This window comes from Pleuronectes platessa, chromosome 21 (assembly GCF_947347685.1).
Source record: "Pleuronectes platessa chromosome 21, fPlePla1.1, whole genome shotgun sequence".
NCBI classification, from domain to species: Eukaryota; Metazoa; Chordata; class Actinopteri; order Pleuronectiformes; family Pleuronectidae; genus Pleuronectes; species Pleuronectes platessa.
In genome coordinates this window covers 4,531,311-4,675,489 of record NC_070646.1, presented here as the reverse complement: position 1 = coordinate 4,675,489, position 144,179 = coordinate 4,531,311, and the positions used below count along the sequence as shown (strand labels likewise).

The 144,179-nt window shown below is 42.0% G+C and overlaps 2 protein-coding genes across 6 annotated transcripts; both read left to right on the top strand.

The window, feature by feature from the left end:
* Positions 1-60,773: 60,773 nt before the first annotated feature.
* Positions 60,774-66,510, top strand: LOC128426854 (glycylpeptide N-tetradecanoyltransferase 1). Its single transcript, XM_053413904.1, has 13 exons — positions 60,774-60,874; positions 61,603-61,784; positions 61,902-62,004; positions 62,157-62,301; positions 62,575-62,693; positions 62,880-62,971; positions 63,487-63,603; positions 63,806-63,976; positions 64,503-64,611; positions 64,770-64,940; positions 65,027-65,194; positions 65,709-65,846; positions 66,315-66,510. Exons 2-13 carry the CDS (start codon positions 61,708-61,710, stop codon positions 66,336-66,338), a joined length of 1,434 nt encoding a protein of 477 aa, XP_053269879.1. The 5' UTR covers positions 60,774-60,874; positions 61,603-61,707; the 3' UTR covers positions 66,339-66,510.
* A 1,589-nt stretch (positions 66,511-68,099) lies between these two features.
* Positions 68,100-108,634, top strand: svild (supervillin d). 5 transcript variants are annotated; one of them, XM_053413457.1, is made up of 30 exons: positions 68,100-68,241; positions 81,436-81,912; positions 86,560-86,594; positions 88,625-88,686; positions 91,336-91,430; positions 92,184-92,289; positions 93,862-94,179; positions 94,216-94,472; positions 95,330-95,462; positions 100,852-100,999; positions 101,299-101,370; positions 101,506-101,592; positions 101,783-101,966; positions 102,056-102,228; positions 103,013-103,174; positions 103,313-103,449; positions 103,693-103,840; positions 104,214-104,359; positions 104,544-104,719; positions 104,850-104,985; positions 105,134-105,434; positions 105,538-105,692; positions 105,805-105,907; positions 106,183-106,390; positions 106,477-106,610; positions 106,699-106,854; positions 107,350-107,493; positions 107,643-107,755; positions 107,838-107,993; positions 108,218-108,634. In XM_053413457.1, the coding sequence occupies exons 2-30, from the start codon at positions 81,542-81,544 to the stop codon at positions 108,302-108,304; spliced, it is 4,503 nt and encodes a 1,500-aa protein (XP_053269432.1). In that variant the 5' UTR covers positions 68,100-68,241; positions 81,436-81,541; the 3' UTR covers positions 108,305-108,634. The 5 variants fall into 5 exon arrangements, with proteins under 5 accessions (XP_053269432.1, XP_053269428.1, XP_053269429.1 ...); XM_053413453.1 differs by having other exon boundaries at positions 93,862-94,472; XM_053413454.1 differs by lacking the exon at positions 68,100-68,241 and adding an exon at positions 68,259-68,513 and having other exon boundaries at positions 93,862-94,472.
* The last annotated feature ends 35,545 nt before the right edge of the window (positions 108,635-144,179 follow it).

Sequence of the window (144,179 nt, the reverse complement as noted above, 5' to 3'; positions counted from 1 at the left end):
TCACACATAGCACAGGGATTAGGATATTGACGGCCTCATACTCGATATTATATAGGACTGGAAGCATGACCATGGCACCCTCAAGTCCCCCACCCACCCACCCACACACACACACACGCACACACACACACACACGCACACACACACACACACACACACAGTCAAGCATGAAACTGGCCCCTCTCTGTCAAATCCTATTAAAAGAGAAGAAATGGTTGTAGGTTCTAATCCCACAGCTCAAACCTGAGCTGCACTGTGTGACAGACACCCAGATAAAGTTGCAGGCACAGGGAGAGGCGGACAGAAACACAGAGAGAGACCGACAGACTGGCAGACTCTGTGGTTTGCTTTTGAACAAAATGTTTTTAAGTATCAGTTTCCAAACTGAAATTTATGGTTCCTGCTGACAGCATCAATCTGACCAGGACTTACTGCAGAGCCTGCTCCTACTTATCAAAGCTACTGCCTCAATAGAGAGAGGAAACAATTTCTAGAAACAAAGACATTGCTGCTTTGTTGCCAGTGATGAATGATGGCTGGTTACTTGGACCAAACACAAGTTGTTTGTACAGTAAATTGTTATTGTTGATATCTAGCAGCATGATTGTATAATCAATTAATATTTGATATACGAGACCAAATCTCTGAAAATACAGTATTAAACAAATTCCAGGATCTGCCCCCATTTCATTAGGTGAAAATGTAACCTCCTTGGTGAAGGTAATACCTCCAGTATTCTCATAGTGATTTTTTTCCCACTTCATATTCCGGTTTTCTAAACAGACATTAGTTCAATTAACTATAATCGCTGCTTTGAAGAAGTTAACATTTGTGTCAAAGAGCCCAGAGTTCACAATCATCAGACCACTTAAAGAAAACTTTCAAAACAATGAAAGGATATCCTCTCTGTGGCTCTAAACTTAAGTTAAATGGGTTAATTGGGGATAATTCACATCAGGATCTCAATTTGACCGAAAAATACCCAATTAGACAGATTAAAGGAGATTTGGACGATAACAAAGATAAGAAAGATTACCTTCCATCTGCACTTCTTCCACTTTCTTTTTGCTCAGACCCGCGGTGGGCAAATGTTACAGACAGTTTCAAAAAGACACTTCTCTGTCGGATTGATGAGTTGAGAGTTAAACAATAAAATGGAAAGATGAAGTGATGATTGAAGGATGTGTTTGTAGACGATTCAAATTCTAAATCATTAATACATGTGCTGTACGCTTCTCCTCTCAAACTGTTTGACGATAGATTAAGATTAAGACAATTTGGTTAAATAATATATATCTGGTTGTGACACTAATCATTCAAGCCAGGTGATTTTTTGTTTACCTCAAATCAAAACTTAAAGTATAAAATAACCCACCTAAAAAATTAAAATGGTAACATTATAACAGTAAAGAGAAGAATGCTGCTGTGGAAAGACTGACCCTAGCATCAACCCTTGTAGTTGCCTCCATAGCGAAGCAGTCGATCACTGTTGTTCAGGATGATGAAAACAGGCTGAGATGGCTGATTGATGGCCGGAGTGAAGAAGTGGTCATAGACAAGACATCAATCACCGATGTGGAGCTAGTATGTTTTGTAAGAGAGACGAGGGACAGTGAATGATGGCTATACCCAAGTACCAGCTGACATTATTCATCGGACAGAATGAGCAGCAGGGAAAGAGTTCAGGGAAATGGCAATGGGGGCAGAAGGGGAAAGCGGCTGGAGAGGGAGCTGTGACGGCTGCTGTAATCGGCTTCTTACAGAACATTTTACAAAATAAAACACGAAAAGGCCACTCAGCCTTCTGCATCATCATTTCACATGAGGACTGATCAGATCAATGGAAATCAGCCTAATTGATTGATCGCTGGAGTAAGGGGGGCGAGCAGGCAGATGGGTTGTTAGTGTGAGGCCAGTTTGTCATCATCTACGGATGATAAGTGATGATGTGACCTGTGAAACGCTCATTACTCAGCTGTCAGGGAGAGAGTCAGACGTCATCAGAGATAAAGACAGAAAGTCGAGACACAGACACACATCCTCCTAAAAAGCTCACTTTGCAATGTGGTGTCCAAACTGGCGACCCTCTGGTTTGTTACTAATAGTCAGACAGATGTCATCACTAAGGAATCACATGAAGATTGATAGTAGCAGGAAAAATATAGAGTTGACAGGGATAAAGACGGACAAGCAAGTGGGTAAACAGAAGAGAGACAGAAGAAATGATACTGAGAGTGAGGAGAAATTATTTCTTACCCTGGCTTTTCAATCTTTTGACACTTTTATTTCCTTCTTACTCCCTCCCACCCTCCTCCTTGTGCAGCTGAGGGCTACGATTATAGTCAGTGATGGGGTTCAGGAGGGCTTTGTCTTGTGCAGTCTGTATAATATGCTTCTTATGAGATATTACTGGTAAATAATTCATACACTCAGTCACACAAACAGGCACACAAGCACATTTAGGCATTAGCATGCACACACTGTGCTATAGTTACACACACAGACTCTTGTGTCAGACAGATCCACACACACTTAACTGGCGACGGGGCATAAAGTAGTTTTCCAGTTAAAGGGATAATTCGGCCATTCTTCAAAGCAATTATGCACGGAACAGCCTACTAACAAAACTGCAATCCAAGCTTTATATTTTACGGTTTTAGCCATTTAAGATATTTCTCTTTTTACTGCGTCACGCCTCGCTGTGAAGAGGAAAGCACAGAAAATCTTCTGGAAAAGTTATGTGTATCCACGTACTTTCACACATGTGCAAATGGAAATAAGAATCCAAGGTGTGTTTGCATCATATCAACTGCAATTTGCATATGCAGCCATTTCCCTTCCTTGAGTTACGGCACTGAACAAATCTCACAAAATGAACAGTTGGAAGCAGAAAAACACACGTGGCATTCAAGGTGTCCTCCCCGACTTTCTGATGTTATAAAGGTTACTGTGTAGTTCATTCTACTAAGTGATATTCCTGACATTTACTGGGCAGGGGTCTTTGGCCTCAATGATACTTTGACAGCAGGGTAATTAAAGAAATTTGTCACAGGATCTTGCAGCATGTATGATTCATTAAAATTCAGAGGAGTAAATCTTTCCTGTCAGGCCCCAGCAGGTCGTCAGGTGGCTTTTAGAAAGAACAAGAAAAAAAACAGACAAGGGACATCAATTATTCTTCTTCTGTGCACTTTTTTTCCCCCACCATTTCTTGCAAACAGAAGAAATGAGGATTCTCTTGTTTGTTCAGTTTGCATCGATGAACAAAGTAGCCGGACATAAAGGAAATGTGTATGACATGTCCACAAGATGAATTAAACACAGCTTCATTATTGTCTGGCTCGCTGCCTGCTCTGTCACAGACGCCGTCATCTGTGACTTGAAACCTGCATGAAAATGTAATTTATCCGTCAGAAGCGCTGACAGAAGCGGTGGGTGGGTAAGTGCCAAACTTAGAGAAAAACAACAGAATACAGACAGCTTGACAGTAAAACAAAACTCTAAAGTGGCTGCACAAACACAAATCTTGTTCTCTATGAACTTGAAAAGGAGAGTGCATCTGTTAATTATCCAGTAGATCATAGTAAAAGACAAATGCCCTAGTGATGCTTAGGTACAGATGTTGTTAAGATATTAACTATGTCATATAATCTTACCGATACATCTTATTGATGCAGTACTTCAATGGTATTCTTTGCAGTTCCTTTTGTAATTTGATTTCGGATCAGAGCAGTCAGAGCATCATAGATTTCACTCAAAATATACCAAATTAAATATGGTGCATTATTCATTCTTGTTTTGTATTTTTTGCCCAAATGTAAGTAAAAATTGCAGCATAGTAGTTACTGTGAGAGTGAGAGAGAGAGCGATAGCAAGAGAGTGAGAGAGCAAGAGAGTGAGAGAGCGAGAGAGCGCTAGCGAGAGAGTGAGAGAGCGAGAGAGTGAGATCTCAGCTTGATTTAGATAAAACAACAGAACCGATAAGGTTGTAGTTTATTGATACAATGGTCTCTAATAGTTTAACTCATTTATTAGCCAGTGTTGGCAGCAGTCCTTAGTAATACCACACATGCATTAACTGCTGTATGTATGCTGCATTATTCCAGTCGTTAATGTCACACAGAAAACCATAATTTCACAAAAAAGTTTGGCAACCTGTTTGTTTTAAAGCAGGAGAAATAATGAATGGTTTGTCACAGATACACTCAGTTCATTTCTTCTCAACTTGTTTGTCAGAGGGTTTGTTTTTGAGCTGTCATGATATTTCATGACAGTTTGCTTCAGGCAACAGATTTGATGGTGTCGAGAAATCTCCTGAGCGTTTATTTGACATATCAGCCACAAGACCCACTTTGGTTTAAATGTTTTTTGCAGTTTGTGACGGCTGCCATCAAGGAAGCATTGTACCACTCACCACTGCCAGAGTGTGCAGACCTCATAATACCTAATCTGCACACATGACCCGGGGAGAGTCTAAGAAATACGAGAGATTCAGCTGGAGAGGTAAGACATTTGCAATGTGAACAAGATACATTAGATAGGGTTACTAATACTTTATACAATATGGGACAATTAAGATACAAGTATATATATATATATATATTAACTGTTAAATATTAACTGTAAAGCCGTCAAATAACAACATACAAGATTACCCTCATTATTGTCATGGAAAGAATTTATAACGTGGTATGGAATGGAAATACTCAAGCAAAGTACAAGATTTTAAATTTGTACTCAAGAAAAGTACCCGAATACAAACTCAGTCACGCTCCACTGCTGGATACGATATATAAAAAGGATCCTCTGGCTGCTCATGATTAATTATTTGGTCTCTTTGTGGCCACCAAAGACGACAGCGTCCATCAAAAGACTTTGATTTACCCATGTGGGTCCATGTAGAGGTGATGATGCAGGATGACAGTTGCCACAACTGTCTAATCAGTGACTTTTCAAATGAATTCATGCTCACAGCTCTTGGTTATTTAGCAATAGGCCGGTGTGTTTGCAAATCAGGCCCAAAATTAAAAAGGAATCATATATTTTCTTCCTTCATCTGGATCAAGGGTACTGAACCACAGGCATGAAACCATCCTAAGAAGCCTTTAAAAAGTATTGCTTTTAAAAATCAACTCAACATATCTGACATATTCCTTATCTGAGCAATATCCACTCCAGTATATTCACAGGGGTCATAAAAAAGGATCCCATAGAGTGAAAATAAGTCATTCTAATGCATATTTTAACAGAGGTATTAAAATTAAAATACAAATGAATAAGAAGGCTGATACTGAACTCTGTCCGGATCAGTGTGAAGAGTAAAACTTCATCTTGTATATTTGCATTTGGTGTCTTTATGCAGTCTGTCTGAATACTGCCATACATTAATGTGGTGCTCTGTCAGGGACGCCATCGCTGGCATTGCTGCAAGCCCAGAGGACATTTTTCAATTATTAACTGCAGTCTCGGACGCATAGCACCACCACACACAGTCACCTACACACACAGTCAGACTAAGGGCGAGGAGCAAGAACGAGAAAGGGCCTATATACAATATATACTGCAACATTATTTGGTCCTGGAAAAACTGTTTGTCCAATAGGACTATATTAAAAGGTAGGTAAATCTATAAAGAGAAGAACGTAGTGAGTATGTATGGAATAGTTGTGAGGGAAGAAAGACTACAAACATGTGCATATCTCCAATGTCACCGTATAAGTGCCGGGTAAACAAATCTATCCACCACGGCTACAAAAGCAGATATTTTCTTATAGTGTTTGGTCTGTAAAATGTCATAAAATAATGGAAATTTGCCGTCACAGTATTAAAGCCAAGGCCGTTAACATGCTGCTATAATGTACTGCTAAAGCCAGCGTGCAGGAATTCACTATGATTCGGCCTCCCGAGCATTAATAGGGTCAGGTACTGATGCTAGGTGATAAGGCCTGGCTATGAGGAGGCACCACAATTCATTCTAAAGGTGCTGGACACTGCGGGGGGTCAGTGAATCTAAATAACTCTAGTGGATACTGTACAAGCTTCAAGATTAAAACAGTAATCCAGCTGATGTGAGCCCTGCTGAACCCACTTGTTCATGGCAGCATCTGCATGCAATCAGGGAAGCCAGCCAAAACAAACACACCCTACAGACACAATTAAAAACAGTCCCTTTTCTAGGGGAAACTTTTAATACAGACAGACAGACAGACCCGCGAACCATCCTCTGTGCTTCTCACTCCCCCTCTCCAATCAGATCCAAACACACAAAACGGAGCTGGGCGCCAAGTGCAAAGCCAGTGGTGTAAACAAACACTGGGCAAGTAATGTGTGATAAGCTGTGACCGGTCTGCCTCTAAACTAACCCACATGGGGTTAGGGACTGAGATCTCTGGACAAAGGTAAATGTGCCTAAGAAACAGCCCATTTAACCTCTTTGGCTGAGTTGCCCCTCAAGAGGATAAAAATGATTGTTTTTTACATGCTTGAGAGGAAATATGAGCCAAACATTGCGACTTGACTCATTCTGATAGTTAAACTAAACCTGCAATGATTCATAATTAGATTCATATAAAAAACAAATTGTAATGAAAATATCACCTTTCCTAGAATATGCCAAAATACATTAGACAAGTTAAAAATCGAATTTGCTCTCCCTCCACCTCCTTGATGCTTATCGGAGGTGCTCATGTTATTCCAGATTAAAAATAGGAAATGAGTTTATCACTGATCCTCCATTCTCACCTTGTCGTCTTTATCTCTAGCACAATCCTGCATGAACCCAGGGTGACAATGAAAGACTGACTGGGTTTGACATAAATTATGACTGAGTCCAACTAACAAATAAACATAGGAACACAGCAAGACAAATCAACAATGAAAAAAAATATTATTCCTAGTTATTTATTAATAATTTTACTATTGTCATCATTGTTATTTCTATTATAATAATAAAATGAATTAAAATGTACCCGGATGCATACAGTGCCTTGCATAAGTATTCACCCCCCTTGGACTTTTTCCCATTATGTACTGTTACTAACTGGAATTCAAATAGACTTAAATAAACTTTTTCCCGTTTGATCAACAAAACATGCATAGTACTTTGGAGGTGCAAAATAAATTTTATTGTGACACAAACAATAATGAGAACAAAAAAGTTGACATCTGTTGGGTGCATAAGTATTCACCCCCCTGTGTCAATACTTGGTAGAACCCCCTTTCGCTGCAATTACAGCTGCAAGTCTTTTGGGGTATGTCTCTACCAGCTTTGCACATCTAGAGATGGAAAGGTTTGTCCATTCTTCTTGGCAAAAAAGATGAAGCTCAGTCAGATTGGATGGAGACCGTCTGTGAACCGCAATCTTCAAGTCTTGCCATAGATTCTCTATTGGATTGAGGTCTGGGCTTTGACTGGGCCATGTTAAGACGTTAACATTCTTTAATCCAAACCATTCCTTTGTAGCTCTGGCTGTATGTTTAAGGTCATTGTCCTGCTGGAAGATGAACCTCCGCCCCAGTCTCAAGTCTTTTGCAGACTGCATCAGATTTTCTTCAAGGATTTCCCTGTATTTGGCTCCATCCATCTTTCCCTCTATTCTGACCAGTTTCCCTGTACCTGCTGAAGAGAAGCATCCCCACAGCATGATGCTACCACCACCATGTTTCACTGTTTGGATGGTGTGCTCAGGGTGATGGGCAGTGTTGGGTTTTCGCCACACATAGCGTTTTGCATTGAGGCCATAAAGTTCAATTTTGGTCTCATCTGACCAGAGCACCTTCTTCCACATGTTTGCTGTGTCTCCCACATGGCTTCTGGCAAACTCCAAACGGGATTTTTTATGGATCCCTTTCAACAATGGCTTTCTTCTTGCCACTCTTCCATAAAGGCCAGATTTGTGGAGTAGACGACTAATAGTTGTCCTGTGGACAGATTCTCCCACCTCAGCTGTGGATCTCTGCAACTCCTCCAGAGTAACCATGGGCCTCCTGGTTGCTTCTCTGATTCATTTTCTCCTTGTCCGACTCTTCAGTTTGGGTGGACGGCCTCCTCTTGGTAGGTTTGCGGTTGTGCCATATTCTTTCCATTTTGTTATGATGGATTTTATGGTGCTCAGAGAGATGTTCAAAGCTCTGGATATTTTTTTATAACCTAACCCTGCTTCATATTTCTCCACAACTTTATCCCTGACCTGTTTGGTGAGCTCCTTGGTCTTCATGATGCTGTTTGTTCAGTAATGATCTCCAACAAACTCTGAGTCCGTCACAGAACAGGTGTATTTATACTGAGATTAAATTGCAGACAGGTGGACCCTATTTACTAATTATGTGACTTGCAAATGTGACTTGTGAATGCAATTGGTCGCACCAGATCTTTGTTAGGGGTTTCACAGTAAAGGGGGTGAATACATATGCACTCAACACTTTTCAGATTTTTATTTGTAAATAATTGTGAAATCCATGTAATATTTCCCCCCACTTCCAAATGATGCACTATTTTGTGTTGGTCCATTACATAAACTCACGATGAAATAAATTTTAATCTGTGGTTATACCATGACAAAATGTAGAAAAGTCCAAAGGGGGTGAATACTTATGCAAGGCACTGTATGTCACCAAATCTCAAAAACTGAGTAAATCATTTTGAAAAATAGTTTTAACAACATTTAATTACTGTCATGTTTGAATCATACATGCATTTTGATCTCAACTGTTATAAAGTAAATATTTAATTTGTGGTGGAAAGCAGAGGTGAGTTTTACTGCTAAGCAACAACACCAAAGGCTGTTAACTCTGAAACCTGAGGAGCTGCCAGTCTGCTCCACTGACGTTCAGGTTCACTTAGACTAATTAGCCTAATTAGTCAAAATGAATGTGCTAGTGATTTATTGATTTCCAAATGCTGCCTATAGCACCTTTGAGCGAGGTAATGCGTGGCAGGAGGTACAGTGAGTAGTTCGGTGGGAGTGAAGTACAGGGGAGAGAGCACAGATCCCTGTGGTGCTCACAGCATGTGGTATTAAGTATGAAGATCCTCTCATGTCAAGGAAATACCTGGGTGGGGAAACGTGCTGAGCAGTTCCAGCATCTAGCAGTGTTTGTCCGTGTGTGTGTGTGTGTGTGTGTGTGTGTCTCATACAGTGATTACTTATTGATCTGAGTCGACTGTATGCTCTAATGTCTCCTCATAATTACTTAACCACAGGCAGACTGTCGGCATATACTGTGCGTCTGTCTGTTCAATGTCTCCATTCAAACGGCATCATTCTTTTTAGATCACATTATTAAATAAAATAAAATAAACACGGCTGGGGATAATCACTGATTTCTAAAAGAAAAAAGATGAACAGTTTAGTATTTTTGGCCAATGACACTGATTTACTTTATTCAGTCTTTGCAAGAAAGGGAAAAAATTCCAATTTGGCAAAAGGTCCACTGGAGGACTAATACCATAGACTGTAAATCAAGATGGATGACACATCTCCACATCTTCCCATTACCCAGAAATTAATCCAAAATATTCACTATAGGAACGCTGCCATCTTTTGCCAATGACGTCCTTTGGAGCCAGTCTGCCTAGACTTTGTCTATTTTGACCTTTTAGTTTGGTCCATGTCCCATCCACTAATATGGAGGAAGCAGGGTATATGTCCAATACTCCAACCAGACACCAGGGGTCAATGGGACTTTAACTTCACTTTGGAGGAACCATCATGTTGTCTGTCTGTATATAGAGTCTATGATCAATACCACTTTCATGCCTCTATGTTCAGAAATGAAGCCAGAAGCCAATTAGCTTAGATTCACATAAAGACATAAAACGGAGGGAAGTTCAAGGGTGGAAAAAAACAATCAAACAGCATGTGGCAAGCAAAAGAGTTGACACATTAAATCCTGCTTGGGATTAGAAACTCCACTGGTTGAATGACAACTGCTCCTGGCCCTGAAACAGACCAGCACTTAACCTCTCAGAAAACAGCATATTGTTGATTTACACCCCAGTTACTGTACGCACTAAACAAAAGACAGACGACATCAATTAGTGAGTTTTAGAGATGATGGTGGGAAGATGTCCCGCAGGCTCCACCAACACATTTGCCATCAAAGCACGAGTGTGGTATCAAGCAAGGCAGGGTCTTTCCCAACATGTTTCTTAATCTTAAACATATTCTCTTTTCTCTCCGTGACTGTACCAGGCTTTATATCTTATGAAATACATTAGCCAGGATGGTTTTAGTTAAAAGGACAAACTTCACTAGACGATGCTCTCAGTTAAACTTCCATGCATTTTATTTCCAAGTGTGAGACACAGATTTAATCAACATTTCATTTATTCTGCTGCTCATCTCATTTGAGGTTGTAATAGCCGTGGGTTGTGAACACAAATTATTCTGCCACTCAAAACTGTAATGTCTCTGCCCTCTCAGCCAACAAGTCGTGACGGGAGATCTTTGAGTTTTAGTTATGTATATAGATTAAGTTACACGTGAATATGTTGAAGCCAAAAACTAATTAGATTCTATAAGAGATTCTGAGTCAATGAGCAGATGTGAAGATGGATTTGATCGAACTCCGACCATATCTTAAATGTGACAGCTCAGGCTGCCTCCAAGGCCTGGCTGTGGTTCTCTCCGATGCAATGATCTTCAATTGCTGACCTCAAGTGTTTTTGTTGCTGGTTTATTGCTTGTTTACCTGAGTGTTTGCTCAAGGAAGCCTCGTTCTCACATTTGCTGATGCTTGCATGTTATCCCGTACCCGTCATCCCATCAAAGACGAGGTCACAAAAAGAAAACAGGCCTTTATTTCTCCTTTTTTTTGTATGAGCTAGATCTACGGGGTAAAAATAGATGACTGTTACAAAACAGGGATCAGATTGGGAATACATTTTTATACAAAGTGTTGATTAAAACGTTTTCCAGGAAAGTACACCAGAGTCACCTGTGTATAGCGTATTGAAATGCAATAATAAACTGATTACTAACCGTTATCTGACAATAAGTAGTTTGATTGATTATTACTTACTATCAGCAATAAAATTAATCAGATGCATTTGCCGAGGCTGGCCACTCTAGAGAGGCACTATCTCTGCACTCCTGGGACATCAGCACCACCTGAGCAGCAGATAGTCTCTGCCTGGACTCACTGTAGGGACTGTTCATCTGTTTTATTCTGTATTACTCACTGCAGGTTGGTCATGATGTGAGAAACCTTGTGTTCTAATGTATGTGTACTGTACTTATTGCTTTTTAATGTTTCACAGACACTCAACCAACAATGATTAAATGTTGTATTTAGGGTGGACATCAGTTCACAAGCATTAGTTATTGGTGAGAAAAAACAAATAATCAAAAGATGAATCCCTTTGAGAGGATTGCATAGGGTAATTTAGGAAGAGTGGATTTAGTGCAGGGGTTGGCTTCTATTCTGCACCAGTTAATGTCAGTGGAATGACACCACTGAGCTGTTGGAGGTTTGCAGCACAATAATACAAGAATCACATCCTGTCTGAACCTCTGGAGAATTGCATTTTACCTTAAGTGAGTGAAAGAAGGATTTGGAGAGAAAATGAGAAGTTTAAAAAAAGGGATTTGAAGTAGAATGTTCATTTTGATTGTTTGGATCGAACGAGTGAAAGAAGTAACATGCTCCATCTCTTCAAGGTCCCGTTTAATCTTCTGAATTTCACGAGCTCATTCTTGTGAAGCGAGCTGAGCCGATGTGAGATGTTGACACCTACACCGCAGACTTACATGATTGATTTGATTCGTGCAGTCTTTCATCACAGAAACAAAAACATTTCTTGAAAAATTCCCTGCGAGCCCTGGAACTTTATTTGATGTTTTTGGTGGATCTTTGCTAAACCTTACGCAGAGTATGAGCGTATGTAACTCAGTCCTTGTTTGACTTGTTCCTGGCTTTCTAAAAGCTTCTGTCATCACTGAACAGAGCTGACACATCATGAACAAACAAAGTGTGCTTTTGTCAATCTACCGAACTACAATGTCAAGCAATGGAGAGAAAAAAAACAACAGTTCTACTGTCAATAACACTCACAAGACAGTCAGTTTCAAACCTGCCAAACATGGCATGAATGATGTTTTGGCACACTGTTGAAAAAATATTGAAAAATAGATTCGTGAAAAAGAGACAGGTGTCAAAGTGCTTGAATTTTTCTCAAATGAAAGTGAAATGACAAAGGAAACATTCATACCAACTGAAGCTGCCCTTGTGCACTAACAGAACATCACTATGAGTTGGAATGAAGTGAATTAAATCTATTAATAAGTATAATAAGGACCAACGTATTCAACACAGCAGCTTAAACACATAATCAGGCAGCTCATATTTAAAAGCTAGATAAAGGAAATAGATGCACCTGATATTGACAAAAACCATGATATTAACTTTAATATAACCAAGGGAACATTGAATCTAAATTAACTAACTAAATTCAGCTGCGGCAAAAGCACCGAGTCATTCTTTGACAAATTCTGAATGTATTTGGCCAGTTTATAAAAATCACAAACCTAAAATGAGTCTGAAAACAAACACAACTGCCAATAATATCCTGGAGCCAGGTAATCTCCTGAATATGTTTCCAAATGTGTAGTTGGGCATTGCGACACACTCACACATTTGCATCTGGTTGATTCCATTGTGTGTGTGTGTGTGTGTGTGTGTGTACTCTCATTTCCTGTAACAGGTGCACAAGAGCCTTTGGGTGTATACAAGTACACACTTCAAATCAGCCTGTATTAGGTGTGTGTGTGTTTGTGTTGTGTGTTGTGTGTTTGAGAGTGCATGTACCAGACTAATTAGCAATGTGTTTATGACGCCAGACGAAAAGAGCTGAATTATACACTCATACTTGATATCTGACAGACAAGACACACACAAGCACACACACTCAGAAGCACAAGAGATTACCTGGGAAAAGAAAGCCTTCAGCTGAGGTTTAGTTTGCTTTAAGCCCCATTTAGAATCTGTTGTTTGTGCAAACTAGAAAGGTGAAGAGGGAATTTGAATAACAAACTCCAAATAGCTTCTGGACGGTTGAAGCAGCGTTGGCACCAAAACATGTTTGGGTGAAATCAATCTAATTTGAGCCCTTTTATTTACACACAAATGGATAAAAAAAAAAACTAAGCACCTGAAGATTCAATTATACGAGTTATATATCTGCCCACAAGATTTAAAGGAAGCATGTGAGCTTAGACTGTCAGCAGAAACATGGAGGCTATCCAGTTTGTACCTGCCTCAGGCTCTTGCATTGTACCGTTTCTGGGCTTCTCTCTATAACCAGTACCTGTCCATTAACTTAGCTGGATAAGACCATGTCACAAGACTGATGGAAGTTCAACTTGATTCCTTATTCATGTGGGAGTGGGATCTTTAAACTCAGCAAATTAATTATATATTTATTTAGATGTATATTTATTATCAATTTGGCTAAATTGTTGTCTTATTAGGGCTTTTGGTGATTATGCAAAACTAGGCTCTTTGTTACAATCAATGCTTATGTGTTATTCATATCAAATATTATTTTGCAGTAGTCAGAGCTCTTTGAAAAATTACATAATTAACTGTTATTTCGATTTTTTTGTCACCAGTATTACTTTGTATATTTAGATATGATTTTATTTGGCAAATGGTAAAATGTTAAAGATTTTCAGTTGTTTCTCTGAAAGAAGGAAAGAAAAGAAAGGCCCCCTTCTGAGTATAGGTCGCAGGGAAACAGCAGATTGCTGCAGGCCTGTTCAATTCACTGAGCCCGAAAAGCCCCAACAACAACAATCTAAATCTGCTCCCTGGGTCCTTGGTTTGGAAGAAGAGAAGGAAGACAACTGAGAAAGCAAAAGAGGACATAAAAAGGGATGAATGGGCGAATGAATAAGTGGATTAATGAGTGAATCGAACAAATGGATGGAGATAAACTTAAGCTTGTTGAAGGACTGTTCAATTCACTGAACCTGAAAACCAGAAAAACAACAATCTGTTTTATCCACCGGCCACGCCACTGGTCCCGTCTCCCTCTGGACTTCTTTTTTTTCGTTTGCCTTTTCACTCTCTTCCTCCCAAAATCTATCTTTATTGATCCATCTGTCTTTACCACTTCATTCTGCCACTCCACACTGCTTTTTTTGTGTCTCGCCTTCACTCTTTTCCGGGATCTTATCTTGCCGCCGCCTCTCCCTCTCGTGTTATTGTCCGTTGGGAAATCAAAGAACTTGAATAAGTTCCATATCACCACGGGAAGCAACTACTCATATGGTCGCCAGGGGAACACACTCATCCTGTTGCTGCTCGAACCATTTCATTCAGTAACCAGGGGAAACAACATTTTCTTGTTCCTGGTCCCTTTGATTGGCTTGACAGGAGGAAATGACAATTGTGGCTATGAGCAAAACAAAGATTTGTTGAGGTCAAGTAACTTCAAAGCAAGAGAATGCAGACCTGTGCATAGGCAGTTTCCTATTAGGCATAAGTAATATAATGCAAAGTTAAAATGAAAATCATGCTTCACATACCGCAGGACTCCAGAGTTTAGGGATGAATTTGGATATTGATATCCTTAGAAATCACCTGCATATCATACAGTGCGTGCAATTTAAAAGATTTGTAATGAATTAATAATCACTCTGTCTTTATATTGACCTTATTTCACCAAAGAGTGAACATCTTGTCCCCCATCTTTTACATATAAGCCTTTTCCACTACAGTAGCTTAACAGCGTGTAACTCAACATGTAGTCGCTGCTGGGCTTTCTGCTTTTGCTTTCCACTGCTCCTGAGTTGCTTTGAGACGGAGCTCCTGAACCTAGCTTTCAGCACCGCTCAGGAGGTGATGCTAAATCTAAGCACCAGTCCCTCTCTGGAGGACTGAAGGCAGCAGTCTGCTCGCACCATGACAAACACAGCAGTTAATAAAGGACTTGTGTTGAGCTCAGCGCTTCAAGAAAGTCTGTTTCATTATAGAGGCGCTGTTCTGTTCAGACTATCATGCAAGATTAGATTGTGTAAGGTGCTGAAGGGTACCGTGCTGGTTCATCTAAGTTTTCCAGTTGGTAATGATTTAAAAAAAACATGTGACATGTCCAGACACTACATTGCAGAAGGAGAGTGAGTTGGAAAAGGACTGTGCTGGATACTGCAATGTGTTCTCCATCTGATTCAATCAAAAAGGCCAATCAAGCATCCAGGAATTTTCATAGAGTGGAGCTCAAAGAGCGAGAGGTTTGGGAGCAGCAGCTGCCAGTGCTTCTATCTGGAGATGAGAGCAGGTCTGGAGCCAGTCTCCTCCTCCTACTACTGGTGAGATGCTTCAATTAAATGCAACTGTTATTATATGTGAGCATTAAAGGATCAGTACTTGACATACTGATTCAATTGTTCTGTTCCACAAATAAACAAATTTAAACCAAAATGTTGGTCCTTGAAATGTATTGTACCAGTTTAAATGTTCATAGAGAACCTGGAACCTAAGCCTAGCCAAGCTCTCTCCTGTGCCACATTTAAAGTGCACTAATGTTGATCTGTGTCGTGTAGTGTCCATTAGAAATTAATCTGTCAGCCAGGCATGGAATGCACAGAGGAGGAAAAGCTGTCCGAGTTCCTCAAGTTATATGATATTAGTTTATTATCAAGACCTGGGGAGGAAAGCTGTATCATGGAAACAAATTGAGTCAAGTAGACATCTCAGGTGTGTTTAAACAATCAGGTAAGTTGTTGTAGCAGCATCATTTTACCTTAATGCAGATGGGGCTTGTGAGACATTAATATCTCAGAGCCCATCCTTAATACATTCTGAATATATATAAAATTACCATTCTTTATTCATAATAAATTGAATCGTGTTGGAAATGTTGAGCAGTACATTTGGTGTCTTGTCATTACTTTGCAGCAATTCAGAATTAAGTATTTTTCAAGCAAGTGGTGTACAAAATAGTTAAAGTATACACGTGGTGACCTGGCAGATATTGGTAGTGACACATAAAATGTAGTCTCTTTTAGTCTGTACTATGAGTATACGATTATTATATGTGTTTCACTAACTCAAATTCATACATTGAAATCATTGGGGCTCTAGTTGTATGAATGTGCCTTTGTCGTCACAAAGCCTCATTAATGTGGCTCTCTTCCTTTCTCTCCATCTCCTTATGTGTTGAATCACCTTAACAGACACATGTATGCCGGCACACGTGCACATGCAGAAGTCCACGTCTTACTCTGTGTTTGAATATGTGTGTGTGTGTGTGTGTGTGTGTGTGTGTGTGTGTGTGTGTGTGTGTGTGTTTAATTATCAGTGTGATAATTAGAGTTTAATTTAAATGGGTATTGAAAAGTCTGGTGTCAGAGAGAGACGACGACCTCCCAATGAACCCTCAATGCACAAACACACACACACTTCAAGTGCAGACGGTGACACATGGAATCTGCGGTGGACTAATAGCACACATTCGTGTATGTGCACATATACACACTATTACTTTGAATAATAGACCTAATTTCTGGTCCAGTGGCTCTACTACCGTGTGTGTGTGTGTGTATGTGTGTGTGAGAGTGTGTGTGTGAGTGTGAGAGAGAAAACAGAGGTTGGAGCAGATGAAATTATTTACTTACGACTTCTGCTGTGACCTCATGATGAAAACACTAGATGCCTTGTTGGAAGCAATTATTGAAATAAAGTTTACTAATTTAACTTTTTCATCAACACATTTATCATTGCAGAGGATGACAACCATAGAATTCAAGATAGAAAATCGATCTATGCTTTTCATGACCACATATTTCTTTTACTATTTCAAGCAAGTAGGCCGAAGATTTAAAGAGTTTCTCAATCCATAGTAGACCTTTTGTGTAGCCGACTGCAATCACAGAGAATAATTCAAATTCAGTTCAGCACATGTCTGTAAAAACTCCTCTGCTGTCCATCCCTTGAATATTGTTTGACCTCAAAAACTTGAATGGATGAATTATCTTGCTATTCCCTTCTTTGTCAGCATTTGTTCACAAAAGAATAAAATTACAAAATGCCACACTGATCATTACTTCTGTCATGTACACATCACTTGCTATTATCTGAGTAAAGTGATTTACCGAGTAGTATTTTAGAAAACATTACTGCATGATTGCTTTATCATTTGCTGTGTTTCCTAAAGTGAAGTTAAGAATCATCCCGACATCAAGAAATTAAAAGAATAAACCATCAATTCACAAAAGGCCAAGAGTAGAGACGGAAGGATTCCCTATTAATTGCTGTGATTATATTTAAAGCTCATTCAAATTAAGGGATGTGTGTATTCTTAGGGACAAAGTGAGAGAAGAACTCAATCATACCAGCACCCGTTGACTGTAGCTCCCCCTTTGCTTAGCATTGAAACAATTCTCCTGCTCTGCCACCATAGAACGTATAAAGATTGACGACATGAAGGCTGCCTGAAAATGAAGCTAAAGCATCTCAATCCCCACCTGGGAGTCATTAACCCTCCTCCTCAATGTTAGTGGATGGGACAGAGGAGAAGTCTAAGTACTAGTTAAATAATATTTTCTCTAAGTTGGTGTCTGGCATATTAGTAAGAAGTTAAGTCTTCAAACTTCCTGCAAGTTTGGTTTTAATTAATTATTTAATGCTATGAAAATAGTGTGAAACATCATGATCATGAGACGACGGGACCTCAGAGGCTCCATCCCCTGATCGTCACAGTGCAGACTCCGGCTCCACATACACAAGATGGTGGTGTTATTATCTGGAATAATTTGGCCTCATTTCTGGATACTGGGAGGAAGAAGAGATGCGTTGTTAATCTTTATCTACAGTCTCTCAGTGCCACTCACACCCATGCACCAATTGTCTGTGTAATGTCTGTTTGTTGCACAGCAGATAAATTCGGTCCAGTTCCCTCTTGCTGGTTAGTTGTGACATCCGCTTCCTGTTCTAGCACCAACGCCAAAGATCGTGTGCAAAATGATTTCTAGTAGATTTTGTGAAACTGTGATGAAAAACATGCTTGTAAGGAAACGTGTGGCGTCCCATGGTGATAAGGTAAATGTTAATGCTCTCTCTGACAGCAATTACCACAGAGACACACGTGCACTGGTGTTCACAGGCTGCACAGGTGACGCACTATTAAACAGATGGCAGTGAGAGACCCCAGACAAACACAAGTTAACCCCAGTCTCCAAAACACACAAATGCACACACACACCTCCAACACCCAAATCTCCCCTCTTGTCCTTGGCTGCCCTGTGAAATTACTTCTCACATGAAGTAGAGACAAAAAATAGAGCCTGTTAACATGCAGGTCTCTTTGTCCTTTAATAACCGGTGGGGTTTGAGAAATTTGCCACCTAATCCTGAAGACAAATGCTGTGGTTATTAAAATCGTGAATAAATTTAAAATTAGTAATGAATGATTTGTTAGAATTCAATGTTTTTGAGTAGTTTTTTTCAAATTTCATGGCCGCTTCAGAATCACTAAAGTCTGTCTGATACTGGACTTCGGAGCAGGCTGCTGATATTAATATTTTGATCTTAGATGAAAAATGATATGTATGGATCCCTTTGCTTGTTTGTTTTCCTTTGTAACAAAGATATAAACTAAATGGATTTTGTAAGGGTCTACAGAGCTACAGACCGCTAAATTATAATACTTATATTTTGTATTTCTAATCAAACATTTAGGTGGGATGTACAACAGAGCCTGCATTGTGCCAGGCTCCTGTGTCTTCCGTCAGAGGGATTAGCAATGTGGCCCAATGCTACTTGCTCTGGATTTGTGCCTTGTACCTGACAATCTTGTATTAAGTGAGAAACAGTAACTTGATAAATGAATATATTTCACAATTAAGCTTTGTTTTTTGTTGCTGGTCATTACATTAAGTAATTTATTGCTCTGCCTCTTGCCTGGAGCAAAAAAGATTTTTGGCAGCTAACCAAAGTGGGCTGATGACCATTCGCTGCTAGTGGATTTGTTAGGTGCCATTTGTATTTCTGCACCTTGGTGTGTGTGTGCGAGTGTGTGTGTGTATGTTAATCATCGTTGTTTGTACAACCTCACATTGTGAATACAGACACGGTCTGAAGAAAACACATTCCTCTCCTCAAGCACAGATATACTCATGAAAACAAACTGCAGGAATAAGCCCCACTGAGAGCTCAGTAACAAAGTCCACACACGTTGCCATTATTTGTTTAAATATAAAACAAGAGAACACAATTATCATTTGTCTGGTTGGTAAGAGACACACTAAGAACAGTGTCTAGTATTTTGTTATAGTGTGAAAATGACAAAAAAACTTTTATCTAGAACAGTGGACCAATTTGTTATGCATGAGAACACTAAAAATAATTTAAAATGGCTGTCAGTCACTCCAGCTGTCTACATATAGTTTATCCATTAGAGTATCCATTTTATCTCTGGTCCTGCTACTTTACTTTTTTTTTGCACATCTGGTGTTCTTCTCTGTGTACATATTGATGCCTCAGACCACGTCAGACCTTTGGACACTGTGTGTGTGTGTGTTTGTGTGTGGTATGTGTGTGTGTGCGTGTTACTTCATATGCGGTGATACTGTCTTTGTTGACGTGGGGAGGTCTTTGTTCCCTCTAGGAGTCAGAGATCATGGTCAGCTGCAGAGTGGTGTGGGTTCAGTATCTTGTCGAAGGATGCTGCTGCAGGATTCAAACCCGCGTAGAATTGCAAATTTGGTATTATATATGCCATGAACATCGTTTTGACATTAATAAATCATTGAACATTGATTGTGAGCCATTAGATTAATTACCATAAACAGTAAGACCCTCTTCAGAGTTACTGGCATCCATTAAGTCATTGCATATTGTTAGACTGACCTTGGACAAATTCCTCATAAAGAAATGTTAAACCACAATACTAATGCTGTTTATACATAAGGTTCCATAATGTAGAAAGTGGGAATACCATGACTTTTCTAATGAAAGAGAGACAATATGATAAATAAACACTGAACGCTGATCAAAGTGCTCAATCCATATAAAGAAACTATTTGGATTTTATAGTTTATGGATTAAACAGATGTTCACTAATGAGCGCAAGAGGCATAATTCCCTTACTATCACACAAAGCTGCTTTTGCCCAAATGGTGTGTTTTGATGAGACCAAAGTTGTTTTCATAAGAATTTGCAAAGCTACTAAGTTAAAGCTACGATGCTACCACTCAGTAAAGACAGATTGTAAAAAAAAAAAAACATCAAGTACAGAGAGAATTAAAGGAATTCGAGACACTCTGATGTCTGATCATCTCTTTTTTTTCTAGGTAATAACGTCTAAGTGTTAATAAAGCATCGACACTAGGTGGCTAGTTGCCTATTCATCACCATGGCTGATTGCCAGAAGGCCCTTTGGACTTCTGTCTTATTGATTTTTAGCCATTTTGTGACCACAGTAACACTAAAGAAGATTGATGTGTAACACCAAATTGTAAGAGGGTGCTGTTCTTGGAGTGCAAATGGACCTAGAGCTTTCACAGTTTCTCACAATGACAGACTTTGTGAACAAGGGAGCAAAGTAATTTTTTCCCCCATGTTTATTTATCCTCAGCGAAGCAAGAGAGAGCAGCTTGCACTAAAAAAGGAACAAGCAAGTTTTATAGGAATTTTTAGTTTCATAAATATCAATCAATTTTAATGACTTTGGACAGTGATAAACTGTTATGATTTATATCTTTAAATAGCTACACAGACACTTATTATTATAACTTAATATTTATGCAGCACCTGCAGTGTTTTTCTCAGTTTTCATACTGGCGCTGATTTTGTAATCGCCCTACAGAGAAAAACTGCTTAGAATTAAAAGGAATGTAACGTAAAGTACCTGAAGAAGCTTGTGAATCTCTGATATATATTTGTTATGATGCTAGGTCTGTTTGTACACAGCAGTGTTGATGTGAACAAAACGGCTTTGTTCTGTTTCTTCCCTCATTAGTAAACAAACCTACGACCCTGAAGTATCTTTCCTCCTCCTTGGTTCAGAGTGTTTTTCTTTAGTTTGCCTCACTACTCTGAGGTTTTGACACATTTATTTATTTACTTTGCTTAATATTTGCTTGATTTTTGGCTTTGTTATTTAGATAGGATTTAAATCATTTCTATTTTTGCACCCTGGGACTTTGTTTTGACACCTATTTTTTAGCAGCGTGTGTTTTTTTTTTATTATGCATCTAATTAAGGTGAAAAAGAACGAAGAGGTCTCTTCATATCTATCATTTTGTTTCCTTATTACAAATAAGACATGAAGTATATTGGATGCCAATGATGAAAACAAATGATCAGTTATACATATTTACAGGAGGATCCATCGCAATCAATCTGACTGGAAAAGGCCTATCTGAAAAAGATGTCTGCGATGACACAGGGGAAATTAAATGAAAAAATAAAAGCCTGTCAAAACAATGTTCCATTTCAACTGCTTGTTAAGGAATGGTTGGTAAGTAGGTTTCTATGGATGCTGCATTAAGTTGAAACTGTTGTAAAATAAATCATCTAAATGTAGTTTAAAGCCGATCGATCCCAGTTGGCTTGTGTGTAAACTGATTGTGTATCTCAGTATTAATCTTAGTCTACTTTCCAGCATGCATGTCAAAACATCCATGACATTTTTACCATCCTTGGCCGGCAGAATTCGGCAATACTGTTGTCCATGTAGTTATTTTGTACACACACTCTGCTCCCACGCAGGTTTCATTTTGAAACAGATTAAGTGTCTCCAGCCCCACTGTAGATTTCCTCAATTCTCCAAGTATCCCAAGTTGAGGAGCTCCCACCTCTTTCACTCTTTAATTAGGAGAGAAGAGAATAAAGAGGATCACGCTCTGTCTGACTTCAACCTCACAGTGTCTTAGAGATCACTGATGAGCTTGTAAGCGTAGTTTGTCATACAACCTTGCCCTGACCCTGCCATGTGTCAAATAAAGTTCACAACCCCCTTAGCCACACAGGGATATGGGTCATTTGTGTAAAAAATATTAAAGCTGTTGATCTTAATTCCTCCAAAGATTCAAGGTTTTCACTTGACAGAAGCTAGTCATATCTTCTCCGCTCCGTTTTAATTTAAAAAGACAAAGATGATCCCCCTGTTAATATGGTTTAGGAAAACCAGTACTTGAGAGGATTAGGGCGACAGAGGGGAAGGAAAGGGTAATAACGAGAGAGGACACATGGAGAGCAAAGGAAAGAAGTGAAAAAGGAACAGGTTGCGAGAAGGAGTGAGGGGAAATGATGGGAAGGGGGCAGTGTTGTGGGTCGTTGATTTTGTGTACTAGTTGGGGGGATTTGCCTAACCTACAAGCAGGGTAGATAAATTAATGTAGGGTGTATTGAAGACAATATACAGATATAATTAGGAAAAAAAAATTGTCCAGTGTGCAAGTAGCTTCAGTTAGTATACCACAATGTCTATCAACACCTTTGCATAGAAATATTCAAAAGAGTTGACAAGGAAAATACTACGTGTGTTTTCTATGCTAGAGTGATGAAATACGCCGTTTGGTTTACCAAGAGATTTACCAACGACTTTCTATCGTTCTATCTAATCTCAAAAGATAAAAGATAATGAACAACCAGTACTTGATTCACACCCCATCAGACAACAATTTCCTGTATGAGACACTGGAAGAGATGGTGGCATATATAAGACAAATTTACATTCAACAGTGTGGGGAAATAAACCCCTTTCATAGCAGCACTGAGACAGTAAGAATCTCCATATTCCTCCTCGCAGCTATAGCAAAGTTCAAGCTTCATAGTCAAAGAGTAAATCCTCTCCCAGAATAGAAATTCATTATAGAAGTTTCAGTTGTGAAATATATGAATCCCATTCATAAAACAATCATGCTTGAATATTGTAGTTATTGTTGTTACATTTTTCACATGCAGTTACACACTGCCAGCTAAAACAAGAAATGGGTGTATAAAAAATGAGTTGCTGTTAGATTTGGAATTCACAATGCACAGTGGCAAGTGGACAAAATCCTCACTTCTGGCCCCAGAAGGGACGAGATGAAGACGGACGTATCGAGTTCTCCAATCTTGCCTTTCCTAAAAGGTGCCTGATATTTCACGGCATTGTAAGCAAGCGTTATCAACCACAGACAGGAAGAAAACGGGAGGATGACAGATGACACGAGAGATAAGACGAGACTGAAATTTATTGAAAGAATGACGAAGTAGACAATTTGAAAATAATACAAGCTTCTTTCTGTATCATTTACTGAGATGCCTGACAAAAACGTTGGATGCTTTTATATATATATTTTTTTTTTTAAGTTTGAATTTTTTGTATTTACTGTATAACCGTCGTGGATAAAGACACCACCGTTCTGAAGATTTCTTGGAAATGGGTGAGTCACAAAATGTATGTCAGTCTCTTCGCCATTCCTTGAATATCAACCTACACAGCCAGAGCTCATTTGAACCATTTCAAAAGGATGTTTTCCACCTGTCCCTGTGTATAATTAATCAGAGTGTAGGACTCAAGCAGCTCAAATACACAGTGGATCTCATGCTCAAGTAATTGCAGTATTTTCTCAGGGAAGGTCTAGAGACAAATTCAGCGATGCCAGCTTGATTTTGCATCTTCATTCACTTGTTTTTGAAGGTGAGGTCAGAATATTCCATGTAGGTGATGCTTAATGCTTGGTCCCTTTCATGTCTGCAAATACTTTGACAATAAGTTTTAATAGTGTCAGAATAATTATATATAATCTTTTCTTAAACATTCTTGTTGACCCTATTCTTCCACTTTTTATCCTCTGTGTGGCAAATTCCCATTTAAAGATGCTCTAAGTTCCATTTTGACGATGACTTCAGTGAATGCTAACTCATAACGTTTCATTTTATTATCAACAGTATAATGAGTTGTTATCTTCATTGTTAAACATCTCATTGACATTTTATTAGGCTGGGATTCCTTCAGTGTTCAGGGGAAATTTTTACCTGGAGCTGAATTTTCAACAAAACAAACTGACCACGTAATTAAAACCAGTAAAAACACGGAATTAAGCAGTTTTACATTTAAAAGAAAATCACTGTTTTCTCTACGTCCTTTGGCAGACCCAGGACGTCATGAGGCGCTGCAGGCTGTTAGCTAAGCTAAAACAAAACAAACAGAGGAATTAAAACCTGATTAAAGCAGTTTCATTTTCTGCGTTTTTCAGAAGCTCTCGGGCAGACACAGGATGAGCGGCTGTTTGCTCAGCTTCATTTTACTGATAACTTCAGATTCAGACATCCAACGACTAAACTCCTTAATCCGGTTAAAGGTTATAGTATAATATAAAAGTTATAACTAAAAGATTGAGGTCATAAAAAGGACACGACTCAAACGATAAGAAAGTAGTCAGCTGTTTAAAAGTCTGGCCATCTGCCTGCACTCTGAAAAAAACTACTCTTGATTTTTTAAGATTGCTAATGTGATTACATTCAATGAGCAGGAAAATATACTTCATCCAGTTTGCTGCTGTCTTAAGGTTACGACCAATTGCCAAGTTCATATGCGTTTGTGTATATGTGTGTTCACGTGAATATATACATTATGTAAATTATGTGATATTTCAAGACTGTCACCAACACCAATCTTGTAGAATCACCGAAGCTAGACAGACCACATTTTTATAGTGGTTTTCTAGACCATGTCCCACTCAAGGTGCTCTACACTGTTTGTCTCGTTCACTCACACATTCATACTCTGATTGCACAGCATCAGGAGCAATCAGAGGTTCAGCGTTTCACTCAGAAGCACATAGAAACACTCATGAACCAGGAACATGTTAATGAACGCTACCTGATTCACCTGTGTATTTTCTGTCTTGAACACAAACAACTGATTGAACTTGAATCACTCAGTGAGTGTGTCCCTGCATGTTTACCACACCGACGAGTGAGAGCTCTGAACGGACTGATATAAACAGGTTGTCTCGTTGAGTCATTCACTTCCGTTTGTTCAAACACAAGAGAGATCAAATGCAGAATTGTCTTTGTTTTCTGGACATCACACTGTGGTTGATCAAAACATCTATCCCCCAAAATGTAATTTGTTGTTTTGCTTCAAAAAGGGGTTTTAACCTCTCTGCAGTTTTCAGAACTTAGTCTCTCTATGGACCTTTTCATTGAGGTACTTCAAACTTATCATCATTCCTGTTACACGTGGTTCACCCCCAGCCATGACACCCGTTAGTGCTGTAATAAATATGGAGAAAACCGAGCAGCTGGGACCAAAGGCAACAATAAAAATTCCCTGTTGTGGAGTTACAAGCTGGTAATATACTGTATGCTACTTCAATTTAATGTAGAAGCACAATAATTCAAACATGAACACATCTTTGGCACTATAATGCAATAATATGAGAGTCAATCATTCTGCTGGTTGGCTGAAGTGATTCCATTCAATAGAACCTTTACAAGACAGCTCCACACTCCAGCTGCGATGTTGTCAGATTAACAGACAAAGCCGCTGAGAGCAGAAACTGAGCTGTTCGGGCTCTTCCTCCAAGTCTCTGCAGTTTATTCAGTTTGGTTATTATATGCGATTGTACCTGAGCTATGTGTTCTAGCAAAATAGCACTCTTCCTAAATTTTATATTGTAAAACTACAAGTCTTGTGTCGTATCCTCTCTACCGAGCTGTGGGTAGTGACATGAACAATACAATTGAAAACAACTTATGAACTTATGAACAAAAAACAACCAAAAGTTGTGTGCGCCAATGAACACTTTCAATAGCACAAATTAAAACAAGTTTGTCTTAATAGTAGTCCTGACACACCAAACCTAATTTCATGCATGGTTGGTGCTGATTTTCCATCTTCATCATTTGTTACATTAAGATCTAAATGGACCACAACACATTTTAAATTATTTCTCGTTTCTACTGGCAGATGTTAGCATAGATGCAGCTTGTAATCGACTGACTTATTGAGAGGCTGATCTTCACCATGTCAGTCTGGTGGAAATTACTGATTTGTCTTTACTTGGGACAGCCACTAAATCCCAATCCAAAAGCAGGAATCTATTGTTTCCCAGTAGAGTACCGTGGTGTCAAACTTGGGGGTCCTGACCCTCGTCCCAGCTGCTTCACACTCAGCTGCAAAGGCCCTAACTGTGCACTTCAGGTCACAGCCCAGTGAAGCAAGTGAAACTACTTCATCAGCAAAAAGCTTTGATGCAGTCCTGAGGTCACCAAATTGGATTAAACTCTTCAGCTATAGCAAGAGATTCAATCAATCACTGAAAGAATTTGTTTACCAACTCAAGTGTATTGACTTTCATGTCAGTGTTTTATGACCCCCGAGGGACTCGAGAGACACTGGGTCTACTCGTCTTGTTAGTACATGAAAACTTTCCCTCACTTATGTATGCCCACACACTCAGAATACTTTGTCATCAATGTTGAGACAAAACTCATGGGATCATTTTGTTTTTGAGTTTAAGGTATGTACAACAAATAACAGTGCTCTTTTATGGTGTTTCAAACGACAAGTCCAAACATATCTTCATGTCCTTGTTACATTGTAAAGACTCGATTTGGTTGGTTTTGGTTTCATTTTGCAGTTTAGGAACAACACTTAAGAATTTTGTACGACATACATACATCCTGTCATAAACATCTGTACATGGGCCACATCTGCAGGCTTTCAATTCGTCAAGTAGTAGTCTTTCTATTGGAACACTTAATTTTGTTAATTCCGTTACCTATGAAAATTACATAAATTCCTAAGGTCTGGACCAAGCAAGGTCGTTGTGAAAATGCCCTTAATTTTCGGATCCAATTTCAGATATCGTTGGCAGGTCTTTGTGTCTCTCGGTCAGGTTCGCTCTCTGAAACACACACACACACAGTCACAGACAGATCTGGACTGAAACAGGAATGGTACTTGGAGGAGCTGATTGACGTTTGCCAGTCCTTATGTTTGAGGTCTGAACATTTCACTGAGGTTTCATCATTGTCTCCATTTCCTGTTTAACTCTGTGTGCGTGTGCTCCCATGTATATCCGTTTGAACACGTTGTGGGCAGATTGATAATAAATGTCAGGTTTTTCAAACAAGAAGAAGCCTGGGAATTGTCACATGTCGTGATGTCATGATGATGACACTGTTTTCAGAAAATACTATATTTTTTTAAAGTAGAATCCCTTTGAACCCATATTTGACCATTTTCTCCTGAACCACCGAGTATCTCCTAGGACTTCAGTTGACCAGAACTTCTCTATACTGTTAGCGTTTCTTTAGTTCAAAGTTTGCTTTCCAAAGTATAACATGTTTACAACTTAACAGTTTCATTAAAGCATCACATTTTTTAGTTTGCCTATTTACTATTAGGGTTTATTAATATTGATTGATTTATTCGAGGTGATCATATTTAATTTTTTTAATGGCTTTATTCACATTTTTAACCTCACTATGTATTTTTAAATACCTTTTAGATGATCTGCATATATACCTTAAGTATTTTAATCTAACACATTCCTCTGAAAATTGTCTTGTCGTGTTTTATGTTTGATCAGGAACTACTGAGGACAGTAAAAAGAAAACAAGACTCAGTCAATAGCCTATTTTATCATGATCACTTTTTTGATGCAGAACATCATCGTCACTCTGGCCTCTCTTTCTGACAGCACCTTAGTCAGTCATGTCGAAGCAGGCATTTCCCTTTTGGCACCGTGATGCATTTTTCTACCATAAAATTGTGACTGTTCTCCAGAGGACAAAGGTGATCAATCACCCCAGACAAACCTTCACTGTCATTCTTCACACCAGCGTTCAACATCACTCAGAGCTGCGTGCTTCAGGACGAGATGGGGTGAGAGGAATGAGAAAAAAAAATTACCAGCATCCCTTCTCACTCGAGCCCAACCGCAAGATTGAACGCATCAATGAGCACAATGTGGGCAGCCTCGACAGATTGCATTTACATTTAAAGCCACAGATCCTTTTTCTCTCACTGTAAATATTCTGTCACGCTCCCAAAGATCCAGAAATGTGTCAATATAAGTTCTTTGAAAAAATCAAAAATTAAAACGTTTATTCAGTTTTTAGATTAATAAAAAGAAAATCACTGAGCTAAAACACTCCCTCAAATGGAAAAACAAGCACTAGAGGACATTTTTAAATCCAGTCTTATCCCCACAACTATATATAGAGGTATAAAAAGAGGTAACAAAGGTGAACATTAAAAGTTATAACCCCACTAACTCGGGTTACTCATGAATAGAGAGCGTGTAGTTAAAGATAAGCTACAAACAAGAAGATAAAGAAAACTGGACTGAAACACTGAAGGGAACCCGGTGAGATATAAAAAAGAAAGGGAGAGAAGATTTGAACTGAACAGAGTCAAACAAAGGAGAAGAAGAGAGGGTATGGGAAGGCAATGTTATGTTAGACCCCATTTTAGCCGGTCCACTTTGTAGTCAGAGTGTGAGTTGAGGCTGATAGAAAAGCATGAATGACCATTATAGGTCATTCTGGCAGTTTTAAACAAACCAAGCTGCAACATGACCTTCACCGGATGAGTCTTCACAGAGCAGACCTTCAAAAAGAATACCAGAGGAATTCAAATGATTGTTTGTCACCAATTCTATCAACACTGAAGTTAGTCCTCTTTCTGCAGACAAGAGAACATATTAAAGACATAAAAAAAACTTGGAAGCTTTTACAAATAGGCGCCTTGCCCCATCAGACATGGCAAGAAATTAGAATAATGTTCAAGCTCATTTGAAGGAGCTTACAAAACAACTGGGTGCGGCTGACCACAACTGAGTGCAATCTAGCCCAGCATAAAGCACAAGCCTATAGGGGGGGGGGGGGGGGGGGGAGTGTTCACCAGAAACTTGAAACTCTGGACAGGAGGAGGCAACGCTGACGCTGCAAGCCTGCCTGGACTGCACTGTGTGGGAGGAGTTCATCAAATCATCCCGGGACAGACTCACAGCAGTGGTCAGCTCATGGGTATCACACTGTGAGGGCATCGATATCCCTGTAAAGATCTACCCCAAAAGCAAACCTGGAGCGAGGGAAAAACTTTGAAGTTTTGTCAAACAAGAAAGAAAACAACATCTCTAGAGGGCTTTTAATCTGAACTGACACCTGCTTAGAGGTTTGACATTTTTTATTCAAGGTGTGATGTGCTAACCCTAACCCCTGTTTTGAAACGCATCTCATAAAACTCTTGTCAATCTTGTCTCTATCATTTCCGAAGGCAGTGTTACTACTTCAAAGCTATAACGAGCCCTGGCCTCTGTGACACTGGAAGCTATATGCTCTCCCGCTGTGCTGACCAGTCAGACCCAATTTCCAATTATATTTAACACGTTCTTTCAGCATAGGTTTCCCGAACACCTTAAACAATATAAAATAGTTCCTCTTGCAGATACTACCCAGCCCAACACCCTTAATGACTGCAGCCCTGCAGTAGCCTTGACCTCTCTAATTGTTTTTTCTTTTAAAAAGCCACCGTTTGCATATAGAGCAAACGCTTGCACACTTAGAGGGTTGTACGAACCAGTGTTGTCTGTGTACATCTCATTAACTTTTAACACCATGCTGTCTTACCTGCTTGTTCACAAACTTCTTAGTTTTTTTTTTTTTGTTTTTTTTTTAAAATTGGACCTCAAAGAGTCAGAGTGAACTGACATTTCAATGGACATTTCCCTGGGTATAACTTCAACATCTACCAGCTTCCCCCAGGATTGTGTCCTCCCTCCTCTCCTTTGGATCCTCTCCACTAATGACTGCAGCAACAAAGCGGCATTTACTGTTATGATATAGAATCTGTTGAGTGTGTACAAGTAATTGGACACTATAGAGAGTTTTGACTATAATGCAGAGATGCTTGGTGACGCAATGAATGGATCAGTGTTTTGAAGCAGTGTGAGGTAAATATGAATCAGAGGGGTTTAGTTGAATAATAAACCTGTGACTCCGTACTTGCTTAGAACATTATCGATAAAATCACTGATATGAAGAACGTGGTGATAGATCATATATAAAGATGGAGAAAGCTTCTTCACTTCCTCCCACTAACCAGAAATGAAGCCAAGTTATCCCACCGACATCTTGCGCACTAACAGGAATCTTGCGCATTTGGGATTAACATAGAGTGCAGCAAGCTACTGGGTAGTGATCAAAACTCTTTAGCTTCTCTTTGAATTTGACAGCATGGTTTTCATTGAAGCTACTTTAAAACCCAAGTGTGTACAGTAGACTAATAAGCAGGAAAAGCAACTAGATTATTGGCATAGTTCATAAAATCTATAAAAAAAAAAACTCTTTAATGATGTATCAGTCAATTGATTGTTTTTTTTAAGATAAATAGACGAAACAACAATCTGTTTAGGTACTTCTGTAGTTTATTAGTTTTCAGGCTACACATAAAATCTAAAGTTTCAGCATTATGATAGTAGAGGGCCGAATATGTGTCCGGCCAATTAATTCGTCTAACTCTAGTGAATACAAAAAAGTACTAAAGGTGGAGTGAATATTGGACTCCATTCGCTACTTGCCCGAAGCATGACTATCAATGTATGCTTATTTGTTCTGAATATACTCCCCAACGGTTTAATAAAACACTATGAAAGAATAACTGATTTACTGCACATTTATTTGGAGTATATGAGCATCTCATGAAGAACTTTTGAATCCTTGATCAGTGCTCCAGCCCAGCTCGGAATCCTATAGCTGTTTCTCAAAACCCAGCATGACAGGAGGGAAACTTCTAATGAGAAACTGTGACCTCTAGAAACAGAAACGGGTGGAAATGTTTTCAAAAACGGCTTCTCGTTGTAGAATTATCAGCAGAGACATAAACCAGTCAGAGGGCGAGATCTGGAGTCTTATATTAAAAGTTGATAGGAATACTAAAATCCATTTTTTTGCATATACACCAATACTGTAATTAGAAGAGGAGCCAGGAAGATGTTTTCCAAAATCTTTTCGAAAGAAAAAGCTCCGGCATTGTAGCCACTTTCTAATATTTGAATATCCAGAGCTTTATTACACTGTGGGATACTAATCTGTCATCCTCCAATTCCCATTCAACACAGCTACATTTCCTTTATACACCAAATGGTGTAATTTCAGCATGAAAACTGTTCTGTGTTATCATTTTAATGAGGTCTAAGAATATAGTAGTTTAAAATGCAATACATACATTTTACTGACATTTCAAAAGTCAGCTTGTCGTCTAAAGATTTTTTGTAGATGCAGCGAGAGCAAAGTGCACCGACATTGTTGTAAGTATATAAGTTATGAAACAACTAAATGAAAAGTTGTGAGTAATATTTAGGTTGTTGGAAGTCTATAAATAGCATGATGCAGAGAAGGGCTTCGGCCATGAATTAAAAAAGTTGGTAAGTCAGGCAGAAGTTATGAAACAGGGATGGGAATGTTTTAGTAAACTGTTCAATCAGTTCTATTTCCTCTTCTTATTCCGTCCCCAACTTGTTTGATTAGTTTCCACTCCAACCTTCCAACTGACAGTTTGTTTACACAATGGGAGTAAATATCCTCCTGCCTCACGCCTCTCCCTCCAACCCTCTGACAGATGAGAAATGGAGCAATTGATATTACTGACAGGAACTCAATTAAATCCTGTGGCTACTGTCATAAAAGCAACACGAGAAGAATATATGCATGTCTATGAGATTCACACACACATATTGTATATACTATATACAGTATTGATGAAAATGTAAAACAAAACAAGGGTTCCCAAAACTTCCTGAACTATAGACATTCAAAGACTTCTTAAGAGCTTTTCAGGTGTGAGGCATAGACCAAGGTTAACTACTTTAACATCAAACAACTTCTAAAATGAGAATTACACGTCTAAATGGCGTTGTGTTATGTTGTGAGCCTGTCACATTAGTCACACAACATCAGGGCTGGTAATGCTACAAGATCTGTGACGCACAAAACCAAAATTAAAAAAAATGTCCTTGTCTGAGCAGAATGAATAGGAATTAATGTTGCTGCATAATGAACAGTGTTGGATTACTGTTCCTTATTACATAGGCTATTCGGGAATTTGTGACAGTGCATATATTTTGTTATATCTTTTAATAAAAAGGCAGCATTCCAGTAGTGATTGCAACTTTGGTTAACTGGTAACTGCAGGAGCTTCGAGGCATCGGGGTCAGCCCTTATTTTCATTATGTTAATTCCGATAAAAATGTACTTATATTGTAAGCTGTTTGTTGAATCCATATTTCCCTATGGCAGAGAGAGAGACGCAAAAAAGAGAATTGACAGAAGCCTAAAGATAGAGGAGAAATTCGGACTGTGCAAAAATGCAAAGAGGGAGCGGAGCAGCCAAAGACAGACAGAGACAAGTTGCCCCTGTGGCACTATGTGATAAGGATATTATGTAGATTGAAATGCTTCATTCAGGTTGAAATCAGAATAAAATGGTTCAGCAGTTTTGGTCTTCCTCACATATTCTCAGTCGTGGCTTTGCTGTCAAATTATACACAGACTCAACTTTGAGTGTGATGTGAATGCAAAGCGGGTTTATAATCTCATCATGTCTGGAGCACCTTTGAACTCTGAAAACATTCAGTACAAGTAAACACAGTTTTTGGAAGGTTTCTACACTGCCACACAACTAAGGGTCAACCCGCAGCACACCAACAGCATGGTGTATGTTTAAGGGAAATGTTAGTTTGTTACATAAATCATAATCTAACGTTGCAGACAAAATCTACTACCACACCTGAAATGCAGCCAAACTGAAGCAATAAATTATAATGGAAGTAAATTAATGTTTGGAACCACTGGACCACAGACTGCCTTCCCTAGAGCAATGCAACTCGGGGGACAAATAGTAAATGTGTGAAATAATTTTCACGCTTTACAACTGACTTAGAAAACGGTAAAATCCTGTCCCTTGCAAATATGTTATGTCCCTTTATTACGCGAACATATGCGTGACCATGTCCTTCAAAGAGACAGATATTAGATGATAGGAATATGGAGAGCATTAGATATTAGGACTACGGAAACTATAACAAGAATATAAATTGGAGAATCCTTTGGTATTGCAGGGTGGCTAAGTGCAGCATTTCCCACATTGGTGTCCAAACAGTGGTCGGAAGAGGAGGTTTGAGAAGCCCCAGAGCAAAACGATAAACAATTCATTTTTATTAATTTTTCATACACTGCACTCTAGTATAGAGATGTGATTGTTTCACATTCATGTTGCTAATTTTTGTTGAATCAAATTCAATATTCATTTACAAAAAGCACTTTGAGGCATAATGATGTGTTTACATGTGTGTGATTTGCATCAGATATTTTTTTCCTCATTCCTCTTTGTCAGTTACATGTTTTTCTTTGTAACCTTCCATTAAAATATCAACAACATAAAGCTTTTAAGGCAAGAGCTCTGACACAGAAAGTTCACCCTCAATTTGAAATAATGGCACAAAAATACTCATTGCGGATTTGCATTTACTACATATAGATGAACCTGAAATCTGGAAAACACAGTTACTAATAAAATATTGATAGCAAGAGAATAAAAGAAACGGGATAATATTCAATCCTCAACTTGAAATATACAAAAAGGGGGAAAGGGCAGAAGCTAAGAGTGGAGGTGGATACAAAGGCTGCCAGTCAGAAGGGAAGAAGAGACAGTAACAAGAGAGGAAACAGTAGAGATTTAGTAATTACTGAGTTCCAGTGCTCCACTGTGCAGCCAAACTATTTCTAGGACCCCAATCTCATAATCCCCTGCCCGCCAACAAAGCATTTTCAAACTAATTTCCTGAGAGCCACACGTCAGCCATAAAACTCCAAATGAAGCACTAAATAGCTGAATAACAACACACCAACAATTTCTTGTTTACAGCTGCAAGCGTCTGTTTAACAGCGGACAACTTGCCTCCACCTGCTCATTTTCCTATCATCTACTTTTTTGAACATTTAAATTGTCCGTGTGAGAATCAAAGTGTCCATCTCATCTCTCACAACTGTATGGATTTATAAACGTGTAGTTTTGCATCTATCCAATCTATGACTGCATTCCTGTGTTGTTTATCGCACGCATACAAAAGTGGACCCACATGCACAAATGTGAAAATTCTACTGATCAACAAGTGGAGGTAAAACCCTAAGATCTGCTGCTGAGTGCAAACAAAGGAGGGATAGAAAGCTAATGTTTCATGAGGAAGCAGATGCATTAAAAACATATACTAGAGGAATGTAAGTATAAACCAGCAGTTGCTTGTTTGTGAGAAAAATCCACAAGGCAAGAATATACATTTTGGATCACTACAATATTCCCTAACTCTCATTCCTCTAACACAATTATTTCCCCAGTTTACATAATCCACACTTCAGTTTTGAGATCGTCTCAAGTCATAAAATCATCATCTGTGACGTAATCCTTGGCGGTTCTTTTTAACCTGATTCATTTCTGCAGTAAAACTTATCATCCATTCATTTCCTCTGTGGCAGCCGGACCTTTCACACCAGCCTTCACAAAGCAGGTTAAAGTGAAGTAAACAAACACTTCTGTATTCTGAAGGACTCCAAATCAACCACTAGCCTAGAAACATAGGTCTACAGAATATCCTGGTACTCTCTGCTTACAAAAACAATATATTTTTTTGATGAATGAACTCAAAATTGCCTGGTTGTTAAATATAAAAGTAATCCCCCCTTTTCAAAGCTTCAGAATTCTTTTTAAAGTAAAAAGAAAAAGAAAACTATCACGATGCAACATACATAGAGACAAACTGAACGCAAAACAATAAGACGTTTCAATAAATTTCACTAAGCTTATATTGTAATTCCAATGAGCCTCAGTACTTAGCTATGAGTCAGTTAATTGCCCACCCTCTTGTTCCACAGCCTGTCTCACTCGGCTTTAAGAAGTTGTCAAATATCAAAGGCCTTGGGGGCGCCCTTAGCTCAGTTGGTAGGGCGTCCCCTCTCTGCCCCATTTCAACTCTGTCTCTACACTATCAATAAAGCATAAAAATGCCAAAAAAAAATCTTTAAAAAAAAAAAAAATAAAATATCAAAGGCCTTACGACTACAAAGCCGTTCACCTGAAAAACCATTGCTGTTCACTTTTCGGCCTAATTTTCTAAGACCGCAGGCAAGAGCGACAAGGTTCACATTATAGGATTTCAAAGGTAAAAGAAGAAAAAGAAACACGTCCTCATGCAACTGCAATTAAAATCACCCACCATGAGAGTAGACATGCGTACATGCACGAGAAAGCTGATGATAGAAGGAACATACATACACCGTGCATATGCATGCACGCTCAGACAAGTGCATTTCAAATACACACACACACACAGGCAATACACAACAGCATTTACACTCCTTAACTCGCTCTTAAGTGGGACATTGAAAAAAAATATAGTATCTCTGCCTGCTGATTAAAACAATCCAACAGCACTGCAAGCTTTGGATAAAATGAGGAATTTGAGTAGTAGTATTGTGATAAGAGACATTATATTATGTCAAAAGTTTGGTGCACCCAGTGTATTCATACAACTTTATGGTCGAGTTCATTGGTTCAGACGTTGAATAATGCGGGGGTTTAACTACACCCTTGCCGCACTCTGCGTCCTTATGAAAACATGCTCTGACTGCTCAGTCTGACTCAGTCATTGTTGGTATTCTAGTCAATTTTTAACGCCATTACTGCTTTCAATTAATTTATACAACGCCCTTCATGCCGAGTCAAAGGTTTTCTGTACGTCCACAAAGCCATATTTCAATAAATCGCTATTGCTATATATTGCTTTGTCTCGCCCCTTGTTTCAGACAGACACACAAACACACACAGTGCTGCGTCAGACCGAATATGTTAAATCATTTATGAGTCTTCAGCACTGCTAATGCCAACTGCACACCAATACCCACTTAATAATTAAAGCCTGGTATTGATTGTGGCATTACAATGCTTGTGTTGAGGGACATAAGTCAGTGCTGCTGATGATAATAACACTGCTGATTCGCGCCTATAAAACTAGCTTTAATTCTGTGGGTGAGTGGAGCATGAGGGAAGGGGGAGGAAATGAAAAGATGCAGGGAGGGATTTCAAAGACAGACTGAAAGGGAGTGTTGGGGAAAACTAGAAAAACAAAGTATTGAAGGAAGAAATTGGAAAAGAAAGACCGGGCACAACAGCAGACGACATGGTTTGAAAAGGGGAATTAGTGATTTGAGAAACAACTAATCTGTCATTTTGAACCAAGTGCACTCAACAATGACCAATGTGGGGGAGAAGGATGTTGGGATTTAGGATTTGATATTAAGCCAATAACCACTCTGGACTGTAAGATAATGAGAAGGAAAGAGACCATGAGTGAGAGTGCAGCAATTCCAGGCCACTTAGTGGCAGTAATGCGCCTCTAAGCTGGTTTGCCAACTGCCAACAAACACAAAATAAGAGGAGGAAGCAGAGTGTGAAGCGGCACCAGGACCACCAACAGAGTTTTGCATTGTGTTAGAATTACAACAAACATTTAACTTTCTGGGTTTCAAATCAAACCGTCCACCAAGTTAACTCTTGTTGTCAAGTGTGCATCGTCCCTCTCTCTCTTATGCGATCTCCCGCAAGCTGCCACCATCAGCCTTTCCGTAAATTGCACTGGGCTCATCAGACACAAGTGGAGCTCTTAGTCTGTCTGTATACAAACATAATATTATGCTAATCATGCAGCTAGTGCTAAAGCAATTCAAGTTGGATTTAGCACTGCGTCACTGCTCTAAAAGCTGGTATTAATTAATACACATTATGGGGCCACAGTATGTACACATTGTAAAGAAGTGCAGATAAACACTCACAAAACAAAACATTCACACAAACACACAGATAAACAGCAGCAAACACTTAACACATAATAGGATGTGAGTGCACCAGTCATTCTAACTACTTACTATGTTTTGTGTGTCTGCAATAGAGAGCAAACTAATTACAGAATGAGACAAACAAATCTGACAAAAGGTCTCATCAAGGGAGGCTCACTGGGATACAAGTCACATATTAACTTATAAATATCAATAACAACTGCATCGTACCAGGTGTAACTGACAAAATAAATCAGCATTATGTGTCCGAGCATATTAGACGTGGACTTTAAGAGGCAAAAAAAGAATGACCAGACCAAATAACACTAAATTGAATCTCTTAATCTTTCCGAGTATACCATCATATACTTTACAGCCATTTTGACAATGAATGTTTTATGTTTATTTCACCCAAAAAGTTCTGTACTCGTGTTAGTTGAAGCAGTTTTTTGATAGGCATTGATGTTTAGGATGAAAATAAAAAGCAACATTTGTAATTCACAAAATCTTTGGAGAGAAATGCACATGATAGCTGCTCTGGCACTTTCAGCTGAGTATCCCCTGAATTACTGAGCTTGAGGCTTTATCTCTATCCTTATTTCTGTAACTGCATCAACTGAGTGAAAGAGAAATGCACAGAGATGTGTTCAGATGCTGTACATCACCCGATGCCAGTCTTTCCCTGTAGAATTAGATTCCATCTGAGGTGGTAGCTTCGGGGGTGGGGGGACTCAGATCTAGTCGATAAGGGCTTATTATTGTGAGTGGCCAGTGAGCCCAGTCCCAGTACATGCATGCAGCATGCTCTCATGCGCAGCCTAAATGACAGGTACACAGGGAGGACCAGTGTTATGAAGTCTGTCTGCTGAGAACAGTATGGCCATCGCGCACAGCTTAAGTGGGAACTACTTGTGTTTTGCCGAGTTCTGCCTGCTAGCCAAGGACAGTAGAAACTTTATGGATTTTTTGACGGTCCACTGGGCCCTCGAGGAGGTGGGATTTCTACTGGTGCTGCCAACGGCCAGACCAACTATGAAAGATGGGTCAATGTGTTTGCAAGAGACAGAGAAAGTGACACAGCATTCTGAAGTGCTGCTGCAGTGGTGCATATAATCAAGCTCCAATATCAAATCAGACCGTTTTAACAATGAGTATTTGTCCACTTTAAGAGACATTTGGCTTCTTTGACATACATTTTTAACGAAATGACATGTCAAACATTATTACAGGATTACGATACTGTTTGTGCTTATTATGGCCATTTATTTGCAATCATATTAAGATTTTAAGTTATTAAGTTTACTGTGTGCTAGACAGATACTATGAGCTTAACTTTGTGTGCACACATTTCTCCGTCTACACACAACATGAGACGTAACGTGTGCGGTCAGTTCCCGTCATAAAATCATGGCATCACCCCAAAGACGTGGTTTCTCTGAAGCTGACAGACGGCTCTTGCACCGCTGCTGCTCGTCTAAAAAGGCTGAATGAAAAATAGTCCCTCAGCAACTGTATGTCATTCATCATCATCACCTTTATTCGCCACTGGTAGATTGACATTGAGTGCTTTAAGGGCTCAGAGCCAAATGTAAGAAGGTTTTTGTTAACTATAGAGGAGGCAAAATAAAAATTTGAGCCAAAAACCCAACAGATGAAGATGTTTGACATTAATAGATGCAGAACATAAAGCTTTGTGATGCCTTGTGAACACATGAATAGATTTAATTTTGATTGTTTATTTAGTATATGCTGTAAATTAAATTTCTCTGATCTTCCAGCTCAAAACCTTTCAATCACTCTCAAATTGTGAAACAACTAGTTCCATGTATTGCAAAACTACATCAGACGTTTCTTTGACGTGATATATGAGCATCATCAGACTCAGTCACTTTTGCATTTGTGGTCACATGACCTTGATTTGACAAATTTAAGAAAATTAAAACACTAAAATACAACATGTGGCTTGAAGATGCTACACAGCTATTGACACTGACAATAAATGGTGTGTTGAGCACCCCAAACATGGCACCATCAGAAATATATGAAATATGCTATAACCATTTGAAAATGTATAATCATAGACTTTGACTCCATTTTATACAATTAAATCTAAAAGTTTAATCTTCAGGAAAAAGTTTCAAGCTTCAAAATTATCACGATAATTTACTCATGGCTTCACACTACTGGACACCTTGACTGCTCTATGCCATCTCTTGCTCTTCTTGTTCCTATCTGAACATTGATGAACCAAAAAGAGCCATTATGCTCTGGCGTCATCCTTCATCACGTACACTCATAACCATTATTATCAGACCAGCTACATCATATAATTTGTCATTTCACACTTCATTTGCACATGTAGACACTCGTGGAATATACAGTGTATATGGGCCACACAGCACACACACAAAGCAGCTCTCAGCTCTCTAGATCTAACATCTTTTACCATCGCACAATCATTCAAGCATCAATGCCCCTCCTTATCTTTCACACAAACACATTAACACACAAAAATACACTGACGTTCATTTATTTGTGCGTCATCACTCGAGTATATGAAGCACTCAGTCAATTCCACAAACATTATATCAAATATGAAAGCAGCCGAACAGAATGAAAATCCTAATATGATACGCAGACGGTGGTTTTAAAAAACCGAGACAGACAGACCCATTGAGACATTGAGTGTAATGTTCAAAGTGTGTGAATGCCTGCGTGTGCATGTGGACGTGGACGCGCATTTCGAGTGGTAACTAAATCAAAGAGAACATATGAAACCAGTCTGTTTGCCTTGAAATCAAAAGAAGATGAGTTTATAGATTTGTTTCGACTGCTCCTGCCTCAAAAATATAAGGAGCATGTGTGCACATAAAAATACACACACACTAGAATGCAGAAAGTACTCTGGGCTGTGGTTCAAAAGTTAAAAGTAAACTCCTAAATAGAAAGAAAAATCATAAGGTGATGATTTATTCTTATGAGTAATTGTCAAACCACTTAGCAGTTGCTGTAGGACTCACTTAAACATCATTTAGCTGTTTCTGACAAAAACAAAGCTCTGGTCCCTTCATCAACATCACAGATGATAATTACTCTCACGGTTTTAATTGATGCTAATGTTGCACTGACTGTTAAACTGTCGGACCGATTTCAATTTGTATTACCAAGAGGATGAATTGTCATGACCTTGTTAATCTCCTGTCCACTCGAATAGCGCAATCGGTAGGTTCAAATTTTGACTTGTACAATTCTAATAAAATAGTGAACCCAAATTGTACAAGTGTGTAACATCCTTCACAACTCACCAGTGAGAAGTGAAATTCAAGGAACTTTTTGCATGGTAGATTAATCAAGCTCCAATTTGTATCTGCTGTAGGAAATTGGTAATTTTTACTATTTTCTGAAAATTTAAGAACCAAACACGGAGTCGAAACATTATTGTGTAAATTAGCTTAAAAATATTTAAGTAATTGTTAGCTGCGGCCATACAAATTAGGAACAATTCAAGAAGAGCCTTTATGTGAAAACCCGGTACAAAGTGGTTTCAGGACAGCCTGGGTTAAAGTTGGACTGAAAACATTGTTGACTCCTTCATTCATCGTCTGAGCTTTTGATCCAGATACACTGTGTATCTCAAAGCCAAGGACCCAGCTGCAGTGTGCGGACCACTGGATCACTGTCTCTGGCTGCTTAGACAGCAGATAGTCTGTGTCTTGGCTCTACTACCTCTCTTTGGAGGTGTTTGAGCCGTTTTGACCTTTTGGTGACCACTTAAAACTTTTAGACAGGGAGCTTATTGTCTGTCAGCAATGATTAATGTTAGCAGAGACAGTGAGGGAGGAGAGAGGAAGTCACCGAGAGAGGAGGAAGGAGGAGCAACAAACAAACTGTCTCTTCTCTTTCGTAGTAAAAAAGGCCAAAGATATGAGGCAATAAAGCATTTATATGGAGCACAGTAAAACTTACATGTGTTACTTTGAATTAACTTGTCTTTTTTGGCCTGACTTGAACAATAGACCTGCTGTTCTACAGCAAGATGTGATCACTGAACCGTTTTCATTTTATCCTCACTTGAAACGCCCAAGGCAAAGAGTGCGAGTGTTTAACAAGCGGGACTGAGTTTACACAACGTCAGTTATGTTACAATTAAACCAATGATGCTTGAGTGAACAAATATGCTAACAGCTAAACTAACACAAAAAAGAAACAGAAAAGAAATTAGGCTTTCCGTCTGTCTCTATTTCTTTGTTTCCCCTCTATCCATCTACAGTGTTCTTTGTAATTCAGTGACCACTTTTATTCTCTTTCCTAAATTTTGTTATGTTCCATAAGGATGTTTTTACTTAATCTGGCTGAATGGAGCAGAGCTAAATCGCCCATAGCCCGATGTAAAGACAGTTTTCATTTTGTAATTATGCATTTATCATTATTTATTGTGCTAATAGTATTAAATTAACCTCATAGTTAAATACTTCACAACTTGGTAGTGAATGTGCAAGACAGAAATTATTTTAGCTTTCTTAGCCTGCTTGCTTTTCTTATCTTGTGGTTGCCATTCTGCCCTAATTCCAAAAGAATGGACAGTGAATGAGAGAAACAGAAGGAGACAGGGAAAGAGAGGAAACACTGGAAGCCATAAACAGCTGTTTCTGTTTCCCCACTCCTTGGGAGAAGGCTGGAGAAGGACACATATTCTACAATGACTAATAACATTGCTTCTGTTCCATTTGAGCAAGGAAAGTGTGACACTGAGCTTGAATGCAGAATACCTGCATCCTCACACTGAAGAAGCTCAATACAACTATTAATTCAGCTATTTATACCTGTGCTTCTCCTGATGTGGCAAGTCAAAATGCCATTTGGGAATAAATGCATGGATAATTAATTATGTATGACATGATTTGACAATTAAATGTAAAGGTAAAGTTTAGAGCCAGTCAGTCCCTTGTGTCCTGTCTCCACTCACAGTGGCACCATGTCTCTCCTCATGTCGGCATCTCTCCCACTGTTTCTCTCTTGTCCGACCTACTTGATATCCCCCCCCCCGCATTTCAATATCTTTACTTCTCTTTTGACTCTCTATCCTGTTTTATCCTCCTTTCTTTTTCTCTCTCTCCCTATCGCTGCCTCCACTGAGACAGCTCTCCTACTTCCTGTTCTCTCTGTTCTCCTTGGTGATTGTTCTACACTCGTCTGAACCTTCTCTGAAACTCCCTGCAGGCTGGGAGGTGGGTGCACAAACAAGCACGAACCGCACACACACACACTTCTACCTGTGTTTTATATGTCCATACAACTACCATTCAGACAGAAATAGGAACATACACTGAAATGCTTACATGCACTCTTAGGAAGCAACAAGCAAACAAGCACCACCTATACACCAACATGCATGCACACACACACACACAGCTGTTGTCGTGACATTTGTAATAAATTGCTTAACGGAATTTCCTCTGGTGGTTAAAAAGGATTGAAATGCCACTGCAGGCATGATCACAAATCAATAAACCATTCTCAAAGCTGCCATTTCAGTGTGTGTGTGTGTGTGTGTGTGTGTGAGTCTGTGTGCAAATGTAGAAATTTTGTTCTGCCTCTGCAATTCCATTTGCTTCTCCATTCATTTGATTTTACCCCTTAAATATATCCCTAAACCGTGTTTATAAGATAAGATGAACTTTATTGATCTTAAGGGGGGAAAAATCATGGCAGCAAAGAAAAAAAAAATCTAAAATTGAATATAGAATAGAATTGTCTACACTGCGTTCTTATCATTGAATGGATTTTTTACGGCGTTGAAATTTTGCAGCTGCTCTTTTTCTGTGAAGGCCTCCTGCTTTCACAGAGCGTGTCTATTTAAGCTAAAAGCAGGATATTTACCACAATGTCTTCTTATTTCGTCAATTACTCCTCCACCGTGTTACCAACCACCTAGACACATCTTTACCACAGGCCTTCACGCTTTCTTTCTTCCTCAAGGAGCACATGTTGTACATTGAAACATTTAGGAGTGCATGAAGAACTGATGTGTTTTTTCCCTGATGAATGGATACAAGGAGGCCATTGCAAAAAGGTTTTATTTGAGCGCACCAGGCTTATAATCATTTCTGTTTTCAAGTAGTTTGAACATGATCCAGGTCCTTTAATAAGTATGAGCACACAGTCCTGGACGTCTTCATCTCGTAAATATCAGTTTCTCCCTTTTAAATCTGAAAACTGAAGGTTTTGCTTCAAAATATAAAGTATATAAATGTATATATACAGTATAATACAACCGTACAGTGCAGTAACACAATGACCGTCTATGTTAGGTTATCAAACTTTGTATGTTTTTAAATACACGCTTCTGAGGCAGATTTTTGCAATAAGCTACATGCTCTTCCCACACATGCTCCTGAACACATTTTACAGTCTGTACACATCTGTTGTTGGTCACAAATTCAAGTGCAACAGCAGCACAGTCAGTCCCTTTACCGGTATTGTTTTAACAAGTATGTGTCAGCGTGTTTTATGGTTTTATCGTCACCCAGAGAAAGGATTAAATAAGCGTGAATTAGGGGATTCCAGACAGATTAGGAATGATAGGGTAGAAAAGTGCAGAGGGACACGGATTAAGGTGTAAATCTGATTCATTTACGATAAATCCACCCTGCCTCGCTATCTCTTCAATGGCTTTCTGGCTTAAAAACGTGATCCTCTCCACTTTCTACAAACTAAAACACTTCGTGAATTAACTATTTAATTTTTATATTTTCCTCTGATCACTGCTACATGCTGGTATTTTCCTCGATTCCCTGCTTACAGAGTTCAGCGTGTGACTGAACTCTAACATGGAAATGAACACCCTAATTTCCCCAGAGAGCTTTATGCGCCCTAATAACAGTATATTCTTTTTTTGAGGACTAAGGGAAAGCATGAATATTTCTTGCAGTGAATCACACTGTTGTGTTGGAGAAGGTGTGGGAGGTGATATGAGAAATGCAAGTCCAGGATGACTTTATTAGTTACCCCACCACAGCAGGATTCTTCTGCTGCTGTTGCTGCTGCTTTCGAAATACTGGATTATTTCCAGTACTGCCTCCACCCTACTTAAAACTTGATGCCGTAACCAGGATCACAAACTCTGTGTGCACTTTCCTGCCCCGTGACTGGATGTCCCGAACTGCTTGTCCATCAGCATTTAACCATTGATTGATGGCTCCCCTCTGTTGGGAGCTAAAGCCAATCTGACCGACACTTTTATTTGGGGGGAAACTGGCCACTGCTCCATTCGAGCATCTAAAAAAAGTAAAAGATCTGACACGTCCCTTAAAGCTATAGGGTTGTTGAGTTGTTGATCAAAAACTCTCTCATTTGATGAAATCCTCTTCACACTCCGATAGCCATCAATAAATATAGACAAAAGCCAAAAGTTAGTGAGCAAGTCAACAAAAAGTTGTCTTCTAGCATTGGTCAGGCAGGGTGTGTTCACGTGGGCACTCAGCTTTAATGAGAAGGATCTCGGAGGGAAAGCGATGCATCGGCTGCAATTGCAAACTTTTCCTTAATCTGAAACTGAGAGGATCATCAAAATGAAAAGACACAACACTATTGTAAAGCCTCCTCCCCACAGGAAGTCACACTCCAGCTGCTCTACTGCTGTGTTATTGGCAATTCATTCCTGAATCCATTGAAACCATACACACCTTACATGCACTGGACACTTTAAACTGCGTTTTAACCACCAACGTGTGGGAGCAAGGAATGTCACGTTTCAAAACCCCACAGCCATAAGGACCCTGAAGTCTTTGGAACCGTCATGATGAACAAACACTTTAAACCGCTGTGATACGGTCCTGTCCATACATTGTGCGTCATTATTGTGTTGTGTCACTGATGTCTATTGATATGAGCTGATCAAGGTCATCAATAAGCTTATTTGACAAATACATAACCTTCTTCAATACAGAGTCTCTTTAGTGTGAGAAGCACCATCTCATTCTGCCCTGCGCAGATGGTGAAATGACAATAAAGTTGAATTTTGAACTTTGAATGTCCTTGTTTCCTTTTAGAAGTGTCTACACACGTAACATCCTGTGTTCTGTATCAATCCAAGTTAGTGCTTTTCAAAGTTAAGCAAGGGAACGGTCCATGTCAATCATATTGGCACATACACAGGCACCAAATGAGTAGCTTAACATGGGGACCTGGCTGAAGCAGCAACATCCATTGTACTTTCCTTCTTAAAAAAATCATAGAAACATGTTTAACTACATGTTAGCATGAAAAATGTCTCATAAAATGCATGCCTCTTACCTCTGACGTCTTCATGATGGAGACTGGGATCGTCTTGATTTGTAATCCCGACTGAAAAGTGATTTAAAAGTAGTTTGTCCTTTTAAAATTAAATAAAAGGTGAGTGACGCAGAAGGTCCAGTTTGTCACTCACTGATGAAGAGTCTCCTCCTCTTCTTCTATCACAGCCTCCTCTTCCTCATGTGAGGACTACTGGTGACGTCCAGGCTTAAATTACCGGATGAAACAACACAAAATGGCGCCTGGACCTGAGCGTCTCCTCTCTCCGCCTCACGGTGGTTTGACAAAAACGTTTGTTTACCGTTTGTTTAGTGAAACGTTTCCTCTCGATGAAGAACTTCACCGGAGGAAGCTCGCACCTGCGGCTCGTGACAGCTAAGTGACCCGCCGCAAAGCATCATGGGCAATGTAGTCTGCTGTCACTTTTACAAAAGGTGCTTTCTAACGTTGATTTAGAAGAGTGATATTATACAAGTAAAGTTTATTAACTAATATTAGTAGTAGTAGTAGTCTTAGTAGTAACATCTAAAATAATTGGGATATATATACTGTATATACAGCCCCTTTTATACAAAGATACAGATATATGTATATATACACGCATACACATCTGCATACCTACATAAATGAATGCACATATATACGAATATTGACTCTTGCTTTGTGTTTGTAATAAATAACATAAATGACTCGTCTGTTGTACATGAAACATCATCTATTCAAAATAAAACCATTCATTGAAATCCTGTTTTTTGTGCAACAAGACTTTTTTAATTGTCTCAATTTGTTTGTTGAGGAAAATGATAACCAAAGACAAAAGATGATCATCTTCACTTGCAATGACAGGACTTAGGTTTTATGGTTGAGAGCCACACACAGACTTTTCATTTGATTCATTGAGAAACATAATAATGGTTTGAATAAGGGGTGTAATTGTGATTGATGTTTGAGAAATTGTTCAACAATTGTAGAGAACAAAGGAATTTTTTATGTGTTTTACGAGTCCTTATTTCTACATCACTCAATCAATGTTTTCTTTGTATTTTTTGTAATTTCTCTTTCATCAGATCTTCAATTGATGCAGAGAGAACAACATCCTCCCCTCTCTTGACTTTTCCAGTGCAGCTAAAAGCTGGTAACTCTGGTTTATTTAATTTCTGGCTTATTTCCTAGCATTTAATTTAACCTTTCAGGATCCACAAACTACATGTAAATATGAAACATGGTGATATGGAGCCATCATCTGCCAGGCTGCAATTGCATCTCTGTCCTGCAAATAGCATTCCCTCGACTGCGACGTCTAGACACTGTCAAAACTGCCAGATCCATGCAAAACGTCTCGGGTGCACAGGTGGAGCAACAGTGATGAGTTCTGGTCGTCTGCCAGCAGCGTTTGGCATAAATTAAGTCCTGGTCCCTTTTGGATCATCTCACAGGGATGAGGTGGGAGAGTGGATGTAATGTGTGAATGCTGTGAACACAATAGCATTAAGAGGGACAGAAAATTGAAAATCAACTAATCTTTTGTTTGTTTTGTGGTCGAGTTCGGGTGGATCTGTGAGTGAGATCTCAGGAGAAGGAGGACAGAGGAGGATGAGGAGGAGGAGGGGAGGGAAGAGAATGAAGCTCTGGAGGGAAAAGAGAGAAACAATGAGCTCAGCCTGACCCCCTTTTGTGCATCAACAGCTGCACACACACATACACACAAACACACACACAATTTGAAATTCATGACCAAAAGTTTGGGAACAGTGAATCACATATTCTACTCATACTTCCCCCACAGCAGGGACACGCTTTAACACACAGCTCACCAAACATATTTTCCCAGTGGTGGAGAAACCAATCATATCCAACAACTATTCAATTGTCAAACTCGCCCTTTGCCAGCACTACAACCGCTGCCCTGCTCATCGCTTGTGTTCAGCCATCTGCTGCAGGTCCCAGAGTCACCTCACCACACCGTCATCACCTATTCTCCTCCCTGCAAATCAAGCAATCTCCACCGGGGCTCTTTCAGCATGAACTCAATCCATCATCAATGGCCGACATTATAGTGCTGCCAAACAAACATATTCCTTTATCTGAATTTTTTAAAGCCCTCTCTGGCACAGCGAGTGCAGCTGTTGTCTGAAGTGTCCGGATTCTTGACGTCCTTGGATACAACACGCATTGTGCCAGAGAGATGTTAAGTGGGTAAACATGCACGTCAAGGGTGTAAACTGAGAGGTCTGGAGTTATGTATTGACTGTGCTGTGTCCTGCTCGAGAGAAACAATTCCTTCAGATCAAATTCTAACACATTGTTTCTACGCAGAGTTTGAACCAACACAACCCTATGGTAAATGTTTAGTGACATATTTTGTGTAAATCACGTATATTCTTGTTTAGATAAGTGCTATACAAATAAAGTTATTATTGTATTATTATAACAAAAACTACTTGTTATGCGAAGATCAGGATCTGCTTAAAAATTATAGGTCAGGTAAGTGTTTTTATTGTGTTTACAATAATGGCCGCGGGAATGAAGGAATTATTGTGGGCATAGTTAAAGAAACCAGTATTTGCTGTTCAGTGGAAACGAGTACTGAACAGTGGGATCCATGGTGACATCTGATGTTTGGTACTGTTGTCTCACATACAGAAGTTATGGTTTGAGTCCTGGGTAAAGTTAGCATGTTCTTCCTGTGCAGGGTGCGTCACACCTTTCTCCAATCGTCAACTGGGATTGGTCCGATCAACCCATCTATCATCCATGCTTTAATTAAGGGTTATGGGGGAGTGGGGCCAACCCCAGCTGACATTGGGCAAGACTGGGGTTATGTCGCCAAACCTTCATGACCTTTAAAAGATAAATAATGGATGTATGGATGAACTAGCCAAGTGACCGCCTCCCTAAGCTGACATCTTTGATATCATGAGAACCGAGAGACAAGAGGCAACACAGGTGCTGGAGCGCTCCAGTCCTTTGGTGTTCTTATTTATTTTGTTATGACAGTTAGGGAGATTTCATCACCCTATAGATTAGTGGAGAGGCAGTAATGCTCTCGCTAAAATGCTTCACCTCTCTGGAAAGTGGTTTCTAGTTTTTTATTTAGTTTGAATGGTTTTGGTATGTTTTTTCTTGAAAAAGTACCAGAAATCAAAACACCATTATCTTTGCCAGTGGGCAGATTTCCCAACTGTGAGCACCATGCTTCTCTGACCTGTCACTTCTCTGTGCATGTGCGCTTGATATGCTTCAAGTTCTCGTGTGCTCCTTCCTTAGTGTACGTGTGCTCACTGTGAGAGTGTGCAACTTGCTCAGCTCTAAAAACTTTTCAATAAGAACTGTATCGGCCATTGCAGCAGTGGGGTACAGAAGTTTGCTCTGGCCACAACAGCACTTGCAATTTGGTGCACAGGACACTGGAGTGTGGCAGCCTCACAGTTCGGGGGAATAGCATGAATTTTTTTGACTCTAGCAATGTGTTCAGCTCCGGCAGCGACCATTCCTCAGGGCGCCCACGGCTGCTGAGTGACAGAAAAGGATCATGACAACTTGAACTGTTGCCACTTTTACAAAAAAGAAAAGGCTCGCCGTGACCTCAGAATACGTTTGACTTACTTTGACTTTATGCTTTTTCGCTAGAATGTACCTTGCATTCAATATAAACATACCTTAAGACCTTAAATCTCTTCTTGACAGTTCTTCAGAGTCTTTTCTGCATCTCCACATCATGAGTGGATTTAGTAGAAAAAGTCAAGTGAGGATCAGAGCTCTGACCTGGATTCACAATGGTGAGACTATTTCACGGCGAGGAGGATATTCGAAGAGAGAATTCTCGGCTTGAAATCTGTGAACTCAAGAAAATATACTCTCAAAGTTTTCTCCCACACTTTCTCAAATTTTTCCCCCCATGTGTCTGGGTATGTGCGCCTATTGTCATGTATGTTTATGGTGGCTATTGTATTTTTTGTGTATTCTCGGTGCTGGTGTGTGTTTCTATGTGAGTGTGTGTGTGTGTGTGTGTGTATGTGTGTGTGTGTATGCAGCTTACCCAAGTGCACGCTGTCTCATCCTGTTGTCTTTCTCCGTCGTATAATGTTTGTGCTGAATAAATCAGCTGGGGACCAGTGAAAGAGCAAATCTTCTGGAAACTGGACGATCAGTAAATCCAAGCTGTCGCCACAAAACCGTCAGAGACTGCAGTGTTTGTGTTGGTGCCACTTGAGTTCACGGTCCATGTAGTCCCCGTCCTTAGGTACTAAGAAAACTATTCATCCTTTAGTGCTTGTAAACCTTTACTGTTTTGGTGCCTTATTCCCTCAAGCAAGGAGGTTTTGTTTTCAATGCTGTTTGTTGGTCTGTTTTTTAGCAGGATACACTTTATTCATTTTACTGAAACTTGGTGGAAGGGTGGCTTACAGGCCAAGGAACAAGCCATTCACTGTTAGAGCAGATCTGATTGAAGCGGCGGATCCAGGAATCTTCTTTTCAATTTCTCCAACATCTTTAGACTTTTGAGTTTTTGAGAATATCTCTAGTTTATTCCTATTATTCTCTTCAAGAGACCAAAAAAAAAGTATTTATGAATTTGCCAGGGAATAACTTAAATAATTATTCATGGACCTTGATGGAAACAAATCAGGCACGTTTAGGGAACTGATGAGTACAATACAAACAGGTGCTTACTCAGCAAGCCACCAGGGGGCAATTGACATGCTTTGGCTTCACTTTTGGGGAGCTGTCATGTCTCAATCTATGTGGACACGGGCGGTCTGTTCATTGTGCTGCAGACTCTCTGGTGGTGAGTTTAGTTCAGCTGGAGTTGAAAGAGTTAAACCCGGATTCCGATATAATGTGATTCTCTAAAAATTCCTGAAACCACACTCACATTGTTACTCCAATGGATTCATTCAATCACCTCATGCCAATCCCTCTGTATGTGCCAACCAGTTAGCCAAGCCCTGCCAGTCCCAGTGAGTCACTGCTGGCTCAGCAAATCCCTGCATGTGCACAGCCTGGGTTGTTTGCATGTTCATGAATACAGATGTGTGTGAATGTTGGTAGATGCAGCATGTGTGTTGCTGTGTGGATGTGTGTCATCATTGTTTATATAGAGTCTACAGGTCTAACACTTCATTCTATTAAAACTGAATTGTCATAAAATTTGGCGCCAAAGTCTGAATCCCAATGATCCAAGTGACATTCCACTTTGTCTGGAAAGTCAAGATTTCCTATTGACCAAAACTCGAGTTCCCAACAAGACGCTGAACACACTAAAAACTACATTACTATTAGGTCGGCCGACTAATCCTCCCATGAAGACGCTGAGTTAACACTGACCTCTTTATTCTCTGCCTTTGGTTCTTAAAATGGAAAAACCCATAAGGACCCACTGACCTTTCCTCTATAGCACAAACTGCTGGGCAAACGGTGGGCTTGTTACACACTACATGTAAAAGTCTAAAAGGGCACATGTTCATTTGCTGAGAAAATCTATGTCTTCCACAGAAAAGAGCATTTTAATATGTTGACAACTCTCCTGACCTTTCCACTAGCACCTATGTCATCATTTACACAACCTGTACCCAAGATGCTGGGTGAGATACAAAGTCAAAACAGCATTATGTTGTGATGCTCTCTTCATTGATAGATGACTAGATTCGTACCTGTGACACTTTCTCTGGTATCCGACAGTGTATCTGACACTGTCACCAATATTGATTTTATCTGTTAAGAGGGAGAGTGGTATCCTCTGATATGGATATCTTAATATTAATAGACAGATAATAATCATAATAATTAACCCAATTATCTCAATTCATGCAAGTGCTTCATATAAGTATTATATCAATTATGATAAAGCAGTGAAAAATGAGCGAAATAGAGTAAAATAAACTTGAATTGAATAAGGTTCAACAATCAGGTAAAGAAAAGACACTTCAGAGAGAGAGAGAGAAATAATAAAAATATGTTTGTTAAGATGCAAAGTTTTAAAGAGTCAACAGATTTAGAGCCACAAAGACCTTCAAGCAACTCTTCCTGAGTTTTGAGGTACAATAATCACAGGCTTCTTCTCCAAGCTTTTTCTTTCTGAATCCAGGAAGAATGAAGAAGTTGTGGTCAGATCATCCGAGGGACAATGTAAAATTAGACAAAGCCCTTCAGTGATTAATAAAACCAATTCAACAATTGTAAAATTAAAAGTATTTTATTTTAGGAGACTGAGGTACTGTGGGCTCTTTGTCAGATTTCCCGACAAAAAAGCTTTGAGTGACTAATAGCTTTATTCAACACACCAGACAGAAGAGCCTGCCGGAGATAAAATCATGTTTTATCTTTTTCAGTCAGCACCTGGGAGAGAAATGGTCTGACTCTGGCAATATTCCTTAAATGACAGGAGGACATTATGGTCATGTTTCTATTTTTATATAATAATCTAGGTCAGTGATAAGAGGCCAAGGTTTCTGACCTTTTCCCTGGTGTTTAGTGACAGAAGCTATATTTGCTCAGGCATTTTGTCTTGCTCAGTTTTTCCCCCTGTAAGTAGAATCTCTGTCTTTCATTGATTTAGCTGCAAAAAGTTGTTAGTAGAACTTTAATAATTTGGGTGTAAAGAGATATATGGTTAAATTGATAATGCAAGTTCTAATAATGTTGCAGAGTGATAACATAAACAGATTGAAATTGGGCCGAATATGGAACCCTGTGGGACACCACGTGTCAGGTGTCTTTTAGAGGAAATGGTCATTATTGGCCACATTTGTCGATCGTTTTAAAAAGAGCTGATCCACAGAAGAATTCTGCCAGAGACACCGACTCAGGGTTAAAGTCAGTATGACAAAATCATATCATCTACGAAATCAAATGCTGCACTGAGATCTGACAGGACAGACACAAAGACCTTTTTCTCCTCAGAGTTCATTCCGAGGTCAACAGACATTTCTGTGCTGTGCTGGGCCCTGAAACACAGAAATATCCAAGAGGAAATCTTCAGGAATTCAACATTTCTTTCTAAACCCTTACTCGGAAATGGCAGGTTTGAAATTGAATTGTTAGAGATGACGGATCGATCTTAATTGTACTTTTCAAGCAGCAGTTTGACAATAACGACTTTAAAAGCTGTAGACTTTTGCTGCAAAACCGTTTAAATTCACCTTTTCAAAAAGTGTCAAGATTGAGATCAAGGTAGAGGATTTTATCCATTGAAAACTTGTAATTGGGAGAGTGGTACGTCTCTCATTCCCATTTTGCTTGATTATTACATGTTCCTGCTCTATGTGTCTTTTGCTTAAACTACCAGAATCTGTACCGACAATAGTAATTGCTGAACGTAGATCAGTTAAAAACATTAGTAGTCATTAGCATCAAAACAGCAATGAGGAAACTTTTAAAATATCAAGAATCCTACATATGTGGATTTTTGTGTGTTTAATGCAGCGAAGGGATTTCAGGTGGAGGAAACTGGGGATCTTGAGGGATTGAAACAGTTTGGCTGTGTTTCAGTTCAGGAAGTCAGGTAACAAGTCGGAAGTCCGGTCGAGTGATTGATGGGCTTTGTTTCTCCGTCGCGCAGAAACTTCTTAAAAGCTCAGAGTCCGACAGAAATACTTTTCAAAAGTTACATGACAGAATTGAAGTTCAACTTTGGTATGTGAAGGCAAGACTAATAATCATTATTGTAACACGATGTGCATAAAAATTGTGTTTTTGCTCAGTTGTCTTTACAGCCTTCTAGGACTCTCTGTCTAAAGCCACTCTACACTCACTGTGGACCCTCTTCTCTTCCTCTCCTTTAGTTCTGTATGATCCAATAAGGATAAAGAAAGCTGGTTCTCTGTGGCGCCGTTCCTCTCTGTCCGTGTGTCTCTCTCTATGTGTTGCTATTTTTCCAACGTCAAAAATAGACCTGTTCACTCCTTCTCTTTTTATTTTTTTTCCTCCCTATTTGCCCCCTCTCCTCTCTCTTCCTCTCTATCTGTCTCTCATGGATTTCAGATGCTGGTGTGCTCTGAATGTGGAGTGGAGGTGATGTTTGGCTGTTTTGAAGCAGAACTGTCTGTCTAACCGTCTGAATGCAGACTGAGACCTATTGATTTCTGCTTTACAAAGAGATCAGAGGCTAATCTGTATGGCAAACACACACACACACACACACAATGTACAGAGACCACATGCTTGCATTCAGTGACAAATGTCTTCCCTCCGATTACAGTAACTACCTCTTCCACAAAAACTCACATTGGAAACTGTGGAAGGCTTTCATGAGGAATCGTGACTTTTAAATTCGAAGCAAAAGCATTTGAGCGTGCACATACACACTTGCACACACACACACAAAGGCACAGTTGACTTTAGGTCACAACAGCAGTGAAGAGAGTGGACTGAAGAAACTCAGTACAGTGTTGATCGGTGCAGCAAAGCGTGATCATGCTTAGTGTTTTAATTGAAATTAAAAACTGATGTAACGTAGACATTACATGAAGTCGGACGACATAGAAGCTCCGCCAAAGTGAAGCCAAATCATCTTGATCGCCCCCTGGTGGTTGGCTGCAGTATAGGCACCTTAATCCCTGCTTCTTCCATGTTAGCTGACGTTTTCGGTAGTTTAGAGGTTTGTTCAGTTGTCGATTTTGATTTATTTAGTTATTTGATTCTGAAAATGGGGTGAAACGTCATGATTGACAGGCGAGACTGACACACGCTTAGTGGAGTGTATGGTTTGGATCTTGATATCGTGGCTCCACACCACGATCACTACTGCACAGAGTTTGACTCCAAAATACAAAATAAGATATTATAGCTTTATTTTTCTGCAGACAGATGAATTGAAGTCGTATCATATCATATAACAGGCTTTGTCAGGTACTAGATTGATATCGTTTCAACCTTTAAAAAAATCAAATCAAGTTTATTTCTTAAGCACATTTAATGTAATGAAAGAAGATGAATACAAAATCAGTAAATAAAAGTGAAGAAAAAGACAATTACTTAGAAACAACCACTAGGGGGAAAGCAGGAAAGACGATGATTGATTGTGATGTTCTGTTGGAAGGTCAGATTGTTTTCAAATTAAAGTATACTTAGAAATAACAAGAAAGAAGAGGTGTGTATAAGTGTTGCATATTCTGTCCTGATGGTTTGTGATGTAATTGGGAGGAAATAAAAAACTGAAATTAGCAAATATGTTTCATGAACTCACGCAGACGTATCTCTCTGACCCTTCGGCTTCTGCTGCTGCCGTCAGAGCGAGAATTATTTTTCCTCTGAGCTTGAACCTCTCTGCTTTGGCGCTGCTCCAAAACTGATGCCGCATCTAAAGTTAGGTCACTGGCTGATTTAAATGAGCCCCGAAATTCTTCTGCATGGAGATCTACTGATGTCAGAAAAATGTATTTATAAAGTCCTTTGCATAAACAGGCTCGTCACAGAGTTCTTCGCGGAGAACAAAGGATTATGAATGCAGGAAAGAGGAGGAGATGGATAGGACAAGAAATAGATCAAAAATACACACAAACACAGATGGCTGTATGAAGTGAGCGCCTGGTTTTGGGTTTTCTTTCCAGTTGCCTCCCACACAAGATAAATCGCACACATGCGCCGATATGAGCCAGAAGCCGGTAGATTGTAGTAAATCTTGTCTGTGGTTGTTAAGCCTTGTCTTCTGCTACCTGGCACTTTGGGAGGTTTCCAAACCAGCACAGGTTCACTCAAAGCCCCGAAATGTGTTTGGCAGCTCTAATAACGGCCGTGACTGATTAATTTTGCAATGCACAAACCACCGGGGCCACAATCCAACAGAGGATGTGTTCTCTGCTTGTAATATAATCGTGTATAGGAGAGGGAGTATCGCTGCATGAAGAGACACGGCACACACTGTACGTGCCGGTAGATGAGTCTCCACGGTTACAGGCGAAAAATGTGTTCACAATGAAAAAATGTCACGGAGAAAGAAAGTTGTTCCCCTGAGGAAAAACTTTAAATGGAGTTTGTTAACGTGAAAATAAAGAAAAGTAAACTAATACAAAAGTAACTTATATTCACATCTGTTTTTTTTTATTCTGTGTACTTTTGAGAGCGATGTCACAAGACTACTTAAACGTTTTTTGGAAATATATGTATTCTAAAAGAAAAGCTCATTCAGCTGCTTAATTTCCAGGCCCAGTCCATAATGAGTGATTTGAATTGTGCACTGCTTGCTTTATATTTACTGAACTGAAATTACTCTCTAGGCCTGACACTGACTGGCTGGGCTGATACGAGGATTATCAGGATGTGACAGCTGAGAACACATTTTAAACTGTGGAGAGGTTCCGAGAGAAAAGTGTTCTTTAAATTGAACCTACATCTGAATTTAAATGCCGTTTTAGAGTTAAAATACATTAGTAGAGCTGTAGCCTTATTATATTATCTGTCGGACAAGTCTGAACCTGAAAAAAAAAATGAATGTATCATACACATACACTTCGTTTTGTAGTTTAATTGCTTGTGGCCTCAGGTTCATATAAAAAAAGATACCTGCTGGTTGTTTTGGAGCCGTCACAGAGGCCGAGCTTAGAAGTGATGGGTCACGTATCCTGTGATCCTGTGGGCGTCCGTGGCTCAGTGGGTGTTTCACTGATCGGAAGGTCACCAGGTTGATCCCCGGCTCCTCCATTGCACATGTCAAAGTGTCCTTGGGCGAGAGACACTGATGCTCAAATTGCTCTGGATGCCATGGATGTGTGAATGGATGATTGGCCTGGGAATGCCTGGGTGCATGGATGAATGTGACCTGTAGCGTAAAGCAATTTGTGGTTTTGGACCGTAAAAAAGCCATATGAGTACTATCCACATAGGAGATTATTAACTTAATAACATAGCTTTGATTCAGAGTTGTACCACATAAATTACAAAGGGAATAATAAAATCACCTGATGAAAAATCACTCTACATGTCCACATCTAAACTGAAACCATTTATACATGTATAGAACTTGTAGTGTTCCTGTTGTGGGTGAGAACACTTTGTGACGGTTCAGACTTTCGGACCGAAGTTGAGACAGCATTGAACCATAGAAGAAGAAGAAGAAGAAGAAGAGGAAGAAGGAGAAGAAGAAGAAGGCTTGTTCACAGTCTTTACTTCCGACAACAAATAATCGGAACTACGAGGACGTTGAAATCTGCGACACTGGTTGTAATATGACGACGATATTACAAATCAACAAAGTGAATGGTTTAATTCAGAGTTCATTTACTCCATTCAAACAGAAACTACCTACTTGAAGTTACAACACAGCAACACTAATTGTTTTATTGTATATATAATTTATTTTCTTCCTTGGATTTTGGATTCATTGGATTTGTCCTCTCATCAGTTTTCTTTCATCTGAAGTAGTTGATCACTCTACAGGTGAAAAGTGGCTCAGATTAAACTGACGTTAAAGCTCTGCTGTGTTTCCGGTTTGAGACTTTCTCTTAATCGGCTTATTTCACACAGGGTATGTTCATTTGGTCTCTAACGGGATAATCTTTATTTCTATTTAATTCTGTTTCATGCCAAGTGCTATAATCTGGAAGGGGTTTGCTTATATTGAATATGATGTCAGGCTGAAAATGATAAAACTGCTGTCTTATTAGGAAGACCGTGCACTGACTTAGATTCTATGTCCTGGAGAGTGAACTTTACTTTAACCATGAAGCTAATCGATTGATATACTTCAATTCTGACCCACCTCAAGCCTTAACTATGACTTAAAACCAAACATGAAATTTATGGTTTACCTGATGAGGAATCAAATGGGAGGCGAGTGTCCGTATTGTGAGTGTAGGAACAAACACACACGGCTTCGGACGAGATGCTGGAGACAAAAAAAAATTCAAATCCAAACAAAACTGGAGTTAAATAAATAACCACCCCCGTGACTGGCTTTCCAATGTCTTGCCAACTTTTTAATAGTCTTTAGGGTTGATAAAGTATTTGACGTACGTTGTCTGGATGTCTTTTTTCTTGCCGGTCAGGGCTCAGTGAAATTTCGGGAAGCTGCGCGCTCAGCCTTGTGGAGGGTGTCACCTCCTCTTTCTTTGGCAGGAGGAGGAAATGGGGGAGGGCAGATGAGGGAGACGGAGAGAGAGAGAGAGAGACAAAGACAGAGAGATAGAGACAGAAACACAGACAGACAGGAAAACTGAGATGGAGGTTGTTCTTAGATGTAATGGTCGTTACTGTAATGTCAATGTTTTCCTCCTTGTCCTTGAACCTGATGCTGATTCCTGATACTTTAACTTTAAATGTAAGATGGACAGAAATGACAGAAATCTACCACAGCCAGTTTCAGAATTGGTTATTAGGCATCTATGGCAAATTCTGGCCGAGCGGCAGAGATGACAGTATTTAACTCAGATTGCAAAGTGAATGCAAATCCAATTGTTGGGTCTGCTCATCAAGGCTGAAAACACGGCCAGATGATATTTAGCAGAACAAGGCCTTGCAATTGCATGATGAGGGACGACCCTCCAATCAGAACAAAACCAACCTTTTCCTTTCCCGAGCTGTTGTGGACATCACGGTGGCGTCCTGGCGTCTTTGATGAAAAGACGGTGATTAGGAGCAGGGAAGCCGGGCCGGCAGCCAGTCCTCAGACTCATCCTCTAATTCAACCACACCATTTGGCTCCGAGACTAATTTCCTAAATTCAGGGGAAGGAACCCACAGTTTACCTGCAATGTCACAGCATGACTTTTGTTCTGACGTCAAAGCCACAAGCAGAACACTGGATATCTTATACATCCATTTGAGTCTGTGTGTTCCTGTGGAAATCGCCCTGTTTGTTTGTGTGTTTCATCAACACCCTTGTGGGGACCCGGTTAGCTCAGCCTCGGGCTGCCGTTACGAGGCAGACAGTCCGTCAACATGAGTGACAAGTGAGTGGGGAATGTGGTTTAGCTCCTTTGGTTTCACTGTTTCCGCAGCCGGCCCCACAGCCCACAGGATCCATCCATCCGTTATCTATACCACTGATTCTTTGAGGTCCTCAGAGGAAGCTGGAGCCCAGGTGCCGCTGGACAGGTCACCATGTTTCACAGAATTGTATAATGATGTTTTAGTCCTTTTGTTTATTGTTCCTAAAGTAAGGTTAAATGCCATAATAATAGAGTAAATTATGTTTATTTATTAACCATAAATTAAAAGTTGTAATCTATTTATTAGTATAACAGGAAATTACACATTTTCACCAAATATTTCTATTACTTAATGGTAGTGAATGTTTACTTACTTTGGATTATATGCAAAAATACAAAATTTACACATCCTATTGCTTAATCTATATTCTTGTTTCTATATCTTGAGTTTGTATCTTGTTTTTAGTCTTTTGGACTATGAATTAACACATTTAATTCATGCTATAAAGTAGTTGTCGAACCCCTCTGTGGTAGTACTCCCCTCCACCAAGGAATCTGACCCCCAAGGTCCATGACGTCTATGATCTGAAAGTTTATTTTGGAGAAAGTATAAAAAAAAAACAATTTCTTCAGCGAAAAGCTCCAAAACAAAAGAAATGCAGAAGCAGTCCCATAAAAAAGCAAAGAAAACAATTTACTCTCTGCCAATGACTAATCCACTGATTACTGAGGCTGGAGACAATCAATATGTAATGGCCTAATCATCCCTCTGCACTTGTTTTAGAGATATGTACAGGCCGTGATGATTTATCCGGCAGTCACGCCTGTCAGGAGGAATTCAGCTGTGCCCAGATAAAGAAATGTGTAAGTGAGAGAGAATGAGACGAGGACAGAACAATAAGCTGAGGGAGAAATCTGAGAGTCGGTGAGTCAGAGCGACTGAAAGACAAGAGTCAGCAGAGGGAGGAAGAGATTGTCGCTCATTCATCCAATCTGGCGAAACAACAGGGTTACAGACAGCGAGGAAGACGAGGGAGACGGGGAAGGAGCAGAGACAGAGAGGAGGATCTTGTTCGGCAGAGAGATCACAGCAATACTGATCTATTTACAGATTAGTAATGGTTCTGACTGACACTGTGTGTGTGTGTGTGTGTGTACTGTTTGCACACACACGCACACACACACACACAAACACACACATCCGCCCCTCAGCAGGGAGCAACAAATAGCCACACTGCAGTTTGTTGGTGATTGGCTGTAATAGCAGTGCATTTTATCATTGTAGGTGTTTGTGCACCCTCCACAGGCCATTTCAGGGATTAAGTGATATCTGTGTGAATATGTAATACAGATTATTTATACACTAATCCAAAATGTGTGCCTCATCAAAATTACATGCACGAATATGCCCCTTACTGCAAGTATTTTGAACTGAGAAGGCCTGAAGCGCACAGTTACAGATAAGCCGCAGTAAAGAATGTGTTTTTCTTCTGGTTTAATTCGGAGCACTTGTTGGAGAAGAGACGGAGGCAGACGAGATATTTATAATGGTCTGTGCCCAGGAAGCTCGGCTGTCTCTCACAGGATACACATGTTGTGGGTTTTACTGACATGATTTCATTAAAGAATTCAAGCTCGGTGCAGGAGGACACAAGACACCGTATCATGGTCATACAATGATGTTTGACAACGTCCCCTCCTCTTGGGGAAGTGGAATCAATGCATCGGACCTTCTTAAATCCAAACTCGGAATATGTTTCTGGGATTTAAGTGTGAGGAGAAATGCTCTAAATCACTCTAAAGTTATTTGATGTATTCACATGAATATGATAGAAAACCTTTCATTAGCCATTCCATTGAACTTCTGCAATAAAGTGGAAATTTGATGTGCGATCAACATTTTAGTCCCAAAAACACAAAACTATATTCACTCAATTTCTTTTATACTTTCCACTTGGCAACAAACCACAGTGACTCAAAAAATCTCCATCACAGCAAAGAGTTTAAATAACCTTCAATTGAATAATTTGTCTTTTTGGATCTACATCAACAATTAAGTGACTCATTTCAACCGAAGCCAAACTGAGTGGTACACAGAGATGGAAGCTGTATGTCCATCAGTGGGTGATCTCATTCAGTCTTCACCCTCACTGACGCCTCCAGGGTCTGCAGCCGAGGCAGCTGTTTCACCGGGTCGGTCCTCCTGCCCTCCTCCGCCCCCTGCATCCCACGACCTGGTGCCGGAGAGCAAAGTGCACTGACCACGACTAATTGGTGGAACATGTCGTGTGGTGAATTACGTTGAACCACCTGAGCCTCCAGAGGAACGTGCTGCTCTGCTCTCTGCTTCTTTTTTTGGATAAATAAACAGTCTGTGGGCTTTTTGCAGGTTTACAGGTTTACATCCCGAATGGCGACAGGTGTTAGACGCATCCTTTTTGCAGCTGGTATTTATCTCTGAGCGGCAGGATAACTACACAGCAGAGGCATGAGGAGCAGAGACAAAAATAGCCGCAAGGCTGAACTTTAAAAGAAAAAACAAAAAAAACATGCTGCATCTACTTTACATTTATATTTCAGCCCAACACACACAAATCAAAGGACACTGGGCCGTTTATAGCACAAATTATTATACGGATGTGGGGGGGGGGGACAAAAGGCCCAGTGCTCCCTGATGAGGCAGCGACAGAAGATTCCACAGGGACACTGGTAGACGTCCCCTGGGGTTCACACAGGAGCTCAAAGAGATGTCAGAGTTATTATCAGCAGCAGGGATGTGGAGGAGCAGGAGGGAGAAGCTTCATTTGGTCCCACTCACGACGTTACATGTCTGAATGGAAGTTGGGAGTTGGTAGATGATGATCTTGAACCAAACGGTCAGGATACGTTTCAATATTTTCATTAATCTGAAAGAAATGTGACTCTCTGCATATTTTCTTTTACATTTTTTGTTTAGTGGTTCTTTGTCATAATTGTTCCATATAAATTAAAGGTTCCATTTGTATTAATTTGCGATGAGTTAACGGTTAAGTTGCTGACCTGTGTTAACTTACTGTAAACTACACTGAGTTAAAGTGCTGTGGAAGAAGTGCTGGGTCTCAAACAGAAGAATATATGGAAACTCTAGAATTAGACAAGATACAAGATACATTTATTGGTCCCACACACATGCACATGCACAAACACACGACATGCAAATGGGGGGAAATTTGTCATCTGCTTTTGAATCATCTGGTGTACACAGGAGGACACACAGAGCAGTGGGCAGTCATGCACGGCGCCTGGGGAGCAGGTGTTGGGGGAGTAAGGTGCCTTGCTCAGGGGCACTTAGACAGTGGGGTAGGGAGAGTCCTCTTGGACTTTTGAACAGATCCAGGTGTTGTCCATCCAGGTATGTTCTTGTTGTCACTCCGTGGAGTCGGACCAGAAACCATCCAGTCTGATTTTCTGCCCATAGTCCAATTTTTCTGCCACTAGTCCACCGCCTCCTCCAATTAAATGTTCTCTCTGGATCGAGCAGCTTTAATCTGCAGCCGGGCTCCGACTCGACCGACTGTATGAAGGCCCGTGAGAAGTCACATTTAATTGTTGGTATTGTTCTCAGTTATCTGTGTGCAGGGTGGGAGCTGGGTTGGGCTGACGAGGCGGGGACTCTCCTCCCTTCGCTGCTCGCAGAGATAAGAGCTGCAAGAATAAAAAACACACACAAATGTGTCAGAAAACCCCAGAGTTCACCCTCTGCCTCAAGGACTCGCACTCGTTTACAATGACTGATTCAAACTCGTCGTAAGTACACCTCTCTTCTCTGTTTAAACTGAAACTGCCTGGATATCTGTGTGTGTACAGAGCTGAGTGTATGTCCAAGCACATGCAGGAGTCTCAGTGCATGAATATGTCTTTTAGTGATAAGACGCTGACGGAGGGTGGCAGCCTGAAAAGGAGCAAAAAGAAGCAGAAGAAGGAAGATGCCTGGAGACCAGAGGGGCCCAGAGACCCATTTGTCATGGTTCGTGTCTCTGTGTGAGGCCATATATGCAGTGATGTGGTGACTCAGACACTAGTTCCTCTTTCTGCCAGTCACCCACGACACAGATGAATGATTCTGATGATTTAAAAGTTATCTTTACGACACTTTAATGACACTTTTTCCCGTCCCAGCTGGACTCTCTGTCGGAGAAGAAGCAGCAGGAGATCCAGAGAGCCCTCCACCTCTTCTCCACTGGCCCGACTCTGCCCAGGACCCTGCAGCAGGCCAGGGGACATACCTACCGCTTCTGGGACACCCAGCCTGTCCCCAGACTGGGTGAGACAATAATGAGCTGTTTCAGAATGAATCAAACTGTGAGCGTTAGAGGAGCAAATCCATCTTGTGTGTAATTTTGTGAATTTAAATATAATATAACTTATCTTCTCAGCAGGAGAGGCACATTACATAACGATCTGTTTAGCATTGTAATCTATTATTCAGTCATTATTCAGAATACATTCATCATTTGAAATGAATAAAATGTGTGTAATGGCCGATCTTTGTTGTATTTTGATACAAAATCTGTTTTCTTAAATATTCTCTCCTCAGGCGACGACATTACAACTCACGGCCCGATAGCAGAGGCTGAAGTCAGTGTGCGTGAGGAGCCCTTCTCTCTTCCTCCAGGGTTTTCCTGGGACACTCTGGACCTGAGCAGCTCCACAGTGGTAAGTTACTTATTCTGATATACATCATCAGAACGTTCACACAACGCTGTCAAACCCTCATCACTCAGAGGAGAGGAGCTGCTCCGTGCTCTGGAGTGAGAGTTGCACATTTTCCTGTCGGTGGAATTCAGGTTAAACTGATTCACATTTACTGCAAATTCAAACCTTTGGCCTCCATCATTCCAGCTGATGGAGCTTTGCACTCTGCTGAATGAGAACTACACGGAGGAAGACGACAACATCGTCAGATCGAACTTCTCTCCGGAGTATCTGCAGTGGTGAGCTGTCCACTCTTCATCTCTTGATTTTTTTATATTTGTATCTCACCTTTATTACCTTTTATTAATCGTTCCCAACGTCTGAGTGAGTGAGTGCACTCGCTCTTCATGCAGACAGTCTTTGTGTTTTCCTTTTTAGCCTCTGAGGAAATTAAAGCTCTGAGTGTCTGAACAGGAGGAGATAATGTCCCCATTTAACTTTCTTCTCTGACTCTCAAACATATCGAAGCCGTACAACTCTTATCTCTTTACCACTGACATTTCTCCTCTCTGTGATCATCTGCATGAGTGGTATCTCCACCTTTAGGGAACCCTTACATCAAAAACATAATGACATCTCCCTTGAAACTAATGCTCAAGAACCCAGGAATTGAAAGTCCTTGACCCTGAAGCTGCTCCATCCTTTCAGCTCAGTCGACTCGTGCTCAATTCTTTAATTGGAAATGATAAGTCACAGTTTATTGATCTACATTTACATGTATTCATCTAGAACCTCTGATGCTTCTCCTCTTCAGGGCTTTGCAGCCTCCTGACTGGCTTCCCCAGTGGCACTGTGGTCTGCGGGTGGACGCTAATAAGAAGTTAGTTGGCTTCATCGCTGCTGTTCCTGCAGACGTCTGCGTGTACGAGACGTGAGTGGCTTGTAAATAAATATATGCAAATACACATATGCATATATTTATGAGCATTATATACATGTTCATGAATATATGCAAATATGTGTGTTTATTTGAAACCTGATGGGTAACATTAGTATTCAGAGCATTTGCAGACACAAATGTAGCAATTTTCCACCAAATGTCTGAAAGCAATCGGTCCAAATGTGTTCTGCAGGCGGAGGCGGATGGTGCAGGTCAAATTCCTGTGCGTTCATAAGAAGCTGCGCCTCAAGCGGATGACTCCGGTTCTGATCCGAGAGCTCAACAGACGGGTCAACCAGCAGGGCCTCCGCCAGGCCGTCTACACGGCCGCCGTGGTGCTGCCCACTCCTTTGAGCTCCTGCAGGTACCACAGGGTTCAGGGCAGTGAAGCCACAATCATCACTTTAAAAAAAAAAAGCTTTTAACTTCAAGTGACTTTCAATATAACAGATTTTTCTTGGATGCTCTTTTCTAGCAGCAGGTATATAAATGAATGTATTATATAGAAGAGCAAATAAAGGCTAATAAACTAGAATAAAATACACATTAATTAATCAAAGGTTAAATCTGAAGAGGTGGATTGAAAGCAGATAGGTCGGATTTAACATTTAATTTGTTACTTATGATGAATCATGATTTGATTCTGTAAAGGTTCTTGAAACCAGGTTTTCAGGGGCTGTATTGTGAGGAATGAATAAAGAGAAACTAGGCTATTATCTCTTATGTTATCTGTATCACTCTCTGCTTCCTTAATTCACATACACACAGTCATTGTTAGACATAAACAAATATGATATTATGGGGCCTAAAAATGTATGTCTAACTTTGATATTTTGTCTTATGAAGCAACCTTCTCGGTCCCTGTCAAATAAACAAGCTCATCCTTTCAGATACTGGCATCGCCCTCTGAATCCCCGGAAGCTGATGGACGTCAACTACCCGGGTCTGAGGCTGAACATGAACCTGCACAGAGCAGTCAAGTTCCTACGGCTACCTGAGGTGAGTGAGTGCTGCCACCTAGAGACGAAAACATGTCAGTGCCTCATCAGACTGACCCTGACAATGATAGGACAAAGATGGACCCAAGGATTGTTGCGTCCTTGTTGCACTTACTGAGAAGGATTGTGTTTTCTGTCCTTCCTCTCTTCTTCTCCAAGGTGACGAAGACAAAAGGTTTGCGCCCTATGACCCTTAAAGACGTAGCAGGGACACATTCACTTCTCAAGACAAACAGCAGCAGGTTCCAGCTCAGCTCCATCCTGTCTCTGCAGGAAGTGGAGCACTGGCTGCTGCCACGGGAGAATGTGATTGACACCTACGTGGTGGAGGTCTGACAATTACAGCATCTTCACTTTAAATGTCCATGTTGAGGGGGAGCAGCATTAAAATCCATTCTCCTCCTCCTCACACTCAGGGTGATGATGGTACCCTGACAGATGTGGTGAGTTTCTACTGCAGCTCCTTCAGGGTGCTGAATCACCCGGTGCACACTGACCTGAGAGCAGCTCACCTCCTGCACGTGGCCTCCTCCGCCACAGACCTGACGGACCTCATGGAGGACGCACTGGTCCTCGCTAAATCTGTGAGTGCGGTTAAACACCACATCAATTTGAGGGTCGATGTAGCAGACGCATGATCAGACGCTGAAAGGCTACTAATGGATTATATATTACTGATTAACTTCCTCAACCCTGTGATTTGTAGAACTTACAATATTCACGTATCCTCACCCGAAGACCTGCGATTGATTTCGGATTTCTTTCCCCTCGAATTTACATATATTACGCAGTTAATTACCAATGAGTTCCAAATGACATTGATAACTCTAAAGCTTATTGACCCCTGTGTTAATGAGAAGGGTTCTGAACCAAATTGCTCAGACTCAGAAATATAAGTCTCTTAAACATCCTTTGCTTTTTTTTATCAAGATCCACGAATTATGCTCTGATAAATCCACGAAAATATTAAAAAGGACATTTCTCATAATTTTAAAGAAAGTGAAAAACATTTCTGAAACACACAAACATAGGAAAACACAGTTCCGGTTATTGACATGTTTTCTTCTGTATGACGACAACATGCGTGTCCTTCCACAGAGAGGCTTTGACATCTTCTCCGCTCTGGATGTGATGGAGAACAAGGATTTCCTGGAGAAGCTGAAGTTCAGCGTCAGTGACAGCAGCCTTCACTACTACCTGTACAACTGGATGTGTCCTACTATCAGTTCTGACAAGGTAACGATTACTGCTACGTCAGCACCCATCACTTCAAAAGATTTGGACCAAAAAGCTGTGAATTTAATCCTAAAAGTTAAAGAAAGTCTGAAGTTTATCATCCTGCATATTGAACCCTTGGTTACTTAAGCAGCTTTTATTAAACACATATGTGGAAAAAGCTTTGCTGAAAACACATGAAACTGAGAAAAAATAATAAAAAATGGTTTAGATGAGACGAGCTGCTGAAATGCCTACATTTTTAATCTTGATTTATAATACTGCACTGAGGCTGAAGGGAATTAACTCACTGCAGCTGAGAAATCACTCAGAAACACATCAAGCCTCCAAACACAAAGAGCAAAGGTAAAGAGCTGAAATACAAAGTGCAGCACTGATGCATGGCCCTTTGAGGAAAACCCATTTTCATTGTGTGTGATAGCTGTCAGTCGTCAGTGATTCATGCTGACGGGGTTCTATGGGTTGCAGGTGGGTTTGGTGCTGCCCAACTAAGAGAGGTGGAGAGATGACCAGACCACAGCGACCGGCAGGAGAGTGGAAATCAAACTGCTTCAACGGCAGTGAATAAAACTCTCAAATATATATAAACTGCTGAGCTGCAAAAACACACACTGGGAAAAATCCATGCAAACGCAATAAAGATAAAATTCCATTGGTAAATACATTCATCATGTGGCTGTCAGTTACTCACGGGGCTCGGCACCTCTGCAACAGGGAAAAATATCATTTCAGACGAGATGGAAAATGGAGAGAAACTAATTCCTGCGGTTCAGAAAACGCTCACTTCAGTTTGTTACTGGCTATTTCACCAGACAATTTGTACAACTGGTAGTGACATGACACTTAATATTAGTGGGAGCAATACACAAATGTGATTAGAGGACAAAGTCATTAATCCTTCTATCTCACACAGGCACACACACACACACACACACACACACACACACACACACACACACACACACACACAGACACACACACACACACAGACACACACACACACAATCTAATAAATGTCAATTCAATCCAATTTCCGTTTTTCATGCTGCAGATACATCATTTTCAATGCAATCTCACCTAGACATGTAATTGATATAAAATGTATGTTTACAACGTTGTTAAATTCCACAAATCCAAACTAAATCTATATTTCAATCTGCAGAAAACCAACAGCCACTGAGTATTAGTATCTGTCATACGTGTGCAACTTATTTGAAAACAGCATAATACTGTGAAGCCATGAGGGTCATACGTTGCCTGCAGTGTCTAAATACGTCCACCAGGAGGCCCTGCGACACCAACATGAGAGTTTCACTATGAGCATTGATCAGAGGATCAGTGAATCTCAATTTGCATTCATATTTGAATGTGTAAGAAAATTAATAACATTCATTTACTTTTTGTTTCCTTGTATTGTTCAGTGACAAAAAATACAGACAGAGGAACAAAGAGGGGGAGATAATATGCCATGTCTTATTAAATTTCCCATCAATAAAGTATCTATCTATCTATCTATCTATCTATCTATCTATCTATCTATCTGTGAATTCTTGCCTCGTGCATTAGAACTCATTACTGTATACAGAGAGCTGTGTCTGACTGTTATTCACCAAACCCTCACTGTTTGTTTGTGTGTAATGCAAAACAATTCAACAGCACCACAGCCTGCGTCATGAAAATGAGTCAACATCTGTGTAAAACATTTTAACCACAAACTTAACACCACAGTAACACACTCTGATGTGGTGTTTACTGCAGGACTGGGGTTTCAGCTGCGTGTACCTAATAAAGTGACTGCTGGGTGCACACCATGTTTTATCATAATGCAAAAAACACTGGTGAGGATGATGACGACGATGAAGACGATGATGGGGATGATGACCATGATGATGAAGATAATGATGACGATGGTTACAATGGCGATGACGATGATGATTGTGTATTTCTCAAAGCGTTGTATCATCTCTTGTTTCTAGTTTCTCTTCTCTGCATTATTTCAAAGAATACCCCATGTTGTCATTAACTCAGTTTTAAGTTTATTAAATATCACATATACATATTTAAAATTACAAATAGAGAGTGTCACAGTAAGCTACTTTCCCTTGTGTGGATGTCACCACGTCTCGACTTTTTTTAAAACATAAACACAAACGCCCAGTCAGCCAAAGGGGGCGTTTACCGGAGGCACGTGAACGCAGCACGGCGCCCGCGGACCAATAAGAATCGAGGGATGGTTTAAAGTTTGAAGCTTCTCCGGAGCAGGGGCAGCTCCTCTCGTCACTCTCCCCGCCGCTGCTGCACCCTGACCCGGCCTGGACGGAGCCGTGTCTCCCCCCCTCTCCTCTCTCTGTCTCCGCATGCGTCCACAGAACGGATTCCAGTGAACAACACGAGGGTGCGTTTGTTTTCCTCTTCCTCTGCTTCCATTCTCTCCTCGCGCTCACACGTCGGGCTCCAGGTTGACGTTCTGCTCTCGGGGCGAACTTCTCCCCCCCCCCCCCAAGGACGATGTTTTTGTTTGAGCAGCTGTGCATCATGTGCGGGTGAAGTCCTCCTGCATGTCGGCTGGTTCCTGCTCGCTCCTCGCCCCTCGGTGTTTTGGTGGACTTGTTTTTTCTCTCCCTGCAGACTCGGGTTGAATCTGTAAACTTCCTGTGAACATGGCAGGTACGTGAGGGGACGTTTGAGGAAACGCTGCACGCGAGGATGTAGATTTGTGTCGTAACTCGTGTCTGCTGTCAGTGAAGTCGTCGGTGTCGTCAGTGTACAGTAAACACACTGGAGGGAATGATAACTTAACTTAACTTAACTCAATCACTTAACTTAGTCAACGTTACTCAGATAGATTGTATTTTGACCGGTATAGATGATTATCGCGATAAATGTCACATTACGATTTCTCTTAAAGGGACAGTTCCCCCCCAAAAGTGAATATTCACTCATCCTCTCACCTCTATGCTGATGGGGGGGCGGGTTCAGGGGTAAACGGTGTTGCAGCCAAATCCAATACGATTGAAACTCAAAGATGCATTGTCTTACTTAGGGATGGGCGGTAAGATTGAAGTTTCATATTGTCGATTTCGATAATTATTGCAATATATAGATCTATCTTTTTTCTTTTAAGCTTGAATACTGCTTCTTTCTCCTTAGTGAAGGTTTTAAAGTCTTTGAGAGGAGAATATGAAATATCATAACCTCTTATAAATCTGGTGTAGATGAGTTATGTGTCGTACGTCCTCACTACTCTTGCACAATGCACATGCAAAACTTTTTTTGTTATATTGAAATGATTACTGATATTGTCTAGTTGCCCAGACCTACTCTCATCCACTGAGTATAGCTGAGTATAGCTGAGTATAGCTGAGTATAGCTGAGTCACTCAAAACGCAGAGCGGTCCCTCTGTAAACAGTCACCCAAGCCCAGTGGGTGTGTGGTGACTGTGTTGTTCCAAAACCACCTGTGAAAACACAGCATGAGAAGAACACATCCTCTCTGCACCATAAAGACTGCAGCAGGGTCACCATACAATCTACAGATTATGTAAGTTGGCAGAGAACAGTTAAGAATCAAAGTCATGTTTATCTGTGTCAAAGTATACTGTGGCTGTGCAAACACACTGCACACACACACACACAGTGGATACTGTGTACACCAAGATGGATGTTTGATTTCTTTTTTAAATGCTGTGTCTGTACTCAGGTGCAGGTTGTGTGTTTTATACACTGTTATTACTCCAAGCAGTCATTGTCCTTATGTTTTTTCCTGGACACGACTCTCACCACCTGACAAATATTGTCATTTTACACAATATCCTGAAGATTTATCCCACATTCATTTCAGTTACCTCTTTCTTTCCATCTCAGTGCTATCAATCATTTTAAGAGTAGCTCTCTTCTCAAGTGCTGAATAGAATCAAACTTCAGTGAAGCTTTATATCCGAGGGCTATGCTATTAGAGGCTTGCCAGGCTGTAATTCCCCCCCTTGCAGTGGCCTTTGTCACAACAGGCCTTCCCGAGACCTTCCTCAGTTAGCTGGTGTTGAGCAAGAGACGAGAAGAACAAAACAAGATACAAATCTTGATAATACACACTTATTGTGTGAGTGTGTGTGTGGCTGTCAGGACAGTACACGTTTGTGTTGCGCTGTAGCTCGTTGCAGAACAGGACATGCTGCTGTTGTGCGATTTGGGGGAAATAACCGTGAGTTGAAGGAACAGGCTCAGGGAGTGGCTCCCGTCACGCCTCCTTCTCTCTTCCACCTGCATGATCCGGCTGCTCTTTACTTGCCTCTGCTGTGGGACCATGTAAAGACCCCAAACAAAAACACACACACGCTCCATTGGGGTTGAGCAGGGTGTCATGCGGTTGTCTTGAGTGTTCACCTGAATGCAGGCTCGTGTCAGACTGGGGGGGGGGGGGGCTGTGTGTTGCGCCTGCAGGGATCTTGTTACTCAACACCGACGAGAGGGCGGAGGAGCTCCGGCTTCAGGGACTTGTCTTCGTCTGCACTGGAACATCAACTTGTTAATCGCGTTTTCATGAATGCGACTATGGATCAGGTTTCATTTGGTTGCTCACTGACATCGAGAAATCAGTAGCAGGGGAGTGCAACAATCTGAATCTCAACTTTAAAATGCCTCCTGGGCCTTTTCTCTAATGATCAGGCATTTCATTGAAGTTGTAGCTCGTCCACTTTTATCTTAAATGAATAGTTTAATCTGAATTGAGTATCTGTACAGATTCAGTGGCCCACTCTGTGTGTTTTCTGACTAATTTGCAGAGGCCGTCAGGGGACTTCCCCTCGTATTACAGCACCAGAGGAATTGAACGTCTCTCATTAGGCCTTTTTGTTTTGCACATTCTGCTGCTGTTTTGCCAGCATGCTCTCAAAAAACAGTGTTTCTGGAGTAAATGCAGATCCCACAGGGTGTTGCTCGGCTGAGAAGCAGTTAAAGGGATGTTAAAAAACAATCTATTTTAAATTGGGATTGTAACTTGGATTTATTTGGGTAATTTGGGCTTTTAACAAGGCGCTGAAGGCGAGAGGCCAAAAAGAAGTGAACTTGTGAACCTGTATTGACTCAGTTAAGCCTGAAATTAGCAGCTAACTACTTTAATATCTATTGTGGATGGCTGTAGTGACGCCTAAACATACCTTGAGTCGTGATTTGTCTTTACTAAAATACCTTATTTTATGCATTTATACACCTGGTGACATTAAAACCAGTCGTCAGATATGAAAAATATGAAGAACGGGATTATCCAGGTCAGACATGTTCACATCAGCAAGATAATGGCCTGCGTTGGTAGAGAATGCAGGAGGCAGGACCTGAGGGGGGGGGGGGGGGGGATATCTGATACTCAAAACCTGTTTTTATGTGTAAACAACAAACACCAGCGACGGCCCTTATCAAATATTATTCAGCTTTCTTTGCAAGTTGACATCTTTGTCAGCGTCTTCTACAAATATTTTACTTTGTACTCTGAGATATTTAACATTTTACTATTGTATCCTTACATGGACTCAGTTGGATACTTTCCAGGCGTTTTACTTGAGGACTGGCAGCAAAAGTTTCATAAATAGTCAGGAAAATGTCCAGAAGAATCTGCACGTCTGAAAGCAGCACAAGTGAAATGGTAAAACTTCGTCGAAAGCTTATTTTCCTCTTGTCCTCGTATTCAATGCTCAGTGGCCATACTGTGTATTAATAAGACTAAGAAACCACTTGAAAGTGTTTCCTTCTGTCTCATTTGTAATAGAATTCCATAGTGAAGCTCTGAAGACGCTTAGCACATTAAAACGGAAAACCACATTTATTTATTGGCGTTGCATGTGGTCGGTGAGACATCAGTCTTCTGTGCAGTTCTCTGTCTTGCACAGTACCTGCCTGCATTACTTAACAGTTGAGTAACACGCAGCAGCTGAACTGCAAAAACTTGGCTGCAAACAAGTGGAAGCACTTAGACCCTCCCACTCAGCCCCGTCTCATCTGTCCGCTCTCTCCAGGTCGGAGCCAACCCCTCTCCGGAGGCTTTCATGTCGGCTTCTCGGCCAAGACGTCCCTGCAGTGCAAATATTTACAAAAAGCAGAAGGGATGTGACAACGTGAGCAATAGAAAATCCACAGGGAGGAGTACTCGGGGTTACCCTCAGGCTAATCTCCACAGAGACATATTTATAAACTCTGCTAGCAGTTAGGGTGGACCGCTTCCAGCGTTGACACCGGGATGCTAACTGTATTTGGACAGCGACTGCAGAGCCGAGGCTTCAGTGTCGTCTTTAACCAGCGTTATATTTGTGTGGCATATAAACATATGGTTACACTTCTGACGTTCATTTGGTTTGTGCACGTGTAACAGTTTCCATGCACTGGGGCAGCAGCACACGGCCTCTCTCTGTTGCCAGAGCTGAACCCAATCTGACACCATCGTCAAATCTGAATAAAACATCCGAGGGTGTTTTTGAATATGAAGCAAGATGTTTTATGCAAAGTCCTTTCAGTGGAAGTTAACCAGGGTTTTATTGATTTTGTGCCCACGTGTGTCACAGATGTTGCCATGAAGCATCCATTATTTAAAAGGCCTACAAACAACCGTATCTTAGGGGGTAAACCATATCTAAGGAGAGGATTGTGTTGAACTGATCCTAATGGGACAAGTTTACAGAGCAAATCTAAATGATGCTTCCCCATATCCTTGTCACATGTTTATTTTAATTGTATGTCTGGTCGATCTCGTGAACAATAGTTCCTGCGTCATACATGATTCTGCTCTAGTGTTTAATGGATTTGAGGAACCAGTTGCACTGTAAGGTTGAATTCAGATTAGTTGATCTTTCACAACACAAGTCATTCTCTGTACACTTCTCACAAAGATCATTTTAACTAATGTTAATCATTTGTATGTTAAATATGAAGCTACATCCTGCAGCTTAGCTTAGCATAAAGACACAGAAGTTGCTTTAAGCTCCTTTATACAAACATTATGACCATGCTTTTTTGTTTTGCTGTTCTTTAATGTTATATGAAGCAGCAGAACATTCTTCTTTTCCATCCGTCTGTGCTCAGTGTTGAGCACCCTTACTGTTAATACTCCATCTTTCAGCCATGACCCATCCCCCTCAAGCTCGGAGACCCCCTGAACCCCCTCCGCCCCCTCCACCCCCTGCTCGGTAGCATTCCAGCTGGCCAGATGGTGTCTGCTCCGCACAGTGGACACCAGAGAGCGGAGAGGGCGAAGCCCCGCAAGCAGGATTCTCTGGATGAGACATTCCACTCCACTGATCCCGACCCCTCCTCACGTCCCCCCCTCTCTGTTCAGGCTTGTCTGTGTCCTACTGATGGTCGTTCTGAGGATGAAGACCAGGTCTATAAGTTGTTGACAAGGAGAAAGATCGCATTAGGGTGTTTCTAGGGCAAGACGGCTCTGTAGTTAGAAAAAAAACACATTTGTATTTAGCGCACAATTTCTTGTAGAAAGGACTTTGGAGTTTATGACGTGCACATGTACATACTTACAAGTTCACATATTTCTGTATAATTAAACATGCCATAAGTCTTCTCTGTTACATATGCTCCTCTGGTTGCTTTTTAATTTAGCTTTATCATATAAGACTGTATGTTATTGCAGAGTTGATATAAAGTGGCTGCAGGAAAAAGTCAAATAAAAGCTGGATTTACGCACAAATTCAGCGAAACATGGGTTCTCTTCTTAGGGACTGGCCTCGTGCAGCTTTAAAAATTAGTGGGAAAGCTCTGATTGAGGGTCCTGCTAACTGCTTTCGTCAGTTTGCACATTTCTCTGCTGTGTTTTTGTCAAAAGTCTGCAAATGATCTGCACATGAAGTGTTGCTGGCAGGGAGGCGGTGCTTTCCATAATGTTGCTGTACAACAAAAAGCAGAGATTGGTTCGAGGTTTAACTGCTACAGTATATCTGCCCCATTAAAAACCCTACGTGGGTGTTGTTAGTTTCTGGCCCATGTTAGCTCTTTGAAACGCATCCAATTTAGCACATTGTGTGTGTGCATGCATGTGTGTGTATTACCCCCCCGAGCCATAACCCACCCCCTCCGGTTCACCACTCCCCTCCTTGTTGGAGAGCCTGAGTGTGTCGGCCTGTTTTCACCATTCTTCAGCCTGAGTTTTTTGTGTTTCTGCGAGAGTTTGCTTGTTTGCTTTCCCATACGTCACATTTAATGACTCCTTTGAATGCAGCAAACAGAGCGCCGGAAGTACGGGGACAAAGAGCTGGCCTGTAAAAGGAAAGAGGGAAAATATACCCATGCTCTTCTGTCTTTAACCTCATGGCTTTGTTGGGACTGAACGACCCAAACTTCCTCAGATTCTCGTCAAAGGTTTCATGGAGGGGAAGCAGCATTCTTTCTTTGGCCCGGGGACAGTGGTAGTGGGCCTCAAGCAGGTCCGAGCAGATTTTACAGTGTCAGTTACTGAGGAGAAGCAGAGTGCAGGCATGAGTACCCGGGGGGGTGTTGTGTCAACTGCCTTTCGGGTGACTGGCTACAGTCAGCGGGACTTCTGGTAAAAGGGATTTGAGGGACTTTGTGTCTGTGTGAGAAAAAAGAGGGGGGAGCTGGAGAGAGGGAGAGAGAGAGATGAAGATGGATTAGTCTCCGGCCCTGTTTTGGCTCTATCCTCCTCAGTCTCTGCAGCGGTAGCAGATCTTGTCCCCCTGCCCCTCCGACCCCTGTACCACCAGACTGGGGCCCCTTGGCACGGTGGAGACACATGCCCCACAAAGCCAACACATCCACCCTTCGCCCCCACAGAGCCCATTCTCTCCTGCGTCCTCTCCATCTCCTTTTACTCTTTCCCGGTGCGCCGACCTCTGCAGCTCTCTCTGGTGCCCACCCTTCTTTGCTTCTTTTCATCCCCCCCTTACCTTTTGTATCCTCCTCTTCCACCCCTCCATACTCTCCTTCCTCTTGCCTCTGCTTTTCCTTCCTCTGGGATTTCCACCTCTCGCAGCTCGCAGCCAGGGAAGGGTTGAGTCATGTGAGGGCGAGGGGCTTTCGCAATGTTGGACAAATACACGCCTCCTGTCAGGATCATCCATTTGAAGCTCTCTATTAGCGGAGGCCCGTTTAACAGGCTCAAGTGTTGTCAGCTTCGACAACTGCAATTAAAAAGGTTGTGTTGCCCCACTGGTTGCAGGCACTGTACTTTAAACGCCTTAAACGGTAAATGATTGCTTTTTAATGAGAAACACATCGGTCACTCAGTATGTGGTCGATTGTTGTGCAGGGGGGGGGGCTTGACAAAAAGAAGTGAGACACACCCTGGACCCAGCTGTTTTCAGGTGCATCTGTTTGCTTGAATAGATCGGCATGAAGCTGATGCTTCAGAGTCCAATACGTGGAAGAGGGAGTTATTGGATTAGGGACCAGTTACCCATACCGAGGGCTATCTGTTTTCAATGGTTGGTCACATGACCTACTTGTAGTCACACACATACCCATGTATACAAACATGCAACACACTGTATACTGTCAGAGACATGGCTATTTGAACTATGAGTCAACATTTTACTGGTATGCCACTTCTTCTGGATGCATTTAGAACGGAACAACTATAAATACGATTCTTATTGTGACTCCCTTCCTATCCGATCCACATTACGTGACCAAACCTCAAAGCAAGGAAGTCACTAGTCACTCAGATATCCTGTGTGAGGAAACTCTCGCTTGCCTCTTTACTGAAGACCGCACTTGATACTTCCATCTTTTGTTTCGCTGCTTTATGGTTCCTGAACAAGTCTGAAGGTTTCTCAGAACTTTACCAGTGAATAGAATCGTCAGTCTGTTTTAACCCTGGCACCTGGTTTTCTCCGCCGGAGCAAAGTTTCCATTCTCCACCTTCTTCCCTCAGGAAAAAGTTGTGTGTCAGGAGTTTGGCTGTATCTTTAACTGCCTCCTCCTCTTTTTGGGCAGCAAGGGAAAGTCGATGTTGAAGTCTCTCTGATGCTTGCGGTTACTTTATGTGGATTCTTGATGGTTTCCTGTGGCAAAACGTTGTCATAATTGTTGTAGCTGAAGAGACACAGTGAGTAGTGTCCCTTCAAGTGTGGGTACAACTTTACTGAGGTGGATATTCTAAACCAATTAAAAAACGTTGATCCGGCCTGGTCAGCTGCCTCTGTGACACGATCTTAGATAAGTGCAAGAAATCAATCGATGGACGGATTGATGATTGACTGAGGATTGGTCGTGTCTATTGTCCAATAGGATGCAGAGGTGCCTCGTTTTTTAACTATATGACCTCTTACGATGGAGAATAACTGTCTGATTAATATAAGCTTTAGCTTTTCTCTTGGGAAATTTGTTTTCCAGATCACATTGTCATCTTTCACCTTTGACCAGTCGCCTCCAAAGTATTAGCTCAATGTCTGTCCATGCGTTTTTATCACACATACTTAGGGATAAAGACGACGACTGATGGGAGACTCTCAGGAGAGTGGAACTGAAATAATGCTGAATAATCAGACTTGTTGTACTCAGGTTTGTTGGTTGCCAGCTCTATATGTTCCATTAGTGCCGTGAACCCTGTCATTACATTAAAGACGTGTAAAGAGCTATTGGTTTTGTGGTAAAACTCAAAGTCAGACAGTCTGTCCTGTCGGAAATGTTTGCTAAACAGAGCTTTCATGCACATTGCTTATGGTCGTGCACCAATGAAGTGAGCAGAGTATAGCTTTGCCTCCACAAGCCTCAGTTTGTGTGTGTTTCTCACTTCTTGAGAAATCCCTTGATCAAGATCCCTTACCTTTCCCATGCAAATCCACTGTTTATGAGTTTGGGCGTATCCTGCATTCCTGCTCTGTCCTCTTGTGTGGAAATGTGATTACAGGAAAAACACTGCTGGTCTTCAGGTCTGTCATTTCCTCTGAGGCAGCTTTCTGTCTCGTCCTTGTCTTGGAATGAGTCACTGGGTTAATGTGTTAGTGCTCCCAATTGATCTGGGTGACAGATATTCGTTTCCAATAAGCAGCCGGCTTCCCATTGCTTCACCTCTGTAGTGAATGACATATAGGATAATGAAATCGTTAAACTTAACTAGTATCGTTTTTCTATCGTTCATCAGGTTAAAACAAACATTCAGAAAGTTTAATTTGAACCATTTCTCCCAGTTTGTCATAGTTTTCCTTCTTTAACAGTTCATATTGAGCTTTTCTTTTCCTTGCATTCCTTTATGCCTGGTGCACAAATATTCACATTAAAGTCTTTGTTAGGCAGTAATACATTTGAATGATTACAATTAGAATTCAAAACCCTACAAAACAAACAAACAGCCGCACCCACGACGGGCGAAGATGAAGGAAGTTGAATTTCCAAATATGGTTTGTGGTGAGGGTGTGGTTTGGACGCTGTAAATGCTGTTAACAAATGACTGCTGCAATGATGATGGGCGTGTTGGAAGGGGGCGTGGTGTTGAGTCTGCCTGGCTGCAGCCTGCTGGAGCCTTCTCACAGAAATTGGCAGGAAATGGGAAAATAAACCCAGTGAGAGTGAGTGAGAGACACAGACGACAAGACTGAAGTTCATTGTTTGAGTTCAGTGTTCAAATCATGAAGCTGCTGCATGTGAGGTTGAACAGGAGCGTTTCATTTCTGTGTGGATGTAGAGGTCCTATAATGTATTATGCAACAAACATTTATATTGCATATATACACTAAAACAAGAGAGAGAAGACGTTTGTGACTGTCACTTCATCCAGAGTCACGCAGCCCTGCTCTGTGCACAGGGGGATATTGAGAGAACTAATTGTCTGCTGCACAACAGGTCTTTTCAAATAGTGAATTTTGAAAACTCTGGGTTAAATCCAAACTATAGCAGGGCATTTGCAGTTGCAGGGGGTCAACGTCCGTTGTAAAATCATATGAAACTAGACAAGTCACCCAGCAGAGAGCAGACACCTCCGCCAAGGCCCGACAGTTCAATTCAAAGAAGCTGCACGGAATTTCACACACCATTAGCCCTTTAACTCCCTCGAGTGTTGACACTTCTGCATTTGTGGTATGTTGCAGTTGCATTATGTGATCTCAAGTAACTCCTATAATCTAGTAAAGTAAAGTAAATTGATAAACTGAGACCATCACAGAGTTCTCACTGGAAATGGTCCAATACTCTCTCTCTGCCAGTGCCCATCCCGTCCCTCGAGAGGAGTTATTGTCCAAGTTGATGATCAACGTTTCCTGATTAATCAAGTTTTTATGAACGAGGATATGGAGCACGGTCAGGAAGTGACACACATGTGGCCTGTGTTGAGACAGATCTTCCTCTCGGAGCCAGTATCAACTCCCAGTGGGGGACAGAAGGTCAGAGAACACCACAGTGACTGGAAATGGAGGATTTGGTTTGTTTACATGCCCTAGAGGAGCAGAAATACTATCGCCTGCATCAATTAGCGAGTAGGACTGGTCTGACTGCATACTGGGAAAGACACGAGTCCTGTTGTCAGTGCAACAAAAGACATGCATGAGCTCAGATATATATTTTTCTCCTGTGCATTGACACACACCTCTGACGTGGTGAATGACATCAGCACTTTACATTAGGGCTCATTCTGAATCCTGCTCAGGTGGTTTTTGTTCCTTCTTATTCCACTTTCTAAAGAAATCACTATAAATAGGAAATGACACCTGATCCATCGTGGCTGTGTAAATCGCCCACTAAAACCATTTTATTCGGGTGAGTTCACGTTCGCTGATAGGCGTGATGATTTTTAAAGTATGACTCACATCTGTTTTTTCAGTCCCCCCCCCCCTGGTTGCTTAAAATAACAGAGGGAGCTTCCAAACAAAGCAGCCTCGATGTTCTGGGTCTCCAAGGACCATCTTTGGCATACTGTTGTTTAGCACTCCTTATATAGGTAATGACAAGGGTGAATTATGTAAGCTTGTGCTTTGGTCCTGAAATCAAAATCCAGAATCTGGATCATTTTGCCTTCATAAGGTAATTCACGGGCATCAGAGCGACACCGAGTAGAAACTCTGAAGTTAAGGAAATCTGCATCTGTTTGTATTGAGGAAAACGTCTGTTTGCCAAATTCAGGTCAAGAAGCATCACAATATACTACTGACTCAATTTTGGATTTGTACTTTTTTTTTCACCATGATATTGAATTGACTCTACAAGCAAAACAAACATTGTTCGAAACTCTGTAACTTCTTATTAGGCCGTGGAGCTCCTGAAGCAGTGGGGCTGCTTTACAATGGCAGGTAGCTCCTTTTGAAAATGCTTAATATGTTAAGCACAGTTTTCCTCTCTGCATAACATAAATCAAATAATTAATCTGTGAGATTTGCATAATCATTCACTGCCCATAAAGAAGTGTTAAAATCCACAACCTTCAGTCAGGAACAAACGGGAGTCTAAAGACTTTCAGAAAAAGTAAAGACTTTAAGAAAGAAATACTAAAGTGTTATCATCATGATATTAATCTTAGTGGACCAATATGAACATTTAAAAGTTTTGGTCATATTGTCCATCCCTAATTTTTCGTGAAAATAATTGGATTTTTAATTGTTGATACTAAAGTTTATGGTTAAACTGTAAAATATTAAACCTCAGTTGCATTTCTTTGTCATTAGGGCTTGATAACAGCCTATTGCCAACATTTATGGTATAACTATATATATTGACTTAATAAATCATTGTTGACTATATCTCTATTGCTCAAGCTCAACTTTACACTCAAATGATTCTGTTCTCTTTCCTGAAAAACAAATGTTCTGGCCCGGTTTTAATAGACAGTGGATAGAGTGTGTTTTCCCTCAACCTGAGCTATAACATACATTCCCCTCTGTGTAGGTGTGATGGACATCTCCGTGCTCATAACAAGGACCAGACAACATGTAATGGTCTGGCAGAGTTACAGTTTACTGTGAAACTGCACTTAAATGTACACAAGGGAGGCACTGTGGTCCTTTATTGTTTGGCCAAGCACTGTTATGTTAGGTGGGGGAGGTCAGGGTGAAGACACACACACACACACACACACACACAAAGACACACACTCCTTTAAACATTCACACATCCCCTGACATACACACTGATTTCCTGTGTAATATTTCAAAGCCGTATTTTTCGAGTAGACGGTGAGTCTTGATTCGGTGGTTGTTTTTTTTCACGGCCCGGCAGGTGGTCAGGGGTCAGAGGGGTGAAGTTGAGATTTGTTCAAGCTTGTCATCATTACAGCAAAGACTCTCATGCTCACCTCTTCTCCCTCCTGCCTTGACCCATTCTTCACTTTCCCTCTTTGTTCTCCACTCCCTCATTACTAACACTGTCCAGACACAGAACCCTCGTTTTTTTCAATTTTTCCTCCACTCCTGACTATAAATGTGAGAACCACGGTGCTAAATTAACTCCTGTCCTGTAGTTTAATGGATGACGAGGGGATACGTTTAACCCCTGCCTCTCTTTAACATTAATATACCTCCTTTTTATGACCATCCTCACTTCTTTTTCTGCTTTTTTTACATACAGAAGCCCCAAAGCACCGAAAGCACATGCACTAGTGCTGTGAAAAACTCTCTGTGGAGCAATCAGAAACTGCACACACGCACTGGCTGGCGATGCGTTGACACGAGTGGAGTTTTCAGACCTCTGCATCCGAGCCACATGTGGTTTTCTTCTCTATGAACGCTCGATGGAACAAAATGAGCTCAACTCAGCTGCTAATTTTTACCTCCTAAATTTAACGCATCGAAATGTGAAAAGCTATTTAATACCAAGACGTTGTTATTGTGCTAGATGTGGAAAGGAGATGTCAAACAGATCCAACTGTTCAGTGACACGGGAGGCGTCTGCACATGCATTGGGAAAAAAATTCCACAAATATAGGGTTTTTGCTTTAAACGGAGACATTATGAAATGCTGCTGGGCCTGTGTGCTGTGTTGTCGGCCCAAGAAAATACATCCCTTGTCTTACTTTTCACTTTAGTTTTTTCCCATTTGTAGTATTTTCTGCAAGTAAGCAACTGGCTGCAGGGTAGACAATCTGCTTCCTGTCCACACCAACACGCAGATACCCAGTGCATGTGAAGGGTCATGTGATATGCATTTTCAGGGATTATCACTGATGGACAGAGATGGTTTTAAAAGGAAAACACACTCGTCAGGATGTAGCCACAGAATCATAACAGACTGGGATAATTGTTCCAATTCTAACTAACCCTGACTAAGTCTCAACTAAGTGAGCAATTAAAACGGGATGAAGATGATATTTGATGAGTGTTCCTCATCGTCTCCTCACTTCCTCCTCCCTCTCTCCAGACCGCTCCATGTGAGCCAGTGGAACAGAGGTTATATGAGAGTCTCACTGCGGTGGTCGGCTGTTTTGAGCAGAGCTGGCTGACATCATTCTCGGGGGGGCGGGGGGGGGTGTTAGTTGGGGCAGAGAAAGGCTTGGCTTGTAGCTCAGTCTCCAGCCAAGCCAGTTTTCCAATGAAAGCAGGAGAAGTATAAGTCCGGGTACATCTGGTTTTACACAGCTTTAGCGAGCCAGTCATCTGAAATTGTACTCTGTAATTACAACGCACTAATGATGTCTTCTTTCTCTCGCTTGCAGCTCTGGGATGCTGTTGATGGAGTGAGACATTGCTGTCGAGGGAGATCATAACCAGGCAGAGAAGCAAATTTGAACCTAATCACTTAAACTGAGTTGGAACGGCACAATGGACGGAGTAGACGCCTTGCAGAGCTCGGCTCCAGAGACCAAGGCTGAGCGGATCGCCCGCTACAAGGCAGAGAGGAGGAGGGAGCTGGCTGAGCGCTATGGCAACACGGAGGAATTCACCTCCAAATATGTCCGCAGGGACAAGAAAATTGGTGAGACGTCCGAAGCGGTGTCTTCAGTGACCAAGGATAATGGATCGGAGCCAACGTACAGCAGGAGGGGCCTCAGGAGTAAAGTGGTGGACCCTGTGGAGCTCACTGAGGACGAGCCCACCCAGGATAAAGAGGCAGCAACTCACATCAGAACAGACGCAACTTTATCCTCTAAATCAGAGCTCGTCTCCTCCAATAAGACGTCCTCCCCTTCCAGGTGAGTTTATTCATTCATTCATTCATTCATTCAGGAGCAGTAACACTGTTGTCCTCATTAAACACTAAGCTGCACCAGAGACTCAGAGGGAATAGTCTCCAATTAAATCCTCATTTATTATTTAGATCTTCCTGTTTGTATTTCAGTTTTAACTCGGATAACAGTTCAGGCTGAATAGAGTGCAGAATACTGAATACCTAGACAGTCTATACACACGTGGCTTAGAAGCATATCTGAGCATAATGTTCGGATCCTCCACGAATTGAATCTGAATCAGGTGCAGAAGTTTATTCTTTCATTTATTTATTATCTGCAATTGAGCCTTTAAATACGTCCATTGCTCACTGGCTCCTAACGAGTGAAGGGGAGGCAACGAGTCTGCACATTGTGGGACCACTTAGTGCAATCTTCTGTTTGAGGTAAACAGGGCTGCTCACATTTCCAAAATTGGCCATGTGTGCAAAGCAGAGAGACGTGCCACACTCATACTGCGATGACAGGCAGGCCGCTTGTTGTGCTCCACTTTACAGTCATGTGGAGGAAACCTCAAATGTTCGGGATTCGTCAGGTTAACCTTTTCTCATCGGTGGCCACGAATGCCTCTTTTGAGAGTTGTAGATAAATGGAGTAAAACCTGTCCAGTCGTGGTGCTGGGCATGTTTGGCTGTAATCAAGTCGGGGATTTTGATGTGTGCACAGAGCCCAGACTTGTCAGCTCTTGAAAACCCGCCTGAGGGAATGAGGAGGGAGAGAGAGAGAGACTGCAGAACAGCGATAGACGGGGGTTTTAGGATAGTTTCAGAGTATGGGGCTTGCAGGGGAAGGGGGAGGGGGGAATTGAGTCCTGCCAAGTTTTCATGCCCTGCGCGTAATGAAGCACGATGTCGAGATAGCTGTGATTGATGGTTTGGACCATTTACCTCATAAGATCGGGAGCCTTGTGTTGCAACAGGGTTTGAAAAGTACACAGAGCAAAACAAGTTCCATCAGATCTCAGCTAGCGAGTGTTGATAATGAAACTGGATAAGCATTGTTAGTTTGAAAATGTTTTGTGGACTCTGAGTTTTCTTTAAATATAATTCTGTTGTGCACATGGTTCAGTGTGAAAGAGGCTGTTTTTCTTATAGCGTCACCAGAGCAGAAAGAATATGTGGCAAAATACAGGGTGAAGATGCACACACACACACACACACACACACACACACACACACACACACACACACACACACACACACACAGTACTACGTCTTTAATTACAGAGATAGGTTGACACATTGATGTGTTTGTCTGACATGCCTGTCACGTCAGCCACTAATCTTGTCAGTTCTGTTACAACATTCGCTGCGTGTCAAAGTCCAGCTGTGCAGTCATGTGTGCAGGCGAGTATTACAAAGTTATTAGTCACAACATTTCTTTACAAGAGGTTTTCTTTGTGTATTATCTTGTTTGTTATTCCTTCAGAGTGATTGCAGTTTGTTGAATGTCTGTTTTCTTTCAAAGTGACCTTATATCATTCTGCATGGAAGATAAATAGAGTTGCATGAGCTTTATTGTTCACCGAACCTTCTTAGGCAACGTGTGTGTGTGTGTGTGTGTGTGTGTGTGTGTGTGTGTGTGTGTGTGTGTGTGTGTGTGTGTGTGTGTGTGTGTGTGTGTGTGTGTGTGTGTGTGTGTGTGTGTGTGTGTGTGTGTGTGTGTGTGTGTGTGTGTGTGTGTGTGTGTGTGTGTGTGTGTGTAGTATGAAGGAAACTGCGTCTCAGCTGTCGCAGTGATAATGAAAAACCGTCTGTCAACACGTTTATCTGACACAAACATGGATCCGTCCCTGGTAGAGCTGAAGAGTGACATTCCTGAAAGCTGCATTTTGACATGTCCCACTAACGTATCTCTGCGTGTCCATGTGATGTCACCTCTCTCTTTGCCTTTGTCTCATTTTAAAGAGAACCCAGTGACACAAAGTTCCTCGGAAGCACAGTGATAACACAAGTGCACAGTTTGTACAAAGATGTGATGTGACATCACAGCAGGAGGCCTCCAGACTTATCGGGCTTCTTAACACAAAGCAGTGTCAAATTGAAAGTATGATATGATATGCAACTCTTTGTATATCTATCCTTGTTACTCACAGGAAACAGATTGTGGTTGAAGGGTAGATATTATTCAGGGTAAAGATTTTCCGACCCCAGCATCAGAAAAGCTGCTGAAAATTCAGTGTCGGATATCGGAGAGAATGCAAATCTAATAAACTGATCGAAGTACCTCAGTCTCACCCAGACACAACTACAACATTAAATTTTTCCCGGAAATCCCTCTATGGGTTTAACCTGAGCCAGGAAATACAACTATGATACCAATCATCACTCCCATACAGGGTTAGTCGCACACAGCTGTTAAAATGAGTTTGTATTTTCTCAAATTCACACGAATCTGATCCGTAATCACTATCGGCTGATATGTGGAGAGCAGGTTTCGATATCAGAACATCTGGGATTCATTAATCGTTCGAGAAGTTTCATCCACATGTGTGACCGGTGTATTTTTTTAAGTTGAGGGTTGTATTTTGTGTGTTTGTGTGTGTTTGTGTGTCAGTAACTAAGTGGTAAACACCAGTAACCGTGTGACTGGCACTTTGGATTATACACAGATCGAATGGGATCGAGGCTAATTACTGTTTACATGACCTGAACCACTTCAGACTCCAGTTAGCGAAACAAATTGTAGACGACGAGATTTAAATCTTTTAATCAGGACAACAGATATGATTATACTCATTTCATACTCTGCTCTCCCCCCCCCCGGTTCAGAGCCTCGCTTAACACTTCTTCTCGATGAAAGTGCTCAACCTGTCTCCTCTCTCTCTCTCTCTCTCTCTCTCTCTCTCTCTCTCTCTCTCTCTCTCTCTCTCTCTCTCTCTCTCTCCGCACCTCTTCTTATCTGGGTGGTTTTTATGGCAGAGGGCGGCCGTCGTGTGCGGCCTCTCCTCCTCGTCAGCGAGCTGTCACAGAGCGGCTGGGTTCTGACGAAGTGTCACTGAGCCCTGCAGCTGTAGAGTCGAGCGTCTGAACCCTGAGGCATCGGTCACACAGAGTGTTTGCTGAGACTCTCCAGTTACTTTAAGTGGCTGCATATTGTGATGCTTTTTTTAACCATGTGGCTGAAATGTGCGACGCTCTCATCGCTTTAAAAGTTTGTGTGAATATTCCACAGCCACAGATTCTTTGTGTTTATTTAAATACATTATTCTTAGATCTACACATCAATGTGTCCTCCGCCACAATTGCCCCATCTCTAACTGCAGCATATTCACACAGCATAAATACCTCTGTCTCACATATTCTCATTTCTGACACCAGCACAAAGCTGCACTGAGGCATGTCGGCCAGATACTGAGTGAACTTTCTGCAGAAGCTAAACCCAAGCCCCAAATTACTCATAATAATATCCTGCTCTAAAAAAGATTGTTTGGCAGTGAGACAAGTAAAGGTCAGAGGATCCGGAGTCAGATTTAATATTTAGGTCGATTTGAGTTTTTCCCTCCAGAGCCCGACTGATATGGAGATTTGGTTCTCGTTACAGATATTAGAGAGTAGAATATTTCTGATACCGATATATACGTTGATAATTGAAATACAATGAAGGTTTGATGGCTTACAGTATAACCATGAACTTCATTACACATAACTATAACTAAAATGCACATGCAGCCATCACTCTAATTAAGAAAATAAACATAATTTGGTTTATATCAGCCAACATAAATGTGGATATCAATATGTCTCATGTCAGCTGATATGTCAGACTGGCTCATGTCCACACTAAGCCTACAATATTCATACCTTGATATTATTCAATCAACGGAATTATTTGATATTTTGGACTGTATTAAGAAACGTATTCTAAATCATAGGTTTTTATTTAAAGCCCTGAAATACATGAATTTGTATAATATGACATTTGATTCTCCCTCAAAACGTCACAAAGCTCCCGTGCAAGCTGCTATCGCTCAGTTTCATGTGATCCCTAAAAAACTGTTTGTATACTTTGTGTTTTGTGCACAGTCTTTTATTGGGATGTGCTCGACATAAACAATGGAACACGGACGGGGGGGTTTATCGAGCCAGTAACCTCAAAACCGTCTGGACTGCTAGAGATTTTGATCGTGCAGGCGGGCTTGGGACTCTCCCCTTTTTCAGTGACCTCTGACCCCTCCCAGATGTCCACCATGACTCTCTATTGTGTGTAAAGCAGCCCCCCTACCCTCCCCACCCCTCACTCACCCCCTATCCTGTTACATCATCGCTGCAGCCCCACAGGCAGCTGCTGTCCCCATCCATATTTAACGTCCATTACTCAGAGATGAGTGGTCATCTTCAGACGCCACACAGACATTGCTGTTGTGTCGTTATCATCAAGGGAAGGGAAGAGCAGCATAAGTACTTTAATATCATACAAGGGAGAGAAGGCATCTTACAGTGGCCCTGTTCTTATTGCATCCTTTTTAAACCTGGTTGTATTGGTGTTGGCTGCATAAATACGACTTTATTTCTGTATAGTTTGCAAACATCGGTCGTAGCAGCCGTGTCATCACATCAGTGTTTGAGAGAGTGACCTCACTCGTCTCCATCTCTCTCTCCCTCTGTCTCGTAGGCGACTGGAAGCCGATGACACCGAGGAGGCACAAGGTAAGAAGAGCCCTCCACTTTCACTGAGTCACAGCCCATTGTTCCACAGGCTGCTTCAGCCCTCGACTCATTCAGGTTATCTGTGTTACTCAGCGCTGTACGAGGCTCATTAATGACGTCACATCATGATATTCTACGGCTGAGGAAGTGAAGGAAAGCAGATACACTGAAATGCTTGGCTCGGTTTTGTTTGCTGTGTATTTTAAATTGAATGTTTCGCTGCAGGCTGTGGTTTTCAGAGTTTTTGTTCAAAGTGTGTGTGTGTGTGTGTGTGCTTACAGCTGAAATGTTTGATCCAATGAAATTACACTGGAAGCTTGTTTCAGTCAGTTAACATTATGGACTAAATTTGGAACCTGTCGCTATAAAGAGACAAGAAAATAGCTAAGAGCCGCTGGCTGCTTTTCTGACTCTGTCAGCCACCTGAGCCCACAGCCTGAGTGTGAGTGGCTCTGTCTGACTGAGTGTGAGAGTGTTTGTGCGTGTGTGTTTGAACAAGAAGCCTCCTACATAGAACAGGAAGTCGGGGTGACCCTGTCTCAATAAACCTCAAGTGTATATTTAATCCAAACAAAGAAGTTGTAAGATAACAACTTGAAAAGTCATTATACTACTTCCCTTATCTCAGACCTTCTCAGTTGAGTATTTAAATCAAACTGACAATTGTTAAACCTCATTGAGTTGAGTGTTTTTCAGCCTGTGTGTTGTCAAACATTTAGGAATCATTTGAGTAGAATTTAATCTGTTAATCCAAATCGTTAATTTCGACAAAATTGTCTAAATGAAGCTGGACAGAGGACGTTAGCTGAGTAGGCCTGAGAATATGTGAACCCACCTCAACACCTCATGAGATCTGATCACTCAGACCAGAAGTCCACGTGTGATCAGATCACACAGGACTCAAATCAGATCAGGGTCTGTGCTGTTTCATCATGTATTCACTCATGTGCCGGCTCCATTGGCCTCAATAAGGTCAAAAGCTGACTTGGCTGCTTCGTGTGATGGATGACGGCACTTATGGAAGAATCAGTGAAGTTAAGTGGAGATTTTTTCCATCTCTCTCAGTCTTGGATTGATGATGTAAGAAAACTTGGCCCGCAGTCAGAACTAGACCGAGTCTGAGAGGAATCAAGAGTCGACGATACTTAAAGTTTCATCATCTGATCTAAATCACGCTCCGTTCTGGACAAGAGGGGAGCGTTGAATCATAAATCATAACCTGAGTATTAATAGACCTCAACTGAACTTTTTCTTCCAGTGGATACGGGGAGTTTTTCAGAAACTTGCCATTCTTTTGGATCTGCTTCTTCCTTTTGTTTTCTTTGGCTTGGAAAGTCACATTGTTAGGAGAATAAAAAACACTCCTAAAGAAATGGGAGGCTGGGATTAAGTGAGCTGATTTAAGGATTTTGTGTTGTGGTTGGAATACCATTAAATTTAATCGTTTCCTTTTGTTCTGATTAGAAGTTTATTCTACTCCCGGGGCTGGTTCTGATTAGATAAACTCACATGAGGATTTATTTTCTTTCTCACTCACATATAAGTGCAAACACATGTCAATGTCTTCTTATAAAGGGATAAATCATCTCAGTGTCACTCTCATTGATGACCTCAAAGACTCGGACCTGAGGCCAGTGCACGTATCTCAGTCTGTTTCCTCCTCATGAGTGAAGCCGGTGAGATTATATCCAGTCAGGTTTCCTCTCTGCACTTTTCAAGCCGTTTTCCCCCGGTGAGGAAAACGTCCACTTGACCTGAAAAGACTGATGTGTGTCTGTGTGTGTCTGTGTGCAGCTCCTTGAACCTTTTTGAGAACATGCATCGAATCAACTATTACATCTACCTGTGCATAGGTGTCTGTGCTCAGTCCTAGTATTGTAATCTGTTTACAAAAAGCCAATATCAGAAAATTCTTTTGTGGATTTAAAAACACACATGTTCATTATAAATCGTTCTAACGTGACTTTTAGTTGAACAAGTCTCGCTGTTGTTTATTTAACCAACTTTGTGTTTGTGTGTGTCTCCTTTAGTCGATGATACACCTGTGAACTCCTCCAAGAGGTCTGCTACAACCAAAAAGTCTCTTTTCAAGGTCCAGTATCAAAGCTTTTCCTTCCATCTCCTGCATGTCTGTGTTACACAAATCACATATTGCTTGAATATTTGCTCTTTGTCCTGGTTTCAATGGTTTTGAATAAAGCCGAACCTTCATTAACTTGCTTTTCTTTACTGGGGAATATCCTAAAATTGTCATAGAAGCTTTTGCCATTTTCAGACATGAACTCCAGATAATGTCTGCTCTGAACAGACCTTCCAGACTTTCTCCAGTGATTGTCTTTCACGTATGAACAATGCGGCAGGAGATTCTCCGCTTAGCCGCATTTGAGACTTCGCAGATATCTCTGAGGTATTCGAGTGAGGGGTGATGGAGGGAGGAAGGACGTAAGGTATCAATTGTGCTGCCGGGATCACAAACATCATCAATGCTCCCACTTGCTTGTTGTGAGACCTCTGGATCCTTCTCATTTGGATATTATCTAGAGTTGTCACCAGGGGATTGGCCGAAGAAACTCGGGAGAATGTCCGCAGCAACTAACTTGGACATTTGCGTTCTCATATAAAGCCCCTCTGGATAATAATAGCAGATTTTCCATAGTTGTATGTCTGAAAGCAGCTCCTCGTTCACGTGTCTCAACCACCTGCTTTTTTAAATCCTCTCTATTTTCAGTTTAAATTTCCTTCCTCCCGAAACACACACAGTTAACCGAGCGCCAAAACATAAAATGTATGTCACAGAGGCTATATCTATATTTCATAACCAATCGAGATTTCATCCTTTTGATATTTCTTACTGATTTACTTTTCCAGAGCAGATGGTGATTGCTTCAGCCCTCCCCTCTGGAAGTGAGCTGTCCTGCACCTGGATGCACACTTGGCCAAAGCCGTGACTTCAGCACAAACAGTTCACGGTTGTCTTAAACGCAGCGGTGGGAAAAGACAAGTCCAGGGAACTAGAGGATGGACTTTGGAAAACAAAAAACTAGATAATGTCCCCAATCCTATGGGGAGATATACACATGTGTGCTTAAAAGTATCGGGGCTTTCCCAGGCTGCTTGGGTTTCGGACGTGGTTAGGTTTCCTGATATTGGATGTAAATAGTTGTTCTAACTTGGCCTTCGCAGAGCAGGACCAGTGCCAAGGTTGGCCAAGTGAACCCAGATGGCAGCGAGTTGCTCTGCTGAAAACCCTGCTGGGAAAACCGGCTCCTCCAAAGACGCTACATCTCATAATCACACTGAGTTCTTTTTTTTTTGTGTCTCCCTCTGTTCCTCCTTTTCAATGACTCCCTCGCCTGAAAGTCATCAGCACCGACAGATGCTCCCTCACTGTCGTCACTTTTCCCTTATCACTCCTTTCTCCTCCACAGTCCCTGGTGAAAGCCAGTGAGTCAGTGTCTCCAGCAGCAGCAGCAGCAGGAGGAGTGAGGTTATAGTGTGTCCGCCTTCCAACACGGACCAAAGCGTTAAGTCTTCTAGAGAAAGACACAGCTCATTTATATTTTGAATACCCAGTGTGTATAAAAATAACTTGTTTTGCAGAAGGGCGATATATTCACAGAGTTCTTTCTTTATAATCTGTATCACAGCTTTGATGCGAGAGGCCTTTAATTCTGTTGAGCTTTGGTGTGTAATTTTGTGAAGAAGGAAAAAAAAAAAAACAGCATTGGATCTTGGTTGCTTTCCTCACAGCTGGAAATCCACTTATCGGCACCATGTCACCCGGGGGCAGCGGTGAAGTGTTTACTGACAACGCTCTCACAGCTGCCTGGGTCACACTTTGTGCAGGTTTAACGTCCCGTGACTATCGCTGCTTTCAGACCATCGCTGAAATATGGATATTCTCCTAAAATTATCCAGAGGGGCTGTTTGTGAGAGAGCAAATGTCCGAGCTAGTTGATTCGGACATTTTCCAGTGGTTTTTCCTGCCAGACCCCCCCCCCCCCCCAGTTATAGCCCATTTGAGAATACAGCAGGACATTCTCAAGAGACGACGTGCACGTAGAAGATTCAGAAGATGTCTACCTTCAAAGACCATTTGTCGATGTGCTGGAAACAAAAACACTGAGATTTCTGCAGCAGAAGTCACCTGATCACTCTTGAGAGTTTCCTGCTGATGTGAACGTGTCTCCCCTGGACCTGCAGTGTTCTTCATACGTGAAAGGCAAACTCCTGAGAAAGTCCGGACACACTCACTCTGACATTTTGCAGAGTTCATGTGAAAATGGCTTCATAGAACAAAATAATGAAGCTGGTAACAGACTTTCATCAAACTTTCAAACATGTACTTGTATCTCAAATTAAACATCAAAAATAGTCGATACAAAACTAAATGTCTCCCTTAAGGATAGTTCATTGTGGAAAATGCAGCAGAGGCAATATTCATCTTGTCTTCATATTGTTTGTTTGCACTCTATTCACTCAAAGGTTTTGGTATTTTTCTCCCACCCGGTAAAACTCTGCTTCAAAATCACTAACACACACACACACACCACAGCCTTGACCTCTAAGCAACTCAGCTGGAGCATTTGCATGTTTAACTGCTTTGCCCAAGTGGAGGGGAGGAGCTTTACTCATTCACTCACTTCCTTCATCAAGGTTTGTTTACAGCTGACGTCGTCCTCCTCCGGCAGGATTTCTAAAAACCCAGCTCCTAATCCTCCGCTCTTCTCTCCGCCCGCAGGACCCGGAGGGGGCAGACGATGGGAGCAGCCGTCGACCGGCCGGTGACGGAGTGAATCGTCTAATGAGCAGCGAGGAGGATGAGGCCTTTACCAGGTGAGCAGGTTCACATGTGTTTCTACCAGAGGGACGACGTTTGAACATTAAAGTCGACTTACTCACCGGTCGAGTAAAAAGTTTTATGGATGGTGATGAATTACATGTAAAACAACAGGAGCGGATCGAGAGAGAAGAACTTTGAAAACAAGTGACGCTCTCTCACACAGGCCGAGTGCAGAGGTAATTACAGAGCAATGAAAGGTTGTGCAGAGATAAACCAGATAGACCTGCAGACCTCGCCTTTAATACCACTCTCTTTCTCTCTTTCTCTCTTTCTCTCTTTCTCTCTCTCGCTCTCTCTCTCTCTCTCTCTCTCTCTCTCTCTCTCTCTCTCTCGCACACTCATGCACACACACACACAAACACTTAGTTAGGTAGCTATGGTGATGCAAACCAGGCTGAAGTTAATGGCTGCAGCAGTTGGAGCCAGACAGTTCAGTCCTTTCTTTGCCCACATGGAGTTTGAACTGTGCTCAGTTTTCCTTTCGCTTCAGTGCATTTGAGCTTTTTTCAGCAAAGCTCCACTGTTTCTAATAAAGGAGAAAATATTTTTATAATCGAAAAGTCCACGTTGAAAAAAAATTACATATTTGTTTGTGATCGTGAAAATACTCCCTCCAGTGCAAAGCCATCTGCGGTTCTGAGCTTTTATTCGTGCTTCACAGGGTGGATTCAGTTTCATCGTGTTTCAGTTTTTTGATTTAACCTTTTGTCTCCAACATCTTTGTCCTTTTCTCCCCGATATATCAGGCTTCATAAATCTGACACAGGCCAGACGATGGGGGAGAAGGAGGCCTCGGATGAACCTTCGTGCAACGAGCAGCAGGAAGATGGTGCCGCTGCCGAGGAGAGAGAGGTGAGTTCTGCTCGTAAAGGTATCTTCAAACTATCACCTGGTTTTCATAACCCCCTGAAGAAGTCATCTCTGTGGATTGTGTTTGGAAAGATAATATTTTTGACCCAACACTCGCGCGCTCTCTCACGTCTGAAAAATCTCACCACCGCATGCGAGCCAATTCCAGAGCTCTTACTCACCTCCAGCTCGGCTCTGTTTCTACCCAGGTCATATTTACATTAGGTTTTTTTGTTTTTGCAGTGGACATGTAGATTCAAAGTCGTTTTCAACACTGGCACACGTCACCACATCTTAAACTGATTACGTGCACACACACACAGGCGCCCCCACGTGTTATGCACATTGTGTTTTCCATTGAAGCGGCTCACCACCTGGTTAGCATTGCCCTTCAGCATCCAGTCGGCCTCAGTGTATTCCCCAGCTCCTCCTCACTCAGCACTCCCTCACAGCCTTTGCCCTGTCAGCAGTTTGTCTGCTGTTGTGTCATCTCAGTGATGGATTGAACAAACACAAATGGATTTGTTTGTTTCTTAGCGGCTGTTCACTGTGGTTTGAAACATGTGTTGGCAAAGTTAATGTATTTTGAAGGGATAGTTCACCACCTTTCTGATGGAGGGGTGAGTAAAGTGTTGAATTGTATTGGATTCGGCTGCAACGCTGTGTTTTGTGGACTCGTACACTTCAACCACCCCTCTATTAGAAATTGTGGTGAGTAGATAATGAGGGAATCTTCATTTTTTTTTGGGTGAACTACAAGAGAGTTTGTCGTATTGCTTCACATACGTTTTTCATTTCTGTGTTTTTTTATTTATTCCTGGAAAGCACAACAAACACATGTGTTGTCCCAAAACAAGTCTTTGTGATTTTTTGGCAAATCCTTCAGTCTTTCTCCTCTCCACACGGTTTCACTCTTTGATAATCACTTATTCCTGTTTCTTTTTTTTTGGGGGTCTTTCAAAGGGTTGGAGCTAAAAGAGTAAAAGCATGATCGCCTTTTGTTTTAAGCCTTTTCCAAACATTAGAATCTTTGAACTCAGGGGTCCCGGAGCAGAGGAAAGGGTTAAAAGTTCGGAAATATAAAGCAGAGTCAGACCTTGTTGTGATTTAAAAGTTACAAATAGAATCTTGAACTGGATCTGCAGCGGATGGGGAGCCAGCGTCGTTCAGTGAGGACTTCAGTGATGTGTTCTCTCACTACTGTAGACGGGCAACTGCTGGATAATGAATTGCAGTTGTAAATATTCTCTTTTAACCACTTCATCCTGTTCATCTGACGCCACAGCCTTCATCCTCCTCTTAACAACAGTAGGTCACTGAAAGCTGAAACTGCATGTTTCTGTACATGAGGCATATTTCCGTCTTTGAGACTTTGGGGTAATAGAAGAAGGTTTTTACTGTTTATGTGGAAACTGCAGAGGAGTCAGTCGCTATTGGAAAATGTCATCAGGGACGGTTATGTGCTATAATCAAGCTTCAGTAGAATATACTGCTCCTGCCATTTAAAAGTCTTTTTCCAGATATTTTAAATATAGTATTAAAAGTAAACTCTGTCTCTCTCCCTGTCCACACCAGGCCTCCAGTCTCCTTTCTGACAGCAAGCACAGAGATGCCTCTCCCCCTCCCTCCCCCCCCAGCCAGCCTCCCTCTCTGCAACGCCAAGACTCGGGGCCTCGCGGCATCAAGGGAATCTTAAAGAAATGTCGCTCCACCAGCGTGGAGTCGGACCACAGCGAGGGCTCCACGCCGGAGGGCCTGCCAGCTCGGCAAAGCAGCGTCACCCTCAGCCACCATGAGAGTGAGGAAGAGACGCAGAAGGCTGATGAAGAGGAAGAGAAGGAGAAAGAAAAAGAGGAGGAGGAGGAGGTGCTAGAAGAAGAGGTAGAGGAAGAGGTAGAAGAAGAGTTAGAGGAAGAGGTAGAAGAAGAGGAAGAAATTGAAGATGAGGACTTCGAGGAAATCGAGGGAGAGGATGAGTCACTGACTGATGATGTCCCAGATGGGGGGTGCTACAGCATCAACAGACAACTCAGCGCGGGCAGCAGCGGCAGCAGCAGAGGAAGTTTTGAGGAGATGCCAAGTTCGTCTCCTGACGGGAGTCTGGAGAAGATGTCCACGGTGTCGGAGGACGCTGAGGACCTGGACAGCAGCTTGGATGGAAGTGGTGGCTCCTCCCTCAAACAGAGGTCATTGGATGAACACCAACACAGCAACATGTTTCAGTACAGTAAACTAAATTGGATAAATTGAACTGTATAGAACCAAAACAAGATTAAAATACAAATAATGCAGAAGTATTAAAGTCAGTGACTGATTTGTTTAATAACTTATTAATTAGTTAGGAGAACTTGTATGGATTCTAGCTTATGATCAATATTTAAACATTAGGATATCTCAATATTACTTACTATATAATTTTCAAATGGAGTTGGAATAATTTTTTCATTAGAGCCTATAGACTCAATATATAGATGGACGACTTGACAGCTCCCAAAAGTGATATCAAAGTGTTTGGGTGCAGTGCACGTCATAAACCATGCCTCCTCTATGTTAATGGATGGGACATGGACCAAACTAAATAGAATACGTCAAGTAAATTGTAAATAACGTGTTTCCAAGGAGTTTATTTGTTATTTGATGCTTTTAAAACTCAGTGACATGTCCTGATTGACAGCTGAGACTGACGTGTGTATCAGCGGGAGCTCGGCTCCACGGCGACATACCACAATGCCTCCATCACAGAATCCGGCTCTGAAGGCACAAGATGGTGGCGTTTGTGTCTGGAATGTTTTGGATTCATTTGTGGAAACCTGTCTGTGGTTAAGCCACATTACTGAAGCTCCCAGTAACTAAATATTCTCAAAGATATACTGTACAGTATTTAAAATTAACAGCACTGTGAACTTGTGAATTGAGGCAAAAATATGAGCTAGGGAGTAAAACGTTACTCAGACTTGTGTAGCTCAGGTAAACACTACTTGTATTTGAATGCTGCCGTAAAAGAGTAATGGAAAATAACATATTTGTCTTTATCCTTTTTCAGACTGTCAGAGTTCAGCAGTAAAGATGAGAAGAAGGACAGACTGAAGAAATCAAAACCAACCGAGCTGATCCAGACGTCACTGGCCGATCGCTTCAATAAGCTCCAAGGTGCCGAAAATGCCTGGAGGAAAAAGGTGAGTTACTGCATAACCTCTCCTTCAGCGTGGGGGGGGGGGGGTGAAGCTGTTACTCATGTGGGAGGAATAACATGTCTGTGAGAGTTATTAAAAATTTAAGCCAATTCTTTTACGGTGGTATTGGCTTTAATGAGCAGATCCTGCCACATGTGGAGGTTTCCCCTCAGCATCGTTCACAGGGAAAGACACAGTTTGGCCGTGCACACATTTCTTCTTCTGCTGAATCAGCTCGTTTCCCCCGGAGCCGCTGCCAAGAGGGCGTGAGGCTCAGAGGGCTCCGGGTTGCAGCAGATTTTGGAAGTAGTGTTGACAAAGCCAGTGATCCAGGGCTTAGTTAGCCTCACAAAGAGGAAGAGCGACACACCCTCTTCCCCCCCCCCCTTGTAAAAATAAAACCCTACACCGCGACCAAACACCTGCGAACCTTCCACGCTAATGCCTGCTTCCTTTGCCGGGTTTTACAGCGTCTCACTTCTCCTCTCCTCAAAGTTAGAAAAACAATCCTCCACAAGCAAGCTTTGTGTTCTTCATACACGTTGAAAAACGTATATAAACATGCAGATGGTTCAGTGTTTATTGGACACGGACACATTTTGGAAGGAGTGTTGAAAGTCCATGGAGGCCCCCCCAGCCCCTCACAAGTGGAAAAAATCCATTAGACTATATAATAACCACCACGAGGACACTTTGTAAATAGCTAATGATGATTCAGTGGAGGAAAAATCCAAAAAGACTGAAGTGATGACATGTTTAAACGTATGAAGCATCCCCCGGTTCGATGCCTGTGAGGGTCGGGGGAACCTCTCTGGGTTTTTCATGGATCGGGTTCGTCCTTCATCCAAAGATGAACTAAACTTAGAATAAATCCACTTTATAAGAAAGTGCTGGCAGCCAAAAATCTTCACTCAGCTAAATACTGATGTCATGTTACATCCATGTGGTCTGCCTTTATTATTATAAATCATCATAGTCTATATAATTTAGTGTAATTCCATTAATGGCACAAAGGCTGCAACCGCAACCCCCAAAGAAGTCTGCAGGCTTCTTCTTTTGATTCAGTATGGAGTGGTCTGGAACTTGTTCTGCTACTGGAGATCTCCGGGAAACTCAAGGTGCTTTCAGACAGAACCTCTGTCTCAACAATCAGGGTGCGGACATTATCAGGAGTTTGCCAGAACACAGCAGGAGATTCTTGAGTCTGACGCGTTTCACAAGAACAGTAAAGTCTCTGGAGCGTTCAGGTGAGGGCCGGCTTCAGGGTGGAACACGCAGAGCCCGGGACGTACCGTGAAAACTCTGCCGCAGAGATCATGTGTTTTTGTTTAGAGCAAAATCGACACCACGGCCGACCTTCATCTCCAAAAGCTCTCAAATGTCTCTTCTACATCTACAGCTCCTCTTCGTCACACCGAGATATTGATAGTGATAATCTCCCGCTGTGTTCCCACCTGGACTCATGCAGACTTTCTCCAGAGTTTCCACATCATCTGTGTGGCATCCATCGTATGTGACCGCTCTTGTTACATTTCTACCTCGCAGAAAAAGCCCCTTCTGGTTTCCATGTTCAGGCCTGTCAGTCCAATCTTGAGGCCTGCCAAGCCCAAACAGATGTTGTTGCTCTTTGTTTGATATGTGGGAGACCAGGGAATGTAACGTGCATGGTACACACCGTGGCCATCTCCAACCAGCTCCAGATGTTTCCTGTAAAGCCGGCTGCGCTGCTCAGTGCCCCACGGTCGTGTTGTAAAGTGAGGCCTCGGTTGTAAATTCAATTTAAAGCTCTGTCGTGTTTTGGATAATGATCGTTAATAATACGTTACTTTGACTGTTTGCAGCCTTTCACCAGTTAATGATTAATGCTGTCCTCAAAAAAATATATAAACTGCTGCTCTGTCAATATCAATTCAGCTTCGGGAATAAGTTAAAAAGTTTACTGTCTTTTACAGAAATCCATGCAGACGTTAGAATAATATTTGAAAGGTTTTGTTTTAAATCCTGCAGGATCTGCTAAGTGTCTAGTTTTAGTTTCCCCGCGATGACTCACTGCAGACGAGTCTCTCCACAAATCAAAACACCGACACCGCAGCCCCCCCACAGACGTGTCACTCCGTTAACACTCGGTGGGAAATATCGTCTCTGAGCCGCGGTGATTCCCAGGAAAAATAGGAGCCGAGACAATCGGTTAAAGATGAGTTTATTAATTCCAATTTATTACGAGCGTCTTGATTTCCCACTAAACCACGAAGCCAGATTCCTGCTGTTGTAAGTCAGGATGATTCACACTTTATGGTGTTTTGCTCTCTCCTCATGCGTTGTTATAAACAGTCTGTTTCCCTTTTCCTTTCTCTCCCACTCTCCCAAACGTTACAGCAGGTTTCAAATGACCTGTGTCTGTTTCTTTGCTCTTCTTCGCTGGAACCAGCTCACGACGTCGCCCTGCCGCGCTCTTCCTCCTGCATTCTCCTCTGATCCTTTTCCTTTCCTCTTCTCTTCCTACCACTTCCCCCTCTTTCCACCCTTTTTTCCAGTTTCCTCTGTTCCCCAAACTGTGGACCCTTTGTCTGACACCTGCCTGTCTGCCTTTCCCTGTCCCTCCAGGTGAGTGCACATGTATGAGGCAACGCTGCCTTTCTCTCTCCCTATTTCCTGGACAATCTCTCACCCGCTCTGAGGAATCAGAGCTGTCGACACACTCGCTGTTGCTACATGAATGCGGTTTGCCGGCCCTCGGTTGGTTGATATCTGTGTCAGTGGTTTGGCCGAGGTGCGGCCTGCTCCGTACAGTCAGGCAGGGCTGAGAAAAATGGTTTCCTGTGAGGCTTCGAGGCCCCGGGCCCTTTCCCTTCCTCCCCCTGTCTCTGGGGTCCTGTCAGTCCAAGGTATTTCCCTCCTCTGATTGACTCCAGAGATGGGCTGCTGGCTGGAGGGGCCGTGTCAGTGTTGGAGAATGCTGCAGGGCCGTGAAACACACTGTAGCATGACTGCACAAGTTTCACTGTACTGATAAACTGTGCTTTACAAGGCATTTAAAGTGGTGTTTTTGAGTTTTTAGGCTGACTTATGCTTCCGTTACACACAAAAAGAGACACACATGTTACATACCTCCATGCATTCTTTACATTGGCATTGTTGATGAGCAGTACATCCATTAGAGGGCAGTGCCGAGTCGACAGTTTCTGATAGCAACAAACATGGCAGCGGCGGAGAAGGTTGTGATACTGCACCTCTTAAGAATAAAGAACAGCTACGCCTCGACATAAGGAAGATGAATCCTTCGTTGAAATGTATTCCTCCTGTCTTATGGTCGTCTCGCTTAAACTATTGGCTTCACTGCCCCCCCACGATTTCCTGTAGTACTGCTTTGTTACATTTGTTGTGTTTCCTGTCCGTAAGCTTTCGGAAGACGTGAACAAATACAGAAATTAACGCAGAGTACGTACACAAGGCTTTGTCCATTCACTAATACGCATCGAGCATAAATGAGCCTTTATTAATTGAAAGGTACAAGAAGCAGGGATTTCTCAGTCCTGTACCACAAACAATGTGTGTGCTCGGTCCTAATCAACTTAAAACTCACATCCCCACTCATAATGCATTCAGGACCTGTATGTGCAGAAACATCTGTGTGTGTGTTTGTGTGTGTGGGTGTGTGTGTGCTTTTGTGTCAAATTATCAGTTGTTATGAAATCAGCGAGCGTCCACTGTGATGTTCAGCCGCGGTGTGTCGTCTCCCTGCACGTCTGTGTGAGTCAATGTGTTGCTTTGAACTTTGTCTTGTGTCACGCTAATATTTGACCACAACGTGCAACGTGTTTGACGTTAGAGGAGAAACAAAGAAAAAATCTGTTACCACTTGTACCTTTGCCATTGTGTGCGAAGAGAGGGGGGGGGGGGGGGGGGGGAATGAGTGGAGGATTGTTTGAAAGAAACTCAAGTTTGCTCAGAATTAGACAGTTTGATTGTTAAAGATTAATTTACCTTTAAATGGAAAGCAAGGACATATTTTAAATATCACGATTGTCCTACCTGGGGTTGGAGCTTTTCTTTGTCAAACATGATAAAAACATGACAAACTTAAATATCTCTGGGTTTCGGCCGGTCGACTAAATAAAACAAATAGATTTAAAGCGTCAATTTCGTCTCTGAGAAATTGTAACTGGAAAATTTCCATTGCAAATCATCCAGCCTCCCATCCCATCAATTTCTTACATTGACTTACATTTAGGGAATAGACTATTAATACTGCTCATGCACTTTTTCCTGCTCTAAGCCTCCCTGACATCGACCTGGCCGCGGCTCAACATCTTTTTCTTCTTAGAGCTCTTGACATCTGCGGCTGTTTAAGTTGATTCTGCAGAACCAACAGTAGAGCTGAAGTTTTAAGTTGCAGACTTGACAGTCAGCAGATCACACCGACCATCTTTCATCCGCTAGGAGAAATTCCTCTATGACTGTAACTAGCTGTGTGGTTTTGGTGAATCCTAACCATTTGTTTGTCGTTTACTTTAATTTCATGCAGCACAAACCGCCCTGTGGCCCTCATGTGAATAAATGTTGTATGTTTCAGTAATTTACAGTGAAAACATGCAGACAAAAACAAGTGGGTAGAGTTTTTGTTTGACTTTCTCTTGTTTTTGTCTTCTGCCTGTTCAATCATCAGTCGCTCAACAGTTGTCTTCAACATCATGTTCCTCGTCTGCTCTCCAATGCAGAAATAGATTTTCTTCGAATGTAACCCACTGCAGAAAGGAAGTTGCCGCTCATGCTATGTTACACCCACTAAAAAACTCATTATCAGCGAAAGTGTAAAGGGTGGCAGCTTGTAAAAAAAAAAGAAGCAATGAAATGCTTCAAATTTTCACGAGTGGAATATCATTAATTACTGTTCCACATCAGCGGGGGTCCGCGGGGACCAGGGGGCAGTAAACCTCTGCTGATTCATTTTTACTGGTGGTTCAGGTGCAGAAATGACAGCAGGAGTAAATCATGTATAAAAGCTCTGCTGTGTACCGGGTGATGGACGGCCTCGCTGCACGAACAGAGATTCTGTGTTTTATCATCAGGCCTCGACATCCTTCATGACTTTTTGTTGTAAAAATAAAGTTTGACTAACACAGTGAGAACTTCTGTGGAAGTATTTGCTTTCTCCTCCCGGAATTATTAATATAAAAAATGAGGGTTTTCATTGCTGGCATAGACACAATCATTTCTGCTCGTGTGTTTGCTTCACTACATTATCGTCCTCATCAGTAATCTCCCTCTCCTGTCCTCCTCCAACCTTTCTTGCTGACTCATGGTTTTGTGTGTCCTCTCAGCTGCCTCATCTTAAAACATCTTAACTGCTTACAAAGAAGCGATAACTGAAACTGGACTTTATTCCTGACAGAAGTCCGGCCCAGAAGTGGAGCCCAAGATGTCGCTGATGGACAGGATGAAGATCCTCAAGGAGAAGGAGGAGCAGTGGAAGAACAAAGGCAAAGGAGCAGCCAATGACTCCGTCCAGTTCACTGTGGCCGGACGCATGGCCAAGAGGGGTGAGTCTATTTACTTTTGCGAGGCAGTTATTACATTTTTTGACTGAAAAGGCCATTTATTCATTATTTAATTTGACAATTTGCTGCTTTTTATTCACTTACTTCAAAGTTAACTAGATATCTTTGTAGTCTGATCAGTTGGTCGGACAAAACAAGACACTATAACATGTAACGTTTTTATTCTTAAAATATTGATGTTTATTTTTCATTATTTTCTGACATCTTTAGATAAAAGTAGTAATTGATTTGAATTCATTCATATTACTTGGAGCTCTAATTCCCCCCCTGTGTTCCCTCAGGTGTTGTCTCAGAGGAGACGCCTCTTATCTCTATTAAGAAATCGAGCAGCACACCTGTGAAGCCGCATGAAGGTACGATCATTGAGTGAATCACTGTATTGATAAAAGAACCAGGCTCTTGTGACCATATGTGTCACATGTGTCACTAATTCAACATGACCTCAACAAAACCCCAATTTAACAGAACTGTTTGTTTCTACTGGACAGAAATCTCCAGTAGAACTGACGTCAAGGTGGAAGGAGACAAACGACTCGACAAACTGGAGTCCTTCCTCGACAAGCTCCACAGCAAAGGTACAATCCAAGATTATGTTTAACTCTACATTGTGTTATTAAGGACTTATTGTAGCGTAGGCGTTACACATCTTGTCCTCACACCTTTCACCAAAAAGCACAATTATCTGACGGCCTGTGCATCACTTCCTCTTTCCTTTCTTCCTGTTTCCTTCCTTCCTGTTTCCTCGTGCTGTGGCGGGCGGGTCAGGCGTCAGCAAAAACAAGACGTCCACCATTGAGGTGACGGCCGAGACGGAGAAGGAGGTGATGACCCTGGATGACGACGAGACATTCGGCAACTTCTACAAATCCGTGTCCCCCTCCTCGCTCCACGACTCCAGCGTGGTCGTCACCGAGGAGGACTTCAGCCTGATTCAGGCCGATACACCAAAGTCAGTGAATTCATCTCTGGCTTTTTCCTCTACATCGATCATATCCATCAATCACATCCTAAAAACACTTGTATTCACTGTGTTTTCAGACTCATCTCGACCGTAACAGAACACAAGCGTGCGGTGCGGCCCGCCCGGAGGAACCAGGGCTCCAGGAACCCGTTGCGAGCTCTGGCTGCTCGCAACGACCTCCGGCAGGTTTACACCGAGCAGCGGCTCAATGTGGCCTCAGTGGAAACCAAGAGGATCCAAGTGGAGCGGAGTAAGACTCTTAGACGGCTCCACCAGAAAACACTGAATATAACCATAACCAAGTTTGATAGAATCTCACAATAATCACTTTTCCATCAGCTCATGCAGGAATGTGGACGTTGCTTTTTTCAGAGTCAGTTTTAGTTTCTGTTGTACTCAAATTGAATTATCGTGAATAAACAAATGCATAATTCCATCCTGATGTTTATGTGGCCGGACAAATTAGCTTTCTGCTGCGGACATATATTTGGGCAAATTTGATTTCTCATCGCCCACCTCATTACAGACACGAGAAGCCATTACAGGCTTCTCGTTAACTTGGTATTCTGAGAAACCAGATCACTGCAGACACACAACAGCTGCCCTGTTATTTAAGCGTACGCACTGTAAACACAACGCACACAAGGAGAAGTTGAAGATGATCTGAAGGTGTGAGCAGCTCTGATCGGTTTCCACCCGACCTGTTTGTCTGCGGCTGTTGTGCTCTCCATATTCAGTTCCTCTATTGAAACTCTGCTCAGACTTGGCTGAACTTAGGGACCTGTTCACAGTTAAAGAGGAAATGAGACGGCTACATGAAATATGTGACATCTAGTGCAGGAAGGAATAAGAAAATATTTGTCTTTCATATTTACTGTACAACAACTTAGTGGTTTTTATTTGTTGGATGTCAGATTACATCACTACACAGTTATGATTCAAGGCACTGTTCAACCTGGAACTTGTACCAGTTGATAACCTTTCTTGTTTGCCCCCCCCCCCCCCCCCCCCCCCCCCCCCCCCCCCTCCCTCAGTGGCGAAACACTCCAAACAGAACCTGGCCGACGTGGCCTTGGCGGGTCTCGCCAGCAAGGAGAACTTCCGCAAGATCAACCTGCGCAGCGTCAAGTCCACAGACGTGGTGACCAACAACAGTGCGCTGCCTTTCAACAAGCTCATGCTTATTCGCATCAAAGGTCAGAGAGGGAATGGGCTGTGTGTTTGTTTTCTACGATTGTGTTCTTATGAAGAGGAAACTAAATAAAGCTCCTCTCAGATGTGTTTCTTAGGAATATGAAGTTTAACTGTGAGATAAAAACAATATGTGTGTGTAGGTCGGAGGCACGTCCAGGTTCGCCTGGTGGAGCCCACAGCTCGCTCTCTGAACAGCGGTGACTGCTTCCTGCTCATCACGCCCAAGCACTGCTACATGTGGAGCGGAGAGTTCGCCAACGTCATTGAGAAAGCCAAGGTAGCGAACCTCACACAAACCTGATTATACCAAGAATGTGTTTCAGAAGCTGCCTCATGTTCAGGCAGGTGCTGCTACAGCTTCCTGAAGCTCAAACTAAAACATGCTGCAGAAGGAAAACATTTAAAATGACTTGCCCCCAGGTATTTCATGCTCTTTTGGGATGCACTGATTTAATAAAGAGACAAATCTTCCGCCCATGTCCAGTCGTAACACGTTGTGCATTATGCTCCGTGTGAGCAGGCGTCGGAGATGGCTTCGTTCATCCAGGCCAAGAGGGACCTGGGCTGCAAGGCGCCGCAGGTCACCACGCTGGAGGAAGGAATCAACACCGAGACCAGATGGGCCAAAGAGTTCTGGAGCCTGTTGGGAGGAAAGACCAAATACAGAGGTGCAGGCAGACACGTTTATTATGTTTACTGAAGGAGGAACAGCAGCTGAAGAGGTCGTCTCAGCTCAGATCACAATCTTTGTCTATAACTGTAAACATTTATTAGGGTATTTTAGTGAAAGTAAACAAGAACAGCACTTTTATACGGTTTGATTTATAATATAATATTGTCCAATAGAACTTGTAGGTATCTGTTGTTTTTCTTAAGAACACTTCAGCCGTGTTGATGTTTCCTGACTCGGGCTTGAAGCTTGGTTTAACATCTGAAGGATCTTCCGTCTAACCGTGCTGCCTCCCCTGCTGTCCTGCACATATGCTTACCTGCCTCTCTCTGAAATGTGTGTGTGTCTGTGTGTGTGTTTGTGTGTTATAGGTGTAGGGGAGCCGGAGGAAGATGAACTGTACGAGACGGGGATCCTCGACTCTAATGGGGTGTACAGACTCCAGGGAGACAAGCTGGTGCCTCATGATGACGCATGGGCCTCCATCCCGAGTGTCTCCATGCTCAACTCCAGTGAGGTAAAAACCACTAAGGGGGTAATGGGCCCCATCAAAGTTTGGGACCTGCAAACAAAGTCTGAAAAGAGATAAACGTAGTCCCAGAGGACATTTCAATTCCCGTCTTTAGGCCTCATGTTGTCTTGCATGGTGAGATAACGGCTCTCTGCTCTGTCTCCTTGCTGCTGCCGACACCTGACACCAGGTGCTGGTGTTTGACTTTGGCGGTGAGGTGTACGTGTGGCACGGGAAAGACGTGCCCTTGGGGGACAGGAAAGTGGCCGTTAAACTGGGCAAACAGCTCTTCAGCGGCAGCTACGACTACAGCAGCTGCAGAGTCAACCCTCTGGACGCCTCCTGCACGAATGAGGACGTGCCACAGTGAGTGTAACAAGAGTTATTGAGGTTATTGGTTGTGTTGTTGTAGCCCCTAGTGGGTTTTTTTGGCCAGTACACCTACAGAACACTTTTAACGATAGTGTGTGTCTTTGTGTGTGTGTGTGATGTCCAGGCAGGGGGAGGGTCGTCCGAGCTGGACTCTGTTTGGTCGGCTGTCGGAGCACAATGAGACGGCACTGTTCAGAGAGAAGTTCCTGGACTGGGCTGAGAGGAAGAAAGAGGAAGCTGCTCAAGCTGAGGAAATCATGGTAGAGAGTCAAATGTTAAATTAGAACAATAAAATGCACAGAAAAAAAAACAGGCAGTGGAATAACTGATATATTCATCCTGTTATATATATATATTCTTGGTTAAATAACAAATTCAAAACCAGGTGAAATCGTTGTGTCTGCTCAGAGTCCGGTCCATTCCACTGGCCGCTCCTCATTCGACCTGGAGCTGCAGCCGTGTGATGCCAGAGCGCTGCTGGACAACGAGCCCGAGCCGGTGAAGACCGTCCTGGAGGGAGTGAATGTCCAGCGGGGCCACGGCCTGGTGAGGACGGAGGACGGGAGGCAGGCGGAGCTGGCTACCATCACTGTAGACAGCTGGCACATTAAAGAGCACATCGAGGAGGAGCTGCCCAAAGAGAGTCTGGGCCAGCTGCACGAGGGCGACGCCTACATCATCCGCTGGAAATACTCCGTCACCACACTGGGTCAGTCAGGTTTAAAAAAACAATTGATTCATGCATCTATAAGGGAGGTCCACACTGAGGAGGTCAAAGTGCTCTGAAGCTCACTGTGCCTCTGTTCCCTCAGTGGGGAAGAGGCAGAAGCCCGGGGAGCTGAGCGCCGGAGCTCCCGGTCGAGAGAGGACGGCGTGTTTCTTCTGGCAGGGCCGACAGTCCAGCATCAGCGAGAAGGGAACCTCGGCTCTGATGACCGTGGAGCTGGGCAGCCACCGGGGGTCACAAGTGGGTCTCAGCTCATCACACCATCGATAGAACGGTGTCTTTATCCCAGGCTTCACTTATCTTTTTACTAAGTTATGGTGAAAGTGTGACGTTCCTCACTGTGTGGCTCCAGGTGTTGGTGAGTCAGGGGAAAGAGCCGCCCTGCTTCCTCCAGCTCTTCCTGGGAGGTTTGATCATCCACAAGGGCAGCAGAGAAGATGCTGCCAACAACACAGGTAATGGAAGAAAATGTTTGTTGTATTCAGTGATGCTCTGAAAAATATAGGTTACTAGTCTGGACCATAGATGTGTGTAAAAACAGTCGTATAGTCCATGTCTCCACTGGTTTTTAATGAAGTCAGTTTCTATAGAGAGTCTATTGAAGGTTAAAAAACCAAGATGGTGCCGGACAAGATGCTTAACATCAAAACCAGCAGCTCACAAACCAGTGCATGACGTCCCAGTGGGTTTCCACTTAGTCCGATCTCAACGACTGTGTGTGTGTGTCCAGGTGGCTGGAGGCTGTTCTGTGTCCGTGGCGAGGCGGAGGTGGAGGCCTCGCTGGTGGAGGTGAACTGCCAGAGTGCCAATCTGCGCTCACGTGCCAGCCTGGTGCTTCTTAACGCCCAGAAAGCTCAGCTGTACCTGTGGCACGGCTGTAAGTCACAAGCCAGGGCCAGGCAGGTCGCAAAGAGAGCTGCAGACAAACTAACCCAGAGGTAAGAGACGTGTGTGTGTAATGGATGAACCTCTTGTACCTGCTGTGGTGGAGTTAACTGCAGTGTTTTCTGTGTGCTGTGTTCAGATGTCCCTCGGAGTTGGGTCTGAGCAGCAGCAGCACTGTGACAGTTGAGGAGGTGGAGGAAGGAGCTGAGCCCTCGGAGTTCGTGAAGGCTCTGGGCCTGAAGGACAAGAAGGCGTACGACTGCATGCTGCAAGGTTCGTCCTCACACTGACACACGATACTTCAAACCACCAGGCAACATCCCGAGTCATCTCATTAACGAGACGTGCACGTTGCCCCCAGATCCTGGGAAGTACAACTACACGGCCCGGCTGTTCAAGCTGAGTGCCAGCTCGGGGGTTTTCGAAGGGGAGGAGCAGCTGTATCCTGCCCGGGTGACGGAGGGAGTCATGGCCATGCCGTTCCTGCAAGAGAACCTCTACGACGCTCAGCAGCCAGGTACCAGTGATGCTTTTCACTTGACTAAACATCCCCATTTCATTCAGGAGCACAAATCTATGTCCCCTGAAATAGAAAATATACAACAGAAGGGAAACGTCTGGAACATTCAGGCGAGGGGCGGCACCTGGGTAGAGGAAGCAGGAAATCCCACGAGTTTGTTTTCAGCAGATCAACACTAGTATCTGTCCCCTCGTCAAAAACTCATCGTCTTTCCAAATGTCCGTAGATCAGTGCATGAGTGAAAAGCAGGTTTCTCATGGAAATAACACAAACATTCAGTTCCACTTAGTTTCCTGTTTTAACCTTGTACTGATGAAAACTTCTCAAGATGCTTTAGTTTAAAAGACACTTTCCTTCACTTCCCTGTCGATGGATTTGTTATATATTCAGGGCTTAATGTGCGACTTTCAAACCGCCACAGTAACACCAGTAAACTCTATATCACCTCTGAGTCTGACACTCTGTCTCATCCTGGTGTCACTCCTTCTCCAGCCCTGTTCCTGCTGGATAACCGTATGGAGGTGTACCTGTGGCAGGGCTGGCAGCCGGAGGACACGCAGCGCACCGGCTCCGCCAAGATGCGCTGGGACAGCGAGAGGAAGTGCGCCATGGAGACGGTGCTGCAGTACTGCAAAGGTCAGAGGTCGCACACGGGAGGAAGCTTTGCTAGAAGTGTACTAGGGCTGAGCTGTTCACATTATTTACACTTTTCTCTCTGTTTTCCATTCAGCAAATGTCTGAATTCTAAAGCATCACCACCTTTTTTACATTTCTGTCATTTACAGAGAAGAACCAACGGCGCCCCCCTCTGGCTTATCTGGTCTACGCAGGCTGTGAACCCCTGACCTTCACTAACATCTTCCCGTACTGGCAGAAAGATTCCAGCTTCACTCCGGAGGTGGGAGACTTTTCTCTGCAATGTGTGAAATTCCAGCAACTTTTACATCTGTTTACTGATTGTGATTAACGTGTGTAAGCAGGTGGAGAACTCCAAGAACAAGGTGGTGTTGGTGAAGGAGGCGCTGTCTCGGCTCAGCAAGGAGCAGTACTCCATCGAGGAGCTGACCGGCAAACCTCTGCCGGAGGGAGTGGACCCCCTGCGCCTGGAGGTGTACCTGTCCGACGAGGACTTCAAGGTGGGACGCTCACAGTTAGACCACCAGGAGCATTTAGAAAACTGATAAAGCTTTTGTTAGAAATGCAAATTGAAGTTTGTATGTGTCAGAGCAGATAAACAGAATAATCATACAAACGTATAATGTGCTGAATATTCCATTGAAGGTAATAATGCAGCTCAAGACCAGAAAGTCTAATGTTTGTGATTTGTAAACTGTGGCTGTTTCCTGTACGTGTGTTTCAGACTCTTCTGGAGATGAGCCGGGTGGAGTTCAACGCGCTGCCGAACTGGAAGCAAAAGAATCTGAAGAAAAGCAAGGGTCTGTTTTAAAACCTTCCATCTACACAAACTTGCCTCTTTTTCATGTTCTCTGCAGCTTTTCTTACATTTTTTGTTTTTATTCCAAGAAAAAAAGACATTGTCCTTGTTTTGTCGAGGATGAAGAAAAGCGAATGTACAATTTTGTTCAAATGTTGATCTATTTTTAATAGCAGCTCCATTGTTATTGTTTCCTTGTGTCCTTGAAATATTTTACCCAACAATTATGTGCAATTGTTAATCTTTTAATGAAATGATTTCCTTCTCTGGTTAAAAAAAAAAAAAGAAATAGTTACCCTCATATTATAAATATGTAAAATACTATAAATGAATGTGTTTTTATGTTTTTCCAGACGTGTTGATTTTCTGGTGACAATGTATTTGTATAAAGAAATTTGCCTGTGGTGTGAAACTGGGGGAGTTATTCAACGATTTTTACATTTCATGGGAGAAAGAAGTCAGCTCTGTGTGGTGGGAGTAAATCGTTGACAAAGAAACGACAATAAGTCAAAACAAATCACAGCTCAGAGAACAATCCCTGTAATTTGAGGTCGGCTGAAAGAAGATAGAAATAATTTGTTTTTACTTTTGTCTGTCATAACAGTAAAGTAAAGTAAGTCCCAAAGATGGTTTCATATCAGTTTAAACAAAAATTTGTTGAAACTGAAATGATGAAAGTTTAAATTTTGACTTTGACATAAAAAACTGACACTTTTTTTACCAGGTTTGGTACAAGACATTTCCTGCTTCTCGTAAATAACTGCCTATAAACTGGTTGCTTGGGACCAAATGGAATCTTTTGTCTTGTTATAAAGGGTTTTTGTAAGTGTGTGCATGAACTCTATGTGTATGTGTGTGTGTAAATGTATAACTAAAAGTATTAAGTGTGTGTATGTAAGAGAGACTGTGAGTGTGTTATCTGTGCTCCTTTAAAATGTTTATATACACAACATGCTGTCAATACGTGTCTGCCCCGTGATGTGCAAAGTAGAAAACTTGTTTTTTCTAAACAATCTCATATTCATTTGTTACAATGTGCATTATTATTTTTTCTGTGATATATAGGATCTGCATTATATGTGGAGACAGCGACCAGGTCAGCTTTTATTCCTGAAACATTGGTGGTCGGGGGAAAAAGAGACGTGAACGCTCGAATTCCCTTTTAAAATAAAGTATTAAAAAAGTGTCTGGTCCTGATTTTCTTTTTTTGGAGGGTGGACGTTGTCGTGATCTTTATTTATTTTCACGTGAGACATTTTTATCGCTTCACAGGAGGAGAGGTGATAAAACTGATCAGTGGTTTACTGAGGCGACACTTGAGTAGAACAGAGGAGTCGTCAATGTTATTTGTGCTTTCACCTACAAAGTGTCTGTTGTGAAAAGAGCTGCTGGGATCAATATTTCCACAGTTGCTGCAGAACAAACACAACACAACACAACACTGTGCTTGTTTGGAAAAAGCTCATCACACTCATTTATTCCACTGCTGAGTGTTTTTACTGTGGTTTTAAAAGGCAGAGCTGAACTGATGATGGGATTTTGGGAGCCGAAGCTGAATGAATCATTTTTTAAACAGATATATTTTACATTTAAATCAAAATTGGCAATAATTCCCAGGATGTCGTTATCAAAGACTTATGACATAGAAATGAAACGATAAATTAAAAGAAAACACCATACAACCAATATATATCAAACATAATACATGACATTTTTATATAGGTAAATATAAATGTAGATATCGATGTCTGTGAGAAGGTCAAATCAGCTTATTGCTATCAGCCAACAGATAAATCAGTCGGTTCTATTAAAAAAGTTTAATTCTTTGCTCTGTGACAAAATGCTTTAACGTCTATAACAGCTGCAAACGAATTACAGACCATTTTCCCAAAACATTTCATTTGCCTTATTTCCCTGCAGCCGTTTGGAAACATCCCATTTCCAATGACTCAATCTCATTCCCTCTCTGCCAGTGAAGCAGCAGGCGGCCACACCAGAGCTCCCTGCAAACTGAACACAGCTTTTTATTCTAATAACACCTGTGTTTGACGAAGCCGAATGTCCACAGTGGGAGAGAAAGGTCTCGCTGGCTTTGTTTGATCACAGGCTTTAAAATCGATGGAGCCGTCAGACCTCAAATATCAGTTTCATTAAAACAAAGCTCGAGGAGTCAGATGAGGACGTGAGTTTTGCTTTGTTCAGGTCTGCTGTGTTTAATAGAGGAGGACCTGGATAACATCCAGGTATTCAGTATCTCATTCTTCATTGTACATTTTTTAAACACAGGCTGGTGGTGGCCAGGATTTCTGAATATTAAGATTGTAGATTCAAGTCCTTTTTCCTTATTACAGTGATAAATAGACACAATATTCATTTAAAAGTGTGTTTTTCAAACTTGGTGGAAGGATGTGATATGATTCAGGGTAGAAGACATTTCATTTTGGTGCGTAGGCTGCATACGAATTTCTTTATCTTTCTCAAATATTGCGCGATAAGATATTCTGAAACCTTTTTGCATCTTTTCCATATTTACAGGACTGGTATCTATGAGTGTGTGAAATGTTGTGCAACTGGAACTTGATGGGACTGTTGGTTTAGGAGGCTGAGGAGTGGTGCTTTCATCAGAGTGGCTCCTCCTGCACAGTTTGCTGCAACCCCAAAACAAATCCCCACTAGAGTGAATATAACTGACTTCCTGATGCCTGCTCACATTTGCACCTTTGCAAACTTCTGCATTACAGTCACAGAAAGACAACATTTACAGTCATGTTCCTATCTAACCACCAGGGGGTGTGGTCAGTCCAACGTTGACCTTCATTGCAAAATACTTATATACTCAGAAAGTGATGAAAAGAGAATTAAACATTTAAGACAAAACTTTTGAAGCGGAAGGATTTTTTCTTCTTTTCTCTTGAAAGTATCTGGAACATTGAGTCAGAAACATGAATATCAACAATGTTCTGACTCGTGCATCGGCTGAGGTGTTTCAAACAACACCTGCTTGGCTGGCACCAGGGGTCACTCAGACAATATGTCCAACACACCTACACTTACACACACACACATAGAGGTGTGTGTGTTATTACAGCTCTGCACCTCTGCAGGAGCCACATATCAAGCTGCTGCCAGAAAACAGTAATAGTTCTTTCCAACAGCATATGGCGGGGGGGTTGGGGGGGCCCAGCTACTGTTGCCTCCTCCAACAGTAGCCGGGCCTCTGGTTTGTTTGTTTATCCCCGGCTCTGTCCTGGGAGCATTAATCACCCTCACGGTTCTGCCTCCTGGCTCTGGTGCCACCTCAGCCCACAGTGAGGCGGCTGACACACGGCAGATTAGCCCGGGTAAGAACAGGCCGGGTGACGAGCGGCCTCTGAAGAGTTCCTACACAAGAAACATTCCCCGGCATCCTGCTGGTGTTTCCCTGAAATACTAGTTAATAAAGAATTTTCCAATTAAAACTCACTGTACATTGTTGTACAGGTTTTGTCAAGATGGACCAAAGTGAAAAGGGTTCATTTGGGGACATTTTGGAAAAGTTGCAGTTTGTTAGACGAGCAGATCGATTTAATTCACATTAAATATGCAGCAGCTCCGTGGCTTAAACATGACTGTTTGCACAGCCTCCACAGAAACACACTTTTACTTATGCACCAACATGTTTGGTTTTGTTTTCAGGTTACGTTTTCCTCACGTAAGTTTATTAATTTCTTCCATATTACTGATCATTTGTTGACTATTAGCACATTTTACTCTTCCTCTGTAATTCTGACGTGCTGTTCTTGCCCTGTCTGTATTTGTTAATCTATTAGATGCTTCCATTTCCTCGGGATCGATAAAGTATCTCACTACGACACAGGTAAAGCATGTGTGGCCTTGACTGAAGGTAAAAAGAGATTCACAAGTTTTGACCAAAGGGCAGAAATGAAACGCTGCAGTTTTGTGGAGTTTATGTGACCTACAATTTTCAGGCCGGGGGCAGTAACTTCCTGGAGACGCTCATAAAGTCGCTGCTCCGAGCCAAGAAACGGTTCTGCACAGACCCGACAATAAAACCACAACTCGTCATTTTAAATCATTTTATTTAACAAATTAAATGCACTTCATTGTCTTTTTTATTCAATAACATGCTTGCTGTAGCGTCATATTCACCATACTGATGGTATTCATCTTCTCCTTTGATCATCAAAGCACCACTGACTCATTCTCACCCTGCACGTCTGATCTTGCTCCATCTGGTGAGTGGGTACGATCGGGAACTGAGTCACAGCTTCAAGTGTCAGAATCAGGTCCAACAAGTTGAAGAGCAAAGCTGAACTGTAGATTAGTTAGACTCAGATTATTCGTTAATAATCTGCGTTTTTTCCAATATTCTGCCGGGGAAACGTATGAAGAATTCTAAACAGAGTTTGGTGGATTTGCTACAGCGTCCGATCTTCTGGTCTGGTTTAATCACCACATGTTTCTGTAGAAGGTGCTTTTGCTCAATAAGAGTAAGATAGTTACTCTTCAAAAATATAAATTCCAAAATCCTCTGGGAATGTTTGGCTCCAGACTGCAGCAGATAGGTTGTTTACCTACTGAATAGACGCGATTGACTGACATTCAACATTAAACAGTTTCTTGCATTTCAAACCGACGTTTGTATTTCTTCAGCTTTATCAAAACGGTCCTTGCAGCATTGATTCAGATCTCTCTCTCCTTGTGCTGTTTTCAAACCACAACAATTCAAACACCGTGCGTCGAAATGTGATGAGGTTGTAATTTGCTGAGTAGAAAACATCAACAAACATGATCATGTTCAATGGAGCTCTCACAAAGAGATAAGATGCAGCAGAGATGAGCTCAGAGCTGGAGGAGACGTGTGAGTCCTTCAGATTCTCAGAACTCACTCACAAATCTCTTGTTTTTACGTGGGAAACTTAAGACCTTGAACTGCTCATTGTTCACTGATTGAAGGAGTCGATGTTACACTGAAAAAAACCTTATTACCGTGTGTGCGTGTGTGTGTGTGTGTGCGTGTGTGCGTTTGTGCGTGTGTGTGCGTGTGTGATAATGTTGCTAATCAATGTTGCTCTCTGGCTTCTCACCCAGCAGGCTCGGAGCTACGCTGGGATTAACTCTCAGTTTATGATATTGACTTTATTTAAAGATGGTCGACTCCCAATTAGTGAAGCCAACGCGTCCCGATCGCCCCCTGGTGGCTGGCTGCAACGTAGGTCAAAGATTGCAATTTGTTATTGAGGATATTTTAGCTTCATTCCCAGCTGGTAGGAAGAAAAATTCAAATGAAATCGTCAATATCTATCTCACAAAATAAATTGAGTACAACATAGAGAGAGTGCAGGATTTTTGATTTGTTTCTTCCGTTCTTTATTTAAGAGCATGGACTTCCTGTTTTGAAACAGGACTTTTTGATTTCATGATCCGACTCTCTAATGCTTTTCACTTCAAACCCCGCGCTCACACTCAAATAGCTCTCGTTTGTGCTCTGTTTGTGATTAAACTGTGCACTTACACTTAGATAGTTTGATTTGAGGCTCTCGAACGGCCGGTTAATTCACTGTAACACCCACTCCCACCCCCCCCCCACGCTTTACTCTAACACCAGCTTTTAGAGTTGTGCTAATGCAGCCCTGATGAGGGTCGGACTATGTAACTCGTCAACACCCCACATTCTATTGCTTGGGTGATTGTGACATGACGTGATGCAGAGGAAAAAACAAATCCAAGTACAGGTGTTTCTTATCTGCGGAGAAGAGCTGAAGCACAAGGCTTTGGGAGTGAGAGCAGAGGTTTGAGTGAAAGCGTTGAGTCCTGCTCTTAAACTGAAAGAGTACACTCTGGAACAATAGGGGAAAAGTTTGAATCCGGACTGAGACACTGGTTGTTTTGACTTTCTCCAGCTCTCCCCCCAGTATCAGTCACAGGAAACGATGGGAGCTCTTTTCATTTATTGAACCTTTAGTTCCCTCCTCGCCCTCTGTTCTTTATCCTGAACACACACAGATTCATATTCAGGCCTTTGTCACAACAGCTCTATCACAGTGAAGCACCGGTGTTACTCACAATGCTGACAATAGCCCCGTTCTATTCACGCGTCCCGGGTAAGCCAGCGCGCACAATGGCAGCCCCCTGACGGTATTAAGCCATCACTGATTTATTTACACCTGCGGTGACGTGTCAAAATGTCAAACCGTGACAATACATTACATGCCATTACCCCCCCCACACACACACACAAACACCCACACCAACACACACTGTTCTTAATAATCTTTCGAGAGCTAATCTTCTCGTAAGTGAATTTAAACATGGAAGGAAACTAAGATCAAACATGCACATACATGTTGGTGGATCAGGAGAACTGCTGCCACTGATCTAACTGCTGAGGAGAGCGTTTATATTGTCTGGTGTGTTGTGTCAGCGGGTATTTTCCAGGCAGCAGATGGTGACAATTTGCCTACTTAACTTCGGCATCACACACACAAACACACACACAAAGACACACACTTCAGTTGTACAAACTTCCACCAAACAAAGAAAACAAACAAATTCAAACCCCAGGCTGCCGCCTCCCCGACACAAGCATGTACTCTACACCACTTGCATGCATAAACACCCATCACACACACAGACACACACACTAACACACGCACATGTCTCCGAGTGACAAAAGCCTGCCTGTATCGACCATGACATCAGTTTCCTGCGGATGAGAGGAGAACTGTGGAAGTCAGATTGATTGAAAGATCTCCTCCCCCTCGCTCATCCATCATTTCAGCCTCTTTATCATCCGCTTGCTGTTCGATCAATCGGCCACAAAGAGCGAGAAAACCATTTAGGCCAGCCCTGACCATCCAGTCACCCACAGACCTTTTTAGTTTATTTTGAACAACACACACCTGGGGCTCGACTGTCGCCAGAGAACCTGAATTGGTACAATTAGTCCAGTTTGGCCTGAATTAATATAAAGCGCCATTTGTTTGAGCGCTTGCTGAGAATTGTTTTTTTTCAGACTGACAGCCTGCCAACAACAAAACATTACATCTGTGCTCGAGCCTCTCGTCCACATGCAAAGGTTAAAGGTCGCTAAAACAGAGATTTCTGTGTAGATTTAATGAATTTATCGTTTTTCTTCGAACACCAGAAACGAACAATGGCAGATATATACCAGTGTCTCATTATTATTTGGACCCGGCGTTCTTCTCCGATATTTGATGAATCATTGATGTAGGCTTCATCGCCACCTACTGGCCCAGAATGCGTTTGTAGTCCTTTTTGTGTTCTCGTCTGGACGGAGATATTTTATAAAAGATTTCTTTTTTAAACACAGATGTGAAATATCTGCAGAAGTGTAGCCGAGGCCTGAATCTTAAAACCCCTGTGGTGTTTAAGCTGCTTGGATGTTCTCATGCCCAAAACTTTCTTGACTAAACTTAACTCTAAAGTTTTATCTGAAGCCATGAAGGGATTTGTCTGAGCTCCTCAAAGTGTCGGCTGATGTCGAGTGAATCTATTCATCTTGATATATTGTGCATGAGAAACTAAACCATGCTCCCTTATTTCACATGAATATCATATCATCTTATCCGTCTCCTTTATTGTGTCTGTGAATCTGTTGCATTGTGAACCAAACAGCGCAATAAACAATCGTTCAGATCAACGCGCAGATGGGCCTTTCGAGATGGATGGAAATTAAAACACCCACACAGAGTTCTTCTCGACAAACAAACACAGACTGACTCAGACAGAAAAAGGTTTTAAAGTGGAAATCGGTGATGATTCAGTTTGAGATGTTGTGTTGGGAGAGTGAACAGGCAACACAATAAACCCAGACTTCTAGTTCGCTGACAGAGACAGCCGTGGGAAAGCAAGGTCGATGTCAAGGATGCAGACACACACTCCTGTATCCACGATGAAGGAGCTCAGTCAGAGCACAAATAAATTAAAACACAGCAGAAAGGTTTTTATACATGACAGTACACTGGCCAGTAAGAAATCTGTGTGGGAGCTTTGCCTGAAGAGAAAACCACTGGGGGAATGTTAAATACAGAAATACAGAAATTTCCAACACAACAAACACAACAAAAAAGAACTCGATGACTGAGAGTGAAATGTCTTGATGGAGAGACATGAAATCTACGACCAAAATCCAAGGTCCAGTCAAGAAGAATCCTGCTATGGCCCTCAGGAGAGCACATGAGTCCTCCAAGTCCAAACAGTTCCATTAAATTAAATTGAGCTGAACCAAATTGCACACACTCATAAATAACAGTCCCCCGAACAGACCTGATTTCATTCCTCAACATCCATGAATTCTTACCTGAGAAATCGAGGAAAAGGTTAAAAAAAAAACACCCAACTCACAGTGCTAAAGAAAGTCATGGATCTGCCCCCTGATCCACACAAACATGTTATGGGTTCTTCCCTGAGTCCGACCACATCCTTCCACCAACTTCTGTGGAAATCCTTCTGCTGGTTTTTGTGTAATCTTGTTCACAAACGAACAAATCAAGCAAAAGAACACAAAGGTGCAAACATCACCTCCTTGGTGGAGGAAACCTCTGAATGCATGACTGGGAAATAGTCATTAAAGATGTTGATGTTGGCACCAAACTTTGATCCCCTGATTATGTTATTGGGTTGAATTTTGTGGTTTTGCCTTATTGCTCTAATCTTAAAACCTAAATCAGGTGGTACGGTGCTAAATTGGGTTCACACTGTCACATCCCAGCAAGGTTCTGTGTTTTTCCAGCTTCCTCCAACCGTCCAAAGACATGAAGATTGGGGGTTAAGTTAATTTAAGACTCTTCACTGTCCGTACCGACCAGGATGTCCCCCCGCCTCTCGCCTCATGTCAGCTGGGATTAGCTCCCGCTCCAGCCGTGACCCTCAAGGGATAAATTGGTCATAGTAGTTGCTGCCATTGTGATTTTCTAATCTCTGACATCAGACGGAATGAAAAAGGTCTTTCATCGTCCAACATGTGTCGGATGGAATCCAGCAGGAGGAGATAGCTTAACAATTGAACCATCATGTCTTTATGACGCTGGGACTCGGCTGTAAACCAGTACAGTCGGCACTTATTACAGCCAGTGGACTTGTTTTGTGATTAGCATCTAATCCCTGCTCCGAGCCCGTCAGGGTGTTTGGCTCGGCTGAATCTGGCTGATAGGCAGTGACCTTCTATGTGGCACAGGAAACTGAATCCCTTCTGCCAGGTTTATTAAAGTTTATTAAATAAAATAACATTTTAACCACTGTAAAACAAGTGTCGCTCATTCTCTTGAAACAGATTGTTAAATGTCCAGAGACGACAAAATGGTCACTTTTATATATAATCTCTGTGTTTTAGTGATTCTTCACTTCCTCCCCCTGCTCCTTCCTCTTTTATCTCTTTTTAACATTCAGTGTATCCTCTCTCTGCCTCGTCTTCTCACTCCACCCTTATCTGTAAATTTATAATCCACTTCTACAACAGTTAAAGCTGCAGTGAAAGATTATATCCCTTTTTCTGCAGCTCTCTAAATCTTATATATATATATATATACTTTTTTTTATCACACCCATTACAATTAATGTTGAATAATGTGAGAGGGCTGTCAATTGACAATAATGACAGTGACACTGATCTATCGATTTGACTTTTTTATTATTGTTGTAAATCTCATTGTGCGTCTCATTTGACCTGGAAGTTCAAATATAATTCCTCCCCCCCCCTCAGCTCTTCACAGGTCCGTTGCAGTCGCTCTCTCCGACAGTCTCCAGTGGCGAGTGCAAGCTGCTGATTGGGCCTCCACTCACCCCCTTGGACGTGTGATTGGACGGCAGCTCAGGGTTCTGCTGCACGGTTGATACTGAGCCTGGATTTCATCTGGAGCTTTGTGAAGTCCGTCCATTCCCAACCCGAGTCCTTCCTCACGTGCAGGAAGGCTGTTGAGAGGAGTGTGTAATAAAGCCGTCACCGTGTGTGTTTGTTAGAGTGAGGCGGGGGGGGGGGGGGGGGGGGGCTCCACTCGTCTGCTTCGTGCTCAGGAGCTTTGATATTTTTCCTGTTACAGTTTTTCTCCATTGCTTTGGGTCATTTCACGAAACAGAAATGACATTCTCAAAACAACACGTGCAAACCTCCAAACCACTGGGCACTGGTTCACAACTGATTGGAATATCTCATTCCTTTAATCAAATTGCAATTGTATTAGCACATCCTTGCAATGACAAGTACAATTTCCAACAGCTTGCACAAATTTCAAATGATTCAGCACACCTTTGCAAACGGTTAGGTACAATTGCCTTCAGTTATCCCAATTACCAATTGAATATATATTGCTGGTCAAAACTGACTGCTTCTCAGTCAAGTGGTTGTTCTCTGCAGAACATGTTGGCATAATTTCATTGTTTACATCATCACCTGCACAATAGTTCACTCTACTGTCAAAATCGTACAGGCACATAATACCATGAAAAACATCATGGTATATACTGTAATAAGGATATCTTTGATCATTGGCTTAATTTTCAGGTGCAACTAGAACTTTAGTAATGAAGGTTGAGCTTCACACATCTGATCACCAATCACACAGTAAGTTTACAGTTTTTCTCAATTGCTTTGGCTCATTTCACGAAACAGAAATGACATTCTCAGAGCTCTCAGTGCAATTGGCAAAATAGCCCATATGGTTCAGCACAACTACATAGATCACCTTCAAAAGGTCATATCTCACTATGCCAAATTTTAGTTTTGATGTGCTTATTGTTTGACAGTATATTGTGCTGTACACATTTTCTGTTACTGTAAGCACGATGTATGGCAATTACTGTAACAATTTCCATGGCAGTATGAGTTCGATAAACATATTTTATGTGAAACCTTGAATTAATCTTTTTTCTGTTTGATACACATAATATTCTGGAAGGAAAACATCTACTGTAACCATTCAGTGACCATTCAAGGACTGAGCCAAGATTGAAATGTGCACATGAGGGATATTTCTATGGTCCACTGCCATACTGACAAAACATCTAAACATTTTGACCTGTAGTGTTTAAACAATGCCAAAGGGACTTTTCATTTTGGGGGCACTGACTATTTGAATGAGAAAAGGATTTAGTTTTGACTGATGAGTTTGCTGTTTTGGGAGAGATATGACCTTTTGCAGGTGTGCTAAGGAGTTTTGCTGAACCATCTATGTTATTTTGAGAGATGAGCCACAGCAATCGAGAAGGAAATTTTCATTCTGGGGGCATTGACTATTTATATGAGAAAATTATTTGGTTTTGAAACTTGAGTTAACTGTTTTGGGTGAGATATGACCTTTTGAAGGTGATCTATGTAGTTGTGCTGAACCATATGGGCTATTTTGCCATTTGCACTTAGAGCTCTGAGAATGTCATTTCTGTTTCGTGAAATGATCCAAAGCAATGGAGAAAAACTGTAATCAAACCTTTCTGACGAGGTCCTGTTTCTTTTCTTTTTTTTTTATGAGTGTTACAACCATCTTGAAAATCATTTATTCCTACTGTATGTGTCTCCTGTGGTTTCATACAAACTCATTCTCCTACGCAGATGCTGTGAAATTGCTTTTATACTGGTGTTTACCTTTGCCTGTAATGCTTACCTGCACACACACACACTCACACACAAGTACACACATTCATGCACGTACAAGTACACACATGCATGCACATACATGCTGCACGAGTACACACACACACGTTCCTTCGAATATTCAAGATTTATATCAATCAGTGTGTCTCCGCTGGGTTTCAGTATCACTGCAGGTGTTTCTCATGGCAGCGGCTCAGTTGTGCGTTTCTTTGTGCTCCTGTTTTGCTTTTTCCTCCTCGCTCTCATTTTCTCTCCAATCCCTCGTCCTCCCATCCATTTATCCCCCCCATGTCTCTCCCTTTTCTTTCATCCTCTCTCGCCTATCTCTCTCTCTCTCTGTCTCTCTGTCTCTCTTTCAATCTGTCAACCTCTGTTCATCCTCTCCCTCCTCCCCTCCATCCTGCTCCCCCTCTCCATCCCTCTTAAATTTTCAACAATCAGCAGTGGCAGCAGTGAAAGGGCCATTTGTCCAGCCGTGCATTAACACCAGCATCTACAGCTACGGGTCAAAGGTTTCGTATTATACACCTCAACACACCGGCGGGACAGAGGAATTGTGGGTAATAAGGTCTGGATGGTTTCCCCACTGACTAACAGGCTTCCTCTCATATCTAAAAAACAGACGTGAGACATTCTCAGCTCTCAGTGATGTTGTTTCATCATGTTTTCATAGCATCAAATGAAAAATTGTGCAAATTACACAAAAATTCAACACGATAAGAAGTTCATGAAATGACAGAAAACATCTTTAAGAGAAACTTATTACAAACCACACATCACTCCCACTTTGACTTCAGTCAGCCACCGGGGGGCGATTCCAGATGCCTTGGCTTCACTTTTGGGGAGCAGCCATGTTTTCCATCTTCATCTCCAGTCTATGCTTTTCCCATTTGCAGCCTCACTGGCTATAACCAGCTGAGAAATACCTCAGTTTAATTGCAGACTTCTGTTGGAGTCCTGACGACGCTCCAGCGCCATTAAAAAACGATGGCGACTGTGTAATCGTGATGAATGTGGCGTGTCAGTGGGAAGCACTGATGGAAACGTTAGCCGCTGCGCTGACTAACTGGCTAACCCTCCCCGTTGGACCCCGAGGGAGTAATGAACGGACTCAGGTCCCCTGACGTGTGTCATCGTGCACACGTAGCGAGCACTGTCGCAAAGGGCCACTGCATCACACGTTACACACACGATGACGCAACAACCTTCAAGTATGCACACATGCACTGTTTCCTTACTGCCCCTCGTCTTCACCGCAGAGCGAAGAGGGAGAACGAGTCAAGTGTTTCCTCAGCCACCGACAACATGAACTTTTCATTCCACGACTTCAAAGAGACGCCCCCCCCCCCCCCCCCCCCCCCCCCTCTCGGTCCCAAACCTTCTGTTTTATTTCATCTGCTAAAAAAAACAGAACCTGACACAGAAGCGTGATTCTCTGTGAGCAGCACGATGCCTGGACTTTCATGTCCTCGGCCAATTAGAAGCTGTGAAGGTGAAAAGTCCAGAAGATGGTTTAGACTTTTGTTTGATTATTGATTTTCTCTTTTTCTTCGTAACTGCTAATGCTGAGGGGGGATTTGTTTTGGCAGGATCCTCTGTTGTTTTATTCACCAGAGCGAGAAAATATAAGCGACACAAACATCAGCAATTTTCTACGAGGAACTCAATTCCAGCCGCAGCTGAATTAGCTGCTGCCGCTGTGTTGTTGTTTTACACACGTCTGAGTCCATTACAACCAGGCTGCTTTTATCAAGGGAGTTTATTATAGGCAAAGACAAAATCCCTGTGATCCCTGTATTTCCACCACCTGGCGTGTGTTTCCTACAATAACAACCACACGCTTTGACATCCTTGTAAAACAATCTGTACCCTGACCCCTCCTGACAAGGGGTTATGAGCAAAAACCATTTCCTGCAGTTTTACAGGCTCCCCGGTGAATGCTGCCCCCGCCGGCCCAGGGTGCATCTGCTGCGAGCCCGGGATCTGCCTCAGGGTGACCCCCCCCCCCCCCGAGGTCGTCCTGTGATGCCCCCCCGGCGTATTGTTCCCACACTGAAAAGAGGAGTAATCTGTGTGTTTGTTGTCGTCTGTTATGGATCCTTGGATGGAAAATCTTCGTCATTATCGCCACTGGTCACATGCGTGTGCTCACATGCATTCAAACGCACATTCACCTTCTTGTGCTGCACGAGCGTAAAAACCTTCTCTCAACCTGGAAGAAAGAGATTTTTTGGAAACATTAATGAGGTGAATTTTTGTTCCTAATTTGAAAATTCCTTCTGATATAGTTTCCTTCAGCCCTTTTCTTCAGTTGCCCTTGTGATAAACATTTAAAATCTCTCTCTCTCTCTCTCTCTCGTCTACAGTTTCCACTCAGGATGGTAAAGGTCCGCCTCTCGAGCTGAGCCTTGAAAAATCTAATTTTCTATAAAACCTTAATTTGCGAAACAACAATAATTGCAGAAGAACTCAGAGACTCCTTCCTGTTCCAGTTGCTGTAAAGAAGTATGAATTATAATAATAATAATAATAAGTGAATGTAATCTAGTCCTGAATCCATTCAAGTCCTTCGATATTAAATTAGGAGCGAGCCCTTGCAAATGAGCGAGAAGAGACCTTGCTGTGATCGAACAAAGGTTTCATTCAGCTCGATAATAAGCCGACTGTTCATTCAAAGGATCAGTTCAACTCCTCTGACGCTGCACTTCATCAATTTGCAGCCAAATGTCAAACGATAATTAATCTCTCACAGGGGTCTCGTGTGGGTTCAGTTCTTCGCCGGGATCCATGACACCGTTCAGCAAGACGGCCAAATGTCAGGGAAGAGTTTCACACATGATCCAGTAAGAAGAGGCTCATTGTGGTTTTTCTACTTTGGTATTTAAAGGACGGTTATGAGAGGGATTTGTTTTTTTAAATGATCATAGGATTGAAAGTTTGTCTTTTTGTGACCCACATGTTGTTTTTTTCCACCTGTGCAAACAAAGTCGATGCATTAAATGTCACCCGCTCATGCGTAAGACGCAGTGATGCTGGATTTCACTGACAGCTCTCATGGACACCTCATCCCCTGTGGTTAGCCACTGATCCAGCCAGTGGAGGTTGAGTCCTCCCACAGTCTACACACACACACACACACACACACACACACACACACACACACACACACACACACACACACACACACACAGACACACACACACACACGGAAACACACGCAGTACACCCGACTGAACATTTCACCTTCTGTGTGGTCCTCCGCTGAGGCTCCATGTCCATGCTGAGATGCACACACTCACACAAACTCACACACACACACATACACACACACACTCACACATCAGACACACACATCAGATACACACATCAGACACAGTTGCGTGGATAGATGGATAGATGGATAGATAGATAGATGGAAAGATGGATAGGCTCCATGTCCATGCTGAGATGCACACACACACAAACACACACATCAGACACACACATCAGACACAGTTGCACGTACACTCTCATACACTCACTGTACTCAAAAGGCTCCAGCACTCTCACAACACATGTACTGTTTAAAACTTGCTGCACGTTTACCCATCTCCCCCGGGACTCAGTGCGGGAACACTACAGCAGCTCCGTCAACTCAGCGAGTCGTTTTAAAGAAGCCCACCGAGGATTGGCTCGTTTCCCCGCCGCTGAACGAGAGAGAGGACACAGAAACAAAATCATGCCTTTTGGAAGAAATGAACAAATGTGTGAGAGCTTGGCAGAGCTGCTGAATGGAAATGGAGGCTTTATGTTTTGTGGTTGTCTGTGTGAACCAACTCATGGATTACAGCGAAAAAGGAAGTTTTTACTGTCAGGATAGAAACCATTTCATTTTGGTGTGCATCCAAATGAACCGAGCTATGGAACTTTTTCCACATTTTGGTTTAGTTCTCAGAGAATGAAAAAGAAATCAAATTTGTTTAGGAGACTGTAAATGTGTGCACAGATGTAGAGAGTTTAAATGTGTTGTCACGAGGGGACAGATGGGCCTTGATGGAGTTGTGAGCTCTCTGAGTATCATTCCAGTTTCTATAAAGATTTAAGTTCTTTAATCTGTTCTTGTATTATATAAAAGTAGGTGGCAGGTGTGTCTAGATGCTGCAAGTTGAAGTGGAGATGGAGAAAAAAGCTTTTCACCAGCTACAACCGGATCTGAGGACATTTGTAGATACCATGTTTTGAAGGTCTGTTTTGAAGGTTATTCACGTGATACATATGTATTTTTTCTTATCTGTGCTGTGTTTCTCTTTGATTTGATCTCTCAGATGTGCACTGATGGCTGATAAGCCAGCGTCTCCATCGCGGCTCCTTTAGATCTGCAGGCTGGTTCACTGTCATGTGAGAAGCTCTGATGTGACGATCCAGGGAAATGTGAATCTTTAACATGCATCTTTCCGATTCATGTATATAAAAAAAAAAAAAAATCCTTTATATTGATCCAGTGGGTTCACATGGTCCGGTGCCTGTTCACGCGTGTGTGACGTGGGACGGGTCAGGCGCTGCTGGTTTGATGAACCCCAGCATGAACAGTGACATGGGCAGAGTGTCAGAGCCATATGGTGGCGACGCAGGAGCTGATTAATGACACGGATGTGTGAAACGGAGGAGTGTTCCTTTTTCTTTTTTTATATCTGAACTCCTGACTCAGTGCGAGAGCATGGAGCATACGTGTCTGCGTGGTAGTGAATGACAGGATGTGTGTGTGTGTGTGTGTGTGTGTGTGTGTGTAACGACATTGAAATTATGTCACTTTTGTCCTCTTCCTGTCTCCCCCTAATTGAATCAACTCTCTCACCCTGTCTCCCTCTATCTCTCTCACTCTGTCTCACGCTAATTCCATCCAATCCGATCCCTTTTTGTGTGATGCACGGGCAGGTGTTTGTGTGTGTGTTTGTGTGTGTGTGTGTGTGTGTGTGTGTGTGTGTGTGTTAGGAGTGCAAGGGGTTAAACATGCAGATGAGAAGACTTTCATGGCCTTCCCCATTTGACGAATGAGTCTGTCAGGCTGTGGAAGGGCAGCGGCCCTCAGTCGACCCTCAAGGTGCCCTTCCACACGTTCTACTGAGACGAACCACAACTGCAACCAACTTAATGAACAAATATGCAGCTGAGGCCCCTGGGAAACACGGTTAACACATTTTATTGTGTCCCTGAGCGCAGAGCCCACACACCTCGAGCAGGGTCGGCTGCAGAAAGAATCACACACCTCTCTCTCTTCATAAAGACACAGCACTGAGATGTACACTGTTGCAGGGATCAAACCTGTGACGTGCAATATTGTTTTTTCATAGAGACGTAATCATTCTTTTAAATGACAGAAGCCTGAGGCTGTAATTTTAATAGAATGACCGATAACATTTTTTATAGATAGGTAGATGATAGATAGATAGATAGATAGATAGATAGATAGATAGATAGATAGATAGATAGATAGATAGATAGATACTGCACTAAATGTACCTGTCTCCTTGCACTGTGTACCCTGTACAACACTCCGCTATGTATTAATATAAACCATATTGATACTATATATCATTTTATACAATAATATTGTCTTTTGCACACTGTCTACATATTCTTACACTCATAGTATATTATATTATCTATTGTATAGTCGAATACTTATATTTATACCTCTACTATATATCATATCATATTATACATGTGTACATGTTATTATTATTATATTTACTATTATTATACATACTGTTGTAAGTATAACATACAGTACTGTTATTACTGTATGTTATAGTATATACTATATATACTGTACTATTTGTATATACTGTCTAACAATAACATTACCATCATATCATCAGTACTATTACCATCATCTTGCCACTGCACCTTATCTACCTATTTATCTTGTGTTCCTGTTTTTTTATTCTTTCTACCTCAATATTTTTTATTTTATTCTATTGTATTGTATTTTATTGTATTCAAATATACCTGCTGCTATGACGACTTATAATAAAGTAATCTATCTATCTAGATAGATAGATAGATAGATAAATGGATAGATAGATAGATAGATGGATAGATGGATACATAGATAGATAGATAGATTCAATGCTATAAAATCAGGGAGGAACTGACTGGCAATTGAAAGAGTGAATCAGTGTTACCTTGATTCTGCAGCTCCATTGTCTGAGTCTATGTTACGAGCATAAAAGAAACAGCTACATGACGTCCAAAGAAACTCTGCGCTCTGACAAGGTGACTGAGTTCAGCCTGGAGTCAGATTGTGGATATGTTGTGTCTGAAGGCCAAACGTGTTCACAGCCGCTCCGATGCACTCGCACCTCGGAGGTAAAGAGGCTGCTGCGATGGTGAGAAGTCAAACGAGGTGATTCACACAAACACTCTCCAGCAGCCTCTCCTCGAAGATGAGCATGTATTGTTTGTTTTCCTCTCCAGGTGTATGAAAAATGACAGATGTAATCATGAAGAAAGACAGGATGAAAATATAACATCTTTCTTAGTGTTTTCAGAGAATAATTCAGTAATTTGGTGCAGATCCAAAATAACAAATCTGGATGTGGTGAATTTCGATTACATGAGGAGACTCTAGGGCCATTCTAGATGTGTTTAAGACTTTATATATTGAACTTGCACTTTGTCCTTCCAGAGACTTGCTGAGGAGGACGTGTTTCCTTTGTTGTTTTACTGCAAATGTTAGAAATGGGCAATTAGACCCAAAACATTTAAATAAATTGTGAAATTTAAGCTGCAGTCACTTGATCTGTTCTCTCAGCAGAACCTCTGACATTTGAGAGACAAGTTCTTGTTTTCAGTCGCTGGATGGTTCGTTAGTTTTCTTTTTTCTCTCCTCCGCAGTGTTGAGCCAAACGGATCACTTTCATTTTCAAAACATTATTGCACAACATTTGCTCCGATTGCCTCAGGGAACGAGAATCGAATCCAAGTCATCAAACTGCTCAAACTCTCTGATATTGACTTTTTTTCACCCATTACAGACCAAAAAAGATAAATTGGATATTACTTTGTTTTTTTCTCTACCAGAGCAATTTTCATCTGCTGAGTGTGAGCGAATCATATTTAATGGCACCGTGGAGGTGGTGGATGGGGGGGTGGGGGGGGGTTGACGGGACGGAGGACGAGGCTTCCATTACAGTTAGACAGTGTGGTGACAGCAGAGAGGGGGAGCGAGAGGAGTGGATATGGAGTGGGCGGGATGTGCCCCCCCCGTGCTGGAGAGGGGCTGCGTTTGATGGAGTTCGGACAAAGTGGGCCGATGGAGTTTGGATCCACGGTTATGAGAGCGGCTGTGAAATGGAAGCGTGTGGGAGACAAGGGCCTCGTCCAACACAGGCTTATTTAATTGCATGTCGACAAGTGGAGAGGGAGGGGGGGGGGTGGTAAGAGAAAATTAGCTGGGTGTGTGTTTGTGTGTGTGTGTGTGTGTGTGATTGTGTGTGTATATCCATCCCCTGCCTGTTGTAAATTCCAGCACATGAAATCCACATTAATGCCTGTGTGTGTTCTGTGGATTCCAGCTCATGTGCATTGCATGGTCACTTGCTTTGTCGATGTAATGAGGTTATTTGTTTGTGTAGTTATAGCATCATTAGTGTGTGTTCGATCCCGTACACAGTGCACGTTCATATGGACGCACTTCCTCGCCCACCCCATTCCTTCGTGTGCGAGGTCTGGAGGAGGGCCTGAGTCGAATTATGAGGTCAAAGGTCAAATGTCGTGTTCACGGTTCACCTCACAAAACCCTATTATGGCCTCTTGGAGGGGACATTTTAAAGATTGGCTCTAAAAGTAAATTGGACTCATAGATAAACTGATATATTTTACGTTTTCATTCAATATAATTCTCTCTGCATTCTACTGTAAGTCTGTATTGGAACAAATTTATCGAAAGTAAATTTCCCCCGGGATCAATAAGCCATTTCTTTTTCTGATTTGATTGTCTCTCTCTCTCTCTCTCTCTCTCTCTCTCTCTCTCTCTCTCTCTCTCTCTCTCTCTCTCTCTCTTTGTTAACTGTTCAAAGATGTGACCCTCAGGTCAGCAGACGCCTGACAGTTATCTAGAGAGCTAATTATCTCGACCTGTCGCTGTGTCCAAATCCAGTAGCGTGAAAAGTGTTGAGACTGTTGCTTTCCAGCCAATGAGAGCACAGGACCGGGGACAAACCAGGGGGCGGTCGTGAGCATCCTGGGTCACAAAAGATGCTCATAAAGAGAATTTACTGAGAAGTAGAAGCAGATTTCACTGAAAGCTTAAATTATTTTACGATGATGAATGATATTTATCTTAAGATTTAATGATCATCCAAACACTTGCATGTTTTATAACATATTTCTGGTGCGATGAGCTTATTTAAGTGATTCCTGGTTTTCCCTCTGTTTGATATTAATCCCGTTGAGTGTCAGATTCTTGTCTTTGTCTAGTTTCCCTCTTTTCTGGTTGTCTGCTCAGCCAGGATGTGTTTCACCGGTGTACAATAATCGCTGCCTCCCTTGTGGGTTTGGTCTTTGTGCTCCCGGTCCTCTCTGTCAGTTCTCTCGTTCTGTTTCCCTCTGCGTTCCCCTGGTTCCTGTCTTGTTCTTGCGGTTCTTTCTTTGTAGCTGCTACCTGCTCGGAGTTATTTTCGTGTGATCCTGCCCTTGTCGTCCTCCAGTCATCTCATCTGCACGTGAGCTCGGCTTTTTTTTTCTTTCTTCAAGAACCGATAACCGAATTCCTTCCCACTGGTTAATCTGGGATGTGGATAACAAACCACAGCTACAAGACAACATGTTCTGCAGAGTTACCAGTTACAGTTTGACAGTCATGTAGTGTGTACAAGGCCTTTGATGTTGGCGGTAGCACAGATGTCTGCTGGGATTGAAGCTGCATTTCATGTGATTATTGTGACAACTACTACTAAATATTTCATTTTAAAGCATCACCATGTGATGCAATGCGAGGTGTTGAGTGATATTCCCACTGACTGATCTGAAATACAACTGAGAGCAGTGGATATTACCCACGTGCCCCGGCTTCCTGAACCAGTAGAGCTGCCTCTGTAACAAATCCATCAGAGTCTGTTTAGAACTCTTCATATTTTAGAAGTATCTTGGCTGAATACTGGAGATAAACACTGGTTTTTAATAACCTCCACGCCTTGCTCTGACAATTGAAGCTGCTACTTCCACACTTTTCACAGGAGCTCATACCCACTCACCAGAGTTACACCGAGCAAGAACAGACAGCCGAGAGCAGTGAAGTTGCTGTTGTGGGTCAAAAATAAATTACATAACACTGCTTTACATATTATCATCAAGTGAAGGGTAAAAGGGATTTAGCTGAGTTTTACAATATCCGAGAATTATTGTTATTAAAGATTATAAGGCTGTATACAAGTAAAAAGATGGAAATGTTTGAGCTTTTCATTTTACCTCTTACTTTGTGTTAGTGTGTGTGTGTGTGTGTGTGTGTGAGTGTGTGTGTGTGTGTGTGTGTGTGTGTGTGTGTGTGTGTGCGTGCGTGCGTGCGTGTGTGTGTGTGTGTGTGTGTGTGTGTGTGTGTGTGTGTTTGTATGGACACCCCACAAATAAAAGAAAACAACATTGACTGTTGGTAGCAAATGGAAAAGGGAGGTCTTTCTTATTTGAGTCAGACACTTCTTTGACCCTGAGAGGTTCTAAACAGCTTTTTTCCCGAAAACACCCGAAAACATACACCATACAACTTTGGAATATTAATAATTTACATCTCATTCGAATGTCTTTTATATTTCCTCTCCTGTCTGGGAGCTGCATTCCGCAGGGCTCGTACAAAAGTGTCCACCAAGTCCTCAAGAACGAGAATATGCTGGATGGATCAGGGCTCTAACACCTGTGAAGATATTGCTAAGCAGCTGTGACAGGCAGATGTAGGAGCCACTGACTCACAGCTCGAGGAACACAACATGTGTGTGTGTGCATTTGCTCCTGAGTCACTGTCTTTGTAGAGACCCATTTTAAATCTCAGGCATTGGAACCGACCCCCTGTATCGGGAGCCACTGGTTTAAAACAGCAGTTTCTTTTAGGTTGTGTCCAAATCCTCTTTGCTGGTTTATGGTGGAGCTAAAGGTCGGTGTGTCATGTGCATGGTTCAACTGGTTTGTGTTAAGTGTCTTAATTGGTCGTGAGTGACCTTTGAGCGTAACATGCAATAAACCAATCAGAGGAAACCATCTATCATTCCCTTCCCTCTAAAACCCAGGCGTGTAGCTTGGGCTTGTGCATCGACCGTCTGTGTGTGTGTGACAAGCAACGATTGTGCGCCCTCCCTAAGTAGATGTATATTGCTGTAGTGATATCATAATAATGCACCCTTCAAATACCAGTGACATACTGCTCCACTGGCTTCAGTCCAGTGTTTTTTAATTGGTCACAAGCTCACTCGCTTCCCGCTGCCCCGACCACACTTCAATTTAAGACCAACACACTCCTGGGCGTTCACATGGCCGCAAGTGCACATTCCAGTTAATCAACTTCCTTTGGTGCTAGATTGGAAAATGACAACTGTGTCGATCTGGAATGAGAGTTTACTGCCGTGTTGCACCGGGTGTGGGATGACGGCCGGGTGGGCGCTCCCTCCGAGGCTGTTCAGGAGTCCAGACTTGTTAGTGGGTTTTAGACGAGGGGAAGGTTTAGTGCTTCAGGCTCTTGGAAAATAGATTGTGTCCATTACGGTCCTCCCGAGTACAGAAATGAAAACGCGTGTGTGTTGGGGGTTCATCTAAACAGCATTAAAGATGCTGTGTATGTTATAAGCCCACTGCTGTGATGAGTATGTATGGAGCACTGTGCACCTCCTGCATTATTAACAAGCAGATGTGTACGTGGGCGCACATGCATGAGATCGTGTAAATGGAGATTCAGACACATCCGCCCCTTCCAGTGACACCCCCAACCCCCCCACCTCCTCCTCCTCTTTTACCCAAACACCAGTAATGAGACATTCGACCGAGAAGGTCAGTTTGAGTCCTACTGCTTCACCTCTGAGCCGTGGATTTAAGCTCAGGAGCCTGTGTGAGGACAAAACCGAGAGCAGCGGATGTCTCAGTCAGAGAAATTAACCATGAGCTGGGACCTCGTAGATTTCATGTTTCATTTATGAATACCACCACAGGGCGAATAGCAACGGCATGAGATCAGGTGTGTGTGTGTGTATGTGTGTGTCTGTTTGGAGTTGAAGTTAATGCATGTGCCTCGGAGGAAACCGTGTTTTATATGTGCATGAATGAGCCACGGTTGACAGGAGCGAACGTCCCTGAGGAGAGTGCTCGTGTGCATGTATGTGTGTTTTGCATGAGTGCACAATCGTGTGTAGAATCACACTTGTGCATTCATATGGCATCTGCGACGTGTGTTACCTTTACTGTACATGCCGGTTATCTTAAAGGGATAGGTCACCCAAAAATGAAGTGTTGGAGTCCACAAAATCCTTTTTGGAGTCTCAGGGGAAAACAGTGTTGCAGCCAAACACAACAGAATTAATGTAACTGGTGACCGCTGAAAAAAACTATAGGAGGAAAGACATTAAATGCATCCAAGTCTCCAAAAGCCCCAACATTCAAATTCGACCAGAAACACATAGTATTACACCCTAAAACTCCAAAAGTGTTTTTTGGACTCAAATTTTTTTCCAATTTTGGGTGAACTATCCCTTTAAGGCTCATGGTGAATGTGTGAGTTGCACAAAGCTCTCACCTCATTCACCTTTTATTTAAGACACAGGCCTTGATTTCCTTTCTTTCTAATTAACCGCTGAACGATGCATCTCGGAACAAATCCTTTCTCTGAATGTTTATTTGTAATGGACAGAAGCAGTTTATATAAGGACACTGCGTCCTCAATACAATGCATCGCAGCATTTACAGCTTATCTCTGATGCCTGTCTGTAGTGGGGCATTTAAAAGACATAAAACATGTTCACAGGCAGACTCACCTCCAACAGAAACATCCTCTGAGCACAAAGTCATCATCGAACCTGAAGTGATCCTCCTCCCTGCGCCTCAAATACTCAAAATCCATTGGCTAGTATATGTTCCCCCTGAAGTGAAGTCTTCTGAAGCGGCTGGTATCAAAACAAATCACGTTTCCACTTCAACTCATTACACTGGACCAAGCTCTTATAGAATCCACCCCATTGGGCGTTCACACCAGTTAACATCAGATGAGGGAGTGGCTGGATATTTGCATCGGTCTGTGGTGTCATTTTCATTTCAGCCACTGAAATTAAAAACTGAATTAAAGGACTGTGACTGCCGGCCCCTGAGCTGAGGCTGAACCCACTGACGCTGCAGTTCATGATCAGCTGGTTAATAGTCTCCTCTTCTCTTTGATGATTCTCTTTCATATTTAGAAAAGTAATTGGCTTAAAGGATCGGTTCAGCCAAATCATAAACATGTTTTCTAAAGCGGTATCTACCACTGCAGTAGTCAGTTTCTTTTATCAAGGTTTTGACTCATCTGATGTTGAGATTTCTGTGACCATGACGTTAAATGGCATTTCATTTGAAGGCTCTTCTTTTCTGGGGTCAACAAACCGGAAAACTGAGAACTAGAGATGTTAGGAAACATTTAAAAAAAAGAAAAAGTGTCAGGAAAGCATATTAATGTCAAAATATGGGATTTTCATCATACAATTGAACCCAAGGTCCTTAAATAGTCCTGTCACAACCCTGTAAAGAAGGTCAGGGGAAGAAATGCAACACAAATCTGCAGCTGCAACCGAACTGGATGTTGCAAACCTATGGTATACAATTTAAAACGGCTCTCCAGAGACACCCTGCAAATTTGAATCTCTCTTAATCTCGACAGCCATGCGCCTTCTCAGTGTCTCACTTGCTTTGGATAATCCTCAGGACTCACTGTGGCTGTGATGGAACCTCGGAACTTTTCTACCGTTAAAGATCCTTTGAAAACCGTCGGCAGGTTACTAGAACATTCTTATCCTATATTTCTCTTGCATTTTTTTGTACGTTTAGTTTATATGAACACGACGCATCACATTCAGCAGGTCAACGTGCACTATAAGGCTCATTTGCATAATTACAGCATCCCATTAATACATAATATATACGGCTGCACCTCCTATGTCAAAAGAGTTCATTAATGAAAATTGCTCCAGTTCGGTGCATAATTAAACTCATAGTTAAACCGTTATTTGAATTCCAGAGTAAAGCAGAATGTCAACATAATTATTAAATGTAATTTATATCCATTTGTTTATTTAAAGTGATGAAATACACAATCCATCAGTGAAAAACACAACCACACATCCGTGATGCTCTGTTTGTCTCCATTTCAAACCACCTCCCCCTTCTCCCTTCTCTTCATCTATTCACCCTTCGTCCTCATCCCTCCATCTTCTTTCCCTCCTTCCCTCATGTTGCTGTGGTTTGATCGCTGCCAGTGAAAGAAGATTAATAATACAAGAAAAGTGGTGAATTCTGCATTCTGGGTGAAGTCCACAAAAACTGAGGATTATTCGTGTTAGTACAAATGGTTCTTGTCATTTTTTATGTGTTTGATGGTGAATGCAGAAATCTAGAAAACTAAAAACAACCTTCCACTTCAGCTGATCCTGAGCGGGAAGTGTCGCCACATCTTTTTTTTCTAAATGACTTATAAACCTGAATACTTATCAACTTGTATATTTGTGCTCTCATATCTTCGGGGGCATCTCGGCGGCTCTGGTTCCAGTGTCGAGTCGATCAATCCCCGGGAACCTTTTCACTTTGGCTTGTTTGCTCTATCAATCAGAAGCTCCGTCCCCTCTCGTCGGCCGAGGCGCTGACGTGTCTACGCCGTGTCTCACTTTCACACTTGCACACAAAAAAAAAGAAGCCACAAATTGATTTTTATTTTTACGGAACTAGACGAAACTGGTGTCAGCGTAAATTCTGCTGCTGCCGTTGATTCGCTTGAGCAATCTTCCGTTATCTCTCGCAGGGCCGGGAGCTGCTCGGCTGGCTGTAACCTTGCTTTCTTCGGGCCGGAGGCACAAAAGAACGTGTTTTACTTTAATGGCTCATGCATTTTTAAAGAGCGTCTCTTGTACCGAGCGCAGGAGTCTCCGAATGTTTTCTGTCTCTTTCCTATCTCCAGTCTCATCTGCGTCCTTTTGTCAGGTCCAGTGATTTCAGACCCGCGGCCCCTTTTGTCCAATGTGTTCTGGGTGAGAGTGTGTCTGTTTGTGTGTGAGTGTGTGTGTGTGTCTTCAAAGCAATTATATATTTACATGCAAAATGAATGTGTTGTCTTAGTTCATCAGCTCGGTCTTATCTTTCTTCTTCCTCTTGGCGTCTGCTTGAAGGTTCAGGATCATCTGTAAATCACGGCACAGGCCTAATAAAAAAAAGTCAATTAGTGCAACATCTTGATGCAAACTAACCAAAGACAATACAAACCTGTAATAACCCCAATTTCTCACCACACAGCAGCAGCAGGTCTCCAGGGACGGCATTGTCCCTCCATCTGGCGTCCCCACGGAAATATCTCATCAACCATTTGATGGATTTTCAGTCGATCTTTGCAGAGTCTTTGTTTCCAGATGATGAATATTCCTGACTTTAGTGGTTCCCTGACTTTTCCCCATGCAGGTTAATGAGGTTTGGTGGTTTTGAGTGAAATATCTGGACAAATGTCACATGGGTCACGCTGACATTTGGTACAGATCATAGAGTGTATTAAGAGATGGATGACGCACCTCCACTTCCTCCCTCCCTCCAGGAAACAAGCCAAATTATGGCACCGCAGTAAGACTTTCAAATACGAACCCTTAATCTTTACAAAGAGCCGACCTATTGCAGAGCATGGCACGGAATACCAGAGTCTACATTTGGCTCAAATGCATTAGTCACGTGTCAGGTATCATGACCACTGAAGCTCATCTAAATTAAATCAAGTACTTTTTCATTTTAAAATTACAGATCCTCGTCCTTCCCCCCTGTCTGTCCCTGCAGATTTTCCCATGGATGCCAGAGGGTCTGTGTCCTCGCCGGTGAGGGGATTGGGACATTAGCATGCTGCAGCATATCGGGATCGAGCTCGGGAAATGAGTAGTGGACAGAAATCACCAACTGTCTTCAAGCCTCGGGGAAGGAATCATGACCTTTTTTCTTCTACTCGTTTAGTAGAACCAGGGGATTTAACTCTGCAGCCGTAATGGAGATGTGCTGTGTGAGCAACTTTTTAGAAGGTCGGCTGACAAATTTCTTTTTTTAAATTTCCCCCGATAATCGGGAGACAGGTTTTTAAAATTTAGAAAAAAGTGTTTTTGTAATGAGACAGAAGGACACCGGGGGAAACACGGAAACTGCACACGAAGATACTGATGAATTGAGTCAGTGTTTGTACATGATGGAAATACAAGGGGACACTACTTCAGCTAATGAATGTTATGTTGCTTAATATATGAGGCCGCGTAAGTCCCATTTCTATTTGATGCTGATTAAAGGAAAAGCAGACGATCGTTTTGCATGGCTGCGCTGAATCCTGTCCACAAGACAGGGAACAAATTCTCCCGGAACAAAAAGTACAAAATCATTTAGTATCGAACTTTGTGAAGGCTCGTGTGTGTGTGTTTTTGTGTGTTTGTGTGTGGCTGGGACATTCATTCCATTCCCCCCTGAAAAACTACCTGACCTCTGAGTCTGACCTCATTGTTTTTATTCACTGCTGGATATTGTGGTTCCACTCTCATCTCTCAGGTTGTGACCCGTTCTAATTTGCATGGTCCTGCTGGACCAGGTGAGTTGTGAGTGTTTATACTCTAGATATAAGTTTATCTAAGTTGAGGTGGAAGTTGATTCTCTTTAACTCACTCGCCTTCGGTCTTGCATTTTGCTTGAAAATAAGAATATATATAAATATCAAGGCACGTGATGCGCATATCAGCAGTCGCCAGGGTTTGGTTGAAATCAGTAGGAGAAAGGACGCAGGGGAAGATTTCCCAGAGGAAATTACATCTTTGTGTATCAGTGAGCGATCGCAACACTACAGAGAGACGTTCAGCTACACCTGTGACGGTTCTTCAGCTCAGCAGTGAGTTTATGTTCAGTTCAGTGTAATCGCACAATAACAGCTCGTCCCACTGGGAGACTTCAAACCTTTAAGTTCGGAGAAGTTTGGAGAGAGAAGCTGTTTGTGCTTCAGTGGGACTGAAGGTTTAAGTGTAGCTTGGTCCTCACTCTGAACAATAGACTCTATATCAAGATGGATGACATTACAAAGTTTGATTTAAATTCGTTATAAAAACAAGGTGAAGCATCTTGATTGACAGCTCTGATTGGCTCACGATTGGTCGAGCATGTTTTTTGATGGGATCTTTCAACTGCTGCTCCTTCCTCGATCATTACTGCACAGACTCCGGCTCCATGCACGAGAGGGTGGCGTTCAAATCCTTGGATATTATAGCTTCATGTCTGGATAGTGTGAAGAAGAGGAGATGCGTCGTCCATCTTTTAACATTCTCTACTACTACATACTTTATATTGTTTTACCATTTACATAGAAACGCTTGAAGCCAAATATAGAAATCCCATTCTGCGTTTTTAATCATCTCCTTTGTTCTCACGTAGCAGAAGTAGGACTAAACCCTCCTCCAGGTAAAAGTCCAGAGAAGAAAACAAGAACAGGAAGGCAAACATACAAACATGTAATTAGGTCAGCATTAAATAATTGAGTTATAGTGCCGTCACAGGCAGAAGAAAACACAGCGAGTCCTCATGAGTCCATGGATATGGGGGCGTGGGATACACACTTTCACAGCAAGAAGAAACGAGAGATAATGTCTCCTGAGGACAAAACTAGAAAATCAACGACAACCCAATTATCCCACGCTCATGAAACCATCGTCAAAGTCTGCGTTCACACACATTTCACTGTCAGAGCCCTTTATTAAACTTCTCCTGAAATTACAATCGTAAATGTGCATTCAAGAATCAGCATGAATTATTAAACTGCAGCAGATGAATAAAATATGAAAGCATATAAAGGTGTAAATGTTGTATCTTTTTGCACAGACTGAGGAGCAAAACCGTTCTTTCTATCAGATCTACATGCATTTATATCTATTAGGCGCCCAAATCAAGGAAGGTCTCGTCAAGTGCTCCAGTTCCTTAGTAGTTACTCCCTTGATTAAATCAGCGAGTAGTCAAATCAATCAAGTAATGAGATTGAGAAAAAAAATTCCCCCAACTGATAGAAGGTTGTATGAGAAATCACAGACCTCTGCAGAACATGCAATCTGATTAAGTTGCTCCCAAACACAATTTGTCCACTGTTAATGAAAATGAATGAAACCTGCCTCCACACACACGGGCCAGGTTAGTGCAGGTCGCCGAGCAGCGTCGGTCCAATCACGTTTACCTCAAAGCAAACACACATCAACGCTGTCAACGCACTTAAAGTGTCAACAACGCCTTATTTCCAAGTCCCTGTTCGACACTTGAGGCTCTTGTTGTTGAGTTTGTTGTCGGGATATAAAAAGGCAACATTTTTATTCTTTGACAGACAAACCAGTAAAGGGATATGTCAGTGAAGGCAACACCGTGTCAGCCACTGTAAAAGAGATGCCTCCTAAAAGGTGGACGGGGGGGGGGGGGGGGGGGGGGGGGGCGGGGGGAGAGAGAGTCACATTTGGTGCACAATGTTGCCAACACACTTGCCACTCACAGGTAGTGACACCACAGGAGGAAACCGGTGAGCGAACATCCTGGTCACAGATATCACCGACGCCCCGCTGAGCTCCAGGCCCTCGATGTGAGGAATCACATCCCAGCTGCAAACAAGCAGTGAGAGCAAGAGGCCCCAAAAGAGACATAATACTCACTTTATATTCACAGTCAGAGGAGAACAAAGGGTTTTTGTAGCTTTTTATAGAGCTTGAACCGTGAGTATACCTGCTGCACACGCTCGTGGAAAAACACAGTGAAAGATGTTTTCTGTAATTGCATGTATTGTGGCTTTTTGCAGCACTTGTGTCGTAAAATTGATGAAGTTGTTTTCTCAATTTGTCCGTGTTGTCGTGTCTTTTCCTTGCAGTGCGTTGAGCTCTCTCTCGGCCGCCAGAGTGGAAGCTGAGGTTGTCATGAAGTTCAAATCAAATCGACAAATGGGACAAACACAAAATGCAACAAATCTAAATATAGACCAATATTACATTTACATCAAGCGAAAACCGAGGTGCCTGCTTTTGAACATCTGATTTTCCTGTTGCATTGATTTGTTCACATTTGCTGTTTTCTTGTTTGACCGTAGTGGTTTGGATTTATTTCCCGTTGTCTTTTCTGATTTGCCGTTGTGTGTTTTCTTTGGTCTGTTGTTGCGTTTCCCCATTTGTCATTGTGATGTTGCACGTCAGGGTCCACCATAGGAAGCAGTGTAACAGCACATAAACTACAAGAGGCCCACGCTCTGTCTCTAGTGTTGTGTTTAAACTCCTTTCTGAAGATCATGTAAACTGAAATCTATGTGTCTGTAGCCGATGTAATTGTGCAGCGGTTTCCTCTACACAACGTTGTGAGCAGCCGCCTCTCCTGTTGTGTCTGTGATAGCTTTAACAAATGAGCTCTAACATCACAGCCTCGTTTTCCGCCCGCAGGAGTTCAAAAGGTCGCCTCTTGGAGGGGACAAAACCAAACGGCTGAGTTTCTTACTGGAATATTGATTCGCCATGGGAATGATATTCCGAGGACCAATTTCATTTGCCTGTTTCCCCTCTATGGTAGATTAGAGCGTGGCAAGTCTTATCAAGTGCATTTCAGGACACAAGACTCACTGTGAATACTGATGAGAGAGGGGACGAGAGAGAGAGAGAGAGAGAGAGAGAGAGAGAGAGAGAGAGAGAGAGAGAGAGAGAGAGAGAGAGAGAGAGAGATGACGTCTCCGCCCCAAAACTGGAGCTGAGTCAGTTAAGGGACAAATCCGCTCAATGTGGAAAATCATTGCTTACGAAATGTCAGCGCTTGGCTCCATCTGGTCTGTTATTGCCCAAATAGATATTTCTGTATGTATCATATTAGCCAGCATTATAATATCATTTCTATATTCATTCAATTTTGAACATATAATCAGATATAAATGCATTTTTTCAAATATAGGGAGAAAGTACAGTTGCACCTTGACTTTGGGCTTTGGGTCATTGTTGTGCAGGTGAAGTCATACAAACCTTTTCCTGCTCGTCCATATCACACAAACCTGCCTCATGGAAACAATGACCTGGCAGCTCAGTGGAGACAGATGGCAGAGAGCTGCATGACAAAAGGGATCTTCTTTATCCTAACAGCATCTCAGCTGCCATACTGTCTTGTTACCCTGACATGAGAGGCATAATGTGCGTGCAGCTTCTTTTTCCCTCAAGGGCATTTTAACCGTGTAAGCCGTTCTCCTCCTCGGCTGATAACTACCATGACAGGCCGTGCTGCTGTAACATTAACACTAGAGAATAAAAAAGGCTTCCATCAAATCCTGGTGGGAGCAAATCACTTGACCGACTTTACTGCCAAAACGATGTCGGACTTTACAGAAGGTCAGCAAAGCTCCCGGAGGACATACTTTTAGTTCTCTTAAGTTTTATTAAGTCCCTCATAATAGCCTTGGCTTGACCTCTTCAGCGGTTATGGGGTTGGGGGGGGGGGGGGGGGGGGGAGCAGGGTCACACTTTACAGCTTCAGCCGGTGTTCAAAGCTTTAAAGCTGTTATTTGCTTTAGATTTATTCCCCTCAACACTTTATTAGTCTCGTTAAGACTAACGACTATATTTAGTTTGATTTATATTTTATTTTTCATAAAGTGGTTCCGCTATTATTCACGTTTTAATTTACTGGATGAAGACAGGAGTATGTCAAGGGCCTCAAGGGGCCCCAGGCCAAAGGGACCCCCCACCCCCACCACCACTACCACCACCACCATATCCCTCCAGGGAACACATACTTCCAAAGCTCAAAATTCACACTGTGCAAGTATTAAAGTTAAAGTGCAAACAAAACCTCTGAAATGACGAAGCTTTTGGCAGAGAGCGAGAGGCATGGGGCCCCTGTCCATAGACGACCATTGACTTTAAGAGGGTTTCCAAAAAAAATTGTCATTGCTATGGAGCAACCTAACCACCAGTTCCAATCTGCTGCCCTCCCTCATTGCCTGGGGCCCCAGCTTTGCTCTTGTATAAAGAGTAAAGATGGATGTGTGTGACTGAGAGATTATTCTGTGTGTGTTCTGGAACCATGTCACAGCATTAGTCCGCAGGCAGCGGATGAGCTAGGCAGTAATTGGTGTTGTCTTGGTGAATCCCATGGGGACTTCCTGGGTGAATAATGCAGAGCTAATTGATTGGAGCTACTCCCAATTGATTGGGCTACTGGAGTCAGTGTAATAAACCGGAGAAGGAACAGCCATTGACGTGTGTGAGATAGATAGAGACGTTGATTGAAGACCCACACACATGTTCTCCTTTCTTATTGTAGTGTATTTTTTATTCTTTTCTTTTTACAGACTCAGTGGCTGCAAAAAAAACACAGTGTGACTTTCAGGTGTCACTGATGCACAACGGACAAATGCTCCGTGAGAGAATAATCTGCTTGGTCAGGTAGGACTAGGAAGGAGAGGTCAGTGTCCAGGGTACAACTGACTGACTCTCTTTCCTCGCCAATTTGTCCCCTCGCCGTGCAGCCATTACCCTCACCCAGAGGGAGTAAATCAGCCTGGCAGCAGCCGGATAGGAAGCGAGTTTCAGGGAACATATCTAGCTGCTGCACGACCTCCATCCTGTTCAGCAGTACACGGTTCTATATCCAGGAGACAGACTGGCATCGTGGTCAGTCTGGGACGTGTGCGCTGGACATCTGTGTGTTTGCCAGAATGAAGAGCCTGTTTGCTCAGCTGCTGTTTTCTTCCTGAAACTGGCAAACGTTCGACACATCGTTTTATTGGTCGCTCAGCTGCACCGATAGCAAATGTGCTCAGAGTCCACAGTTTGGCAGCTAAACACTTATAGGCAGCACAAATGTTGGGTCCAAAAGAGTTTGACCTAAATACTGCTTTGTTGGACACTTTATTTTCTTTGCTTTGCTCTTAGATACAAACCACAAAATAAATCAGATACTTCTGCAGCTTCCAAGAGATATATTCAGGAAGTGGTTGATATTTTTACTAAATAATAAATATTTGATTTAAAAAGAAAATAGAGTAGGGGTAGATTTAAAAAATATCTCCATATAGAGTCAACTACAGTGTAAGACTTGAACAATGATGCAATGGCGAGTGAGATAAAAACATGCAAACTAACCTGCTCAAAGATATGAATTAATATTAAGAAAGATTTGTAGAGAGTAGTGGACAAATGACTGAAATAGCTTAAAATATGAGTAAATATCTAAATGAAATTATCTAATAGTGATGAATTTTAAATCGAAATAGCTACAGAAAAAATAGTTTATAAATTGATCTTAATGTAACAGATAAGTTGAAGCAGTTTGCAAAAGGTTTAAACATCCAATAATATGAAGGCTGAAAAACACAGAGAATCCACTTAAAAATCACAAACCTTATAATCAACCAAATGACATTCAAACCTTACCGCTGCTGTTGTAAAAGAAAAAGCTTTATTTAGTTCACATGAATTTTGAATGAAATATTTCCGCTCTCAAGGACATGTTGTGTTTTTGCGCTTCACTTCCTTTAAAGAAACACTTATTACAGCCGCCGCTGCTGTCTCATCTCAGGGTTTTTTTGTGGAATTGCTTCCCAGCATCTGGGTGTAATAAAAGTTTGAATCATTTATTGAAGTAAGCGCACAGGAAACATCCAACACGTAATCAGCTGTCACAGCTGTCACAGATTTATTTGAGTTGGAAGCACAAACCTAAAACTAAACTGAAACAGTTGACTTTGGTGGCAGCATGTTGTGGGTTGATAAATCTCCAAGTGAGAGCTGTGATACAAAAAATGTTGTATTCGACTGCTTCATATGCAAATGTTTGTCATTAGTTCAGTCACATCCTTCCCACCGAGAAGTGTGAACAGTGGATATCAAGAAGAGGAGCTGAGACGTCTGTTTGTCCCAGAAAATATGGAAATGTTTTTGAAAATATGGAAATTTTCTGGGACGTGAATCCTCTCGCCTCTCTTTGAAGATTACTTAATGTCCCCACGTGTTATTTAGGGAATGAGTTACTCAGGTAATCCAGAGAGGAAGGATGAATTAAAGTGATGGAGAAGTAAGTGAGCAACCTGAGGCCTTTAGGAAGATCACAGGTCTTTGGAAAAGGTTTTCAAAGTGGCACAGGTACATTTTTCTTTCTTTTTCAACGGATCAAAGACGGGGAGATGATGTCTCTGTCGCTCACCGAAGGTCTCACCTGAATCCAAAAGAGAGAACGAGGATTTAGCCGGTGGACAGATGAGCAACATGCCCCTCAGCTGTGCAAAGAATCAACAGCAGACCAAAGATGCCTCTCTTCAATCACCACATTCATAAATTTCTCACCGAAAGTGTGATGAAAAACGATTCCTTCAATCTTTGCACCACTAGATTGTAACAACACGGCTCCGATGGCCAAACGTTTCACCTGAAATATTAAGCTTGTCGTTTTATTCCAATGTTTTATCACATACGGATGAAGTCACACATTCCAGCAGGAACGTCCTCCCAGAGTTGTGCTTTTCACTTATTAAAAGATCCATCAAATATGTATTGGACGAGCACGGCTTTTCACGAGAGAGAGAGAGAGAGAAACACGCTCACGCTTTTTTTCAGTCGTGCAGCCGTTTGAATCCGACCATAAATGATTCCGTCTGCTTCCCTGACTCTTCGCTGGAGTCTTAGAGGATTCAGGTTCCCCTCCGTTAGCTGCAGAGAAAGTCCCGTGAAGACAATCAGGCATTCAAAGCAGCGCCGCCTGCTCCCGAGGTGCATCGTCGGCTAATGGGCCCTGAATTATTTCATATTCACAGTGGCAGGATTGAAAAAAGTCTAAGTGTGGAGACCCAATTAGGAAGCCAGGAAGGGGCATGTAATCATATTCTCTCACCCTGTAATGGAGTGACAGGCATGGCAGCACCTCACTCTCAGCAGACTCTGATCAGGGACATCCCCGTAAACAGGATCTCCTCCAGAAGTGAGATACAGCAGCGGTTTAATGGTTGTGAGAGAAGGGACCATACGATTCACTGCCAGGTCTCTACAGTGCAGAGCTCAAATATTCTCTCAGATGATCGGCTGATATGATCGGTGACTGATAATTCAAATATTCTTCGATTGTAACTTTCAAACAAACTGCGTGATTTGGTTGTTGCTTATTTAGTCCTGATTATCAAACCAGCATCAGCAGTCATGCACCATCACAAGAGTCACGCCTTTATCTTTATTCTTTTTAATTTATTCCTTATCTTTATCTCATTGGTTTGGTTAACTTATTTCCCATTGACACAACCAGCTATTAAAACCAGCACGTTGCTGAATACTTTCCGGATGCCCGTCCAGAATTTACTCTCACAAATATAATCATCTCCAGCCCCCCCGAGACCCTTCGAGGAAAATATATAGATATAGGACATAAGTAGATGAAAAGATAATGGAATAACTGAAATAATAAGAATGTAATACATAACTCTTGTTATAGCTCTGTTTTTGGTCTCCACCAATTAAATGACGCATCATGTTTACCCTCTCCTGACTATCACTGGTACCATTTGGTGATGAGCAGGTAAAGTGTTCAGTGGACGTACATTTGAAAATGTCTCTGCTCTCAAGAGTTGAGAGTTAATCAACACATTCAAGTTTTCCCTGAAAACCACAATAATGAAACCGAAAGACTCTGAATTATCCAAAGAGCTGAGGGCAGCTGCTAGAATCACTTTGCTCATAGTGATTCATTTTTAATATGTTTTTATAACGAGCAGGAGTTTTTTGCAGAATATTCACAGTTTACATAAAGAGAATAAATTAAAACTAAAATATAATTTTTTACCGTTTAGTTTACAAAATACAATCATAGCATCTAACTCCAACTGTTAGGATTCTGGAGTAGATTTACACAGCAGCTGAAATCATTTGAACTTTGTCTAAATTAATTCTTCTGATAGAGACACAACATACTTGTATTATTTAGGTTTACCTCAAACAATTCAAACAGATTTCAAAGGGAGAATGTTTATTATTAAATTTAGTCACCAAAATGGATTCTTGCAGAGAGAGCTTTTGAACTGATGAATGGTGAGTCATGTAAAAG

Excerpts from the sequence above, each read along its gene's own strand:
- LOC128426854 (XM_053413904.1), top strand. The coding sequence starts at position 61,708 with ATGTGTCAGAAAACCCCAGAGTTCACCCTCTGCCTCAAGGACTCGCAC. Across the intron at positions 62,302-62,574 it reads CCAGCCTGTCCCCAGACTGG|GCGACGACATTACAACTCAC; the intron begins GTGAGACAATAA and ends TTCTCTCCTCAG. Across the intron at positions 63,977-64,502 it reads ACTCCTTTGAGCTCCTGCAG|ATACTGGCATCGCCCTCTGA; the intron begins GTACCACAGGGT and ends TCATCCTTTCAG.
- svild (XM_053413453.1), top strand. The coding sequence starts at position 81,542 with ATGGACGGAGTAGACGCCTTGCAGAGCTCGGCTCCAGAGACCAAGGCT. Across the intron at positions 91,431-92,183 it reads GAGGATGAGGCCTTTACCAG|GCTTCATAAATCTGACACAG; the intron begins GTGAGCAGGTTC and ends CCGATATATCAG. Across the intron at positions 101,967-102,055 it reads ATTCAGGCCGATACACCAAA|ACTCATCTCGACCGTAACAG; the intron begins GTCAGTGAATTC and ends CTGTGTTTTCAG.